Here is a 139,442-nt window from a genome sequence, read left to right as displayed (position 1 = left end):
CATAAGTCACAATCCCAGTTCAAGTCCAAATTCACATTAGATTGTCCAAATCACAAGTATAATATTCAAACAATTACATTCTGTAATTTCAAAGCATTAATATCATACTAAAGTCCTAGAACAGCAACATGTATATCAATATGCAAGATTCATATCATTTAAAAATACAACAATGATTATATACAAGTGAACGTCCTCATCTTGCAATTGTCACCCCTTAAATCCAACAAAATAGGACATTTATTTGAACCATAGCAAGGTTTAGTGAACATTTTTGCATCAGGATAGATAAATCACCAACCCTTCCTCATTCATCATATTATAGAAGTCTAAGCAATCCCGTTATAATTCGGTCCTTCCTCCATTCTTTTCCTTCCAAAGTAAATGAGAATTGAAATCTCCTATCAAGACCCAAGGTGCAGTCCAGTTTTCTCCCATCTGATATAGTTTATCCCACAACAAATACCTCTGGCTAGCCAACCAGTCCCCATAAACAAAAGAGAGAAGGGACGACTCTTCCTTCAGAACAGACATGCTTGTATCAATAATTCGATTTGAAGCTTCCAAAACTTGTAGGTGAATATGACCTTTCCATAACATAGATAAACCACCACTCTTTCCGATAGGATCAACATGAAAGCATGTGTGCATAGTAGTTTCTTTAACTAGACACCCATATGCTTGGACACAGTATGTATTTCCATAAAAAAAAACACATGAGGGTCATGTTCTTTGACATAATTCTTCAAAGTTTTGCCTATGGAGGGGGACCCCATCCCCTGGACATTCCAACTTAGGATTCCGATAGTTGCTTGTGGAGGGGATCCATGTCGCCTCCAAGGTGCCTGATGTTAAAAAAGGATGGATTTGCTAAATGACATGCGAGGGACAAGGAGTAGAAATGTCAAGGGTGCTAGATGTGGTCGTTTTGATTTTGGTTGGTGGTGGGAGGTGTTTCAACTTGGGGTTTTTGGTGGTGCCTGAGGTACAAGGTTGTGTAACAACCCCCAAAGTTCTGGTGGTGGTCGGTGGAACAAGGGGAATCAAGTTTATCTGAGACAAGGGATGTGGTGAATAAGATGGAGGAAAGAGATGTTGATTTGAGTCATTGATAGTCTATGGATCAGGGATGGTGGGTGTAGTTGGGCTGGATTAGAAATAATGGGTTGCGGGCTAGGTGGATCAAAGAGAGTAAAGCCAATTAATTGTGGGAGAATATGTAATAAGGCTTGGGTCAAGTCAAGCCTCTGAGTTAAGTGATGTTGGATAGTATAAATGGGGTCTATCGTGGGTTGTGCTTGGAATAGAATATTGGTTAGGTTATTGGTTAGGTTGGAGTAGGGTGGTCCATTGAAATTTTTCCCTCACCCCCGCCCCCGTTTTTGTGGTGGTAAGCCGTCGGGGAGGCCAAAGGCGCCGGGGGGGGGGGAGGAGGGGGAGACCACCCCCCCAGGTAAGTGAATGGATTAATATGCCGATAGGGATAAGAAAAGGTAGTGTTTGGATAGTATTGGCAAGTGGGCTAGGGCAATGAAATGATAGAGGTACGAGGAAGGAACATATTCATATGCTAAAATGAGGATGGCATACATATATTATTGGGATTCGTTCCAATCACCAGATGTTGGTTGGATGTTACCTTCTCCAGTGTTGGTGATGGCAACGGCTGCAAGATGGGTTGCCTGTTCTATCATTAGAGTGTTAGGCAGGATTCCTTGGTGACTAGAATCAAAGTGGATACATATGAACTCATCACAAATTCCATCTAATGCATAGTCGTGTGCTTTTTGGTGGCGTTGCTCTTTAGCAAAGAGAAGAGAGCAATGACTATCCTAATGACCTAGATTACCTTAGAAACTACAAAAAGTGGCAATTTTTCTTACCTAATATGGATGGTATGTTGGTCACCATTGCGCGAAAAGGGGGGGGGGGCCGTGGGGGGGGGGAGGGAGGGAGGGGGCGGGGGGTTGGAGTCGTGGGGGGGGGGGGGGTGCGCGCGGGGGGCGTGGGTGGGGGGGGTGGGGGAGAGTAGCTTTTTACCGGGGGGGGGGGGCCCCCTTCGTGTTTTTGTTTTGTTGGTTTTTTTTGCTCAATAATAATGTGTGGTTGGGGGTTGTCTCTCCGAAGTCACAAATTCTCAAATGCGAAATGGGCGATCGATCTAGACCGAATTTTGAGCTATGATCAATGAAAGTGAAGAGTCCTTGCATGCTTCAATATCTTATCTGGGTTTAATTAAAGAAAGAAAAAGGGGCAAAAATTTGGGGAGAGGCAATCCCGTTTTTGAATGTCTCGTTGTTCACCAAATTGTGTTCCATGTATTGCCATTCCCCTAATTGGTGTGCCAAACTTCATGGCCATCTTCAAACCCATTTGAACCTCCATTATTTCGATGGTATTTCATGAAAGTGAATCCATACCTCAACAATATCAAAACCCCATTGTCGTGTTGTATTCCACCTTTCCTAGAATGATTAGGTTGCTGCCAATGGACCGGGGACCCTCGTCTAGCACATTTTTAACTTCAATAGCCTGCTGAAAGTGGAAAATGTAGGTATGGTCGGACATGGGAATAACCTTGACAATGCCCTTGGTGTCCCATCCATTTAACAACCATTTTGTGACAACCTGAGTCTGAAACCTCTTGATTTCATGCACTTCACCCACTAATGTTCTTGCAAGTGAGTAGAAAATGTGCTCCTCAGTCTCATCTTCAATGCAATCTACCATTTCAGGCAGATGAGGCGATAGGGGTGGATGGGGGTCGGAAGTGTCATACCCCACCCGCCAGTCTCAATTATACCCGACAACCCGTGGGTGCGTGATCCATCACAGGATCCACGGTCTTACCCATGAATAATAATAAATGCAAGAAATAGATAATCAAGGGCAAGAGCAAGTTCAAATAATTAATCAAAAGAATTACAAGAGTTCCAAATACTCCAAAGAATGAGTCAAAGGAAAGAATCAAAAGAAAGTAATCAAGTGCAAGAATTAACGAGTTCAGCAAAAGCAATAAAATAAACTAAATTATTTTCTTTCCAATAGACTTTTCTAAAGCTATAGACTTCTCTTCTAAAACAATAAGATAAGGATTTCTCTAGTTCTTCTCCAAAGACTTCTCAAAATGTCTAACAATCTGCCTTCTTTGGCCATCAATGGGTGCTATAAGCGCACTCCAAGCATCCACAGGAGGCTTCGTGTGATACATCTCCGTCTCCCACTGACGGTGCCACATCCTCTTCAAATATGAAGTTGGACCCATGTAAAATTTCTTTGGTTTCCCGACAAGCTACCATCTATACATTATAATATAATATACAAATAAAGGAATGAGTTCTGACGAACCCAGTAAGAATCACACATTTCTCATATATATGTCGACATATCCAGCAATGCATATATAAAATGAATGATATGCAATAATATAAATGCTACTAAGATCTAACTATGCAAGTCTCTAGACAATTGACATGCTTTAAGATATAACACCAACCCTCCTCTAGGTAGGTCTAGTCACTTTGATCCCTCACGGACTGGTTACCTCTATTGGGATCATGAGTAAAGGGGTTAAGTCATCATCATTCATCCATGGCTGGGGTTTAAGTCAACACTCTCTCATATTACCACAACCATTGGCATGAATACTAGCGCATGTCGGGGTTTCTAATCCAATGCAAGGTCATACAGTAATATACTACATGAAGTCCAGATACTTCCCATATGGCACCAACCAACTCAGTTTCATATCCTTCTCAACCTAGGAATGAGAACCCTCATGGACTGGCTACCGCTATTGGACTCCATTCCCTAATCCTATGATCATCAACATATTATTGGGCGGATGCTCTCATAACCCCTCACGTCACGACTCCATGGCCGCTCCTTGGATGTCCATGAGCCAAAACCCTAACATATACAACCCTAGCATTGTATGATCAATAGTGGACCAATGAGTCTCTACACGGACTGGTTACCATTGTAGGATGAAACAGAGTCACATCACCATTATCACATGTCATCCGGTTTCAATTCCCCTACCAAAAGGGTAGTAGCATGTAAGGGTTTTGCCATGCAATTCTAGACTACTTAGGTATGTCATCAAGCAATCATGATAGTGCTAGAGGCATCAGTGAGCATGTCACACCCCACCCAGTCTGAATCCGCCCATACCCCAATACCCATGGGGGTGATACACCGCAAGATCTAGGTTTAGTGACAAATCCATACAAAACATTATATAGCATATTAAATGGACAAGAATAAATCATGTTCAAGTAATAAATTATCAAATCTGAAATAATGATTACAATTATCCATTACTTCAAATCAAAACTAAACATCAGAGTCCTAGAAGAGAAAGAATATTTAAAGTTGCAGTGGAAAATCATTTAAAGAAGCTCTAAGGAAAAGAAACTCCATAAGAGCAGTCTTGACATGAACATGAAGCGTCATGTGCTTCCACTTCTTCCTCGACTACGCCCTCCTGGTAGCCATTAATCAAAGGATCCTCAACGTAGGATGGGTCCTCATAACCTATAGAGCAGCCTAAAGAACAAACAAAAATAAAAGAATGAGTTCATAGAACTCATTGAGGTAACTAACATTCATGTCAATACATGCATCCAATTTTCATGTTATAATTCATAAAACAATCATGTAATTAATAATATAAACATACAAATGCATGGTAGTGATATGAAGTTCCTAACTCTATAATGTAGTCTCTAAAGTCGACACGCATTAAGTCATACACCAGTCTCCTTTGGGTGGTCTCAGTCACTCTTCCCTCACGACACCAAAGCACGTCTGTTGGGTTCTCCATGGTTGTTGGGTCAAGTCAATCAATCCGTGGCTGGGGTATAAGTCACCACTCTCTCACATCACCATTGGTATAAGATTTGACGCGCGTCAAGGATTACTCTAAGCCCAATGCAAAGTCATACGGTCTCATACTACATATGGTCCGGATACTTCCCCTATGGCACCAACCAACTCGGTTCAGTATCTTTTCCCACCTAGAGTCAACGTATCCTATGGCACCAACCAACTCGGACTACGTTGACCCCTAACCCTATGGTCACCCACATATAATGGATAGGGTGCTCTCCATGTCCTCTTACAGGTTGGTCACCGGTCTTGAGCGCCCATGAGCCCTTATCTATTATATGCAACTCTACAATCTCATGATGGCAGTGAGCCTGCTTGATACTCACAAGACTCAGCCACTGAAATCACGGGTTAACCAATTTCAATACCCCTACCGGAAGGGTAGTAGTACTCATGAGGTCACCTAGCCAAACACTTCTAGACATGCCCCAAGTATTTCATCCAATAATCAAGAAAAGCGCCAAGGGCACCATAAGAATGCATCTCATGCCACCTCTTCTAGTGTCCTATGACAGAAAATGCCAAAGAGGCATTCTCCATTCCCCAACCATTATCTAGGCAATCACATAAAGTCACTAGGGAAATGGGTGAATCCACAATCATAGTAGAAAATACAAGGTAAGGATAATAATATCGTTCTTCCTCTTTCATCTCATACATTGTTATACCATATTTATATCAATAATATAGGATTTAATAGCAAAGAGAAATACTCAAGCAATAAATCTTACATTCCATTTGTGCAAAGTCACACCCATGCATATCATGGTAGATAGAAATTTACAGCAATTTATATTAACAATAGATATTAAAATAGCAACAATTAATTATGTATAACATAGTTAGTTATTCCTTACCTTTTACTTTGCTCATTTCTCCAAAGTCCAAGAATTCACTCCCACAAATTTGGTGACTAATGATATATAAATGCATATTCATGCAAGAGAATTAATAATCACAAATTAGGGTCTATTTGGGTTTCAAAGGATATCCCAAAATCTTCCCACGAAAACAGAATCCTGACCGGCCATTAGTTTAAAAAAGGTAGTTATCAACCTCACTAGTGAATGGTCTCCATTTCGCCACCAATTCGATCGAAAAGAAACGAAACTTTGGGGGAAGCTAATTGACAGAAAAATGATCCTACAAGTACCTTCAATTTGATCCAATTTGACCAAGATCAAAAAGCCCCAAATTGGCTCTCCTAAATCACCCATGGGTGACCTGGAAAGTCAAAATTCCAAAATCTTTTGCAAGGGGATGTACCATTACTCCCATACTCAAGGGAAACATTAATATAAGAAAAGATGAGCATCCAAGATACCTAACACTCTTCCTTTTCAAGATCCCTCAAAAGAAGAGAAGAGAAATTACTCCCAAACCATGCATAAGAGAAGGATTAAAGAAAACTAACACTTCCTAGAGATTTCACGAAGATTTGAATCACCAAACACCTTTGGAAGGATGGGAACCACTCTTCTTCTTGGTTTCTCCTCTTCCCACAGCCACAAACTCATTCTTGCATAAAGAAATGCGATTATTGGATGAGTTAAAACAATAAAATATGGCTTAAAAACCCAAAATTCCGTTTTTGCCCCTAAACAAAAAATGGGGTGGGGGTTGGTTCACCCAACCGGCCCAACTGAGCGGTCCATGGTTGGGCCCCCAAACGGACTCCGAATTCAATGATTTTTGGCTCGTTGGAAATGTCTTTTGACGATCTTCAATTTGATACCTTATTTGCGTCAATCGGATTCTGCATCACCGATCTATAGATATTCCAAAATCACCCTCTTTACACCATTGATGATTAATCTTCTCTCTTCACTTAAAATCTAGGAGAGTTGTTGAGTCATCACAAGGGTCATCCACCAACATTGGGTCCATTTCCAATCCTTCGAGCTCGACTCGAATGGCCCACAGTTGTCGCCAACTCGAGATCCGGGTTCTCGGTCTTGAAACCTCGGGTTAAAAGGTAGAAATCTTGGGATTTCATAGAGCATGTGTCCCATACCACAGCCCTCTGATATCTCAAGCAATGGATACCCAAATGATACCCTTTCATCACAACTACATCACATCATCCAACATCATATCATAACCATTCATTTAATATCATGAAGTGATACAGTATATAGAAACATCATATGCAGCAGGTATTCAACAGTAATATAATGACTTTCACAACTACAATAAGTTATATGATTATTAGAAAATGTAAGAACTACTTGATTCATCATATAGCATGTCATTGCATATAAATCAAAAAGCGTGTCCTTACATGTAAATACATAAAAGCTTACTAGAATGCTATTAAACCTCAATAACAACAATTCCAACAAACTCAAAGAACACCTAAACATAGAGTTACAAGAATACATTAAAGCCATGAGTCAAATCAGCACAAAGACAAACCTCACATGGCTACTGTGACCCTGATAGCTTGGGCCGGTAGCTTGGGTCAAGCGACTACCCCTATTACAGACACTTTTCAAGATCCGAAATTCTGACTTTCAACCATCCAAATTCATCCGATTTCGGGATGATTTTAATCCAAATTTCATTCTTAATAAGTCTATAACAAAGGTGCAAATCAACAACCTAAAATTTCATTCTTAATTAGTCTATAACCCAATTCATCTTCCTTGATTAGATTCATCCTTTATTCGAATGCAAGGAATTCATTTTTGGACAGGATCTCCTCAAAATCATAGAGATAAAGAATATAACTAATCATAATTAGGTCACCACCAACATAAAGGAGATGGATCTAATCCATTTCTAAAGCTAAGGAAAGAGAATGGAGTGAAAGGTGATCACTTACCTCTTCCAGATTCGTAAAACATATGGGGGAATGGATCCACTTTGCAATCCACGCTTCTTTCACCTTCCAGCACGTGTCTTCTGTCTTCTGCCTCCTAACCGTCCACAGCAACAATCCTGAATATAATAATGAGTTAAAAGATCGGGGTTTACTATTTATAGAGGACAGGGGGAAAATTAGGGCAAAATCCCGCAAGCAAACCATGGCGGTCGCTTGGGGCCGTTGATTGGCCAATCAACTGCTTTAAGCAACCGCCCCCTAGTATTTTTTAGTACTTGGGTGCTTTGCTCATGGGGTTGATCCCCAACTCAAACCTAACCCTAAACAACATGTGTGGGAAGTCTTACCTTCAATCCGGACATCTTCAAACACCTCTTGACTCTAACTGGAAATCCACTTTCCTAGCAAAGTAGCAAGTTCTTCATCAAGAGAATCCAAATCCATTGACTCAAGATATGGATCATGGACTTCAATCCGGATACTCCACAACTTATTCCGGCTTGACCTTTAGGTTATCGGAGTTGCAATACGGATTCCGTGTTAGAAATACGGTGGTTGTTACAGAAAGAACTAGTCATCAAGAGAAAATCAAGACAATTGGTTAACACGTGGGAGGCGAAAAGAACACTATTAGGAGGAGAAGGACTATGCTAGTCGTTCCACCATTCTACATCTTTATTCACTCAGAAAGGGAAAGGGGAAATTACCCACTTATGTGATATTACAATTTAGATTCATCTATGCATGATCCTTGGCATGGTGTGTCATTGCCTTGTGATGGAGAAGCTATTCCCAAAATTTCCTATCTTTCTGTCTTTTTCCTAAAAATAGGAATATGTCGTACCTAATGCATTGTCTCCAACTTATATATTAAAGAACTCATGCCTTGATGATTCCATCTAGATCTACTCGTGGTCCATGTCTTTCTACTATCATTTTCTTGTTTCGCTTACGCCTTGTGTCTCTATTAGACTATAAAGAATTCATATCTCTAATATCTTTATTTATTATTTTTTTCTTATTTTCTATAAATGAATAAATAATGTTTTGTGATAAGACAGCAAATATCTTACTTGCTCGAAGAACCTATCCAAGAAAAAATATGAAGAAGATATTTGGGTGGTTATGAAATTTGGACATTTTTTTTGAAGGGGCTCTTCAAATGATTATTCAATGAGTTATAAAATTCAATTACATAGAATAATTTAATCTAAAAATTAAGATAAATCCAATGAGTGTCCTTTTATTAGAATATTACATTGGACTAAATCTTATAATTCAATAGACATTCATTGGGTGATCCTCTCCAAGGAAAGATGCCAAACAAATTGTCATGTCGTTGATTTCATTTCATTGTCTGACATGGTGCATTGTCTTATCGGTAAATAAAAAGATCGTAAAAGTTATATAAGATTTTGATAGACTCGATTATAAGTGCTTTCAATAGCTGAAATTAGGGGATGCTCCTCCCTCTTCTCTGTGCTATACATTTTAACAAAGTTTAGGTCATGTCCCTATACAAGAACATTCAAAATACTCTAGAGACCATCACATAAGGACCTCAAAGATACTCTAGGGACCATTCATATGCAATCCACTTTAATGATCCCAAAATTACGTACCTTCAACATTCTTGCACAAAGACATGATGTGAATTTAGCTGACCTATAACCATAATTTTTGCCATATATAAAATTCTATTTGTAAGAATTTTAAATATGCATTGGGTGGGTGAACCTTTTAATCATCTATGCCCTTGGCTGTTCACCAACCCTTTCTCCTAAAAATTAGGGTGAGAAGGGAATAATACTAACATTATATTATTATTATTAAAAGATTTTTTTTTCTTAGGTTTGTTGGGGGCATTAATATGTGTGCCTCAACTACATCTTTTGGATAGCTATTTATATTTATACACAATTTGAATATATCAGCTAGGAGAATTGCACGTTAATCTCTTCATTAGGAGGTGTTGGTCATTACCAACAAGTAAAGTTTAGAGTATAGCATCAAGTATTGTATCGGTTAACCAAACTGGGGTATGAGGAATGCAGGCTATAAACTGAACTTTCAAGGTCGATCATGCTGATATAGCTGCAAGTATTATTTTCAATCCTTCTAGCATCAAGTATTATATCAGTCAAATGATCTTAAAAGACCCACTGTCTCATGACGACTATTATATATTTATTAGCCACCAATATATTTCAATGCACTTTGATAGAGAAATGTTTCAATATATATCGTATCAAACATAACTAATATAGATGCATATCAACTGGTATCGTATCGTATCGTGAGATACTTTAAACCATCCCAAGAGACCTAACTCTTTAATAACATTATTAAAAGAATTGTGGTAGGAGAGGCCAGGTTGAAACCCCACTTGTCCCATTTGGCACGTCGGCCTCCAAAGTCTCTGAAAGGCTAAATACTCTTTACGTTGACCCAACTACCTCAACTGTGTCTCTTTAATCTTTATTCTTATTATCGACATCAACCGAAGAATTTGCAGAAGAACAAATCGTTCGAAATCCATGGAGCTTCGTTGTTTTGTTCTTTCTGCTTTTCAATATTTTTAACTTCCACGTGTCGATCAACACCCCCAAATTCCTGTTCTTACTCCACCTTTGGCTCTGATTTGTTCTCCAACGTGTTTATTTTCTTGTTCAAACCATTTGAAAAATCTTTTAATTGTTAAATTTTCTTAAATCTGATTATTTTCCATTTTTACATGGATATCATTGAAGTCTAAATTTGAATACAGAAGCTTCTTAAGGAGAAAGAATTTTTTTTTTTTTTTTTTTACAGACAAATCATATCAAATAAAACTAAAATTTACAAAATATATATAATTTGAGTTGAATTTCAAAGTCATCTAAAGGGAGTAGCACCGGTTATAGCCGGTAAGCAATGCTGGTGCTTCTATATATAGACTGTAAGGAGTCCACAGAAAGAACAAACGAATTCCCATTAAATTCTACTTTTGGGTTTTAACAAGAAGAGAAGAAAGAAGAAGGTTTAAGGTTCACGAGATGGGATTCCATGAAGAGCCAAAGAAGAGGATTCTAGCTTCTATAATGGCTCTTCTAAGGCTATGTGTGAAACCAGGAAAGCGTCTTCTGGGTAGAAATTCATCAAAAGCAAGAGGAGAGATGTTGGATCATCATTCATCTAATTATCATCAGTATCATCATCCATCGCCATTAGATTCCCCAAGGAAGCTTCTGAACAAGGTCTGCAACAAAGCAGTTGCTGTAAAACTGAAGTCAAGACTGGGGAAAAAAGGAGAACAAGAAGAAGAACATGGTGGTGATTTTGGTGATGGAGGTTTATGGCAAAAAGCAATTTTGATGGGCGAGAAATGTCAACCACCTGAATTTTCTGGCGTTATTTACTATGATCATAGAGGCAAGATGCTCTCCGAGCCGCCCAGATCTCCCCGTGCGAGCCCTTACCCTTCCAATCTTCTTCTCAGTCCAAAGATGGAATACAATTGAGATGATTAATGAAAGCTCTCTTTTTAGTGTTTTTCTTGGTTTTTTGTTTTCTTTTTTCTTGATCGTCTTTGTAAAGAAGAATATATGATGGAAGTTTTAATCCCAACTTTAAGAGAATCTTTCTGGTTTCGCTTTACAACTGAGGTTTTCTTGACTGTTTCTTCTTTTGTTTCTTCATCTATGTTTTCTACTCTTCAATTCTGTCCATGGTAGAGAACAAGTTAGCATGAATCAATATTACTGAGTGATGTCAAGGCCGGACCAGGCCGGGCTGGACCGGATCAGAGGTCGGACCAGTTCTTTTCTTTGTATCTTCTTTGTTGGAATTGGATCAAATGAATGTCATGTGTTCAACCCAAGAGCCTATTCATTAGTTCGCAACAACCGGGTTTCACTCTTCCTAGTCTCGATTCAAGACAAGTAATCGTCATTTTTTTTTTTTTTTTTATCTGAGGTTTATGTGGGCCAGTTTAGGCGCACATCAACTAATCCTCAGGGGAGCTTTATATAATTAATATAGGCGGGACTTCGCCCCTGATCCCAAGGGAATTCAAACTCTGACTTCCTATAGTAAAAGCTTTGGTCTTTAGCTATTCATTTTAATATGTAGTTCACTACAACCATCAAAACCAAAGAGACATTCAATCATGTTGTGTTCATTTGAATTGCTTTAATTTACGCCATCAAGTAGACGCTTTTGTCAAATGATATTTTGTGGTTTCAAGACATTTTGAGGAAGTTCATTTAAATTGCTTGAATTTGTGCCTTCAAGGAGAGGCTTTTGTCAAATGATATTTTGTGGTTTCAAAGACATTGATACTTCCTCATGAAGATTTACTTTATAATTTTTTTCTTCAATTAATATCATTAGATTCCAATTCAATGTTTTAGATATACCCACATGTTAAAAAATTGAAGGATTAATTCATAAACTGGAATATTTATCAAGGTCGTATTCATACAATTATATCATTCATGAATCATCAACATAGTGATGGGCAAAAGGGCTGCTCTAGGTGACCATTTGGAGGTTTTGTATGATTTTCAACTTATTAATAATTCTTGCGTGTGTGGTGTGTTAGGCACGAAAGGACAGAGTGGAATATTGTGTCAAACATGGGTTCTTCTATGGTCTGAATACCTACCCCACCCACAAGCTGTGGTGTTGAAAAATTTTAAAATTAATAAAATACATTGAATTAATCTAAGTCCTTTAACCATAACATACTATCTTCATTTAATTTACTCATTTACCCAAAAAATATATATAAAAATATATTCTACAGTCACATCGAAAATATCAAACTTATGTGCAAGCCAAATGAACCACAAGATACATGAATGGTTTAAATTGAATTCTTCACCAGATTTGAAGCTTTTTCACAGATGAATTCTAGCCATACAAACCATAGAGATTTCTCAACCATTAAATGTGAAGTGGCATCAAAAAAAGCCCACAACTTCTTCTAGTGGGAATGAGGAGGTGGGATGGGGTAGGTTTGCTGGTGTAAGATGTTTGTGATAGAATTCCTTTGTGTGGAATATGAATATAAGAATCATTCGATGGACAAGAGTAGAAAACTTTATGATAATTTAAAAACTGAAAACAAGATAAGGAATACAGTCTCCATCAATTCTGAGAAGATAAGAATCGAATCAAAATTGTTCATTAAATTGGTCAGACTCAACCAAACCAAATGTGTATGGAATTGAAGTTAATTAATCAGAGTTGACTTCCACTTGGTTTATACATTGTGCTAACCATCATGATTATATGGTATCTGGTTTTTAATAATCTTGTGGAAAATGCTATGACCTGTCCTTCCATTTTCAAATAGTTCATAGTCTTCCACCATTTGTGTAAAAAATAATTTATTAGGTAATGGTCAATTGCGTATATAGGGGTATTGGTGACTCGAACTGGGTCAAGTAGAATATGACTTTTGAATCCAAATAATCATTTTGGATTATAAAATAACTAGCCTTGACAGGGTCGAAAAGTTTAGCCTTCAAAACAATATGGCTTAGCTCTACCCAATGTCGTGTTAATTTAGTTAAATTAGAATAATACACTAATTGAATTTGAATGATTTAATATCCAAGTATTTCACTACCTATCTCAAGGGATTAGCTTAGTAGGCAAACACTAACACTTCATCACTAAGCCAAGAGATAAGAGATCAAGAGTTCAAATCGCCTTGGTGCCACTGACACAAGCATGTCTTTCTTTTTTTTTTTCTGTTTTTAGGGTTAAAAATCAGGACCGATGCAAGGTAATTCATGGCTAACCCAATCCTATCAGGGCAAATCAGGCAAGTCAAGCTAAGGAGAACCTCAGCAGGGTAGGGTTCGCGGTTCTCAAACCCCTTTTTTTGAACTTGCATTAAGAAAAATAGCTGATGCCAGGAACCTAAATGATAACATAAATCTATCAATGATAAAGAGAGGTGAGATAGACCACCAAGGTTTAGAAAGAGAGTGCCTACAAGCACCCATGGCAAGAAAATCTGCCTAAATGTTCTGGCTCCTAGGAATATGATGAAAATAAACATAATTGAAGTTTGAGGTTAATCTAATCACCTCATGGACTAAACTAAAGTTCATCCAATCCGAAGATGATGATAAATCCTGCAAAGCTCGCACTGCCGATAAATAGTCATAATTGAACTGCACACTTGATATTCCTAAAGATCGCCCAAGAATAAGATCATCTCGCATCAGCCCTTGATAGGTGACCTCCGTACAAGCACCAATGGGTCCCTCCTCATCCCAAACGATAGGGGTAAAGGATCGATTTGTCGCACTGATTCAAGCTCCATGATAGTAGCATGAGTGACCAATCGGAAGTTGTTTTCTTAAGAGATTCTTCACTGGGCAGCAGCTGCAATAGAAGGTCCCTCGGTCACCTTTACCATTTTATGAGACTAGGTCCCAATTACGATTAGCAACTTGGTAGCTATTAGTAAAAATCTAGAATCTATCACCTTCACTTGTATTTCTAAATCTCAAGATCCATGCACGACGGGGGGGAAGGGGGAGGGGGGGGGGCCGGCCGGGGGGGGGGGGGGCGGGGGGGGGGGGGGGGGGGGGGGGGGGCCCCCCCCACAACACCCCCCAAAATCTAAAAAAGGTCCACCTCCAAAACCTGATCTATAGCTAGAGTCACAGGATTACTTCCTCTATGTTCTGAAACCAAGGAGAGTTGGAGAACATCTGCACACATAAAAGAGAAGTTAGTCACAACAAAGTGGACACGAAGCCTCTAGACCAAGATATGAAGAAGCATTCCTAGTTTTCTAAATACACCATGCTAGAGCACTCCATAGTTGATCTGCCCACTCTTTATCAAAAAAAACAGCCCATCTTCCAAATAGCTTCACTAGGGAGACTCGAACCCCTAACCACCTAATCTTATACCACTTATAGGATCAAGTGTTTGTCATTATTCTAGAAGTCCTAATGGACCTAACCTAAAACCCTAAAAGTGTTGGATAGAATTTGGAATTAGGGTCTAGGTCCCTAAGATAGGGTTGTATTTAGACTACATCGACCTAACCCGACCCATTAACACCCCTATGCCATATGAAAGTGGGATTTTCACTTTTCATGATATACTGCCTCATAGAAAACTTTCCTCACTAAGAAAAAGAATTAAGCTTTTCTTGTAACTCTTATAGAGTACCATTGAACTACCATTTCGAAGGATCATGAATTTTGTATGTTTTTTAGATTCCATCTCAATACCAATAATCCACCTGCTCCCATCCATTTGTTAATACAAACTCATTCACTGTGAAAGGAGGAAGACTCAATCCATTAAGATAAGCTTTCAATGACAGAAAACTAAGAGTACTTTCAAGAAGCCAAGTTCAAAAATGCACGAAGAATGTTTTTAAAGAATATTACTAAGGTTACCTCCACATTATAGAGGTTGTCATTTAACTTATCTTTACTGATTCTATAAACATCCTTACAGTGCTCAGTTTATTCTGGATTTGGGCTACCTCAACCTATGATCAAAGAGATTTTCAAATTCTTCTCTTCTTTCTCCATGATTTGATTTAAATACGTAAAGCTTTTTTCTAGTTTCTTAGCTTCTGATGCTTCTATTTCAATCCACCAAATTTTATTTCTAATCTCTCGCTTATATCCTTTATATCCTCTAAGAGGTTTTCTCCTGATGTATTTTTTTAATTAAAAATAATTTTCTTTTGTCGCAGAAATACTATTAAAATAAATAAAAATTTGTCAACCCTAAAAAAGTGACTTTTCCTTTCTTAGTTTGGTGGAAGAAAACTTAAACCTTAAATTAATAATAAAATAAATAAAGAAATAATAACTCAATTACAGATATTTGATGGTGAGTCATACATGCAAGATAAGATGAGGAAGGCATTCTTGCCGATGACATTGGCCACTGAGTGCTTACCTAAGAGACCCATTAAATTGGAATTCAGTCCCCATGCTTGTTTATTTTTTATTGCATGAAACATAACATAGTGATGGCGCCTAACATAATAAAATTAAAAATTAAATATGTATTTTTCACTTGGATCATTCAATATTCTCTTTGGAATTTTCGACTTTTATGTTGTCCTTACATTATATTTATATATTGGATTCTAGTTTCAAGTCACTTTAATTTTTTTTTTTAAGAGCTCTCTCAATGAATGTTTAATACGATGTTTTTTTTTTTAAGTAAAGTTCAATAAGTTATTAAAAATTCAGTCACATATAACATGTTAATCTAAGGATTAAGAAAAATATAAGTGTTCTTAGATTAAAATATTACATATAGTAAATCTTATAGTTCATTGGACACTCATTAAAAGATCCTCTCCATGAGAAGAACCAAATACAATAGATATTTAAGAAATGGCATGGACCAACCCATTTATCAATGGGGCCTATTAGTTGTTGTGCTTAGTTACGATGTACAATTTTCAAGTGATGGACCACAGTTTTGCCTGCCTGGTCTAAGACCTAATCACATACCGGTTTTATTTTCAAAGGCATAATCACTATTGTCCCCTTATGGTATAATTACCCGTTTTTTATATATTTTTTTAAAGGGATAATTATTATTGCTCCTGTAGTATGGCTTAATTACTATTTTATCCTCCATACTTTTTTAAATTACTAATCCAACCTTGAACTTTTCCTCTAATTAGTGTTGCCCCTCTACCATTTAAACTATATTGATTAAGTGATGATGTGGCATTTTTATTTATTTAAAGATCCCAAAATTACCCTAAAGTTTTATATCATTATTATTTATTTTTTTATCAAAAATTTAAAAAATCATTAAATAAAATAGTGTAAACTAGGAGACTTGGACAATAGCATAGAAACATTAACCATAAACAAAGATGGAACATTCCACCAAGTCCTAGAGAAAGAGAGACGACACACTCCCTTAGCCAAGAAGTAAACAAAAGAGTTTTCAAACCTAGGAATAAAATTAAATAACATCATACCAAAAGCTGTACAAAGTCTCAAAATATCATATACTAAGTCAAGACACATCCAGTCTAAAAAGAAAGGCAACCCTAAAGAGCAAGGATAGCAGGTAAGTAGTCTGAATTGACTTGGAGAATAACAACACCCATAGACTCAGCTAGGAGAATACCATCCCTAATGGCAAGGAGTTTCAAGAGAGAAGCCGAATCACTAAAACCATCCTTACATTGAGCCGCAATAAAGGTCCCAAGATGATCCCACAAGATGCAAGCATGGCCTCCTAATGAAGGCGAGGATATTACACACCATGAGAGATGGCCATCACTTGATTTTTTTGAACCAAGACAAGGATATTATATTAATAAAACATTAAGTTAACACAAAGCTAATGACGGAAGAGCCGTCTACCCTCCATTTCTTCACAAACCATTCTATGAAGTTTATCAAGCAAACTATTCGTATACAACCGAATCTCCACAGGAACCGAAATCAAGCTCGCCAAATAATCAGCACAATGGGTGGCCTCACAAACCCGATGAACCACCCAAAGATGGGCCAGCTCATCCCTCAACCTCCAAATATATTCCACAATTCCAATGATATACCAAGGAAGGTCGGTCTCTCCATTCACAACTTGAACAGCATTGAGAGAATCACACCAAAGCTCCACCATGCTAAAGCCACACCTCATAGTCTCTAACAAGCTTGCTCTCATCCCCTGCAACTCACATATAAGAATGTTGTCTTCCAATGAACCAACTGCAAGTGCAAAGATGACCTTCCCTACATGATCCCTTCCAATTGCCCCATACCCTCCCTTGTTGTTAGACATCGACTCATCACTATTCACAGCAAACCAGCCCTCAAGAGGTGGCAGCCAATGATGGACTAAAGCTGAGTAATTCACAAAGGAACAAGAAATGTTCCAACGATCAAAGAATGCTCTACTACCTGTCGTGTCTTTCACCACTAAGGGATCCTCCATAAGCCGAAGCTGAACCAGTCTAATGATTCTACGAGTCACCTGCTCCACTTTCTGCACACCACTATTATGAAGACGATTATTCATTTCCCTCCATAAACAATAGACCATGGCATTAAAACTTAAACATTTGACTGCCTGTATACATTTTCCTCTTGAAAAATGAGTTACAACCCATTTAATCTCATCACTCCAACAACCAATTGAGTGATTGGGATGACCATTCAACAAAAGAATGTTTAACCACACCCTTCTGCAAAAGTCACGATAAAAAATAAATGCTCACAACTTTCATTACCAACTCCACACAATAGACATCTAGGATCAATAGGAACTCCCCACGCTAATAAGCGATCCTTTGTTGTCAACCTTCTACGAATTTCCAACCAAGCAATTGATAAATGAGTTTGGCTCTTGGCTGCCCAAACCACCTAAGACCACACTACTTTAGAGCTAGAACCACAAATGGCCTGCATAGCCATCTTGAGTGAAAACTAACCATTTGGGGTAGCAATCCAAACGGCACAGTCACCATTAATTATTTGCAAACAATGAACCTAAGAAATCTCCTCCCACCTAGAATGAAGCAGATCATCACCCAATGGGTTTTCCCAACCACCACCTACCCCTAAGATATCACTGACCCTCATAAAAGGGTCTCTACCCATTGCTGGTGTAATCACACTTAAGTATGCCCACTAGCAACCATGAATCGTGCCATAAAAGTATAAATGAACCATCATGTATTAGGTACCTAATACAATTTACTGTCACCTGCCGTGTGCTGAGGATGGCTTTAAAAGTGGATGAAGAGTTAGAAGGCACGGGAAGGGACCACACTAAGTGATTCTTGAGCCATCTCTTCTTAACAAAATCTACCCAACAAGACTTCCGATCAACTGCTAAGCTCCATATGTGCCTCATAAGAGAAGCTTTATTCCAAGATTGCAAATCATAAAGACCCAACCCCCCTTCTTCCTTGGGCTTACACAACACATGCCAAGCCACCTTGTAGGAACCCCTTTTATCCACTCCACACCAAAAGAATTTTTTTACAATTTTTTTTTGGTGTGTAATGATACAACAAGGCAACCTGAACACACTTAGCCAATAGCCCAAAATTCCGTTTATGACAAAATTGATAAGAGTCAACCTCCCAACAAATTATAGAGATTTAGCTTTCCAAGATGAGAGCTTAATTTCCACCCTTATAACCAATAAACTAGCAAAATCTGATGTTGTCGTCCTTTTGGAAGTCAATGGAACTCCCAAGATATCTCACAAGGAACGCACCAATAGAAAACCTCAGATTGTTAATGAACACATTCTTCACCTCTACTGGAATGTTGGAGAAAAAAATATTAGACTTTCCTTCATCACCCCAAGCCCAGATTGGTCCATGAATTGCCCCAACAAGTCACATAGCACAACCCCATTATTACTAGAGGCCTTCCCAAAAATAAAAAGATCATCAGCAAAGTAGACCGATATGATCCCAAGCTCTCTACATAGAGACTAATACGAGAACCCCCCCGAACCGCCGCTACAGCAAGATAATTAGTAAAAGCCTGAAACACCAAATTAAAGAGTATTGGCAACATCGGGCATCCCTGACAGCATCCCTTTAGAATCTCAAGGAGTGCACACCATCAATGGCCACCACATGGAATGGACGAGTAACACAAGCCACCACTCACATTTAAGACGATCTACCTTTGAACACTAACAAAATAAATACATACTTAGGAACAAAATCCAAAATCCACCTCTGATTGACAAGGTAAAAGCACATCTAGAAAAAAAAATCCAAAAATCCCCAAGATGTATGATGATGGGAAATTGGGAAATTGGAACAAGACGTATGATGATGGGAAATTGGGAAATTGGAATAAGATTATGACACCGGTCACTTTGGACGGAATTAGCGAAACCAACCTCATGATGACCGTCCTCAAAAGCTCATGTCGCGGGTGTAAGCCAAGCCTCTTTCTTCAAGAAATATGATTCACTCTTAATTCATTTTTAATTCTAATAATCATCATTTCCATATTCCATATACCTTAAAATATCTTGAATCAACAATACCCTCTTTAGCATTAATTGATTTTTGTTGAATAAAATTTTTTTTTGGAATCAGTTGAATTGATATTTGGATTTCGATAGTAGTTAGAAATAAAGAAGAAAAAAAAGAATTAGCAAAATTCGTATTTATTCAAGCCATTTATAATTCAAGAAAAGAAATTTGCATTTGCCCCCGTGTGAGATCCAAAAAGACCAATGATACATTATAATTTTTCTAATCAAAATACCCTTATCGTTGTCAAGGGTCAAGATTCTACCATATATGCCCATTTCTATCAACAGTTTCACATTAAACAGTTCATATTAAAAAGGAAAAGTATGGAAGATGATCAGTCCCTATATTTCTCTTAGAAAGCTCACAAACATTGATATAAAAGATGATTTTAGGTGTTGATGGCATATCTTTTACTTCATAACACAAAACAATATGAAAAAGAATCATTTTACAAGCAGAGGATGAAAGGGAAATAGGAATTAACTAACTGGGAAGACCAGGAAGAACAAGAAGAAGAAGAAGAAGAAGAAGAAGGAGAGAAGTCAAGCTCCAGGAGCTGCATCCTTAACTCTAGTGGATAAGAAGCCACTATAATCCCAAGCATAATCCTTGACATGGCTGGCCGTATCTGCAAGCCTGCTGCGCGCATAATCTATCCTTTGAGACCCAGGAGGGTGCCTCCCTCTGATGTACCTGTAAACCCATGTCAACCCAGCCACCACCGTCACCCCAAACCCACACATGCTCAACAACCCACCCACTCCCATCAACAGCGCCACCCCTACAGGCACCCATATGGGGCTTGTCAACACTATCAACGGCATAATCAATGTCAATCCCAACACCGTGGCCGTCACCGTCAGCCCTGTCAGGAGAAGCAGTATTGCTCCAGATATCACCAATGCTAAGATACCCATCAGCTGCGTGGAGTTGGGCACATGCTCTTGCAGTTTCTTCATCAATGTAACGCCACCGCCACCGCCACCGCGCCTCCGTCCTTGGCCTGAACTGATTCGGTGATCCACCACCGCCATTCTTCTCTTACCTAGTAGAGTCTATGTGTGTTTGTTTTAGAAGGTTTTATAAGTAGATGTAGAGAAGGAGATGAGTTATTTAGATCTCTTGTGCAAGTTTGTGGACAAATGTTAGGAAAGTTAGTTTTCCGTTTGCATGCAAAGCTACACATGGTAATGTTTGAAGGACGACCTCTTCTTTAGGGAGGTTTTCATTTTCTCTCAAAACAAACAAAACCTTCTATCTATAGAAGGGCCAGTGGGTGAAAAGAAAAAAGAAATGTGAAGTCAGTTTTCTCTGGAATCTTATGCCCTTCCTTGGCCATCCACCTGTGCGAATTGGGTATGAAATGATGGCAGCCAGTTCTAAAAGACACGTAAGTCTTGACTTCTGCAACTGTTCTAAAGTTGTTCAATTCCAGCAGCAATATACTTTTCAAAGATTTTTAAAATGTGAGGTCTCAATGTTCAAAAACTTCTATTATGAGATGTCAAAGCAACTTACTCTAAAATCTATGATAATGGTCATAAGATAATTTGGAATAATCTAATTCAATGAATTCAACTTAAACAGGGCTTAAATGCTCTATCTTAAGAGAAGACCAGCAGCCCCCAACTAAATCAAGAAGTCCAATGGCTTCGTTTGTGAATCGGTGAAACCTAAAGACTTCCATCTCCTACATCTCATTTCTTCCGTCACATAGTTATCCAGCTTCAACTTCATCTGTTGATGAATACGTTAAATCTCTTTGTAATTCCTGAATTGAATGTGTTTTGTTTCCTCATTTTTCTTGGTTTTTGTATTAAACTAATATTTCAACATTTGATCTATGCATTGGACAATAATTCACGCATCAAAATGATACAACAAGCAACAGATTTGAATAATTTAGGCTTCCACACAGTATTACAAATTGTGGGTGCTAGGGAGACCAATCCATAGAAGCATCCGCCGAGGCCGATCCATAAACCTAGCTTGCCATGCAGGTTCATCACTTTCATATATAAAGCCACTCTTTGTGTACAGCTTCTTTGCTGGTTCATTATCAACAGCAACATGAACGTACAAATCAGTTATACCTGGAATGAATCCAATTAGCTTTTCAGTATCATCAGCCATTTTCCATTTTCTTGTGTGCTAAGTGAACCAGTTTTTAATCATCATGGCCATGGTTGCATCAATATAAGGTTATGTCCAGAGGAAAAACTGAAAATACTTAGATGCTGTTACCATTGGCTTTTTGAATTTGTTTTTTAAGTTCTCCCTGTGTTGCTAAGTTTAAGTATTCCTTAAGAGCTGGGAAAACTTAAAATGGATTTGTGAAACTGAAAAGTGGAGCTAATATCCCAATCAAAATCACATGAGATAAAACCATATAATGGATATAAAATGAATCTGATTATTTCCTCTAGTTTCTATTAAGTTTCCATTCCCTAACATCAGTATGTGATTTCATTTCCTCCAAAAAATTCCCACCCTATTGAAATGATAGAGATTTATGGAACCATGCTTGTGAATTATGTCATAGAGTATCTTGTGCAGGCTTTGATGAGTATATTTACTCAGATGAAGCATTACTAGAATCCCTAAGTTGTACATGGAGACAATATTTGGTTGCGTCAACACTGAAGATTAAATCAGATATGAAGATAAATGTAGCAAGAGTGATAAGATGGTTACCCCACTCTTCAGCAACTCTTTTGGATTTGGCAACCAATGCATGACCGACACCATTTCTGTGCAGTTCTTTGGCAACACAGACATTACTTAAATAAGCCCTTGCAAAATCAGCTCCAATGCCCTGTTAAAAAACATCCCTGCTATTTTAAGAGGAATAGATCAACTAAATGGATCCAAAACAACCACAAGCCATAAAGTGGATAATTCAAGTAGTAAGAGCTAATCTATAATTAGACACAAGAACACTTTCCACTTGGAAAAAAAGGCATTGATACAACATTGGAGATGGAATGAATGCCACTTAGGAACAGATAAGTGTATTATCATTGGATTAACAGCCACAAGTCAACAATGAGATGATATAACATCTGCGATCTCACGCAACTGGTGCAAAAATTTCAAAGAAAACAGGTATGAATTATCTTGAAGCTCACTTGATTAGCTTTTGATAAGTGTTGATACATGAAGACAGAGATCATTCACTCATACTAATTTTGGAGGATATATGCATTCTATCCTATAAAACCTGGAAAGTGACATGAAATTAATAATTTATTTTGGTGGAGCCCATGTTGATGTCGATATTTGGTTATTGGAGTCTTCTTTTAGTAGTAGATTACTAGATTAAGCATTGTTGTTGGATAAAATATTATATTTAATTGCAGTAGTGTGCTGCAAGGCAGTCTATTGTGGTTGAAAATTGGAAGTTTTCACTTGGGGTAATCTTTCAGAGAATGCTGGACAATGAAATGGGTTGCTTCACTATGATTATTTTTATTCATGTTTTTGTACTAACGCTATTCAATTTGTTGAACAAAGATTTAGCAATTTTACATACTAATAACCCTTACTAATTTCTACCCCAGTCCTCCTCCCATTATTCTCTGGCTCTGGGCCATCCCTCACCCGTTTTTGTGGACCTCATGGTACAATGAAAAGGAAAGGACATTTTCCTGACTCCCTGCATCACCTCCTGCTTTGCCTTCTCCTCCTTCCTGTAAATAATCGAATGACACCACTCCCCTGCCTTTCCTGTTCACTTCCTGGAAAGACTCACATGATGCGCACTTGAAGTCCATTTTACAAATTTCAAAGTTTGCTCACTCCTACTTCAGTCAGTGTTTGAGTCCAAGGCCTTTCTTTTTACGGTTCATGGATGAGGTCAGAAAATTCATGGATGAGGATCTTATTTCTTTTTTGACCCAAGGGGTTTCTTTTACAGTTTTTCTTAAACTTGTAAGTGATGCAAATGTTCCAGCTTCTTTGTACCTCTCCTGCTTAATAGCTTACTGGGGGTTTCCAAACTTGGAAATGATGAAGGACATTCTGCACCATTGCTCAATGGTTTTCAGGGGCCTTTCTGTAGTTGGAACTAGATGATGAGATTTCTTTCTATTTTGTTTGAATAAAGAGACAGACAGATTTTGATGGAGGTTTCTTGTATTTACTGCAAGAGGAGGACATGGAATAAGAACTCTTTTGCGGATGAGTCATTGTCACTGACAAATAGAGAGACAAATAGTGCCTCTTGCCTCTCCAACTGAAGGGGATGGATCGCTAGAGTTGCATAGAGTCATCAAGTAGCCAGCATCATGCTTTTGATAATCTTGCCAATTGCCATCATCTCCTAGTAGCTGAAGTGAGTCCAGTGGCTTCTTGAACTTAATGCCACCAATCTGCAAGTGTTTTGAAGAGGTTGTGGTAAAAAAACTTGTCTGAAGATGGGTGAGTTTCAGACCAGTGGAGGTGTCTTGCACCATGTATGAACTCAGAGAATAGGATCCATTTACCAGCCCCCATCTAGCTAAGTTTTTTCCTGACTATCTGGGCTGGGCCTCTCTCTTCTTAAATTCATCTTTTAGTCTCACAATTCTCACATCTTACATCTACAATTCTTTTTCTATTTCTCCTGGCACTTACCTTCATTCAATTTTCCATATGGTTTTACTTGGATCCTGTAGACGACTCCACTCAGTTGTGATAAACAAAATGGTATTGAAGTTACTTCTCATTTCTCTCTCTTTTCTTGCCTTGTAAGGAATTTTTCTCCCTAACATATTCCTCTCTATCATGAGTTGGCAACATCTAGCAGTGAATCCTCTCCTATTCTCATCTCCTGTTTCTCCTTTCACATATTAATCTGTAAACAATCCCAAGTTCCGTAATGAGCAGCAGGTAGAGAGAAGAAGAAAGATATCTCTAACATAGTCAATAGCCTGTCTCTTTCTTCCCTCTCTTCTATCCAAAACTTAAGATTCAGATCTCTTAAGAATGAGATTTATTTTCTCCTCTTTCTCCAGTCCACCCTATCAACTACCACTTTGCTATCCCTCAACTTCTCAAACACCACACCCCCATCCCTAGCCCAAAAGGGGGGGGGGGGAAATCAGGAAATTATCTTTTGATTAATTCTGAAAATTAATTATCATACCCTGCAGTTACCATCTAAAATCTGATTGTTACATCAGAGACCAGACCTGAGCATTCTGAATTTGCCCATCACCCACATACCAATCAGATCTGATCAATCTGCAACCGGGGAATATTTTCATAGGAAAGAATGAAAAGAAAACAAATATTCCACCACAACAATAATTTTGTCTGACATGGTCATGACATTGAACCAGATGGAACTTATTTTCCTCTTTTTTTTCCTTGTTCTCCATACGTTGAAAGATGGAAAGCAACAACATCATGATACTAACCAGTCCTAACTTTTGATGAAATTGCACCAAAATATTCCGGTTTCCCAACAAATAAAATTAAATACCTGAATTTTGATGACTAGATGATTTATCAGGAATTCAAACTCTGGTGGATTTTCAACATTCCCCATATTAAAAGCAAGATGTCAACAAAAGTTAGACATTCACCCTAGCCTGGAACTCCCGAACCACTAGAAAACGTCAAAGTTTCAGCAAATTGTTCATTTTGCTAGGGGATCAAGCTTGGTGGTCAAATGTAATGCATGTACTTCAACATTTGACATCTTTTGGCAAATTTCCCACCTACAAGGTATCTGTGACAGACATTCAGAGTTCTTCAGGAAGACGAAGAGACAGACATCATATGTCACAGGTCTGAAGCCAAAAACCACTTCTGGTTTTTTTTTTTTTTTCCAATCTAATAACTCAAATGTTGTAATCTCCCTTAAACAGGCAGTTTCAGGACAAAATTCTACTTTCTGGGAATTGAATTAGCCTCGTCTTCCACCAAAATGTTTGAAATCCCACCAAAATCTTAAACTTCACACCTTGAATAAAACAAATAGATATATTCTTCATAACGTTATAAATGATACTTCAGCAATACCTCTGGTTTCTCCCCAATTATTTCCTCTGGAAGTCTAGTACATTGGTTAAGGTCAAGGCTCCCCACCACCACTCGGTCTTCTCCATTGGTGGAGAACTACAATAAGTAATCAATAGAGAGCAAGTTAAATAGTAATTGATGTAAAAGAGAGTAGAAGGAAACATTACTAACTACAATGTCAATACACATGCTTTTATAATTGAAAACATTATGGGACTGCAAGTCATGAAAACCAGGAAACTATTGTTATAACAACACCAAAATTCCAAATAAATGCAGAAGAGAAAGAACAATGTCAGATTGTTAGAGCTAGAATGACTACATTCCCTAGATTAGCTGATTCACAAAGAGAAAATCAGACAATAGTGAACATGTAATTCTGGTAGGTAATATCTTATTGTATTGCTACTTTAGTTTTGTATAGTACAATTTCACTCATCAAGAAGAATTACCAGCCAGTTGTTTTCCAGAAAGCATTATGTTAATCCCCCACCCACCCAACCCAGCCCCCCCCCCCACAAAAAAAAAAGGAGGAAAAAAACTAACAATCAATTGACAAACCAGTAGTTCATACCTTTAATGTGGAGTGCAGATCATCTGAAAAGACTGATGTCTTTGACAATGGAAGAGTGGCATTTATGCAAGAAACCCTTTTAAATCCTATCCTCTTGCCAGCAATACGTTCCTTTAGTGCTTCAAACTCACGCTCGGCCAAGTACTTCTTATGATCCTAATAGAACTTGATACGGAATAAATACCATCAATACTACAGTAAAAAGGGGTGGGGGCACAAACTCAAGATGATGGTTTTTATGAGATCATAGTGAAACTATCATATACATATGATAAAGCAAAAATTATATTCCTGCTCCTCTTTCTAGTCATTCTATGTCTCTACTGATTTTGGTCAGCCGTTTATCTCACAAAGATATCCCATCAGTATAAGTAAAATCAAAATTCCCATTGATCTTATTCTTCCCAAACAATTCTACCTAGAAAACATAAATGTATGAAAAGGCTCTCTCTTGTCAATGGTATCTTAGTAAATTGAAATGCAGATTATTGTTGGTTGGATCTAGCTAAGTATTGACAAAATCCACAGCTAGGCACATATGATTAGCCATGTGTTATGCAAAATGGCTACATTAAGGCATCTTATAATCAATGATTTATGTACAAGTTCTTAATCCAACTTACTTCCTTCTTCTTCTATTTTTGGGAGGGGGGCGGGGGGAAGTAGGATTCACAGTTTAAAGGCTCATGTGTGAATGTGTCAGTGAAAGAGACACGGAGCAATCGACAGAACTTAGTTAAATGTCGTTGAGCCAGAGGCAGGAAGAAGGAAGAAGAAAAAAATCCCATCCAACCTCTCTCCCTTTCTTCCCACCAACTCCCTCACTCTTAAGAGTAGGGCAATCTTGCTTTCCACTGGATCAAGATGCTTGAGATGCTCTTGGGTATTCTAATTTGTTTTGAAGTGGTATGGGATAAAATGAGACATTTTTTGAACACACGAGGTCTTCACACTGTTAAAAACATAAAGAAGATTCCTGTAGGACATCTCCAAACAAAGACATCCACCTGATGACCTAGTCATTCATAGCATAATCACCTTCTAAAACAAGGTTAGCCACTGATGAACTGCAAAAGTAAAACCCCTGTGATAGTGCCATTAACATCAGCGGATTGGAATCAATTTTGCTAATTGGGCTAGAGAAAGCCAACAAAACATAACATTCCTGATCCTGAAAAATTCCAGCAATCCTTCCACATATGGGTATCTTTTACTGCTATGTTATGGTTTGGTTGATAAATCTGGAGGTGGCAGGTCCCAATCACCTTGGGAAGCGACAGTTTAGAACAATTACTTCATATTCGGATCATGAATTTTCACTGGGTTTTTCTAGTTAATATGAATCCTGAAAACCGGAAACAAATATAACCTTGCCCATTTTCAATTCAATTCAGCAAACTTCGGCAAGTGCTCATATTTTTCTTCCCACTGACACAACAACGTAAGGCCGCAAGAAATTCCCCCCTTCCGTCACAATCACACCAGAAGCGCCGATAAGAAAACATAAATGGAGAAAATTCATATAAAAAGAAACAAAAAGACTAAAGCTAAGTAAACGATCAGTCCAGCACCTCACCTCGACGCCGTAACACTCTTTGAATTCACGGAAGGATCGTATACGAAGACAAGCAGCAGCCCATAACTCTTCCTCAGAAACAGCTTCAGCGATTCCCAGAGCAGACCTGTCTAGGGTTATCGTTACAGGGGTGCAGAGCTGACCACTGAAGATCGACCGGGACTGACCTCCGGCCCTTGGAAAAGGAAGAAAAAAGGGTGAGTGGCTACTATGTGTATAGAAATTAGGAAGGATTGTTCTGCAACTTCGTTGACTGGCCCTCCTCTTCCTCCTCCAATGGGGAAGTGAGAGGTGAGGAGAGGAACACAGAAGCGCCATTTTATCTTCCACTAGCTTCCGTTATGTATGGATTGCGTTTTCTGTTGGCTCACTCCACTCAATCGTTATATGCTAGATAAAAAACTGATCTTGCTAGAATTCTTGAAGGCCATTTAGCCACGCTGTGCCGTAGGCGTAGACCGTACAAACGCATTTGCAGAAACTTCTTTTCCCTCTTTTGCCCTTTTCTTTCTGAGTCTGATCCTCTACATCTATGTCTTGCTCATCCAATCGTTGGATAGATGCTATCTTTAATAGTTTAATCATAACCGTTATATTGTGCACCCAAATAAAATAGCAATTTAACTGTTAGTGTGATTTTTGAGCTGCGAACCACGAACCAGGAATCAGGAATCGAACCACTAGGGGTGCACCCCAACTTGTCATCATGAATATTAACATCTCTCTTTTGCCTCCAATGTAATATTTTAGGGTGAAAACTGTTTGTAAAGGATAAAAATAAGTTATAGTTTGTAAATGAGTCAGATATCTAAATTATCCGGTTAGACACTTACTTGTTAACAAAGTATTGAATATGATTAAGATATTTTATATTATTTTTAAATAATTTTTATTTTTGAACTAAGACATATCAAATTGATTTTTGAGGTGAGGGGTTTTAAATTATCATCAAACAAAGTAATGATAATAGGCAATGGGAGGGTTTTCAATTTCCATCACCAAAGTAATGAGAGACATATCAGCTGAGAGATCAGATCAATATAGAATTATGGAGTATGAATTTATTTATGTTTAAAGCAACACTATCAACTTATTGATTATTTTATCATTTTGTATGAGCTTGAATCATTTTAACAATGAATTTTATTTTTACTTTTTTAGTTTACTTATGATACTTTTTATTATTATTATTATTATTATTATTTTTTATGAATTTGCATTTGATATTTTAGGTCCAAGAATATGACCAATTAAGGTAAGGTCAAGATAGAGTCAATCAACGCTAGGGACAAGGCTAATCAGGGTCAAGGCCAATTAAGGCTAGGGACAAGGACAAGGCCAATCAGGGCTAATTAGGACCAATTAGGGCTAGGGACATGGCCAATTAGGGCCAATCAGGGTCAGGGCCAGAGCCAATTAGGGCCAATCAAGGTTAGGGTCGGGGCCATGGCCAATTAGGGCCGAACCAAGTTAGGGTCAATCAAGGTCAGGATCGAGCCAATCGGGGCCAATAGGGTTAGGGCCAAGGACCAATTAGGGCCAACCCATCCCGACCCAACCCAATTAGAGCCAATTAGGGCGGGAATGGGCTCAAATTAGAACATATAGGGCTAAGCTTGGGATTGCAAAAGCCGGGCCCAGTTGCAACCCTAAACCAAACTTGGTTTATATATCGAATTCACTTGCCTAACTAATGGAGGGTTAATGGAATGGTTAAGAACCTCACCTTCCTAGTGGGAAGTTAGAGGGTTTTTTTTTTTTTTTTTTTCTTGTTCTTGGATCAAAGGTTACATCCGGGAAGATTTTATATAATTAATATAAAAAGGGGTTTCGTCCCTGGCCCCGAGGAGATTCGAACATCGAGCATTGGTCTTGTGCGAAGCACCTTGAGTTTTTGGAAATCGGAGGTTCAAACCTTACTAGCGGGCAGCGGCATATATAAGTAATATTCCCCCTTGTACTTAGCACCTCCTTTTTTTTTTGGGAAAATTACAAGATTAGCCATTTTTGACTTTGCTTTTACAAAAGTAGCCATGGTAAGTTCACCTTAACGGAAATAGCTAATACCAGTTTTGGTATTACCAAAATGGCAAAAACAGTGATATACCTTCCGCTCCGACAAAATTCACATACTTCTCTCCAAATCAATGAAAACATGATCGATTTTATCGTTGAAGTTGCAGGATCGCTCTTTATTTGCCCGAATCGCGAATAAGATCCACCAACGTCATGGGCGATTAATGAGTAAGATTTATTTCAGAAACCAAGGATCAGGTGGGTAAATCTGAGACGATGTAACAAAACCACGTTCTTGGAGGAAAACCAAAAAAAACATTTTTTTCGTTTTCCTTCCAATGTTTCTACAGGCACCTTTTCCCTCAAAAATTCAAAAAACTCAGCTAAAAGCAAAACACCCAAATTATTGAGAGATTCGCTTATCTTGCATCACCACTAAAAAACGAAGACGCCCTTGCTGCCATCAGTATCTTCCCTACCGTTAAGCCTAAATCTAGAGAAACCCATCCTAATGATCCCCGGTACTTGGTTGGATTTTTTTTTTTTCGTTGAACTGTGCGCAACATGGTGGAGGTGCAAAGCTAATCGGGAGAATAGGTAAAATTAAGTGTCGCATACAAGAAAGCAGATGGAAGGAGCACAGGGAGAAAGTAAAAATCTAAGAAAAGTGAAGACGTCACGTAGCATTTTTTAAATGGAAACATCTCTCTAATTGGTAACTGAAACAATCATTGGTTAGTTTTGTAAAGAGAAACGTGATTTTGTCTAATCTCATAATTTTCCCTTTTTTTTTCTTTGAGGAGGTGCTAAGTACAAGGGGGATTCATCAGATATACTTGAGAATGGTTTTTTAACCACCTGATACCAGTAAAACAAGGTTCCCAACACAAAATGCACTCATTATTACATTTTGAAAAATCAAAACAAAAAACCCAAGCCAAAACAATGGTTGGTTAATATGTTAAATAAAAGATATTCAACCATTACTCAAAAACTTTAGATCTGACAGGGAAAATCTGTTGCGAACTTGGAAATTTTAGCATTGCATTTCATGAGAACAGAGACCTAGCATACTTAGATTTGGGATGTATGAAGGAACTTCCGCAAAGTTTCACAGATCCAAGTTTCAGAAATTAAGATATTTAGACGAAAATAAAGATTTTGAATTTTTCCATGAAATCCAATAACAGACTCACCCGCCAATGAGTTAATGCAGGTTTGATTTGATCGGTTCACATAAACCTTAGTTCACATAAGGTTTATTTTGTTTAGGTGATTCATTAATCAAATATTCAAAATCAAGGACTATGATTTAATCATCACAAATGACGTCCATTCAGTGGTGGGAAAGACAAGAAATAGGGATACTTGTACGTAGAGGATCCAGACTCTTTCTTTTCAACCTTGATTAACACTATCGAGCAGTTGTGATTTATTATTAATTCTTAGTTGTTCATGTCCATCCTTGTTTTCTAATTTTCTTGGAAACTTCTGATTTTTCTTATAAAAATTCAAAAGTGGATCCAAAGTTTAAAGGATCTCAAAATATAATAAAATCAGTAAATTTTCATATTAGATACAAGCAATATGATACAAGTATACAAATAAGACGTCTTAAAATCAGTTGATCAAATACAATAACTTTTTTAGTCAAACCGTTGACAAAAGATCGGATTCTTCGTAACCTCTTCACTAAGAAGTATTGCGTCTAATCGAAACCTAGTTTATCGGTGGGCCTTAAAATATTGGTATCAAGTATCATATCGATCAGGGGATTTTAAGAAACGTATCGTCCTGTATCGAGTATTATATCGATCTAACTAATATATTTTAGTTTAATTCAATGGAGAGACATATCGAGAGATGTATCATAAAAGACACACCTAAATTTTTCCTCCTGAGTGAGTGTTCTTTCCCTCCGCCCTGTGCGTGAATTTTCTTCCCTGGTTAGAGTGCCTTCCTCTACCTCTTTTCCTCTGCTGTTTGTTGTATGCCTGCTGTACTTATGAAGAAATCTACACCTTTGTTGCTACCCCCATCTAAACAAGATCCACAACCCTCTTGGAAGCCTGGAGAAGATGAAGATGATGGTTATATTTCTCTAGAAGACTCGCCATCTGAAGACAATGTTGAAGGTGACCCTGAATATACATATTGGTTAGGAAGATCTTGGAAGGAAGACCCTTCAGAGTGCAAGCCGGAACCGAAGCCTTAGTCAGAGCTTGGAATCTCCTGCATGAAGTGAAAATAAATCAGTTAGAACCACAACTATTTATCTTCACTTTTGAACATCTGTTGGATGTTGAAAATGTTCTTGAAGGATCACCATGGTTTGTCTTAGGCAATCTAATAGTCCTCAAACACTGGAACCAGGAAGAGAGATGGGACTTCAGTAAGCAAGATTTATGGGTCCAGTTCAATGGAATACCGAAGGAGTTTATGAAGCTGGAGCTGGGCAAACAGCTAGCTACTAAAGTCGGGGAACCTAAGAAGATTATGCTGATACAAGGAAGCAGAGATGGTTTGAAGAAATGTTTTTTGAGGTGTAGAATAGAGATTGATATCAGCAAAAAGCTAAGGAGAGAAACAGGGCTCAGGAAGAAAAATGGAGAAGTTATCCAGGTTAATGTGAGTTATGAAAGAATTTCTACTTTTTGCTACTACTGTGGAGTTCTGGGGCACACAGACAACAAATGTGAAGCATATTTTCAAGAGAAAAGAAATCATCAGGTGAGTCATAAATGTAGAAATGCTTCATCATGTTCTTATTTTCCTCCACCTTTCTATAATGCATCTATTAAAGCATTAATGCCTAACCAGCGTATGCTGGAGGAGGCTGTTGTCCTTAACCTTATTTCTCCTTCAAACCATGATCCTCAACCATCTTCACAAACTCAGGCAACCCAACAGATTCCGGCAGCCCAATCTTCTCAGAACTATTCTGCTGAATTTTCCTGCAACTTCCAACCACCTACCACAGCCACAGCTTCTAGTCTAGTCACATCAACTGAAAGGAGTGTTACACAAGTCAACATAAACAACTATGCAAACTCTAATAACCCATTACCCCAAAGTCAAGAGGAAGTTTTACACACGGGTCCCAGAAATTACTCTACTACCAATTTGCATACTTTGGGTACCTCAAAAGGCAACAATCCCTCTTTTGTCAATGTGAATCCCAATGAAACATCTGTTCTACAGATATTGGTTGCCATTCAAAATCAATTACACCAATTTCAAGACAATCCACCAAACCTGCTGACCCTATTACCTATGTTGTCCAACATCTCTATCACCTCTCAAGCTTCTCAAATAGCTTCCCAATTGAGCCTAACTTCACATCAATCAAACTTTCTCCGAGAAGAAGAGTGCAAGAATCATCGTACTGTAATTAAACATTGTTGGGCTAAGCATAATGCAATGCCAAAGACAGCAAATGTTAATATGTATGACAGGGGAGAATTAAGTCAGCAAGGAGAGAGAGGTGAGTACACATGTGAAAAGCAAAATCAAGCAGATTGATAGCAGATATTAAGGAAGTTGTAGCCAACGTGGTGTCCAAAATGGAAGTGAGAGTAGGAACCTGAAAAAGCTGGCCAAAAGAAGAAGTTTAGTTCAACCTTATACTATAAGATTTGTTGCTAGTAAGGTTTCCACATCAAAAAAGAAAAAGGTCAAACATGCCCATTTAAAGGAATTGGATGAGCAGGAGATGACTGAAGAAAGGGTGGAACAAAGGCTGAAGGAAGAACCTACTTCTCTCCATTTTTTAACGGAGGGTCCCTTGAATGTTGGGGATTATCAACACCACAAGGAGTTATGAAGATAATTAGCTAGAACTGTCAAGGTGTTGGGAGGTCACTGACAATTCAAGCTTTGAAAAACCTCTCAAAAAGGGTGAGGCCTGAAATCATATTTCTCATGGAAACAAAAAATAAATTGGAGCATCTAAGAAGAGTAGGAAAAAAATTGAATTTCAACAATGTGATCACGGAGGAGCCTATTGGGAAAGCTGGGGGACTGGCTGTGTTTTATGGAAATGCTATTACTTTGAACATTCTTGAATCAAACAAAAGATTCATTGATGCTGAAGTATCTTTCAATGGAGCAAATCCCTTTTACATTACAATGGTATATGGGGATCCGGAGAGGGATAAAAGAATGTTGGTTTGGGACAAGCTAAGGAACCTAGCAAGGAATAGAAGTGGGCAATGGTTATGTTTTGGTGATTTTAACTCCTTTGTCTCTTGGAAGGAAAAGATAGGGGGTTCTAATACCAGTAATTATGACAATGTCATATTAAAAAAAAATGATGGATGATTGCTCTTTTATGGATCTTGGTTCTCAAGGCCCTCAATTCACATGGAACAATAGGAGGAAAGGAGGAGCAAACATCAGGGTAAGGTTAGACAGAGCCATTGCCAATGGTGAATGGAGAAGCCAATTTGGAGAGGCCTCGGTGGTGGTGCATCCCATCATTGGTTTTGAATCTTCTGATCATTTACCTATTGGGATAGACACTGTGAGAGGCAGAAGCTCAGGGGTAAGACCTTTTAGGTTTGAATCAATGTGGTTCCAACATAAGGAGTGCAAAAGTGTGGCCAACCAAGCTTGGAGTATCGAAGGTGGAGAGGATTCTGCTGGGAAGTTAATGGCCAAAGCCAAGAATATTAAGAAAGTTTTTTCAAAATGGAATAGAGATACGTTTGGCCATGTGCAAACTAAAATCTCTTATCTTCTTAAGGAATTGGAAGGTACTCTCCAGCAGCCCTCACAAGAAAGTGAGAAAAGGGAAGATAAATTGCATCAGCTGCTTGAGATAGAGCTGAAAAAGAAGAAGAAATGTGGGCTCAAAAGTCAAGAGAGTTATGGTTGAAAGCTGGAGATAGGAACACAAAGTTTTTTCATACTTCTACCATTCAAAGAGGGAATCATAACAGAATGTTGAAGCTAAAGCTGAGTTCAGCAGATGGACAAGTTCGAAAGATGAAATGTTTAAAGAGGTGCTGGATAGGTATAAGGACATATATGCAGCTAAAGGCATTAATGAAGCAGCTCTCATCAATGTTCTATCATTGGTTCAACCTAAAGTTACTCAAGAAGATAACATAATGATGATGAAATCTCCTAGCAAGGATGAAATTAAGGCTGCTTTGGGTGAGATGGCCCCACTCAAATCCCCAGGACCTGATGGACTTCCCCCAGCCTCTTATCAGCATTATTGGGAGTTGGTAGAAGATGATACTTGTAAGTCTGTCTCTTATCTCTTCTCTTCTGGTTTTATGCCTAAGGAAATTAACTCTACTTATGTATGTTTAATTCCTAAGTGTAACCAGCATGATACTATTGATCAGTTTAGGCCTACCAGTCTTTGCAATGTCACTGTAAAAATAGAAACTAAAGTGATAGCAACAAGATTGAAAGGGATTCTAGATAGGATCATTAGTGAATCCCAGTTTTTCTTTTGTTCCTAAAGAAGCATATCTGATAACATTCTAGTGGCTCATGAATGTTTTCATTATATCAAGAACAAGAAGAGAGGAAAAAAGAAAGCAATGGCCTTAAAGCTCGATATTAGGAAGGTGTATGACAGCCTTGAATGGAAGTTTGTGGAAGGAACACTTGCAAAGTTGTGCTTTTGTGATCAGTGGGTAAACTTAGTTATGTCATGCATCAAATTTGTGTCTTATCAAATATTGGTGAATGGAGCTATGAGAGGATCTGTTGAGCCTTCTAGAGGAATTAGGCAGGAGACCCCCTCTCCCCTTGCTATCTTTGTTTTATGCACTGAAGCCCTAAATTCTGTTCTTAAAGTTGCTCTATAGGAAAATCTCATTTCGGGCCTGAAAGTGAGAAGTAGAACTACCCCAATATCTCATCTGTTATTTGCTGATGACATAGTGCTATTTTCAGAAGTTAAATTACAGGAATTTCACAACATCAAAGCACGTCTAGAGTTATTTTGTGATGCAAGTGATCAACAAATCAATCAATAGAAATCTTCTATTTATTTCAGCCCTAATACTACACCCAGAATCAAGAGATCGCTTTCAAGAATTCTAAAGATTCCTTTTGGGGGCCCCCCAAAAAAATACTTGGGCCTTCCTTCAAAATTCAAAGCTTCTAAGAAGGAGGGATTCAAAGAGATTCAAGAAAGAGCAAGCAACAGAATGTAGGGATGGAAATCTAATCTTCTATCTATGGCTGGGAAAGAAGTACTCCTTAAGTCCACTGGACTTACCATCAACAACTATGCTGCCTCCCATTTTATACTACCTAGATCCCACAATGAGAAGATTAAAAAGGATGCTATAAATTTCTTTTGGAGAGGGGAAGAAAATAAAAAAAAAGATCTGTTGGGTGTCTTGGGAGAGCCTATGCCAATTGAAAGACAAGGGTGGATTAGGCTTCCGGGACCCATTCTTGCAGAATAAGGCCCTGTTATGCAAGCTAGCATGAAGAATGTGGAGTAATCCAGAAGCGTATTGGGTAAGATTCTTCAAGCAGATTTATTTTCCCAACTACTGCAGGCTCTAATCCATGTTGGGCATGGAGAAGCATTCTGGAGGGTAGGAAGATTCTCTTAACAGGTCTAGTGTGGGCTGTTGGGAATGGTACTTTTATCAGAGTATGGGAAGATTTATGGATCCTTTCAAATCCTGACTTTAAAATCAGAAGCTGTAACAGAGATCATAGGGGAATTGTATTTATAAATAAACATGGCTGTTGTACAAGATTCGTTTACAATATTCAGATTTGAATTCAAATTTAAAAACTTGAATTCAAAAATCAAATTCAAACCATAACATATTTGTTATGGTATTTCATCCCCCCTCAAACTCTGCATTGGCAAGTGTAAGAGTTTGTCTTTATGCTTGAAGAAAGCTTGTGATGTTAAGCCCTTAGTAAACACATCTGCAATTTGATCATCTGACCGAACAAAGTGCATTTTATGGTGTTGTTCTGAACCAAGTCTCGAACAAAATGATAGTCCACGTTGTTGTTGGTAGTGTTGTTGCTGCAGAGAAGATTGCGGTTGTTGTTGTTGTAGCTAGTGGTGTTGTGATTTTGATTGCAGAATCGGTTGTGGTTGTGGCTGCAGAGTTTGTTATTGTTGTGGCTGCATAATTGGTTGTGGTTGTGGCTGCAGAGTATGTAGTGGTTGTTGCTGCAGAGTATGTAGTGGTTGTTGTTGCAAAGTATATAGTGGTTGTTGCTGCATAGTATGTAGTGGTTGTTACTGCATTGTTTGTTGTGGTTGTGGCTGCTGCATAGTCTATTGCATAAACCAGTTGTGCCCTGTTGTGGTTGTGGTTGTTACAGTATTGTAAAGCTTAAACGAGAAGAAGAATTAAAATTGCATAAACGAGAAGAAGAATTAAACCAGGTGGCTTATACTGCGGCTGACATGGATAACCTTGATTTATAATGATCTAAGGCTGCATTGTAGCTGGTTGGATCTGATGCTGTGGGTAGGCATGCCTACTGTTGAGGCTATTGAAGTTGTGGATGCCCGTGGAAACCATAATTGGCATCTCAAGTAGATTGTCTAGCTTTGTTCATACGACGCCATTATGGTTTCCACAAGAAAACTACTGCCAATGAAAAGTTTGAAAGGGAAGAAAAAAAAATCTCAAAACCTTAGCTCTAATATCATGAAAGAATGCAAAGAAAAACTCTAATTTTGATAAGTAAGTTATTTACCTTGATGGGTAAGTCTTATGTATTTATAAATAAACATGGCTGTTGTACAAGATTCGTTAACAATATTCAAATTTGAATTCAAATTTGAAAACTTGAATTAAAAACTTGAATTCAAAAATTGAATTCAAACCATAATAGATCCGTTATGGTCTTTCAGACTTTAAAATCAGAAGCTGTAAGAGAGATCACAGGGGAATTGTTTGGGTTTCGGAATTGATTGATGAGGAGTCAAGATCATGGAGGAGGGATGTGATTAATAAAGTGTTTGATCAAGAGGATGCGAAGGCAATTTTACAGATAAGAATTAGCTTAATTCGTAGAGAAGACTAAAGAGTTTGGGGCCCAGCTTGAAGTGGGGTTTTCTCTGTTAAATCTACATACCATCATATCCTAAATTTGAGAGAGATGGAAAGAAGTAAGAAGCCATCATCATCAAGAATGCATCACAAAAATACAGTGGATTCAGTGGTTTGGAAAAAATTTGGAATTGTCATGCAGCACCAAAAATTAAACATATGCTGTGGAGAGCGTGTGCAGGAGCCTTACCTTCGGCTGTTGAGTTGTCCAAGAGAATCGAACATTTTGATCCCAGATGCAGTAGTGTGGCAAATTGGAGTCCATTGATCATATACTGTTGGATTGTCAATTTGCTCGCAGGGTGTGGTTTGCTTCCCCTCTCTCTTTCTTGCCGCCGGGTAACCCTGAGATGCATAAAGCAATTAGTGAATGGAAGATGTGCTTACCACCGAAGAAAAAAAATTTAAAGAAGCATCATCTCTCATTGCCTATCTATGCTGGAGAATTTGGAAGGCTAGAAACGAGCTTATCTTCAAAGGAGTGAAGTGGACGCCGGAGAAGGTAGCGGATAAAGCTGTGGCTGAGGCGGTGGAGTTGTCCGCCACTTGGGTTCGTGAAGATTAACGTTGATGCTGCCCTAAACAGAAATGGAAGTGGGCTGGGCTTAGTATGTAGGGACTCAGGGGGAAGGCCCATTTTAGGTTTTGCGGTTTCAGCCCAGTTCGATTCGCCTTTGATGGGTGAGATCTTGGCAATGCGAGAAGGAATTCGCTTTGCGATGGAGAAGGGTTTTGGCAATGTCCTGATGGAATTAGATTCTGCGGAAGTGATTAGGTTTGTGACCAAGCTGGAATTGATTCCAGTGGACATTCAAAATTTAGTGTGGGATGTGGTGATTCTTGCATCTCTGACTCCAGAATGTGTCCTTTTGGTTTGTTAAAAGGAAGGGAGTGCAATGCTGTAGCTGACTTCCTTGCTGGTAAGGCTGTGTCCATTGCGTGTCGGACTCTTTGGCCTAGTTTGGATCCTGTTTTCCTGGATTTGTGTAATCATCATGTTTTGCGTGCGTCGCGAGTTAATATATAGACCTATTTCTACCACCAAAAAAAAAACAAATGTATCAATATCAGTTGGGTTAAATATGGATACGTATCGACTATGGTATGGAGGATACTTTTTAACTTTACCGGTGGGTGATCCTTCCTAACATGTGATGGGACCACAAACCTCTGACGGGTAGAGGTAGAGCAGAGCATCCCAACTTCTCGGGGTAGAAACCAGAAATCCATGTTTAATGCTTCATGCCTTCATTCCTTGATTGTCTGTTCTCAACTTCGCCCTTCCAACATGATCTTTACGCTCACGCTGTCTCAGCCGTTGTCTCTCATCCGTCGGAACCCTAATGGCGACTTTTCTATCCAAACCCGCAAGAGTGGCTGCAGAAGTGACAGACCACCGCTTTACATGGCGGTCCGGGCGGAGGATCGCTCTACTCAAAAATCCACGAAATTGGTAACTTTCTTAGGGAAAGGAGGCTCTGGCAAGACTACTTCTGCAGTTCTAGCTGCTCAGGTGTTTTTTCTTTTCTCTACTCTTTGTGCTTCACTGTGATTGCGTTGTAATGTCTGTTAAGTTCTTCTGTTTCTACTTCGATTATTTTTTATTTTTTTGGGGGGAATTGATAGCTTCATATGAGGGAGAGTGGAACTGTTGACCTCTTCACTAAGTGTTGTTGATCATTACCAACCCAGCAACCTTTTGATGTTCCTTCGATTACGTTGTTATTTCATTTCCTTGATTATCTCTTTCTGTAAGCTGCATTTTAATTCTTCGACCCCTCACTTCAGTGTTTTGGAATAAAAAAATGAACGAACATGAAGTTTGAATAGTGAGACTTTGTTCATTACATGATTCTATGATTCTATCACATATTATGGGGGTGAACAAGTTTGGGAAAATTATGTGATTAGCTGCTTATTAGGTTTCCTTTACAAAAGTAGTCAATTCAAAGTTTCTATTAACAAAACTAGCTAAAATAGAGTTTGAGTTTATGAAACGAACAAAAGTAGTTATTTTTTTTTATCCCTTTGGACATTTTTACCCCTAAAACTGACCTTACCAACATGGGGATGAAAATGTCCAAAGGTATGAAAAAATTGTGATTTTTCCCTTTGGACAAAATGGTGATTTTCTCCCTTCGGTGTGGCTAGTTTTAGGGGTAAAAATGCCCAAAGGAGATGAAAAATCACTTTTAATTAATTTTGTAACCCAAAATCAGTTTACCTAGTTTTGTTAATTGAAACATTGAATGGTTACTTTGGTAAAGGAAAACTTAAAAGTAGCTAATCATATAATTTTCCTAACAAGTTTCACCATGCAAAACGTTCCAGGGTCCATTTGTGGGCCTAAGCACGTAGGAATGGCTGTTTAACAATGTTGACCATCACATTCTATGCAAAATTTTATGCTTTTTCAATTCACTGGTCGTGAACCCAAAGTTGTTTGGAGGTTCCGGTTTCTTTTTTAGGCATCTTTTTTGGGGGCCATGGTATTTTTATCTTTTTCTGAGTGGCGTGTACATTTATTTCTTTATAAACAGTTTCTCAAATGTTGAGTGGGGGGGGGGTAAGGATACAAATTCTAGGGCTGTACTGTGTTTCATCGTCATTTGATAACAAAATCATCTCTGCTTGGCCATGGATGTAGCCTTCAGGTGAACCATATAAATCTTGTCTTGTGTGTTGTGTTTCCCATCATTTACATAGCTTCATTGTGTGGCTTTGCTACACCATGCTGTCAATTTATCTAGGTTTTCTGGAAATGTACGTGAACCATATTTATGATTTGATTGTCTACTTGAATGTAGAAATGAGGTTTATAAATATGTTTATTATCAGAGGATTAGACTGATCTAGATTATATATAGCATAAATGCAACTATTGAAACACGTATATGATCCCTTTTCTGAAGGATCAATGTGGTTGATGGTTAAGAGTTATACTCGATGAATCTAACTTTCTGCCACTTTATTAGCTAAGAAAATATAGGTTCCTAGAAAGTCGGTGTTTCCTTGGAGGGTCGTCAGCCATTCTTGATGATGTATTCAGACAAGGCCTTAAATTTGTTAGAATTGGATTACTGAATGGTGTATTTCACATCATAAATGGCATAATGCATCAGTTGAAGCACTAATAACAATTGTTTCCAAATTCAATTCTTGATGTTTAGAGTTCTTAAGGAATGATCCTTACTTTCCTCCGATTTCCTAGCCTAATAACTGTGAATTTTTTTTTTATTGTACCTTGATACTTTCGTAATTTAGTTACCCATTTATAGTTTGTGCTTTCTTCCAATTTCATAGAACTTAAGAACTCTTTGGTAGCTTCATATTAGTTACCCAATTAGTTTAATATTTGATGAGCTAGAAATGGTTGTTGCTCTTGTAGAAGGGATTGTAATTGCTATCTTCTTATGGTCTGCAGCATTATGCAAAGTCTGGGCTGAGTACATGTTTGGTGTTGCATTCTCAAGATCCTACTGCCGAATATCTTATGGGTTGTAAGATTGGGACTTCTCCTACCTCATTCAATGATAATCTTTCTGTTGTTAGGTTGGAAACCACTAAAGTATGTGATCTTTTCCATATTTCTCTTCTATATGATTTTGATTACAACTCGAATGAATTTCAAACCAACAGGAAATTATTGTCCTTTATTACAGATGCTTCTTGAACCTCTCAACAAGCTCAAGCAAGCTGATACTCATCTCAGATTGATGCAAGGGGTTCTTGAAGGGGTGGGTATGTAACAATCTCCTTTCATTTATAGGTTTGATATCTATTAAACAATATACTGGAGCAGGATCATTTTTCTTTCTGAAGGATTTCCTTATGTATTGTCTTTTCATACATGGTAGGTGGTGGGTGAAGAGCTTGGAATTTTACCTGGAATGGACTCCATATTTTCAGCCTTAGCATTAGAAAAATATGTGGGAATTCTAAAGCCTGTAGGTTCAAGAAACATTAAACAAGAAAAGTTTGATGTAGTTGTATATGATGGAATAAGCACTGAGGAGACACTTCGGATGATAGGCTCTACTGAGAGAGCCAGGTTAGGATTTTCCTCACTCAAGCCTTCCAAATCCTAGTACTGTAGTCTATATCTGTAGTGACATGTGGACTTGCGCAGATGGTATTTGAAATATTTGCGGAATGTGGCTGAAAATACTGACATTGGGAGGTTGGCTGCTCCTTCACTCCTGAGACTAGTAGATGAAACCTTGAGGTTAAATGGTGGTGGCTTGCATTTTGATGGGAAAACAAGTGCAGAGATATGGGATAATGCTGACCAAATCCTAGAGGTATTCCCATCTCAATTGATTTTCATTTGGTTTCCTGGAATGCACATGCACGGGGGAAAATTTTGCTTTCCTGAGGATGCCACTGTTACTCAAGAAGTTTGCATTGGGAATGTGCTGTGCAGAGAGCATCTGCAGCCTATTCTGAACCATTGAAGTTTGGCAGCTACATTGTAATGAACACAAATTGTCCAATGTCTGTTAAGGCTGCATTACGTTACTGGGGCTGTGCAATCCAAGCTGGTGGCCATGTTGCTGGTGCATTTGGCTTTGCTTGTCTACAATCCAGTCCAGTATCAGCAGATGTGGTTCAGGATTTCTCTCCCTTGCCTTTTGCGTGCATGCCATCTCTTTCTATGGGTTCTTTAGATCCGAGTTCTGTGTTGCATGGAAGTCTTGGTGAAGATGCACAGAATCTTCTTTCTGCAGCAGCAAGCGGTCATGACAAGTTTCAGTCACCAGTTAAGTTTGATCGAGTAAGGAAGTCAGTATCTCTCTTCATGCCAGGCTTTGACAAGTCAGAGATCAAGCTATACCAAGTAATTCTGGATCTTTTACCTGAAAAGTTTGCTTTTCCTATTTTCCGTTGTTTCTCTGCTGCTCTGTATATCTTCTTTGTTGTATTTTTAGAAAATTATGTTACTCATGATAATATTTTCCCCCTACAGTTTCTGTTTACATACTACAGGAGGAGTGTGTTTATGAGTGTTTCTTTACTGATTTTTCTTGGTATAGATATTTCACGAAGTATTGTCCCTGCCATTGATAATTTCTTTTCATGCATATTAGTGGCCACAAAAAGATATGCTAAAGACTTGTCAAAAAGAAAACTAGTGTAGTTCAATATATTTCTTATATGCATTATTTATTGAGGGAATAAACTATGCTTTCCATAAAACCCAAAATGCAAAAGCCAAAAACATTAGGTTATATGATCCTGGTGGATTTTCAAAACTTATGGGTAAGTTCAATATAAAAAATAGATCTGATATCTAGAACACAGAAGCCAACTGGAAAAGACAACAGAGAGAAGCCAGGAAGAAATTCCAAGTGGACTGTATTCAAAACAATAAGAGTGAAAATAACCAGAGGATAAGATCGGAAGAAAGAGTTGGAGAGAGGCTGATCTTCCATGAAGAGATGTAGGTCTGCCACCAAAACCTCAATCAAGGAAGTCTACACTGATGTTTCAACCATAAAACCATTCCATTCTTGTGAATACTGTTATGGCAAGTATCTGAAGACTACTCTAATCCAACCTAGCTTTTTTAAACTGATGTAAATGCCTTCCCCAAGCAACTCACAATCTTGAACTATTTTAAATCAATTGAAACTTCCTCTTTAAGACACCTGATGCAGGGGTATGGCACTCCTTAAGAGATGCAAACAGGCCTTAAAAGCCTTTAAATATGCTTTTGCTGGAACAGCCTTGTAGCTTGGTAAATGTCAGGTGGGACCACCAGCCTAGCTTTATGATTGCTTTCACTTTCCTATTTCTACTTTGCCCATACAGGCATTGTATGAGCCGAGGTGCATTTATGAGTTTCAGCATTGATGAATGAATGGTTTTCCTTGCCTAACTTTTGAGCGATTCAGTATGCTATGAGAACTATCAGAGAGTGAGAATCTCTGGTACACTTGGAGCCTTTGGTAAGAAATCAAGGTCACATCCCGCATTTTTGCTCCTTTACAAGTAAGTTCTGTTTCCCCAATCTCAGGGTCTGAGGGTTGATCTACTGTTTTCATCTGGTAAACATTAGCTATCAATAATTGAATGTTGCATGAACAATACCCCCTGTTGTGACATGTCCTGTGGTTGCTCTGTTTTGGAGCTTTCCTGATCAGACATAGGACTTCACATTGGAGAGATTGGGCCATTAGAACTTGGTCATATTTAATGTTAAGGCATCGTTTGTTTGCTAGATAAGAAGGGGTGGGAAATATAACCATGTGGGACCCACTTGTAGTAGGGTGGGCGAATAGGAAATGAGAAGAAAGGATTTTGTGGAAAAGTTATAAATGTGAGTATCATTTTTATTATATCCCTCATTTTGCCACAAAGTCTCACTAAATATGTGGGACTTTTAAAAGGGGTGGGGTGGGAAAAGTGACATGCCACTTTAGTAGACATGCTTCCTTTAATTTGTCTGCCCACTTCCTCACCCCCATTGAACCAAACAAACCATGCCTTAAAATTTCATTGAAAAGTTTAATTTTTCCCACCCCAGTTTAAATTTAGCAAACAAATGATGCCTAAAGGTTATGCTAGACTGACCTTCAACTATGTTTATGGAGAGATCAAGTTTTGGTCTGGTGCTACAAGAAATCTCTAAATCTAGAATTATTATTATTATTTGTTTGATTCTGAATATCCATCTTTTCTAAATCCATCCTCGAAAACACTATAGTATCTTGGGTTTGTGAACGTCGGGTACATTTTGTCTTCATCAGACAAGATTCACTGATTATACTGTTGTCTCAAATTCTGTTTTGGGGGGGTTTAGTTGCGATGTCCGTAGTTCTGATTGTAGGTTTTGTTGTCCTATATGTCCCCCCCACTAATCCACCTTAATTAACATGCTAACTTTTCTCATAAGCATACAAGACAAGCCAGACTGGTCCTGAGAGCTATAAATACTCGTTAAATTTCATGTTTCCCTTTTAAGCGAACAAGCTTTATGATTCTGCAATATAATAATGACCTCTTATGAGAAGGACCCAACTGATACTTAAATCCATAGGGCTGTAGTTTAATAAAATAGCCCATCAGGGTTAATAAACTGTGTTCCTGCTGGAAATCCCAGTCTGATCATAATAAACATCAAGCCACCAAATTCATTGCTGAAGACTGAAGTGCTCCCACATCGTCATTATTTGGATGTTGTAGTTTCTCCTCTCGAAACGGATATCAAAGAAGCCTGCAATCAAGCAATCCCTAAAAAGCATTTGATTAATAAGAGTTCTGAGTGACATTCAATCTTTGAGTTTAAACATGTTGTTGTTCAATTCGAGACTTACTTTCAACTCCTCTGCCAATTTTACTATTTCAGTGCATGTTCATCATGTTGACTTACACTGCACACGTTTGAGTGCCTTCAGTATTCTGATGTGCTTTTTATGGGAGCTTCTTAAGCTATCTTTTTAATTGTTGCAGTATAGGGGAGGATCCGAGTTGTTGGTGGAAGCAGGAGACCAAAGACGTGTCATTCATCTGCCTACTAGTATCCAAGGAAAGGTGGCAGGTGCTAAGTTTACAAATAAGAGTCTTGTAATTACAATGCGATAGGGTTTTTATAGTTTATATCCGAACTTCTCATTTGAAGGAGCTGAAGGAGGGGGAGAGAGAGGAAATGGAAATTTCTGTTTTCCCATAAACTGACTCTCGATGATGCCAGAAGAAAGTTGGATGCTTTAAGTGTGGAATGCAGATTTTGGGGTTAAAACATTACCTTCATTTGGCTGCTTCTTTATTATTTTCCCCTTCTACATTTGCACCTTTTTAGCTATATAATGGCTCTATTGCTCATGCTTGTTTGAACATATGCCACCAGACTCTATTTGATTGTTGATTGAAATTTAACTTATGAATAAAGAAAGAAAGGTACCATCTTGGGACAAGGCTTATTCTTCTTCTTGTTGTTGTAATAAGAAAGAAAGGTACCATTTGAAATTTCAAACATAGAATAGGGTAAGAATGGTCAAACACTATATGCATATTTTGAAGAACCTATAGATCTGGAGTTTGAAGTCTTGCAATGGAAGTGTACATTATGCATCTTTTCTTTTTATCTTCAACTTCATATTCTTGGCTGGAAAAGTAGTACTACAAAACTATGGTGAATCAACATTCCATATCTATTTGGGAATGAATCTGAAGTTCACAAATGTTCATTTAATTGAGATGATTTCAGATTTCCATATAGAACATTGAGTGATTACTTCATTTAGGATTAAAATTTGTGATCATTGTTCATTCCCAGCTTGCCCTTCCTCCCAATCCAAGTTGAGTATGTTTCTCATTTTATGCAACCTGAGCAGTTTATCACTCACGTAGGAAACCCTACACTTGATCAATTTATTTGGATTTTTTGGTCTTGAATTGTAAGTTGTAACTAATACTAGCTGCGCCGTTGATACACTTGCAATCAAAGCACAAAATTCTTCAGTAACCCATAGGGAAAAAATAAAAAAAAAAAAAACTCTGGTAAAGCATGAGCTGTGATTTTACCTTGGGGGATCAAGTTTGAAATCATACTCTGTATAGCTTCGATTTGGTATTAAATGAACTGATGATTCATTACAAGGTGCTATTTTTAACCAACGGAGGTGAAAATAAAATATCAAAATATACAACAGAAAAATGGATTTAGTTTGAAAGAAGGGATCATGCTTCTGGCTGATTGAAGCCGCCTGTTTCTGAATGGACTCGGCTCCTTAGTTCTTCAAAAGCTTTCATACTCTCCGCATCAAAACCTCCAGCAAACTGCAAATAATAAAGCTTCATAATTCATTTTACATTCTACTGGTAATTCATATACATTAGTGCTGGAATTTTTGGTCGGTGTGACCACATCTGTAGCCTGAGGTCAAGGTACCGAAACAGGCTCTCAGTAAAAATACGCAAGCCTTTGGCACGGCCAGCAATTGGATTTCTGTAAGACTTAGGGCATTTTGAATAGATATTAAGTTACTAACCCCCTAGAACTTCTACAAAATTCTTCATTTTCCTATCCTGTGCTATAGGTTGGTTTCCAAGAACTAATGAAATGCTGAGTGTCCTATCCTTTCCTCCACAAGTTTTATATAAACATTGGGAGAGGATTATCCGACCAAATGGCATAGAGGAGCACACCAATGAGTTGAAGAGAAATGGAGGCTCAAAGAACCTTTCCTATCAACTTAAGGGTAAAGGCCCGGATTTAGCATTGTTACCTGGTGAACACGGAAGGCAAAGCGCACGCCTTGAAGAAGCAGAAATTCTCTGTTTGGCTCTTTCTCAGGTGTACTCATTGAATCAAGCTCTGATGCTACTCGTTTCATGTATTTCTTTGCCAGCTGAACAGATGAGAGCTTGATCTGCAGGGAGGAAGAAAATTAACCAATATTTACAGTTAGGAATGAATACTATAGCTTTTGAAGGTTAATAGAGTACTTAAATATCAAAATGCTGGAAGGGAAGGTTTTAGGAATGTAAATGTACCTTGCCTACTATGCCTGTGTCCATCAACCAATCAACTGGAATTCCGAACTCCCTATATCGTGAAATAGCCATGTCCCGTGTCCGCAGTAGAGCAAAGACACTTTGTTCCACTCTGGGGAAACAGAGATACTAACTAATGTAAATGTTCACTGGTTTAAGTTGGCAAGGGCTTGTATCATTGAGCAATTGGAAATATGAACCATTTATGCTGAAAAGTAAAGACATTTGAGTTCATAAACAACCCTTTCAAGGGTAGAAATTGCTTACTTTTCGAGCAATGAGTACATCTTCTTAAGAGCAGCATCACAAGAGAGTTTGGGGTCATCAACAAAGGAGGATACTTTGTTCTCTAACTTCAGCAGGTCTTGGTACTCAAAAGCTGCTTCCCTCAAGGCATCCGCCTTCCCTTCAGGCCAATCAAAGTGTTTGAGAACTGCACGCTCATCAACCTAGGTGATAAATAAACAGAAGCTAGCAATTAGACCTATAGTTCCAGACAATAAACATGGTTCTCTAAGCACCTAAAAGGAATATGTATGTAGCTTTCAGAATCAACTTGGCAGGTTGGGTACATGATCCTTAATTTTATTTTATTTATTTATTTTTTTTTTTAAACAAAGCAAGTTTCTTGCCTTGAAAGGAATCATAACTATCCTGAACTGCTCCCCCCTTAATAAATATAAAGTACACATTTTACGCATCTTAAGGTTGAAAGTCATACCAAGAATGAAAGTTCCTCATCAAGCCAATTCACAAATGACACTAAATCTTCTATGTTAGTGAAAGAAGCAGCTCGGACTTCAGTGGCCAAGGACTCAACGAAATCGCCTTGAGTCTCCACATCTTCTTTTACCTGGATCCATTAAAAAATTGAGTCATTCTTTGTCACTTGAAGCACAGAACTGACACATGCAAAAATGAACAGTATGCAACAAATCCAACGTACAGCTAAAAGGAACGTTGATCTATTTTCAATCTCCCCAATCATGTTGCTCCTGGCATCTGCTGCATTGGATTTAGATGAGTTCAAAGATGATGTATCCTTCTTTGCCTCACGTTTCATCAAAGTTTGATAGAATTCTACTAGCTCAGGAGCCCGGTGAACTTTGTCACGAGTGCCTGACCCTCTTGGTAGACTTCCTGGTGGAGGAGGCGGGCGAGGGGGCCCACCAGGAGGCGGCGGCGGTGGTGGAGCACCTGGTGGTGGTGGAGGGGTTGGGATTCCAGATGATGGGTTGAAATTTGTACCAGGAGCTCTCTGGGCGGCACCTGAGGCTTTTGGTGGTGGCCTAGGTGTCCTTGGAGCCCTCTTTTCAATTTGGGCAAGTTTCATCTTGCTTACTTGGCTAGGGACACTGTCACTGTTTTGCTCACTAGAATTACCGGAAACTACAACCTTTTCCTTAAGTTGAGCCAATTTTGGAGGCAGAATAGCTGCTCTATCTTCCCTGGCTGTAGGGTTGGAGCTTGAATTAAAATTTGAAACGTCACCAAACCTTTCTGCTCTTGCTTTTTCAGCTCTCTCCTTGATTGTTTTCTCTCTTTCTAGTGCCAACTTGTGCCGATCCTTGTATGCAGGATACTTCTCATCGAGAACGCCATCAACAGATTTAGACATCAACTGGAATGATGCCGAAACATTATTTGGCAAATCACCTGAAGAAACCTGTTTTCTAATTCGTGGGAGGTTTGGTGTTTCTGGATCTGTGGTATCCTGCTCCCTTTTCCCAAATGTAGTGATAGCTACACCATCACCCGCATTCCTTAGCATCAATGATTCCAATGGGCCCCTAGCCATGGAGGATCTATGACTCATGCTAGCTCTGCTCGGGGAGCTTCCACCAATGGATCGGGCTGGTGAGGAAAGAGTACTTGAGTCATCCCTGCTTCTTCCCCATCTCTTTAGCTTTTGGATAAGACCAGGCTTCTTACTCAAACTGCTAAACCTACTAGTGGAGCTATCCATGGAAGTATTATCGAAGTCCTCACTCCCAGGGGAGGATGGTTGTGAAGGAATACTGTCTAGATCGGTATCTCCCTGTCCACGTTCTGAACCTGCATACTCTAACATCAGCTGTTTGGCTCTTTCTTGAGATTTTGGGCTCAAATCCTTACTGAGATCACGAGCTGTTATCTTGCCTGCTGGTGTCTGGTAATTCCGCAGTTCATACCTTAAACATGCATTGACCCAACGGAGGTATACCAGCTCCTCAACTTCACTGAACCTATTCATCTGGAGTCCTTCCACTTGCTTTTGGAGGTCTTCATTTGCATGTCTCAAATTATTGATCTCCTCCCTTGCCTTTGCAACCATTTCACTCTGCAGCAGCACAAGGTAGATTCAGTTCTGACAAATTCACCAGAGACATGAACTAAACACTAGTGGAGTCCTACACCCTTAACATGCCACTCCGTCTTAGAAATTACTTCAATCAATATAGAGTACAAAGTTGGAATACTAAACATTATAACCTTCTTTTTTTTTTTTTGCAAAATTTAAATATTGAGCAAACAGAAGGATACAGCTAGAGGAGGCTAGCAGAGGGAAGAAGAGCACATGGAAATCACTTACCTCTGTCATATTGGACAGGGTCATTACTTTAGATTCAGCAGCATCCAGTTTGACAGTCAACTCTCTCTTCTCATGCTGAAGCTCTCTATTCTTTCTCTTAAGCTCCACAACTTCCACTTCTAATTCCTTAACAGCTTTGAGCTTCTTCTCGACCTCTGCATCTTTCTTGAACGCCTCTTCTTCCTTTGCCTGAAGACCACTAACTTGTTGTTTGAGCATAAGTAACTGAACCTTTGTCTGGTTTGCCTCAAGCTGAATCTGCCTCTGGAGTTCCTTGATCTTGTATCTAGCTACCTCAAGCTCCTTTCTAGCTGAAACTCCTTGTGCCACTTCTTCTTGAAGTTTTTTCCTCTCAGCCTGCAAGGAGTTGATAGTGATGTTCAGCATGTCAATCTCAACCGCCTTTATCTTCAGCTGCTTTTGCAACTCGGTGATATCTGATTCCTGCTCCCTCAGACCATAATACTCGAGTAATTCACCTTCAAGCTTCACTTCCCTCTCCTCCAATTCCTTTACCAGGTTTCGTAACCGTTCCATCTCGCTTTCATTATTTGCCATCCCAATTTCATAGACTCTGTCTTTCTCAGTCTGTGAATCACTTTTTGCATCAAATTTATCATTGGGATGTGGAAACTCGATTTCCCTAGATAGAAAATCTTCAAATTCTGGTAAAATCTCATCATCTTCAAAGTCTGGAATGTTCTCCACAGGCTGGTTAATTACACTACTAATTCTTTTAACCTCTTCTTCCTCTTCTTCATTTTCTCCCTGCAACATACAAAACTTATGTTAACTTGTCCAGAGAAGAAAAACTGTGTCAAATATGCAAGCTACTATGCTTCTGTCATTAAAGAGAACAGTTAGAAAGGGTTGGATGAATTGAGAACAACAATACTTACATGTTCCTTTTCTGGTTTGACATTAGAGTCACTGACTTCCTTACCCTTTTCATCTTGATGTTGCTTGAAGCTTGTTTTGCCATTTTCTGAGTCCAGAATTTATCAGCAAATTAGAAAAGTTTGCAATCCAAGGACAATATTATTTTCTGTCCCCATCTTTTCTCTACCTGGTTTAATCTTTTTTTTTTTTTTAATTTTTTTATAATCCCGTACTGAAATTGGTGAATACAATATCTCTGAAGAACGAAAGGGGGGGAACAGTGATTACCCGAGCATTTGATGTTAATCTGCTTAACTGCATAGGCTGCAATCGAAGCAGCAACCAAGAAGCCCAACCTTACAATCATGTAGATTATGTGAATGACCAGTTCTTTGCTTCTCTTTCATCCACGGAGGCTGCAACACTCAAAAACACTTGCCTACCCATGTCCATCCACTCCCATAACTGGAAACTCAAACCATGAAGCCACTTTGAACAAGATGAAGATACCTGGCAGCTGCAATTGCAGGAAAGTTTAAGAAGACATTTGAAGCTAAATTCCAAATAAATGGTTGTCAGAAAGCTGGTAATTTTTTTTGAGATAAGACCAACATGCCACTCTAATCCTCTAATCAGCCCCACAGATATTATCGTTTTTCCAAGTTCTATGAGCCTCTCACAAAAGAAGCCCCCGACACTTCAAAGATAATAATTGAATTTTCAATCGAGCACTCATGCTAAAAAGCTGCAACAACCACCAATAAGTAGTGGTTACTCTTTCTCTAGGCAAGACTGGAATCTTAAAAAACTATCAAAGTTCAACATATTACCTCTTAGGTGCTTCTGAGTATCTTCCCTCCTTGCCGAATTGCCATCCACTATCTATGGCCGTTAAGAGGGGTAGGATTTTGAAGGGAGTTGTCTCTTTGTTCACACTCCACACAACAGGGATAAGCTCCGCTTGGAAAGGCTTATAAAATCTATGGTTCTATGCTACAGAATTACACAGAAGTCACGGTAATCTGGTGATAATACCAGCAACCCAATAGTAAGACCACCTGCATACCTTAGATTCATCCATGCATGTAAAAGTGGCTGAAAAGATAGAACTGTCGTAATTGTCATCCGCTTCCCTTACTGGATTTGCTCTTAGTAAAACAAAGAATACTAACAGATAAGCCAAACAAACAGCAAACCAACTTTTCCCGTGAGTTCCCACCACAAAAGCTTTTTGGAATCTAATCTTAAAAAGGGTTTAACCTTTCTGGGTTTTATTGTGGTTTAATCTTCAGGTCTTCCGGAGAATATTCCATGGCAAGGCTAGAAGAGCTGCACCGACTCTTGTCATGAAACAGGTTAAACGGGCAAAGAGTCTAATACCACACGCAAAGCTCTTGATGGGGTTAGAGATAGATGCCTATCAGAAGGTTGGGAAGTAGGATTTCCTCAGTTCGGTGGACGATTTGGCCGATACCACACAGTCTCCATTAAGGGATAATGCCAGCAAGTCTGGACTCTTGACTTTTTCCTTTCTTTTTTCTTCTCGTAAACTCTGAACTGTGACTGCAACAAGAAGTAAAGATGGGCCAGTAAGGTAGTTTACTCGAGGGATTCCAATCAGATGTGAGTGCAAGGCTGACATGGGATGCCCACTTAATGGAGAAATATTAACAAATACCTGACAGTCGAAGCAAATGACCTAAGTCCCATGAAGAGACAGCCACAAAGGTAATTGGAGTATGGAGTTACGTTTCAAGACATGTTAGAGGTTTACCTACTTGTGTTGTGCATTTAGTACCATTGGAGAGGGTAGTTGGAGAAACACCACTTATCTGCTTTAGTTGATCTGCGGTTTATTGTCCTTAAATCAACTCAAGTTTGAGCATCAACTTGTCCGACACGGATAGTTGATAATCAAGAGGGAACAGATGAAAAAGATGAAGCAAATAACCTGCACCATCTAATGTGAGGTTTTTCACCATTCACCTTATGTATTTTCTGTGCAAAAGCTTACAATTGAATTGATAAGGATGGAGCAGATGCTGAGATGGACAAATTAAATACTTTGTCCTCCCTTAAAGCTTCATCAAGACAGCTATCAGTCTCTGGTTCCTGCTCCTTAATTTGTTCTTCCTATTAATTTTTGTTAGGTGAGAAATTGAAAGCAACCCTCCAGTCAAAATTCTCCAGATATCTGAGTTTTCCCAGTCAACACCACCAATTCTTTCAGAGATGGCACCGATCAGATAATAATGTTCTAAATCTAAAACGTTCAATTTAACAAGTCTGAACTTTCGAGGGAATAGAAGAGAGTTGATTTGGAAAGTACCACTTGTAGATGCAAGTAATTTTATTATCTTATAAATGTAAGTAAGACCTTTCATTCTCTAACGATCAACCCTCATATATAATGCAAGTAGTTACCACGTTCATCAAATTTAGTATCAGAGATTCATGCTTACTTAATCAAACTCAAAACCATTTTAAATGAACAAATTAAAGATTCACGGAAAGATATGAAGAAAACTAGAAAAATACATCTAGAAGGAACTTCGAAACCTGGAAAATCATACCTTCTAAAGCGAAAAAATTCTTCCAAAACGTATTAGTAAAGCTGCCCTTCATGAAATTCAAACCAGCGAGGAGTGAAAGAGAGCGAAATGGGAAGCGGAGAATCAGAGGAACGAAGGCGCCAAAAGCAGCTCAGTTGCGCGGGAGGCAGTGAGTGATTTTAAGTTTTAAGACTTTTAAGTTTTAACTTCCTATTTGTGAAATTACAATTTTACCCACGGTTCATTCCGTCTAGTGTTAAAGTTGCATATACGCAAGGAGTACTAAATTATCATTTGTGATGTCACTTCTCTGAAAAGCGGAACCCTAATGCGATTAATCTCTAAGCAAATAGGTAGGTTCTTCGTTCCATGGTTCTGTAATCTTCATGTTTTCTGGTTAACCTTTTGTTGTCATTATGTGGTTGCACTAAATTCCATTTATTAATATTTTTGTCATATTTGGTGAAATATTTATAGTTTTTCGCTGGAAATTTGACTGTAAGGACATTAAGGATGAATCATGGCGTCTATTAACCAGAAACTAGAAGTAGATAAAATGGTCCCAGAAAACGCCAGCAACTTGGAATAAGAGATATACAAGGAATATCAGCAGCAAGAAGTGGAAAATATGGGCAAAATGAAGCTCTTGTGTTTCAATCTTGTCATGGTTTGTAGATAGCAAGGTGGACCTTCTTTGATCCCACAACTTTGAGTGGTCAGACTTCAGCTTGGTCATCACTTGGGTTATCAATCATAAGACCTTCACTGGCTGAGCAATTGAAACCCCAGATCCACATACTTGCTCTGTTCCCTTTACTGCAGCTTGAGACCCAGAATTCAGATTCAAATCTAAACTGTCATTCAAACTGTTTTCTCTTGGTTGCTCTTCCTCTTTGATATAATTTTCACTCTCCTGGGCCAATATTTGACAGTCCATGTTTGCTGGATACTTATTATCAATCGATACTTCGACCGGTGCTTTTTAATCATCTACTGGTTCGTTAAAAGATAACTCTTCTTTTGTGAGGTTTTGGTGTTTCTAAAAACTCAGCAGGGTCTTGCTCCTCCACAATTAAAGTGATACCCAAATCATCTGCATTATGGGGCATAAATGCCTCTGATGGATGCTTTGACATCGATGACCTATGTTTCAGACTGGAACTGCTTGAAGAACTTCCTTCTAAGTAGCTTCCCAGTGATGAAACAGTGCTTCAATCATCCTTGCTTTTCCTCCACTTCTTTATCTTCTTAAGTAATTTCTGTTTGTCACTAGTGTCAGTTGGTCTGCTATTACTGCTGTTGTTTGTAGTAGTGTCGAACTCCTCACTTTCATTAGAAAATAGAATACTCTGCCAACTTTTTATCGATGTTCTTTTGAGTTTGGGGACTCAAAGTCGTACTGAACATTTTCTGGTTTAAATTTCATGCTTCGAGCAAGCATTAACCCACAGTTGGTAGACCAACTCCTCAACTATACTGAATTTGCTGTTTTGGATTCTCTCTATTTGATTTTAGAGATCCTCATTAGCAATTTAAATTATAGACCTCCTCCTCCAGTTCTGAAACTACTTCACTCTGTAGCAGCACAAGTCAAAATCAAGAAGTAAAAACAGGAAGTCTCAAAACATGCTGATATTCAGGAAAGGATAATCTATCCTATCAAATAAAAAGGTTTGCACATGCATACACACATCAAGCACATCCTAGATGGTGAAAAAAGATGCGACGAACAACAAATTTATAGACTTATATGCACTCATACATACCTCAGTCACATTTGAGTAGGTTTTTAATATTAGATTTGGCAGCAATTAGTTTGAGTGTTAAATCCCTTATCTCTAGCTGAAGTTCTTTGTTCTTTCTCTTGAGCTCCAGAATTTTGAACTCTAATATCTCAAGAACTTTCACATGCTTATCTGCCTTGGTATCCCTTTGAGCAACTGTTTCTGACTGAAGGCTGGTAATATGTTGTTCAAGTGTGAGCGCCTCTTGCTTCTGGTTTGAACCAATCTCAATCTGACTCTGCAATCTCTTAATCTTTCTCTTTGCCATCTCCAGTTGCTTCATTGCATACACCCTTTTCAATCTCTTCTTTAAGATTTTTCCTCTCCTCCTGCAGTTTGTTAATTTTCATGTGCAGTCTTTAAATCTCTCCATAGCTCATTTACTTCTGAATCTTGTTGTTTCAGCTTGTAGGATTTGAGCAGTTCCCTCTCGAGTGTCAGTATACTTCCCTTCATTTCCTTTATTTGGCTCTGTAATTGTGCCAGTTCAGTAACATGATTCTCCTGACTAACTTTATCTAGTGAATCATCTTTTTTGTCCTGAAACTTGCTAATTGCTTCAAACTTCTCATCAGCTAGCAATAACCCAAGTTTTGCTGGGTTATTATACCTACACTCAGGTAGGATAGGTTCTTTTTCTTGTCAAAAGCGGAAATGTGTTTTGAATTTGAGCTCCTTGCATTAATGATTCCTGTGACCTCCTCTCCCTAGACATGTTAACATTTGTATCATTTACAGCCCAATAAAATGGATAGCTGAATGAAGAAGCAAGAAGGAAGAACAATGCATTTATACTCACATCCTCCTCAGCTGTGGTACTGCTGGCTCCTATTGCATTCTGATCAATATTTCACCATTTCCTACATTCAAGTATCACCAGGAAAAGAATTAAGGAACAACAGAAATAGATTTCTCGCAGAGAAGTTAGGAAGACTGCTAGGAACACTCGTGATGACAATTATTTTAGTTTCAAACTAACATAGATAAATGCCTATATTAAGAACACTGTAGGTGTGTGGTGTACCATAATGCTTTTTTGTTGAGGCTGACTACTGTGAACTCTTGATGCTACTCTTCTTAACTGCATAGACTGGTACTGAGGCAGTCACCAGGAATCCCAACTTCACCATCATATTTTGTTACTTCAATAGCTAGCTGAATTTTCTCCCTGTAGTGTTGGAGAAACCACCCAGATCACAGTACTCTATTATTCAACCAATCCTTCAATGCCATCACTGCTTGATAAAACAACTGACTTTTATGACGGCAACTGGATTAGAGAGCTTTTGCTTTGCAATAGGTTCAGCTCCTGCACTAGCATCAACTTGGAGGTTTGATTCAGATTCAATGATGAAGGAAAGGTACTGAGAAACATTGACCGGAAGATTCTCTGTTTTCTACATGCTTTATTCTAAAGCAGCTCCCTAAACTTTCCTCAAGTTCAGCTTAAACGTCTGGAAAGGGAGACTACCAGGCCTCTATTTTCCACCAGTTTCCATAGTGGCACTCATCTTAAGGAGTTGATAATGGTGCAGAGCATTTCAAAAGTATCCCCAGTATCCAATCTGGAGATGTGGCTGCTACAAGTTGCAGCTCAAAGAATTATTTGGAAGAAAAAGAAACAAAGGATATAAATGACTCCAATGGCTTTGAACAAAGGTAGATATTATCGAGCAAGATATTTTTGATTCTCCAACCCTCTTGCGGTTCCTTCTATTGTCCTCCCAAAATTGAGGGGATGTGAAAGAGGCTTTTGGACTGTTCCTCCAATCAAACAGCACAAGGAAGCTAGCTAACATGAATTGTAGTAAACTCAAGACTTTTCTCATTGCAGGTAAATGGTAGAGAAGTGAAGGCTCTGATTGGTCGCAGGGGGATTTAGAGGGAAGAGAAGGGAATTTTTTCGAACCTAAAAGGAAGTTTCTGTAATCATTATCTGACATTGTTATATATACCATACTATTTGATTTTCTTCCTATATTTCGTAATGAATTTGTGTACATAACTTTTTGTTCACGTTCCATAATAATCAAATAATGAATGATTTGGTATTACTGAATTTTCACCCAGAAAAAAAAAAATAGTGAATTTACCCAGGAAAAAGGAAGATTTGGAATTAGTGAAACAAACATGAGTTCAATTACAAAAGTTTGTTTTTTAGATTTAAAACCTAACTTCTCCTACATTAAGTTCCCCTTGCAACCAAACGGAGCCCAAGTGAAATCAGTTTACAAAAGGACATGAAAGTTTTTGTAATCTTGATTGTATTACTACCTTACCTTATACTTTTCCAGGGTAGATAAAGCCCAAAGGACGTTTGAAAATGACATCTTAATTATGAGTTGTTGGGCTTTGCCAACTGATCTACCCTTTGGGTTCTATCTTATAGTTACACTAAATCTTTTTTAGGGCCATGTGGTCGTATAATCTGCTATTTTTCCTGTGTTATTTTAACAGTTAAAATTTATTCTAGCAATGAATGGTCTCTAACCATTTTAATTCCCTTTTGTGGACACATGTTGCTGTCTCTTTGTGCCTGAACTTGTCACTTAACCAGGGAGATCTCAGTGAAATTCGGAGCATAGTAGAGATGTTCATTAGTTTGGTGTAAAATTTTGAAGTTCAGAGTGCGATTTAAGTCACTGGTGCAGCATCTTGTGGGTTATGGGCAATTTACTCGGGTCTTGGCTGAATCGATGGCATTTAGCAGGTCTTACTCAAGCTGCCTGGTGATATAAATCACTACAGTGTGAGCTCATCTAGTACAGCATTGGTGCTGTCTTATCTTTTGAGAAATGAATGGTCCTCAAACTCACATTCATCCCCTTGAGCTTATGCAAATGACGAAACTGCTGTTGCAGTCACTTGATATCAAGAAATTGCATTCCTTGAGAGTCCGATTTGATGGTTAGAATCACTTGGCATTTGTAGTGTAATTTTGTGGTCCTTCTAGTGCGTTACATACTAGAGACAAGTTGAGAAAGCATTTCTAGTGTGATTTGTGGTCCTTCTGGTGTATTACATACGAAGACAAATTGAGAAAGAACATCCAGGTTCCTCCATTTTACTGCTTTTGGAATGTCAAACCAAGGATAAGTTCCTTTGAGCGTACCTTATCTACATCTCAAGTTTGAAAGATATCTCATACAGCATCAGGCACCTATTCGCTAAAGGAAGCCTAATCTTTTTTCTTTCGTAAGGAAAGGAAGCCAAGCTTGCCTTTCATGCTAGTATTTCTGACAAAAGAACTTCATGTTATTCTGCGGTGAAACAACATATAAGCAGTGTTGTGACAAAAATAAATAGGGACTCCAAAACCCAAATCCAAATTCTGGAACTAGGTTTCTAATAGAAACAGAGAGATCACATTATAAAGAGACGAAAGTATATAGAATTGTTTCTTGGGTAGGCGTTTGGTGCATCTATCTTATTGTCACTCTAGCATCTATCTTTTTAAGGGACAAGAGCTGGGACTGAAAAATACCCTCTGTTCAATACATTCAGTCCGAACAAAATGGGTATAGGACACCTCAGAAGGCTACAGGCATCTTTCAGCTTTCTTTTCATTCCTATAATGACAAACCTCAAAAATTACAACATTGACAAAGGTACATGGTGATTTTTTTCTCCCTTCTTCCTCAGACTGGTTTGATATGATGTGCAATAGAATGAAACAAATTGAAACAATGTGTGAAGCTAATCATGGCATCTCACTAATCAGGTGGATTAAGTTAGCCCACTTTTGAGTATCCTCAAGAGCCATGCCTAACGACTCACTAAATCAATTTTCAGGACAGCATTTGCCCGCATATTCATGTTTGTTCACCCCATTTCCACCTCCGACCAACCTCCTCGAGAACCTTTGCGCGTGCTTGATTTTTCTTTGCTTCATCCTCAACCCAAGACCTGCACATAAGATTCATTAGTGAATGAGAGGAACCATATCACAAAGACTTATCCATGGCATACGGAGCAAAAATAAACCACAACTATCTTACAAGAATTAACAGGGAAAATTGGCCACATCTTTAACTCAGACCACACATAATTTTTCAGACTATATCAATTGAATTTTTCTATATAATTTTCAGACTATCAATTGAATTTTTCTATATTACTGCCCAAGAGTAAATAGTACCAAGGAGCAAAAATTCATTCAATCAATGCGAAGAAGATACAAAAGACAGTTACTATAAGGAATTCACCTAAGAATCTGCACAGCTTCTTTCTCAGCTTCAAGTATAGATTTGGCATCAAGCATGGCTTCCTGGTTGGCCTGTAGTTCATTCAGCATATCCTCTACCGTCTTTTTCTCTTCCATCAAACTAGCTTCCTCACATCTAAGTTTCTCAGACATCTCATTTACCTCCACCTCGAGACTGGAAAGTAATTGCCTCTGACAGTCGAGAGCTGCCTTCTCCTTCATATGCTGAGCCGTGTGCTTATCTTGAATAATCTTTTCCTGTTCTAAATCATGAACTGCAGCAAGAAAATCCCTTTCCACAAGGAAACCACGGGCTTTCTCATCAATCATCTTCTCTTCCCAAAACTTTTGTATTTCTCTCTTGCCAAGCAGCTCAGTCTTGATTTGCTCCATCTCCTCTGCCCTCAATGCATTCTCAACTTCTATCCTGGATATTTCATTATTAATAGCTTCTGTCATCCTGCCACTTGTCAGTGCCACCGCTGCTTGAGCTATTGTTGCGGGTTTCCTAGGTTGAAGTCGCTTGATCTGTCCTGTAGAATGTAGATGATAACTTATGTGCATTATTGTATTTTGTTCAGTGAAGGCACAAACTTTCATGTGCTTGTACCTAAATAAAATAAAATAACGGGGTATCTGCATGTGTGTGAAAAGCAGCACAAACACGTAGTGTAACTACTAAATTGTATGAAGAAAAACTAAATGCTGACATAGAAAAGTACAATCTTTTCTTTTTTATTTAGAAAGTACAATCTATATAGAAGCCCTCAATTGGAAAAGAGCTATTCTGTAGTACATGGTATATCCCAAGGGATAAGAAGAAAAATGAAAAATGGCATCGTAATATTGGGGGACAATGGTCACGAGTAGACACAGGCAAGAACATCACCTTAATTGCACTCAACCTTTCTGAATTGGTCAGAGATCTAAGAAGATCTCCTTCGTTCAAAGGTGAACGACCCTATTGAAAAGAGTCTCAAAAGGGCTCCCCAGGGGAATTAGATAAAGTGGGAAGAAGAGCTTCTGGGAGTGAGTTGGATGGAGCTGCTGCAAATAACTAAAGTATCATAACTGAAATCCCATGTACCATAGAGGAAGGTCAGACCCCAAAAGCTTCAAAGGAATAGTATATTTACAGTTGTCTCCCACTAGTCATCAACCTTTTGTCCAGTTATTAGGGGTTATACCATAACCATAGTTCCCACGGAGTCTAGGCAACAATCAAGTAAGACCCTAGGCACCTGGGCACAAAGGTTGAAAACTTTGGCATAAATGAAAACCAGGTTAATTCTCCTCATGAATATCGATCCCCACTTTCTTCTTTTCTTCAATGGGTAATGAAAGGGTAAACACTAATTGGGCAACATATCTTATTACAAACTAAATAAAACAGGAACTGGTTTTTTCCTTGTTGGAAGTGAAAATTGGAAAATTCAATGGACGTAAAAAAAGTCGAATAAGCTGATCTATTGATTCCTTAGAAAAAATTTCTACAGGACTGTTGTATGACCAGCTATGATGTAGGGGGCAGAATATTAGGCAGTTAAGAAGTGCCACACCATTGGTTTTCTTCATCGGAAAAGTGAAATTTGAAAAATTGAATGGATGTCAAAAAAGTAAAACAAGCTGATATATTGACTATTCAGAGAAAATTTATGAAGGACAGCCGTATTACTGGCTATGAGATATGGAGCAGCATGTTTGGCAATTAAGAAGTGTCACATTGAGAAGCTAAATGAGGCAAAGATAAGGATGTGATATGAATGTGCGGAAAAACTAGAAGGGCTAAAGAACGAACGCATTACAGCTGCCCTAATCAACAAGAAGCTCTGCAAGAGTTGTTTGAGGTGGTATGGCAATGTTAATAGAGGCCTAGGGACACCCTAGAAAGGACTAAGGAGCAGTGGTATGGGACAGGCCAAAAATGACCGTAGGAGAAGTTGTGAGAAAGGACATGCATATTCTAGGTCTTCTACCAAATATGACCTCGGATAGAACCCATCGGAGGGCATGGTTCCATGCAGCAGATCTCATTTAGCTCAGATTCTCCTATCTAGGCTGCGCCACTTTCCTCTTACTTTCACTTGTCATTTTCAATTTCTATTTCCCATCTCCCTTCGCATCTCTTCATTTTTGTTTTTGGATCAATATATTCAACCCCTTAAAATTGGGAAGATTTAATGGGCTGAGTTTGTTTTTGTTATTGGTTCTTTAGAAGTTTCAATAACCACTATGAAATGGAAGATTATCGGAGGTTGACAGAAAGAAATTTGAGTAGCAACAAATTTATTCATCAGTTCAGATGCATAAAAGAGATAAGATCAATCTGGTTGACAAAGTATAATAGTTAAAAAAGTGCAAACACTTTAGAGAGAGAGAAAGATACCAAAAACTTTTCTCAATATGCCTTTGTCACCAGCCAAAATGTCCAGGAATAACCCCGGGGTCATGTCAGGTCTGATCTCCCTCACATCCATAAAACCAAGTTTTGTTCCTGATATCTGGACTGTAAACAAGTCAGTCTTTGATAGCTACAAAATGTGAATTAAACATCACCTCATAGGCTCATACATGTATTTTGTATTCTCTCTATCCTCACCCCCCAACACACACAAAAATGTAGATGTATCTCTATATTTAATATTGCTGGGGTAAGGATGCAAAGGAAAATTGCCCCACCCTCCCTACGGACTCTGCTTGTGTGGAAGCCTTGGGCGCCAGGTTCGCCCTTTGCTTTTTAACTCCATATTTTTCAATTAGACAAAAGAAAGAGAAGATCAAACAAATACAGTATCTATAGTACCTTCTTTTCTTTTCCTTCAACGGACAGATATTCTAGCTGAGCTTTCCAGTCAATTAGATCAAGTCGTGATACAAAACTGAAACAACAAATAAATTTTATCCACAACAGGTATAAGTAAAACCACAACAGGTATAAGTAATCTAAAGAGAAGAAAAAATGTATCAGAGTGAAAACATTTTGAAAATGCGAATACCTATCAGGGAAAAAATGACTCTCTTCCTCCCCTTTGAAACCATCCTGATCAGAGAATCTGTTGTTACTGCCTGATAGCTTGCTTAGAACAATGCCAGCCTCTGCAAGGGCTGTACATTGCAAGTTCATGGAGAAAATTTGAATTGCTTCCACAGGCATGCCTACAGAACATAAACTGTACAGTTTACTTTTTCAGTAAGCCCTCACCTTGAATGTAATAAAAATCTGGGTCTTCGGTGCTCACGTCATCAAATGCAGGTACAATAGATCCAGCAAGTAAGACAGATGGAACAATCCGGTGTTTTGGATCCCTATTCATGTAATTCAAACCATACAAAACAAAAAATCAAATAATGAAATTTCAAATATGAAATCTACTTAGGGTAATCAGACATGTGAAGCACCATGTTGTCCCTATATCCACAACCATGTATCAATTTTACCTTTCTAGTAATGAATTTTCTTTGACTAACCATCTTGCAAATTCCCTCCTAGTACACAGCCCATCTGCCTTGACATCATCTTCAATAATCTGTATATAATAAACCAGTTATCTACATGCTTAGCAATGAAGCCTTAGTTGATGGTGATAGTTGAAGATTCATGTTTAAAAAAAGGGTACAACATCAACAAAAGAATATAGTGTAGACTTGGATACGAAAGACATATCCCAGAAAGGCAGAAACAAGCTACGATACTGCCAATACATCAATATCTGATCCTCAGAATTCCAACTCATTTATCAGCTTTCACCACAAAATCCAAGGTAGTTCACACTGTCAAGATCCCAGGAAAAAAAAAACCATGTTCCTATAACTCTAAGAGATGACAGTGACCATCGATAACCAGACTGTTGAATACTCATGCTAGCCCTAATTTGGCAAACTAAAACCCATCCCTTATCGACAAATCTCAATGATTTTCTTCCAAGTCATTACCTTGAGAGTTATCTCAAAGATGTTAACACATATGTGACAGTGATCCTAACAATACTAACGATACAAAATAAAAATAAAAATTAAAGTAAAAAAAAAAAAAGAATAAGAAAAAGTAATTATTTTACATAGCTTATCCATTAACCAGTAAAATGATGGGCCTTCAATATTGTTTTCAAGAGAACTGGTGATACAAACTTTTTACCGGGAACCACAAAAAGGGGGGGGTCATGTAATAAGCATCCAGAATAAGGGCAGGAAAAAAATAGTCTCACGTAAATGACAGCTTTAAACTTGGGAAATAACAGCTCAATTCAATGTCAGTTGAACATCACATAGACGGGGTTGTTTAGAAAACATTGAAATACTGGTCAAGGCACCAAGGGCTGGCCCAACAGATGAAGACAATATCTGCAACATCTAACAGACCCCTGACAACCACGGACAGAAGGACACGATTTTTCCTCATATCTATTCTCCTCATCAGAATTAAGTGGAGAAAGTGTGCTCATAAAGAGACCTAGCTTAAGACTACCAGCTTTCCAACATAGTTCCTCTCTCCTAACTATGTGTATATATATATATTCTCCCTGATCCATTTACTTCCATAACATGAACCTGGTCATAACAAGATGCAAAACCGAGACAAGATATGTGTGCAATTGAAATTTTCATGTTTCACAACTTCCGACTTTCTTATTCTAGGGCTTTCTCTGATCTAAAAATTCATAAATCTTGATTTAGTGATCCATTGCTAAAAACCAAACATGTGCTAAAACATTCATTTTTTGCATGTCTATAAACATTTTTTCTTTCAAAGTATTCTTATACAACACTTGTGTATATCAAATTAAGTTTGACGAAAGCATTACTATTCACTATAAATCAGCTTTCCAAAATTAGCACAAATAAGCATTTGTATGAGAAAATTCTGTAGTTAATACCTATCTAGGTATCTACATCATTCCCTTTGGTTTATAGCCTTTGCATGCCACATTTGTACCTATCCTACTCCATCCAACAAATCAATTTTCCATCCAAAATAACTAATATAGGCACAAAGACCTCACATGGTCAGTATGGACAAGCTAGTCTCGATGGCCAACCTCAGTTCTGCCATAAGACACAACAGTGTGGCAATTCTGGCCACTGGACAGACAGGTGAAGGTGTAAGAAGTATCATGTTAAATTTCAGACTCAAATACAACCATATTCCCTCCATGGTACTGAATTTTGCAATGCTTTATTTTACCACCTGGCAAGTTCTGTTCAGGTTGAAACTTGGGGTCTACCTGTCCATAGAATTTGGGATCCATCTAATCCCATGTGGCACAAAACCTAGTTTCTCTAAATGGCCATTGAGTAAACTTTAGCCCTATCTTTAGATATAGTAGTTGATAGCAATAGTTATTTCTCACATGTTTTCTTTATTTCTTCAGTTGTATGCTTCAGTTTACAATTTGGGAATGCCTACGTTCTTCAACTCACCTGCCTGGCAGAATATAATCCACCAAAATGTCCATATACAGGTTATTACATGTCTTCAGATCATTAAATTATTGAAGTTACTGCAGTAGCAATCAAGTTTAACCCAAAAACAATGAAGTTCCTCAAAATAAGGTTACAAGAAAATGTACTGATGCTGAAATTACAAAATTGAGTTCAATAGAATTATGTAGAATGCTGGCAGAACGTAAGCTCCTGTATAGGAAGAGAAAGGTTTGCGGAAACTAAACAAACCTTCAATTTCTTCAACAGTAGAAGAGCTTCCTGCTGAGCAGAATCCACGCCCACAGGAACAACAATACGTTCTAGCTTTGGTGTTGATGCTGAAGTCCAACATGAGAAGAACAAAAATGTAGAACAGGTAGGAGATTATGGGATTATTTGGAGCAAACAAACATAATTAGGAAGCAAATAGGAGAGGAGAAATCCTGTATCTCAGTATAAAGCATAAGGAAAGGGGGGCAATCAGGCTTGCTTAAAAGTTGACAATTCCTCCAAAACAGAAAAGAAACTACCTGAAGCTTGGGTTTCGCTAACTTTATCAGATGCTTGCTCTTCTGGGCTTGCCTCAGATATCACAAGATCTTCCTGAGATGCCTTCGGTAGAGAAGGTTTAAAAATTCCTTGCAAAGCATGTAATTGAATGTTCAAAGGAAACTTGTAACCTGCCAAAACCCATGCAAAATTGGCCAAGAAATCAAGACTAAGAGTCTCTTATTCTTAAGAATTGAAATAAAATAAAAACTTTTAGCTTCCAAAGGTTCATTATGTATTCTAGTCAACTCTCTAATTATAAGAGTGCTAACAGGAACTAATTCAATCACTGCTTTCTAAAGTCCTCCGAAATTAAAATTGACCTTTTCCGGTGAACGATCGATGAGCGAGCACGGAGACTAAGATCACAACTGAAGTCCCAATGCCTACTAAGAGAAATGGAGGTAGACCTGAAAAAAAAACCCAAGAATCACCAAACCACCGAAATCCTATATAAGCATCCAAGAACCCCACAATAGGGATCCCAAATTAAAATTGTATATGATTCGGCTTTGAAAACAAGAAAAACCTTTCTTCTCGTCGACTTGGTCCGTCGGAATCGCCCAACCACCATAATGATCGTTCGGTTTCTCTTCTGGAAACAACCAAGATTGTTCGAGCTTCCTCTCGGCGACAGATACAGTGAGATACGTTCGACGATGCCTTGCCATTTGAAATTTCGTGATTGGATTCAAATAGAAGAAGCTTGAGAACCCGCGAAGTCGCAAATGACAACAACTATCGGAGGAGAGAAAGGGTGATGAAGGAGATAGAGAGTGACCCATCTTTCTGAGTTCCCCTAGTAGAAAAACCCTATGATAATGGTGAAGCTTTTAAAGTTTCTGTCGAATGCTAGTGAAATTGAAATCAATCTGATAAACGTTCTTAAACAGAGTTAAACAGAGATGAAGCTCTGACCAATCCTGCGTTAGGTTTATGTGAAGAAGCTGTGCAAATTCAACGCGCGCTAAGCGTGCGTGGAGTGCACCCTCTACCCTTAACCACCGTGCCCCTCTCAAATGTAATTATTGGATTCACCTCAGCATGGACAACATGAACCAATGGGCCCACCCCTATTGCATGGTTAAAAGGTGTCACACGAGCACATTGTACTCTCTAACGGAGAGCTGATTCGGACTCATCGACAAAAGGGGTCTTCTTTTAATTAATGTGTTGAAAGCGTACATTGTACTCTCTGACAGAGAGCTGATTAGGACTCACCGACAAAAGGGGTCTTCTTTTAAATATGTTTTGAAAGCGTGTGAGGGAGTACAATCCTCCACTTGGCAATGCCAATTCGCCACTGCAACACACTAAAAGAATAAAAAATTGCTGAAGCTCCTCATAGGGGTGGCACTAAAAAGTACTCTTTCTCTCTTCTATCTTTTTTTGGGTGAGAGATGTTGATCTTGAATCCCTATTGCTTTTAGTATATGGTAATGGAATGGGTATCAACATAGAAATTTGTACAGTATCGATAAGTATTGGCAGTACTCAACAGATTTGCCCTTGTCACTCCTCAAAATTTGAGTTCTATTACATTATCCCTCTTTGTTTGACTATGCAACCGATACAATATTAGCATGTATCTCTGTAACAAAACCAAATCAATATAGGTGATTCAATATTGATATCTTAAATCTTATGTGAGTTAATCAATGAGAATGTGCTATTGACGATACTAAAACGGTTTTGTATTGGCACATATAATATTTCTATCCTCTACATATAAAAAGCACTTTTGTAAAAAAATAAAATATAAAAAAAAAAAAAAATATAAATATTGAGGGATAGGTTATGCATATAGCCGCCCAATATATATATATATATATATATTCTTGTTTGCAATTTTTTCTTTACAGTGATACCTCTTTTTTTTATTCCTAATACCGCATGACAAACAAAGTGATTTCTCTTTTTACCCAAAAGGGAAAAAAGTCATTAACTTATGCCCTCAGAATATATTCTCTTTTTTTCTTGGTAGGTAGAAGATATCCTTATGATGGCATCTTTTAGTGAAGACATTATAATGCTTCTAATTCTAAATTTCCTAAATAGTAAAAGGTTTTTTGGAACTTTTATTTTTATTCAAAATATAAATACATTTTCAGTGCATCTTGAATGCAGGTTTCCTAGTTAAGACCTTCCACAAGGTGAAGGATTTGTGTATGTAGGGATTTTTCAGCAACCAGATAGAATAGATCAGAGCGTAACGGTGGAGCCATGAAGGTTCAGGCTCATTGCAAGAAATTACTTACATTGCTTCCCTACCCAAAGCTCAGGCCTTGCCCCCTTTAACATTTAACCCAGGAATTGTATACTGCCGTTATGTGTCATGTAAATACTTGTGAGCTATATCAGTGTCTTTACTCGTTTGTTCTTTCCGAAGACAGACATTACCAACACTGTGTCAGCTCTTACAAGTTGTAAACAGTTTCTGTATTAATCTTTGCTTTTTCGTTTCAAAGTTATTTCTAGATCTTTTGTAAGCTATCTTTTTTGGGTAGGGATCTTGTGTAAGATACAACAGCAACAAAAGGTCGATTATTAATTGCACAATGAAAGAAGAAGAAAACAAAACTATAAATTTAATTCTGATTTAATCTCCCATGACAAATTGGGAGTATGATTCAAACACAGCCAGTGTACAACAATAAAGCAAATGAACAATTTGATGATTGCCTATTCCATCGGTCTGTAGGCATCACCTTTATTAATTGTAGGAGTGATGAGAGCAAGAACAACTAGACCACCCAGAACAACTACTGAGATACCTAGAGAGTTTATTAACATAGCCTCAGTCGAGTAGCGTGATATCACCTTGCCACTCTGAAGAAATGTAGCCTTCTCCAAGATACCTGTAGCAACGGTGGCGATAGCAAGGGCATATATATAGACCCCAAAGAATACATGCCATGGTAGCAATGAAGTTCTGCTGTTTCTTGAACCACCAGGGTACCAGAATGTTACAAATCCAGCAAACCACTGCATGAGAAAATTACTTTTAACATAGTATGGAGTTGCATCCAATTATGTTTTAAGTGAAAGAACATTAATACATGGAAAAGAAAATTAAAGAATTCAAAAGGTGAACCTGGATTCCGAATAGGAACAGACAGGCTAGACCCAGCCATGAATGTAGACTGTAAAAGTTGTCAATGCCCTTATCATTATGGAATTTCAGAGCAGCCCAGACACCAATAACACTCAAACAGAATGCCAGTGACTGTAGTGTAAGGTGCACAGCTTTTCTGAAACCTTTTGTTCCTGAGACAGTCTTGTAAGCCAGCATGCCTGTGACAAGTACAGGGCTTGAGGAATTTCCAGAAATGGTGTTCATAAACAAATTTCACAAAAAACAACAAAAACATGAATCCAATTTAAACCACATATTTCTGAGTAGAACCCACATACTAAAAGTAACAAACGAAGTAAGGCACCCTTCATTTTATCCCTTCTCTGCCCCAAAATAATTACTTTCTGAGATGAATTTCAAGCTAGTTTATGGATAAGAAAAAGAAAACTAACAAGGCAGTTTTCCCCATGGCATGTAACTTTGTTCATCAATACCCACAAAAAGATTTGGATTAGAGAGGCTGCTAGTGCTGAAAATGAGAAATGCAAAGTGAAGCCACATTATGTAAAAGTCACAGAAAAGAACAAAAGAATAAACACATACCATTTCATGAAATATATAGATTGATTCACTGATACAATTACAGATCTAAAAAGTCTGTCATCGTCGATGAAACTAAATTAATAGACTTTTAGTATTTACATGATCTAGGCCAAACTGGAATTGATCCTTGCCTACCATCCAGGCACACCACTATATTCCGCAATGGTGAAGCCCTGTCTGTCTCCAATACTGACCTATTGGCACCCAAAGTCCAAAGGTTGTAGTCACCCCAAAAAAAAGTCCAAAAGTTGTGGTTGTAATGGGGATTAAAAAAAATCAATGAAGAAGAAACAGCAGTATACCTGATATTCACATCAAACTATGGAAAAGGACAATAATAGGACTGGGAAAGAATAGCATGATACAAGGAGTCTCCCAACTATAAGCAAAATTCCATAGGCCTAGATGCTGAATGCCTGTGAATTTGTATACACAAGCACAATTCACATCACATCAGTGTTTAATCACCAGTGCACGTTCACAGGCAGATGGATCTTATTCAAGTAGGAAATTACACTAAAAGTGCTTTCTCAATCCCAACTGAAACATTGTGAAGTTCTTGAGACATTGAAGAAATAAATTTGTTTTTGGTGATCCTAACTAGTTTTCACTTGTGGTGAAGCCTAATTGAGTTAGTGTATCATGTAACCTCTTAAGCTACAAAGTGAGGAGGAATCTGCCAAGGTAAGTGGAAAGTGATGCAATTAAGATTGTCCAAGTGGGTCAGTAGGACCCCGGAAGACTTTATTTGGCCCACGGTTGAGTATTACATACCTTAGGCTTCTTACTTTTGGTTGAATTAATGTAATGAGCCTAATACGTAAGCCCTATAAAGAGGGAATAATATCAATACGAGGTATCAGAAGTTAAATTGAATGTTTGATTTAAATTGGATACTTAATAGTCACATAAAAGTCTGTTTTGAATATATTTTATTTACTGAGGGTACTAGAGTGATAAGGAGTCTTTTTGTGAGCAAAATTAGGATTTGGAAGGTCTCTATATAGAGTCTATCCCCATCACCTAGAAATTATTTTGGTGAAGAATAAGAGGTTCTAAGAATTGTGGAGCTGTTGAGAAGCAAACAGGAACAATATCACAAATCTAATTATTTTTCCTGTCTTCTTCCTCCCAAGAAGATCAATCTCATCTCTCTTGCCCCCCCCCCCCTCCTCTTCCTTCAATCAATTTGATTTCTTCCCTTAACAGCACAAATTTTCCCTTCATCTCTGGTCTGGTCACACATTTGACTACCGGGCTTGCTTGGATGTTAGATACTTAATCTAGCCACAACAAATAGGAAGACTCAGGTATAGTCAACACCATCTGATGTAAAATACTAGGCTCCAAGGTAGGAAAGGATCCAACTAGGAGCCAATATCCAGGATTGGGGTGTCCTGGTAAGATCAGGTATGTCAAATAAGGGTTTTAGGTCAAAGCTGGGGTTAGGTTTGATAGACTCTAGCATTTGATTGGAGGGTCATCAGAAGTTTAGTTTAGAATTAGTTTAGAACAGTTTACCAGTGAAGCTTTTTGATTTGGGGATCTTTTTTATGGTTAATTTGGAGTGATGGCCCGTGAAAATGAAATTCAAGGGGGGGGGATGTTGGAGATTGGGATTTAGAAGCCGAGAAGTAGGGTTAGGATTGGGGGTTTAGAAATTGATTCAACTTCCAGGTGTCAGAACTCAGAAGAGTGACAATGTTAGGACACCATGTGAAGGTGTAGGGGCAGGGGTAGTTTAGGTTATCCAAATAATCCATGTGGGAGGATCACATGGAAAGGAGCCCATTCAGTCTTTCTTCTTTTTTTCTTTTTTTTTTTTCTTTTTTTTGGGTGGGGGGCTATATAACATGAGTTTGTAAAGGGAATAGGAGGGGAATGAGTTCGGTCTTTCGGGCAAGCTAGGCTTGCAGTAGTGAACTGGGGTGAGTTCACTGGTTTTGTGAGGGGAAATCATCAGTGAGTGTTTTGTAAGAGGGTTTACAGATTAATAGAGGAATTACAATTGCTTTTGTTTGATTGTTAATTGTGATTCAATATCTGTATTCGATTCAGTGAAGTTGATGTAAGAGATTGCAGCGGTGAGGAGAGATGTTTTGCCAGAATTTTCAGGGGAAACAACATGAATTTGCCGGAGACTTCAGGGATGATAATCAGGGTCTTATCAGATAACTTGAATGCTTGAAGATCATTGAACTTGCAGGAAGTTCCAACTTCCTCAATAGAGCTCGACTTTAGCAGGTTAGTGATGTAATTGCTTATTCTTCCTAGTGGCTAGAAATATAGATGTAATTGCTCATTTGAATAATCTGATGTAAGGGGATGGGAAGTCGAATAGCCTCTGAAATGGCCAAGTAATACAAACAAACAAGAAATAATTATAAAGCAAATAATGGGTTCAACTAAGCAAATACATCTATATTTATAGCACTAGAAATAATAAGGTAAGGAATAGTCATATTAGAGCTAGTTTCGGACTAGCTCCAATAAATGACAAGCTAAGAGAAAGTCAATTGAGTTGGCATGGCATGTTCAACAAAGGCCTTTAAATGCCCCCTGCAGGGGGGAGGGGAGATTTAATCCAAATACAAGAAATTAGAAGAACTAGGGGCAGACCTAAGATAACTTTAGGAGAAGTGGTGAAAAATGAAATGCATAGCTTAGGCCTTGTATCTAATAGAGTTCATTGAAGACAAGGATCCATGTAGCCCACTCCATTTATTTGGGACAAGGCTTGTTGTTGATGTTGTATGGCTAACACAACTTTCAAATTCATACAAGAACTAAAAAGTAGACTATGATTATTGTTCACGTGAACAATAAGAGTCCCTATTACAACTTCAAATGATAACTAAATAGAAAACAACTAAAAAACAACTAATTAGAAGTTTGAATAAAATTGTGAACTATTCCCACCTACACCTATCATACACAATGGTGCTAGTGTGGGGGAGGAATCCTTACACCTGAGACTCTTTTTAGGTAGCCAAACTCCATCACCATCTATTCACTAGAAGATCACAAGCTGTTTCAATAAGCCCATCCTTGGCATGGAAGGTCAACACAATTCAAAGACCAAGACATTTTAATAAGTCCATGTCCAGCATGAAGTCACAATGTCTTGGAGGATCATCAGCCACCATAATAAACCAATCAACAGAAATGAGATGAGAAGCTGAATTGATGACTTGCACTTCCATAAAGAAGAGCAATTATAGAATGCACCAAGGGGCAACTAGACACATGTCACTTGGTCAATTGTCAAAAATGTCACTGAATTCAGGGCAAAAAGAAATTCAACCCACACAATTTCCCAACCAAACGTCCAGATGGAGTTACCTGAGACTAGCCCAAAATAAGCAAGGAGATGATAGGTTGACCACTCTGGAAATGAATACTGATCTACTGGCAATTGCTGAATCACAACTAACAGCAGTAAACTGGTCATACCTATTTAGTGAGAAGAGTTGGAGGAGATTAACCAACTTTGCTGAAATTGAGTGGTGGAAGAATTTTTGGCAATTCACTTGGCTATTCATTGACCTCCATTTAAAAGGTTGTCTAGAGACTTCTGAGTACTCAACTGGCAGATCATTTCTGAAGTAGCAGAGCTCCCTTGTGATAATCATTCTTGTGCTTTCCACTTGCATATTACTTTGTATAGGTCTTTCGTTTTTACTCATAAATTTGGCTATTGAGCCATTATTTTAATTCGAGGGAACACATCCAAAGACTCATGAATGAGAGTCTCTGAAGGAGATTATAGAATTTTTAGTGTTGTAAGAGTTATAAGCAGTTGTCTGGAAATACTTGGGTTGAATGTGAGAAGGCTTGACCAATTCTTTGAAATTGATTCATGGTGGAAAGCCCAACGGCATCTCTATCACTTGGAAGTGGATGAACGCAAGAGGCTGAACCACTATTCTGCCCCCCCCCCCCCTCTCAGCCAGTTCCACCAGAAACCAGGATGTGGTTAAAACTCGTCAAAACTTAGTATTTTGCCAGCCAACTTGAGGAGGTAGTTTTGAGGCCCATAACTGGTTCTTTTTCATTTTAAACTGATTTTTGTATACAGCCTTTTTTTTTTTTTTCCTTCTAAACACAAACAATAATTATTTTCAGACCCCCCCCCCCCAAAAAAAAAAAAATAATAATAATAATAAATAATAAAAGATGGTACCAGTGGTTTTTTACCCAATTTTGACGAGGCGTATTATTCTTGGACATCAGCTAGAAACAAGGAGAAGCACTTATTTATGCCAAATATCCATTTAAAAAAATGGTTTTTTTCATAAAGAAGAAAGTTTCTCCTAATTGAATCCAACAAAAATAATTAAAAATCAATTTATCATTTACCCACACTTCTGGTTTTAACAATGCTATACTATATTCAGATTTCTTAAATTTTTTTATCTAAGAAACCACCTCATTAGAAAATTGAAATTTGCGTCTCCTGTCAAAAATCTAGTTTTTGCTCTTGACTTGAGGGTTGACTTCTCAAAATTAATTTACAACTATCTTTATTGGATTCAGAAAGAGGATACTTGGTTATTTATGAACATTATTAAGAATTTATTTACTTGATGCCATTTTGGCAAAAATAAGGGCCTCTGGAGATAATTGAACTTACATAATGCCTGTACTAGTTTATATCCTGGCTTTCTCAAGTTTCAACATGGAATAGTAAAACTTATGATGCATATTGGGTGGCACATGGGGTAACTCAGGGCCCTAGACTCAAATGGGATGAAATTCATCATGTTGGTCCAATACGAGCTTGTGAGAAGGACATCGTTTTTTTCATGTTTCGGGATCGTTTTGAGGGCATTTTGGGCATTTCACTGTTTTCAGTGGCATTTTCATAATTTTGTGTTTTTTTGTTTTAGGGTTTCTTGGCACTATAAAATCATGTTTTGTGCACCTTTTTTAGGGCAGCTGAATATTGTTGTTTCTGAAGAAACTTTTGAGAGACAGAGTTCTCCATTTTTCAATCCATTCCATTCTTCTATTTGGCCTTGATTCTTTGTCACTTCGGCATCAACTTACATACACAATTAAGTTGAACTTGAGATTATGCTATGGTCAATACCAGTCAAAACTGGTTGACATGGGACTCTTTGAAGTCACATGACATCTTGTCTCAGTTTCTTGGTGAAAAAAGAGTTAGTTTTAAGCTCACAATTGTTTCTTGCATTGGCTCACAGTGCATTCATCTTTTGTTTTGGGTAAAAAAAATGTTATTATTTTATCAGATCTGTATCACCCAAATCACCACCTTATGTTGCCTACTGATCCAAGAAAACCTTTATTTGATGTGACCTCATCCATAAAACCTTGATTTACTTCCAGCTGTGCATTGTACAGAATGTTACTTAAATATGCAGTCAAGACATTTTAAGTCTATACCATTATTAGTCTTTCCAGATTACAACCAAGGACCTGTCTGAGGCTGCTGAATGTGCAAAAAAATAAAAAAATAAATATTAGATGCTGTCCAGGGTGTCATTGCTCTCTTGGAGATGAATGACGAGCTATTTGCAAGGGAAGCGGAAGCAAAAACCACCTATCTCAAAGCTACAGCAATGTACGATAATCTTCGGGACAGAAGGCTCACATTAGGTGGTCAAAGGAAGGTAACAGAAATTCCAGATTTTTCCACCTTAGTGTGGAAAATCAAGAGAGCTAAGGCTTGCATTCACTCCTTGAAGACAGCAGAAGGGGTATTGGTGAGTTGGTGACAGGTCAGTCCAAGGTTGTTGATTTTGTTTCTTCTTACCATGATGAAATCCATATAAAGGAGGAAATTGTAGTTCATTCTGAGCTGTCAAATGTTATCTAATGTGTATTGTCGGATGAAGACCGGAGGAAGCTCGATTCTCTACCTTCGGAACAAGAAGTAAAAGACACAATGTGGGATTTAGATCCTGATAGTTCTCCTGGTCTGGATGGGTTCTCAGGGGCTTTCTTCTGCTATTGTTGGGAGATAGTTGGGCATGATTTCTACTTGGCTGTGTTATAATTCTTTGCTTCAGGGCATCTTCCACTTGCAGTCATTACTCTGACTCCCAAGGTAGAAGGGGCTAAGAGTCTAGATAAGTTCAGACTGATATGTATGACGAACTTTGTCTGTAAAGTGCTTCCAAAATTATGGCAACCAGATTCCTGATTTACTTTCCCGAATGGTTTCTGAGGAACAAGGTGCCTTTTAGAAGGCTAAGTTAATCTTAGAAGATATCTATCTTACATCTGAATTATCACATTTAGTGTCCCACTCAATTCATGGTGGAGCTTGGGGTTGAAACTTGATGTAAAAAAGGCCTATGACACTCTCTCTCCTAGGAGTTTTAGTTTGTTGTTCTTGAAAATTTTGGTTTCTCTGATAAATGGAGTGGGTGGATACGGAGGGTCTTAGCTTCTTCATGGATTTCAGTGTTACTTAATGGTGGCCCTGTTGGTTATTTTGGTTGGAGAGAGGCTAAGAGAGGGTGATCCAATTTCTCCTAAACTTTTCATCCTTGTGGAAGAGGTTCTCTATTGCAATCTGAAGGAGATGGTGGTGAAAGGGCAGATGAAGCCTCTTGCTGGTCCAAGAGGTGTAACATTACCTTCTGTTCTTCTTTTTGCTGATGCATTTTGATCTTTTGTAATGCTTCCTATAAGGTATGTGCAAATTTTGAAAGACTCCTTTGGAGATCCCAAACTTTTGATGGGCAGCATATAAACCTTGAGAAAAGTAAGCCTTTCTTTGGGCATATCAGTCCTCAGAGGAAGCGAATGACCAAAACATGTGTTGCATATTGAATCAGCCCCTTTTCCTACAAAATACTTGGGGGTTGCGCTCTTTACAGAGAGTATGTCAAAGGACCATTTCCTGCCAGTTGTGGACAGAACTAAGACTTGACTTCAAGGGTGGAGGGTAAGTTATTATCCCTCACAGCTCGTGTGGAGTTGGTCAAGTGTGTGGTGTCAAGGATGCCGATCCATAGCTTTTCTATCTAGTAGTGGCCTTCTGGTGTCATTAATCAAGTGGAGCAGTGGATGAGGAACTTCATTTGGTCAGGAAATATAGATTAACAGAAGTTGGTAACAGTGAAGTGGTTTCATGTGTGTAGACCAAAGGAAGGAGGAGGCTTGGGAATTCGGAGGCAAAGAGATTTCAATCTAGCTTTCTCTATCCCTTGGCTTGGAAGGTAAAGCATGAGTTGTCTGTAATAAGCACTTTTTCTAAGGGCTCAATTTACAGGAAATGATGGATCTTTGAAGAGAAGCAATACTTGTTTGTCCATCCTCCCTGGACTATGAAGGTTTGAAACCTAGTGGGCGAAAATGAGCAGTGGACTTTGGGATCGAGTGAGGAGGTTATCCTCTTCATCGGTGGTTAGGTCCTATTTCGATTGCTGAAACAACCTAGCTTGGAGTTCTTTAAGGGCAGCTCACTCAAGATTGTGGATTTTATTCATGATCGGACATGAGTGTTTCTTGCAAGAGTTTCAGGGGCTCTTCGGTATGTGATTGAGGAGGTCAAGATGCTGGAAATTCAAAATCTTCCCGCAAAGGACATGTGTCATTGGCAATTAGATGCAAGAGGTGAATTCTCTGTTAAATCAGCTTGGGGTTTGGTCCAACAAAAGTACATGGTGGCTGACTGGTATAGGGCAGTATTGGGGGGTCGGTTGCTGCCACAACAAAATGTGTTTGGTTGGAGGTTGTTGCTACATTGGGTGCTAGTGGACAATAAAGTGTTGCAACGAAGAATCAGTGTTGCATCACAGTGTAACTCATGTGAGAAGGCGTAGGAAACTCCCATTATGTTTTTGGGGAGTGTGACTTTGTGAAAGGGTTATGGAGGAGGTCTTGTGCTTTCTTTAACATGACATGGGAGGACAGGCCTTCAATTGAAGATGTATGGGCCTGGTGGCATCGGAAAGCGATGACACCTGCCCTTTCAAAGGTGTGGCTGAGGGGATTCATTTTGGTTCCTTACTTTGCTTGGCTAGAATGCAATGCCTGTAGACATGAAGAGGAGGTGTGTGGAGCTGATTGGGTGTTTCAAAGGTTGCTTTTGGAGTTACAGCAGGATGTTCATAAGGTGAAGGATGTTTTGGAGCAAGCTGATTCACAAATTGCTGCTCGTATGGTTCTTAATGTAAAGGTTCAACCACTCAAATTACCAGTAGAATCAAGATAGGAGAGACTGCAGGAAGGATGGTGTAAACTAAATTTTGACAGGCCTTCTCTGGGGAATCCAAGGTATGCTGGAGCAGGAGGATTGACTAAAGACAGCATGATGTCAACCAAAACTCAACCCTTGGCCCAAACCCTAAAGTGGGCCCCAAGGCCACTCCAAGGTGGCCATCTAGGGCTGGCTGAACCCTAAAGTGGGTATATTGGTCAAAACCAACCCTACATAATTGCTGGTTTTATTTTGTCTCTTTTTATTTTTCTGAAGAGTCTAGTTCATTAACAAGTCTAGTTTAAGTTGAAGATGAGTTCTTGAGTCTTGTGATTCTTCTTTAACGATAAGACTCTTTAACATTCTTTATTTACAATAGGGGATCCTTTAGGCATTGTTTGTTTGCAAAGGTGCAGTGGGAAAAAAGGGGTGGGAAAAATAAATGGGGGAACAGGAAAAGAAAAGGAAAGGATTTTGTGAAAAGTTTTAAATGTGGGTTCCACTTTGTTGTTTTCCACACTTCTTTCACAAAATCCCACCTATTTTGTGGAGTTCTAAAAAGGGATTGGATGGGAAAGTTAACATGCCACCTCTGAAGACAAGCTTCCTTAATTTAAGGAAGTTTATCTGCCAACTTTCCCACTTTAGTGAATCAAACAAGCCACACTTTGGGATTTCATGGAAAAGTTTGCTTTTTCAAACTTTTTTCCCACCCCACTTCAAATCTAGCCATAGAAAAAAATCCGGTCGAAACTTGAATTTTGGCCCAAGAAAAGGCCAAAATTTTAAAGTTTCAACTGAAATTTCAATCGAAAATTGTGATTTTTCCCTGGAAGTTTCAAATTTCAATTTCGGGCCTCATATGGACTCAAAATGATTTGGATTCTTGGATACTATCTATTTCAAGCATAATAAACATCATGGAACTACTAGTTTACCAAACAACCCATTGAAAAGGTAACATTCAAAATATATAGTAGATATGAGAAGAAGCAAGAATATTACCAATTACAAGTCTACTCTATTCCATGTCTCCCTCTTCCCTCTGCATCCCATACAAATGACAATACACGTCCCATGATGTTTGCTCCATATAGTTGTCGACGTAATTAGCAACTGCAGCTCTATATGTGGCCTCATCCACATGCCTAAGATGTCTTGATGGTGGAAAGTTGGGATTCTTCGAAAAAGAACTGGCTCAACTGGATATGAAAAGGCTAGTGGTGGCTATGGTATAGAGTGGAAGATTTGCTCAACAAATGAAGAAATACCTTGGTCGTCGGTAGGGGTAGGGACACCATAAGCTCCATACTGACAATAAGGTTCCACTGGCTGACTCCGATAGGTGATAGTGGGAAGGACACCATAGGCTCCATGACCATAAGGATTTACTGATGGTTGACTTTGAGTCTGATTGCCAAGAGGGACACTATAAGGTCCATAAGTCGACCCAGTAGAACCAATACTCTCAACAGTAGTATCATATGAGGACTTTGTAATGTAGTTGTATTTGATTGATCAAAACAGTAGCCAAATAGGACCTTTCGCAGGGAATCAAGTTCAGATTTGATAAACTTAAGATGAAACAAAATTTAGATGTGAAAGAGAGCTGAAACTAGAGTGGTATTATAAAGATAATAGAGTAACAAAATACGGGCTGAATAGATCATCAAAACAAGGGTAGAACTATGATGAAGAAATTAAAAGGACAATATGAGGGAATTGAGAATAACATGTAACACCCAAGCTTCACACCACTAGGTGGATCAATTGGATCATACACCAACCTACCTTGATCAAACATAAGGATTCTCCATAAAGAATGAATGCTACAAAACAATTTGATTTCAATTGATGAATTGTGTCTTCACCTCTTACATAAGTCTCTTTATATAGCATTCTAAAGAGAAAAACATTAATACTAACATCCAACCACTAGCTAACACCACCTACCTATAAATAACTCAACTACTACCTAATTCTTGACAAAGGAAAACTATTTTAACAATGAGTTATTTTATTTTCAAACCAAAACCCCTTTTATTGACTTTTCAAAAACTAGACTTAGACTTAGGTTTAGACTATGAAGTTCAACATATGTGAGCTAACTTTAACCCATTAAAACAGTCCTAGCCCATGAAAGCCATGGGCTGATTCAAGTGATAGATTTATGCCTTTGATGGGCCTAACCCAATGGGCTTAACCCAATGGGCTTTTTCTTTCTTAAATATGTCTTTAATTCTGCATCACTTTGCAAGCCTATGCCATCCAGATCCTCTGGAGGTGGAGTCTCCGGAAATCATCATTGCTCATTGATCTCATAGAACCCACCAAGCTCTCCAAATCAGCCGGACGGTAAGACCCATATGATAGCATGTTCCCCATGCCATATCCATGTTGTCTCCCCTTCCCCTTCCTCAAATATGTCGACAAAACATTTTTGCCTCGAGATGCAGCTCCAGTATGGTCTGAATCCGTGTTGCATGGATGAATTGACTCTTGCATGTGAATCTCAGTGGTTGTCCTCCCCCTCCCTGACTTTCACGTACTGCTGGGGTTGGTGCTCGTGGTGGTGGTCTGTCCCTAGGATCAGCTGAATCCTAATCATGAGGTCCAAGACTCTCCTCATCCCCTCCATCATTGTCATCGTTGTAGTCGCCGGCATCACCATCGTTGTCATTGTCGGGGGCCTGAGTCCCATTACCTTCGGTGTTGGACTAGATAATCAAATCCTCACTTTGGGTGGATGCACTAGGGTGTGGCACGAAGTCCTCCACATCAGCCGCCATCTCCTTTGCAATCTATCTACTGGGACGACCTCCCTCCTCATCTAGCAGAGGCTAGACATAAAGAGTAACAATATCGAGTTGGCCGACATGATAAACCAACGCCGCCCATACCTGTTGGGTCTCTACAAGACCCACAACCCATAACCCTCTGTTGCCTCCTCATGTCATCAATCATCGCCTACTCCCTACTCATCATCATTGCCCTCCTGATCTGTGTAGACTCTAGATCAGGGACACATCCATACTCTCCTTGCTCCTCTGGATCAAAATCCTGCTCTCCTAGCTCTGGAAGATCATCCAAGCATGCATCTTCAAACTCCTCCCTTTGTAATCTCTTCTCTTTCCTTTTTTGCTTTCCCCCCGCCAAGTATAAAGCCATTGGCTTCTTCACATCTGAGGGCACCTTGGTGCATCCTACAACATTTTTATCTCCCCCAGCTATAGGAAAACTTCAGTCTAGTGGCCCCACCTTCTCCTATTTGTTTCTTGCAATAATTACACTCAATATTCCTCCTATCAACTGTCAGTGGCCTCCCTTGTTGTCAAGTTATGTCTGACATCTTTGAAAGATAGTGTTTGAAACAAGAAATACATACAAGTATCTTAAAAAAAACCCATAATATGCTCCAAAAATAACATACATGCTTCTAATAATAATCTTCTATTTTAAATATAAAACAAAAACTAATTAGTATTTTTTTAATATCTGAATAATTTAAAAAATATATAAAATACACACTAAGTATCTTAAAAAGCTCTACAATATGCTCCAACAATTACATTCATGCTTCCACTAATACTCTCCTATTTTTAAATTTAAAACAGCAATTAATTTTTTAATATTTAATTATTTTTTAAAATTATTTAAATATCTTTCAAAAAATAAAAATAGATAATTAACAAAAAAAAAACATTGATTCAACGCCATCACAACAGAATGGTGTCTTCCATACATTAATTTGAAGCTCATAAATACACAATTTTTTACATAATTTACAAAATAATTTTTAATAAAAAAAAATTAAAAAAAAAAATAGTAGCAAGAACCCAAATATTAATTTTGACACTCCAAATTCAAAGACACTCTATAGTAAACATATTTAAATTTGGAAGTAATCCAAGAAGATTTAAGGCACAAACAAAAGAAGAAGAAAAAAAATGGGGAAGTTGGAAACTCACCTTATAGAATTTGAGAAAATCCACCAATGGAGGACCAAATCTAGTGTGTGAATGAAATGGAGTTCCACAAATTAGGTGAAATGAGGGATGAAAGCAAGAAAATAAAATTTAGAAATAGCTCAAAATCTCATTCGGCGAAATGACCGAACCTAGCTAAACATCAAAATTCTGAAGTTTTAGGTCGAAACGATTGATTTTATAATTTGTCAAAGTATCATTTCGGTTGAAACGTGTCGCGGTGTCGGTACCAAAATTTTGATACTTTTTTACCCAAATTTCGGTATGTTTCGGTTGAAACATATACCTTTAGGGAAATTTTTTTAATCTCGTTTCGTTTTCAAAATTACGGGATATTTTGGTTGAAATTTCAGAAAATTCGACTCAAATTTTTTCCATGGATCCAGCAAATAAACGGTGCCTTAGAATTGAAGTCTTCGGGGGAATCTATTTTCAAGGAGATCCCATTAGATCTTTAATTATTATTTTGGGACAGCTGAGATTAATTGCAATGGGATCCTAATCTATAAAGGAATCCTACTCATGGCTTAAGATCTCACTCGAGAGCGAGATCTCACCCCTTCCAAAAACCAAGATCTTAACCAAGTTGGTGAAATCTCAATCAAGATATATATTTTTTTCTTTCTATTTTTTTTTTTTTTTTTTTTTAAGCCAACTCAATGGCCCATCTTGGTGGGTTTTAAGGTCCAAATTGGGCTCAAACTTGGTAGTTAGCCTAACTTAGGCCTTTAGAACACGGTGGCTTTGGATTTGTGAGAAAACAACCATATGTATGAGTTCTAAGTCTACCCTAAGTGTGAAACTAAAATGCAGTAGGATTAGGGAATGCAAGGTCATACAACATGTAATATAGAACCTTTAACGCACATAATTGAAAAGCAAGTGTATCAAATACATCAAATAACTTAGATGTCATCAAAATTCCATCAATTTGAGTATCACAATCTTGACTCTCGATAATAGAATAATAAAATTATACAACCATTAAAATAACTATATAAGTCACAACTCAAAAGTTAATAAGACAAGCATAGAATGATTGATCTTCCTTTGGAGTTGTAAATGTGCTAAGAGTAGTTGCAAGTGAAAATCCAACTGAAATGTGCAAAAAATCTAGTAAAAATTGAGAGTTCCAACAAGATACAGTGAGATCTAGGAAGAGAACTAGCGAGATCTCGAGAGAGATGTGGGAATCTCGCCTTTTTTTAAAAGCGAGATATCTCGCAAGATCTCAAACTATGATCCCACTTGGGTTTAGAGTCCCCCTTCTTCGTTTTTTTTTGTTTGGGGGGGGGGATTAGTAAGCTTTATATTAAGGGGGGATTATTACATATACCTCAGGAAGAGTAGAACCCATGACCTCTTCACTAAGAGGTGCCAGACTGCCAGTCGTTACGGATTGAGCAACCCTTCAATGGTTTAGAGTCTTTTAGTAGGCTATAAATAAGCCTATACTTTCCTTGTAAGTTTCTAAAATCTAGATGAGCAAATTGCACTGGCACCCCAAAATGGAGGCCTAAAAACACTGACACCCCACTTTATGTTTAAAAAATATACGGGTCCTATTCCGTTAAAATAGTTAGTTGTACAATCTTAAAGACTATTATACCCTTCTCAGCCATTTCATCCCTCTACCGATTCTCTCTCCTCACTCGGCCCTCCTCTCCTTCACCTTCTCTATCTTCGGCACCAACCACCGACCTCCAACCTTCTTCGTCTTCAACTCCAGCAGCTCATCCAAAGGAAAATAATCTGAACAAAATCTTTCATCAAACTAAGGCTCGGCTGCATTTCTTTCAAGGTAGTTGCTCACTAAAATAGGGTCTCCAGAGTCGAATCTGTCACCATCGTCACCCGTGGGTGCTTGAAGAACAGAGCTACCGGAAATCCATCATTCATTTATGGGGATAAAACCATCAAAGTGAACCCAACATAGAACTGATTCAGCAATGCAGTTCACCTGTTTTTTTTATTTGTTTCATGTCCCTTTTCCCGAATTAAAGAAAGAAGAAAAAAAGGAGAAATCGTGGTAAATGAAAAAGAAGAAACCAGAGAAAACTAAACCAACACCATTGTGAGATAGTGATTCAGAATTGAAAAGTAAGAACCCAGAGGTGTTGATTCATGGGAGTTCGGAGGTAGCCCTAATAGATGATGTAGCCATAATGGGATTGAGGGGATAGCAACCCAGATCCGTGCAAGAATCAATGTACCGCCCAAATTTCCGCCCAGATTTGTGCAAGATTTGTGTTGATTCGTGATCGGAGTCTCTTCTCTAATTTGGTTTCCTTAATATTTCCATCATCAATGTAAATTTTCAGTTCCATTTCTCCATCAAGCTCTCAAATCTTAGTTCGTAAGCTTTGATAACCACGGAAGCCAGGAACTAAATCAGATTTAGGAAAGGGAACGAAGGGTTACGTTGTGAACAGAAAAAAAAAAAAAAAAAAAAAAAAAAAGGAAGAGGAAGACGGAGGCGGTGTCGCCAGCGCTGCCGGAGCCGAAGGTGGAAAGCCGAGTGAGGAGAGAGAATAGATTGGGGGATGAAAGTATGGTAAGTATTGGTAGAATAATGAGCACATGATTAGAATAACACACGTGTCAAACATCTAATGGTTTATTTTGTTTTTATTCTCAGATTTTGATAAGGGTATTTTTGGAATTAAGGAAAAATAAACAGTGGGCTAATGGTTTTCACTAACAGAGTGGACTAACATGTTTAATGAATTGGGGTGTCAGTGTTTTTAAGCATCCATTTTGGGGTGCCAGGGCAATTTGCTCAATCTAGATTAATAAATTTGTAAAAGAATTACAGCCAAGAAAGGTACAGCAGGGTCCTATTTGGGTTGGACCTTGCGGTTGTCTAAATCTCTGAATTATATCTCTCCTTCCTGCGATCCTGCAAGCAATCCAGCAACACTATAGCAACCAATCAACAACTCCAGCAGCAGAATTTGAAACCAAGTAAATGCACCCCTCCCACTCCCCTTTCCTCTCATGCACAAACCCTAAGAACCCACCCCACCTCATCGCAGGACCCAGTCCCTCCCAGCCTCTCCCTCACCCTCAACAGCAACCTAGAACCCTCCCCTACCCCCTACGACTCACCTGAACCCCTCCCCCACCTCTTTCTAGCCTGCGGCACCCCCTTCCCCCTTCTTCCCCTCTCTCAGCCCCTCCCTGTCTCTATTTTGATTTGCAGCAAAAATCAAAACAGAAAAGAAAGAAAAGAAAGAAAGAAATAGAAAAGAAAGATTCGAGAAAATTGCCCCAGAACTTACAAGAATTATTCCTTCCTTCAGAGATCAAGCCTATAGTCACCCATAACCTTCCCAAGATCAATCCCCTCTGTTCTCTTTCAACCCTTAGGTGATTCTAGACATCTCAAAACCATACCATAGGGATTTGATAAAACCCTAATTTTAATCTTTTTCATAATTGATCCCAACCCATTTAGATTTTGTTAACTGAACTTTCTCATAATGATTTTAGATTGATCTTTTTCATCCCATATTAATTTTGGATATCTCAATCTATCCCTTGGGAGCTTGTCAACAACCCATACCAATCCTAACTTGTCTCCAGGGCCTTCACTTTAATCCTTTAGAGATCCACAAACATCCCATCATATTTTAGACTTATTTGCTAAAAGATTCTGGGCAAACCCTCAATTTTAGGGAATCAATTCAAGAAACCTAACCCTCTAAATTTGGGTTCCACATCACAGCAATGCAGGGGTGGTAACCTCTTTCTAAAGATATTTAAGTGTAAAAACGAGCCAAGAAGCTGAATTTGCAGGTTTTATTTGTGGAATGGTGATGGCTCGTGATCTTGGTATTCCAAAGTTATGGCTGCAGTCAGATTCAAATGATTGTGGTGTTGACAGTTTCTTCACAGAAACTCCCCTAGTTTGTGCTTCATTAGTGGCATAACTTATTGCATTATCTGGAAGGCATAGAGTGGAGGATAAAACATATGTTATCGGAAGGTAAACTCAGTAGCCAATTAATTGCAAAATCTGCTGCAAAGGGTCAGACTTCTTCTACTCTTGAAGAGTAACCTGAGCATGTTCAACAGGAGTTGCGTTGGGATGCTCTTCAGCAACCTAGGTTTCAGTTTGGGTGATTCAGGCTATTGCTCAGTAATCTGTAGGGGCAGCTGAATGGGTTGCTGGTTTATGATTTCTTTCTTGCTTTTTTCCTTTCAAAACACTAAAGGAACTTGTGAAGACGGGTGTATTGGGGACAACTGATGTTGTTGGGATGAGAGTGTTTGGTTTCTTTTAGTGTTTTTGCAGTAGTTCTCATTTTCATTATTAAATGAAGTCTGCTCCTTTTATTGAAGGGGGAAAAAAAAAAACCGAGGACCTAAATGTGATGCAAGAACTAAAATATTCACACTATCATTCCATTATACCAAATCAGAAACAAAGTACCCTTACCTTCACCATTCAAGAGTACAAGCCCAATCACCATTAGTACAGGATGGACCTACAGGGATACACAAACAATAAGCTCCACAGTAATTGATAATAACAAAGTACTAATCCCTCCCTAATTTACTCAAATTGGCTACAGAACAAATCACAAGGATTACAAGAGTAGCAAAAACCGGGACATATAAAAAATCATATTAATGATCTAATATGGGAAAGCCAACAAATGATAAATGTATCATATAATATAAGATAAGTATATTTATTCATTTAAAAAACAAAAAATGTGATATGCCAGGTACAAGCATATTTATTAGATGTTCCTCTATGAATTGGCATACACAATACAACCACAAAAAACTCAGCCTTGTCCCAACATAAAGGGTTCGGGTACATGGATGCTTGTCCTCAGATCAGCTAACTGAAATACATAACAACACCAGAAACGGCCAACAGTAGGGCAATGGCTATATATCCAAGAAATTTATATGTTGCACCTGAGCAATATTGGCATACACATTAGCACCACCCATCATCTATATGTCCAAAAATATGATGCAGTCAGTGGTTATCATAAACACACGGGAAGCAGGAAAAACAAATTATATGCTAAAACAAATGTCCAGGCCACAAGAAGAGCCAAGGCATCCAAGGGGACATACAGGGGATGCCCCAGTGATCAAAGTGGTTACCTTTCCTAGTTTGAGTAATAAATCTTCTTGCCTTTCCCCAAAAAACACTTGGATGCCTTGACAAAATGCTGCAGATAATATCAGAAAAACCATAGTCTTCTATTAATCTTCAGTTTTGAAATCTCACAACTATCCTGATGCAAGCCTTAAAATACCCTGCTAGACTCAGGTTGGGAGAATGATACAAATTTACTCAAATATACTCAAACTTGGAAACGCCATTTTTCAGATCAACCGAACCCTGGGGGAATGGATAGTGTTCTATAGATATAACTTGGAATGAGTTTTGCTCCAAAGCCAAATGGACATTGGGCTACAACTTTGGTGAAGAAAGTTTTCCCTGCTTCAGACAATACATTCGCCAAAAGACTCAAGACTGGCCGTGAAAATAGGGTCGCTACAAATTCTGGAAATGGAAACATAAAGTTTTTTTGTAAATTGAATGAGTAAGGAACTGAAACACTCCTCATGTACCTCAACTCTAACAATATTGTTGTGACTCTTCAACAAAGCACATGACACAACACACAAGAATGCACCGATTCTTCAATAACGGCGAGAATTTTTCCTAGGATTCAATGGAACTCCTCAAGGTTCACGGGAATGCATAAAGCACTTTTTATTATCAAAAATCTGTGCCTTACAAGCAATACGGTTTTTAAAGTCAATAAAGAAAATTGTACAAATCAATACACCTCAGCCTTTGATATTTCTATTCCTGTAATTGATTACCAAAACAAAAAAGATAAAGAGTAAAATAAGAAAACTAGTATAGAATAATCGATTATTCAAACTTTGATTAGCCATAGATGTGTGGGCTTGGCCTGCATCATTCTTCCAACATTGAAAGAATTCATCTCTGAATCCATCACTGGTAGAGTTTACTGCATATGGTGTCAAATGATGAGCATTGGACATAGCTGGGTACTAACTTTTGGGGAGACAGATACCTGACACCCCCTTCAAAAAAGAAAAAGGGTTAAATATTCCTCTGTTTACCATTGAAATGACTACGACCATGCTTCTTCATAAAAACAAATGTATAGCTTCAAGGGAGGGGAGGGGCTCCTCTGGCTACAGAACATGGTATGGAAAATTGCAGTGACCACATACGTAAATATCAGAAACTGACCGGTGAATGCTTAAGAATATTAATTGTTCCGGCAGAAATCAAGAACAGAATGCAGATACTAATCTCAGATAAAATTACTCCCAAATTTATGTCAACTTTACAGACACCAAAATAATTTGCCGACGCTACTTGTGTGATTACCTCTACATCTAGGATGACTCAACAAAATTAAAACAGATTCTGATACTGGAACTTCGACCATATAAAGCAAGATTTGCTTTCCAATATTAAGAGCCTAAGTGTATCGTATCTTCCGTAAACCAAAGAACAAGGAGATGACAGGCCAGCCCCGGCAGTTCCATGTACTTCAACATCTTCAGGGCAGTGATCGAATCATTTGCCCAGTACACTCAACCAGAAAAGGGTTTTTTTTTTTTTTTTTTTCCCTACCAGAAATGCAGAATCTCTTTAGTGGATTCAAATTCAACACTACCCTACAAAAGGCACTGATATACATGGAGAACAGAAAATATAAACCAATACAGATGGAATCTATAAATATCAAATTTTAACCACATATGACAAAGACAAAGCTCAAAAGTGAATATTGATGGAGTGATAAATTACATTGAAGATGAGATCTTTGTTATCAGAAATGAGAGCCAGTCCTCCTCTGTAGTGGAATGCCCACATAAAGACCAGTGAAGCGACAAGTATTCCCATCATTCGCACCAAAAGAACGATCGGGAATCGAACAAACGGAACCGCCATGGTCCAGTGAACTGACCAACTGACGACCGATGAAGGAGCCAGATGATCAAATAGAGATAGAGAGAGAGAAATGAATCACTCTAAGATTGTTAACGGCAGAAGATTTTGATCGAAATCACTTCCAGAGCACGTCCATCAAGGTTGGATTTTGTATCTTCAATGCAAATCTAAAATCAAAATAGAAGTTTCAGTCTTTCAGAGCATCGCAGGCCAAACGCGCTGGTTACAAGCGTTCCGGTTAGTTACTTAGTTTAGCCCTCAACCAATGAGAGTTCACGCCCAACAATGAGGGCATTTTAGTCAATTTTATTTTAAGTAAAAGTAATTAGTTTAATGTATAATTTTAGTATCCGTATTTCACTCCCAAAAATACGACTTATACATATTAAATTATATCTATCATACAATAGACTATTATAAAAACATGAACCAGGGGACATAGCTATATTTTTACAATTATACTACTTAAAATACCCTCAGAGATTCTTATTAATTTCTTTATATACCATTTGACTCTTGCCCTTCTTAGTGAAATAATTTAATATATTTCTTTATTTTTTATTAATATTAATTGTACTTGGATAAATATTTATTATATTTTACTAGAATTACTAAAATAATTCTAATAACCCATTTGTAGGTTCAATAGTTAAAGGTACACCTAACTAATGACTAATATAAATCGTTTCAACTAGACAAAAGAAATTTTTTCAAGTTTGTTTTAGATAATATGCAATGTAAAAATTAATTACATAATTCATGTGAGGAAATTTATATTCGAACAAATTTCAGACTTTTAGTAGATGAATTTACACGTATAATTTACTAATTTATACAAGAAGATATGTATATTTTATCCAAAAAAGAATGAATATGAATTTTTTTTTTTTTTTTTTTACACGTATAATTCATGAATATGAATTTTACTTGATTCACTGTGTGAGATAAATGAAGGGATATTTTGATCCCTACCAACTTGATCTTGTTGCCCCCTGGCAACAAAGATGCATGAAAATTTTCTATTTGTCCTGATAACCCAAAGTCTCGATAATTAGTTCTCGAATTTAAATTTAATCGTGCACTTACTGGAGATTCATTATGTTTCTTTACAAATGCATCATGGTTGAAAGGACACACAAATAGGGGCAATAGCTTGCATCGACCAGGACCCTGATTAGGACTTCTTTCCCAGCTTGATTCAACAGTCTCCTCTTCCAACCTACTAAGTTAGGGCTTCTTTCCCATCTTGATTCAATAGTCTCCCTTTTCAACCTACTAACTTGTGTTGTGTTATATTATGCATGTACCCAAAATACATTGTATTTAGACTTACCCAAGGTGGAGGGTAATCCCAAGTGGGTCGTAGGCACCATGAGAAGAAATCTCAATAATTTCCGTGGAGGTGTTGATCGATGAACATAAATATTAAGATCCACGAAGTTGTTGAGGAGTGGGATCAATGTAATATTTGAAAGCCTAATATGAATTCGGAATTCCTCATGACTTCTATATATGTTATTAAGGCTTGAAGCTTATTTTTAGGAATTTATTAGATTCAATTCCTAATTGGGTTCTAATTCTAACCTTTGGATAATTAACTGCCACATGTCACAATCCTATATAGGAATTACAGGGAATTGTACGAATGGAAATTATAGAGGATATCAACCCATTCAAATGCTTTTCTCATACATTTCCATGTTTTATTATTATTATTATTATTATTAGGATGGAATATAAATATAACACTGCTCAAAGCAAGATTTCCATGTAACCCTCTTGGCTTATAAGTTATAACAAGAGATCACATAGCCAGTTATTTGTCCAAGAGAAAGTAGTGTTTCGATAACATCAAGATAGAGGAGGGGAATTTATAAAAGACAACAGGATCAAGTTCTTGAACTATTAAAAAAATATATTTTGTTAATGATTAAAATTCTCAGTTTTATTTTATTTTTTATAATTTATTTACATTGAGAATGATATGCTATGAAAAAAATATTTTTAATTGGCACCTCTTGCACATTTGTTAATATTATATACGTATAACAGTGATGTTTACATAAAATAGTTTTTATATCACTTTTTTACTGATAAAATAAACGGAGAAATTTTATAAAAAATCCCAAAATAAATAACGAAAATTATCGACATCCCAAAAATATATTAAATTGGTAGATACGTCAAAATGTCTCTTACATTGTCACAAGAGATTATGTTAAGTCATGGTTAGATAATTTAATACTCCTAAATTGTCTTTAATTTATTTTGTTAAGTCATGATTAGATAATTTAATCATTTCTAAATTGTCTTTAATATTTTGTAACTTTACAATGTTATTCTTAACCACTTGCCTCTAATTTTGTTATGATTTAATCTTTAGAAGCTATCATAATAAAATTTGAAATCTATTGAGCCAATACAAACATTTTTTGGATCAAAGGTTTGTGAGTACAAGTTTATGTATACCTCAAGTTTATTTAACCCTTTATTTTTTTTTGTACGAATCTCAATGACATTCTTAGAGGTAACTTTATATACAATTTAAATATAAAGTGACGATTTGCCTTTGGTCTCAAGGAGATTTGAACTCTTGATCTTATAACATAAATGGTTTGTTTTTACTAATTAAACCAACACATTGATGTTTATGGAGACAATACAAGTCTGGGTATATTGTTATGCCAAATTTGGACAAATCCCAGACCCCAAAATAGACCAAAGTCCAAACCAAGTCCAAGTGAACTAAGCTCAACTCATTGACCTCAAGTGAGAACCGAAGCATCATGACGAGGTCAAGGCTTGGGGCTCAGATGGCAAGAAGTCCCCGCAGTCAATATCTCGGGAGGCTCCATCCCCGTTTAAAGATCCAAAGTTAGATTGAGAGACCAACATCTTGTCTTGGGATAAGCAAAGTGGTTGATTTGTTCACATGTAACATTCCGTACATGCCAAGAGACTCGTTGTCCTTACTACCATCTACTTGGTGCGGTGTTCTAGCCAGATTGTCAGGTGAGCAATTTAGGACCTATCAACATCAGCCTCAACTTTCATATTAGTCTTACACCTAGGAGCCAAGTGTAATCCCCAAAGGAGATTCGAGACACTAGACGATTCAACTACCACTGTTGGTAATACATCAAAAGTAATTCAATTCAATTAATTGATGGGGAAAAATTCCTTACCTGAGTTCGCTTTCCCTTACTTGAAGTATTCACAGCGGAAGTTTAGATCCACGTTCTCGTTCCACCACCAAAGGTTTACCGGCGAGATTCCTCAATCACAGGGAAAGGGAATAATATCCGCAACCCAAATGCCGTGGATTAATGGAATGAAGATCAAATACTAGCAAAGAAGAAAATCTAAGCGCGATTCTAAGAGAGAGGGGAGAGAGATGGAGCCGCCGTCTCGGAGATTCGCCGTGCGAATGAATTACTCCGTTACTTACTCACTAATGCGGTGGTTACTAAAATATATAACCTATTGGATCCGAGTGGGAGGATCCCTGTGAATTTTCCTAATGAAGATTTGCATGAATTGATAATCCATGATGTAATTTTTGTTGGATTTTTTTCATGTGTTTTTGGATGAATTTTTGTAAGAAAAAAAACGTGATTTTCCGTTTTTTTGAAAAAATTTCGCTCAAAGAAAAAAAATCGTTAAATGGGGAATTGACGTCGTGTACCGACGGATGCCGAGAAGGTGAGCCATCTCGGAATCCGTTTGGTCACGGAGACGGACTCTCGGATGGTGCGCCATCCGAACGCGGCACGAGCCGACGGACTCTCGGACGGGCGCCGCTCGAATCCGCTGGTCACGAATGCAAAGGACCGTCCGCTCGGTGAGACGGCAGCCATCGGGCTGATGGACTCCAGACGGAGAGCCGTCTTGGAATCTGTCTCAGACGGATTGTCAGACGGTGATCCGTCTCAGAATCCGTCTGAGTTTTTTGTCCAATTTTGAATGTGTTTCTATTTATTGGACATCAATGGCTCACAATCTATGTGATGTTTGAGCATTAAGGGCCTAATGGGGCCTAGTGGGAGCTAATGAGGTAGAAGTGTTCTGTGTGAACCACCTCATAGCTTTAACATGATTGCATGTTTTATTTTAATAAAACTATTTTTTTATTTATGGGTCTATCAATCATGTTTCTTGCACAGAATGAAGTTAGTGTATAAGTCTATGTGGGTTTGCATGAGAATTTGATTGAATGTTTTTTAGCATCTCTTTTGGTTTAAGTGCTTATCCCATAGGTTGACTATGCTAGTGTGATTTTTGTTGCATGAGTTGTGTTTTATGCTAGATTTATTGAACTCATTCTTGTATGTAATATCTCTAGAAAAATGGTGCTACCAAGAGCATTGTTGTGACCTCACTAAAGGAGATAAGCTGAATGAGAGGAATTATGACCTTTGGCACCGAAAGGTGCAATATCTCCTGGAAGAGCAGGATATGCTAGAGACCATAAACCAGACCATGAACCCACCTGAGGAAGGTACCACTGCACAGCATTGCAGGGACCTTGATATATACAATGCTTGGAAGAGGAAAGACGGGTAGCCAGGATTACAATCCCGAGCTCCATGAGGGATGACCCGATGCTTCGTATGAGAAGCATAGGACCGCAAAGTCTTTGTGGGAGGCCGTGAAGTTCCGGGATGGAGGGACTTCCACCACAAGAGGCCGCCAGCTGGACTCACTTTTGACGGTTATAAGATGCGCCAGGGTCACACCATGAGGCAGCATATAACCATCATGTCTAACATGATTAGTGAGTTGAGCGCATGTGGGCGCCGGAAGACCGATGAGGAGCAAGTCTCCGCAGTCATCGAGGTCATTGCCAAAGACTTGGGAGCATATGAAGATCTTCTTGACTCATGCCGATGAGGTCAAGACTTTCGATCAAGCCGCCAAGCACCTTGAGCTTGATGAGGATCCGATGTTGGCCGATACCCCTCAAACCGATGTGTTTGCTCGCTGAAGCTAGCACTAGTAAGAGTGCAGGCTTCAAGCGCAAGAGAGAGAAAGCTCAACCTCAGCGGTCCAAGCAAAGTAACCGGGGTGGGAACAAAAACAAGAGTGGGCCCTAGCGTTCAAGGGGACTAGTGCCGGCAAGAAGAAATCAGCTTTGATTTGCTTCAAGTGCCGAAGCTCGGTCATTTTGCTCGTGATTGCACCGAGCAAGAGGTATGTATTGTGTGTTATACCTCATCTTGTTATGTAACAAGTTCTACTATGCTTGCTGAACTAAATCCTTTGTGGATTGTTGATTCAAGGCGACAGAACACATAACAAGGGAACGCTCGAGCTTCGTGGAATACCGTCGTATTCCAAGAGGAAGCAAAGGATAACGATGGGGAACAGCTCAAGCGTGGAGGTTCATGGCATAGGCACATGCAAATTAGTTTTGCGAGGTGGCCGACGCCGTTACTCCATGATGTGCTGATGCTCCAGACATTCGGCGAAATATTGTTTCGTTATTTATCTTTTAAGACATGGTTTTAGAATTGTATTTGAAAACAATTCTTTGGTTTTGTATCCGGGTGATACAGCTTATGGTTATGGTTTTCTTGATAATGGTTTCATTGTATTGGATACAATTGATTATTCATTTAATTCTAGTAATGCTTTTGTTTGCCAAAATACGTGTGTATTGATTCTAATTTGTGGCATGCTAGACTAGGACATATTGGCTTAGATAGGATGAACAGGTTGGCAAGAGAAGGTCTCTTAGGCCAAGGTTCACTATCCGATTTGCCAACTTGTGAGTCATGTCTAGCGAGAAAAGCAACTAGAAAACCATTTAAAAAGGCTTTGAGAGCCTCTCTTCCTTTAGAACTTATCCATTCGGATGTGTGTGGACCCATGAATGTGCATACTAGAAAAGGACAGTCATATTTCATCACATTCATAGATGACTATACAAGGTATGGTCACATTTATCTAATTTCTCATAAGTCAGAAGCTCTGGAATGTTTTAAGAAATTCATGAGCTTGGTTGAGAATCAGTTAGATAAAAGGATTAAAACTCTTAGAACGGATAGAGGTAGAGAGTATCTCTCCGATATGTTCAAAGGGTTATGTGATGAAAAGGGGATATCTGGACAACTCACTATTCCGGGGACTCCACAAAGAAATGGGGTTGCTGAGAGGAGGAATAGAACCTTGCTAGACATGGTGAGATCCATGATGGCGCAGGCAAATCTACCCATCTCTTATTGGGGAGATGCTTTGTCGACCGCGGCCTATATCCTCAACAGAGTTCCAACCAAATCGGTTCCTTCCACACCATATGAGTTGTGGACCGGAAGGAAGCCGATTTGAGTTACTGCGCGCATGGGGATGTGCAGCATATGTTCACTCTACTCTCACCAATATGGAAAGCTTGGACCCAGAGGAAGAAAGTGTATCTTTGTGAGATATTCTCAACCCTCAAAGGGCCATGTCTTCATTGGACTAGATGAGAGTGAGAGGAGAACGGAACTTGAGTCTAGGGATGCAACATTCTTGGAAAATGATTTTCCATCTCTTTCAGGAGTTAACAAAGAATCATCGGAATTCTTTGAGATACAAGATAGTGGTCTTGTCACTCCAGGGAATCAGATTCTGGATAATGAACCTGGGGTTCATCCAGAAGATCCTAGTGGGAGTGGGAGTGCAGATGTGATAGCTACCTTAGACGGTGAGCAACCGACATGCACTTGCGCCATAGTAGGCGCGGGCTAGTTCCTCGTCGACGTTTCGACATAGAGGATGAAGCCTACATGGTAACTCCCGAAGAGATCGACCGTGAGATGATTTCAGTCGATGAGCATGAACCAAAGAGCGTGCAGGAAGCTCTTCGGGGTCAAGCTCAAAGGAATGGTTAAAAGCAATAAAGGAAGAGTTGGAGTCGATGAAAGTTAATCATGTCCGGGACTTGGTTGACTTGCCGCGTGCCGAAAGGCGATTGGGAACAAGTGGGTTTTCAAGATCAAAAGAAAGGCGGATGGATCTATTGAGAGATTCAAGGCTCGTTTAGTGGCTAAGGGCTACACCCAACGAGAGGGCGTTGATTATGAGGAAACTTTCCCCGTGGTTAGGTTTGCCTCAACGCCTCATACTAGCCATTGTGCTCAGCTGGACTTGGAGCTTTATCGATGGATGTAAAAACGCTTCTCAATGGAGAACTTGAGGAAGAGATCTATATGGATCAACCTCAAGGCTTTGAAGCACATGGACTTGAGCGCAAAGTGTGCAAGCTTAAGAAGTCCATATATGACTTAAAGCAAGCATCTAGACAGTGGAATGTGCGCTCCACCAAGCTATGATGGAAAATGGTTTTTCCATGCTTGAGGAAGACCACCGTGTTTACACCAAGAGATTCGATAATAATTATGTCATTCGACACCGTACGTAGATGACATACTTATGGCTAGCAATAGCAAGGAGCTATTGGAAACCATTCAGAAATGGTTGTCCTCCGTATTTGATATGAAGGACATGGGTGAAGCAAGCTATGTGCTTGGTGTCAAGATTGTCGAAATAGGCAAAAGAGATTACTGGGTTTATCTCAAGAGACCTATATTGACAATGTCTTGACGAGATACCAAATGCACAACCGCAAACCAATTGATACTCCAAGTGGAGAAGGGTTTGCATTTGAGCCTTGATATGGGTCCTAAGACTCCAGAGGAGAAAACCAAGATGGAAAGAGTTCCATATTCCAAAGGTGGGTAGCCTTATGTACGCTATGATGTGTACTAGGCCGGATATTTGTTATGCAGTGGGTTTGGTTAGTCGATACCAATCAAACCGTGCATAGAGCACGGAAAGCGACCAAGAGGATATTGAGATATCTCGGAGGAACGAGTAACTACATGTTGTGTTACCAAGGATCGGATTTGCGGTTAGTTGGCTATAGTGATGCCGACGGGCTGGAGACATCAATGAGCGCAAATCAACCCCGGATATGCTTCTTGCTGAATGGCGGGGCCATTTCGTGGTGTAGCAAGAAGAGCTTGTATATCCCTCTCGACCATGGAAGCAGAGTATGTGGCATGCCCGCTGCGGTTCAAGAGGCTGTTTGGTTGAGGAGATTCCTTCGACATACTGGGATTGTGATGACATCCAAAGAGGCGCCCTTGTCACTGTGATAGTACGGCAGCTCTTAGCTATGTCAAGGACCCCAAGTATCATGGGAAGACCAAACATATACAATTGAGATATCACTTTGTTAGAGACATTACATCAAGAAAGAAAGTTGTACTTAAGCACATATCTACTAGTTTGATGGTAGCGACCCTCTTACCAAACCTATAGCCAAGGATGTTTTTATTTCTCATGTAAAATCCTTGGGCTACGAGATTGTGACTTATTTTTGTACCGAGACTTTCTTATTAATGAATAATATGAGTTCATTCCAAGATTTTTATTATTCACTTTCGTGTGATTGTGTTTCTTCTAGCATAAAACAACATATGTCAATAGGCAAGAGAATGGCTCACTCACACGAGCATTCGCCTCGGCGCCTTGGAGGCGAGCAGAGATGAGACGGATTGTGAATGACTTTGTGTAGGTCAATTCATAATCATGATGTCGCCTTGATTTGGAATCAAGATGAGTTTCTCTATTGTGAAGAGAATCGACATGAATGTTCCCACTATTCATGTTGCCTATAGGAGCTAAAGTAGTACTTTATGTGGCGCTAGGGTGGCGACAATAAAGTAACTCGGGTTAGGCGCAAGGGGTTGCGACTGGACTAAGACCTGTATGGTGTTGAGATGGACATACGTTCTATTGTATATAGAATGCTCCACCATAGCACATATATCATACTATGTGTGCTTAGCGATCATTGGAAATGAGAGGATGGATCCCCGCTCCTCTCATTGTGTGAGTCCTAGACCTTATGGTCCATTAGTGTTCTTAGTGACTTTCGACGACATCATGAAACGAAGGGTTGATGTGGCTACTTTGGGGTGTTACCTATGGTCATGATAGATTCGACCTAAAGGGGCACTACCGGAAAGGAGTCAATCCCGAGTGTAGTGATGGTCTCAGGTAAAGGAAAGGTTTGATTCAACCGCACCCTAAAAAGTGTTTGTCGGCGCCAACCGTATGTGTTACGTAGTGAACATTTTAAGGACAAGAAGGTGATCTCTCGGAGGGATCGAGATACCTTTAATCCGGTGAGTTTGAATAAACCTAGGACACCGTGTTATACTAATGCTTATTTGATTTGTTTCTATGAGTGATGTGCCATTCCGCCCTCGGGAAGGTTTCTAGTTTGGGGCTCACGCGTGTGTATATCACCGGTCGCACAACCCATTTTGCCGATGACTTGTGGATATTAGTGTCTAGGACACGGGTGGTCTATGTATCTCGGGATACATAGTGAAGAGATCAATATATATGTATATCTGGGATATGCATGTGTGTCTGGGACACAAGAGGTCTATGTATCTGGGATACATAGCAGAGAGATTGAATGTGTATATCTGGGATATACAAGTGTGTCTGGGACACATTGAAAGATTAACACTTGCCCTTGTGCAAGTGGGAGCTGTTGGAATTTATTAATTTGATTAATAAATTAAATGCCCAAGGGCAATATTGGAAACTCACTATTAGGGCGGTTACAAAATAGGTTATATATTTTAGTAACCACCCTAATAGTGAGTTTCCAATATTGCCCTTGGGCATTTAATTTATTAATCAAATTAATAAATTCCAACAACCACAAAGCATCAGATTCTACTATAAATACCTTTCACTTACTACAATATCTGGTAATGAGCATTTTCTTCTTGAACAGTTACTATTCATTATTTTTATAATTCTAAATCCTTGACTTCTAGGCAGTTTCATGAATCTAATTTAAGCTTCAGAGGTAGTTGACATACCTTAGAGCTTGCCTATACTTTCTTTTTATGAACAGATTTCTAAGCCAACTAGTGGATTGCAAAGGGTCAGATTTAGGCGCAATACGTATCATCACAACTCTCATTTTACCCTTTGTTTGAATTGATTCTCATCTTGTTAACCCTTATCAAAATAAAATAATAAATCCTCTTATCTTTGTTTTATAAGATAATGGTTCTCCCCATGGATGTAATTGTGTAGGAAATCCTTTTTTCCAGAAAGAAGAAAGCTACTCAAGAGTACGTATATTGTAACCATATAAAAAAAAAAAAAATCCGGCTGCTTGATGGTTTTAGCTCTTGTGAATCCTAGCTACTGAGGGGGTTTGATGGAAGAAATTGTGGTTTTTCTTCTGGAAAATTCATAGTGTTTGAAAATTCAAAACGTTTTTTTTTTCTTTCTTTTCTTCAACTACTGACAACAAGATCTTTGCTTGGTGTTGAAACGTTGTCGACGAATCTGCAAATATGCTTGAACGCTTGTTCTCACAATACTGTCAAATGAGCTAAAATGTACCAAAGGTACTTTCTTTAAGGTATTTAGACACCCCAATTTGTGCAATACGGGTTTTACAGTATCTTCACCCTAAAATCAGTCAGTCCAACCTTTAAGATTGTACCCCAGAAAGGTTACTTCCGGTGTATCAGGTAATGTTCACTGTTTGACTGAACAACAACAGGGAGAGAGAGACAGAAAGAGGAGGAGGAAATTCAGTGCTTAGAATGAACTCGAAAATGACTTTATATAGAGCTCCAAAGGCTGTGGGTGAAAGGGTAAGTACACATCTCTTTGTTGAGGGTACCTTTCAGCTCAACTACCTTCAAGAAGGTACCTTTCCAGCTGACCTCCTTACTAGAGAGTAGTGCCATCTCCACTCTCTAATGTCATCTCCACGTAATCACTCAGCTATGGACTTTCCAGAATAGGGCCCATGACAAAATGGGCCTTCCGGATCAAAGCCCAAGTCCCAACATGATTCAGGCAAATTAATAATACATGGGCCCTTACTATATATAAACCATATAATCAGATCATCTCAACCCGATATGGGACTAAATAAAACCATGGATAAAAGACACAATTAAAACAATAATTTATATAAAATAAGTTTTAAACATCTTTACAACAATTGGCTTGAATGCTTATAGAACCACACTATCTTTTATAATTAGGCTAACGAAACTATTTGGCATCTATTTTTTTCCCCCTTGATGTTAATCTATCTATGGTTTATCTTACTTCTCACCATTTTCACAAGGACCTCAAACATTCTATAGGCGAAATAACGAAAGGGTTTTATTGGAGATGAAGATTTATTTAGACCTATCATGAATTGATTAGGCACTTCTCATGAAATGCTAGTGTGTTGTACAACCCAACATAATTCATGAAATGATAATGAACTATCCAACACAACAAACTTCAAGGATCACAGACTTTGATTGCATAAAAACGGAAGGAGATTATTAGGATTGCTCTGAACCACTTTGGGTGTGATAGAGTGAGATCCAACAATATGGTGCTCTTGAATGTTTTGTCGATTTTTAAATTTTCTTCTTTTGGAGACTGCAAGAAGATTGAGGTCTAAGTCATATACATCGGCTTCATTACCATTCTTGTATATCGTTGGATTTATGAAAAAGAACCATGATGATAAAGTTTAAAATAACAACACTAAGATGGTGGAGAAAATCAAGATTATTTATTATAGATTTTCAAGATTTAATTTATTTTATTCATTTCGTAGCCCATATGAGAGTCTTCAAACTTTCTTGAAGGCTGATGCATTATTAATAGTATTCTGATCTAGAAATCTCAGCTTGCGATACAAAATCCATAACTACAGGATCATTGAGACCCGAGCTTGTTATGCTATTAGCACAGGAACTGTTTCCACAAATAGCATTTCTGATTCAGATTTGATAGTTGCAGGTTTTCACCTCAAATGGGTGAAGCATAGGGTTAATGGTAGGGTTGTAAATGGATCAGATAGTAGTAATGCTATATTCGCATCCTATTCAGATGAATTGGATATCGGTTTTTGGACAGATTCAGCTGGATTCAGATGAATTTCGGATTTTTTTCTTCTTTTAATACATTTTTCTAAATGGGTATAAATACAGACTAAATGCAAGTTTTTAACTATTGACATCTTTACCATTTTATTATAAAGCTTATGTCTAAAATGTTATAATTTGGCAACCTCATCGGTATTTACTTTAATAGAAAATCTAAAAAAGTATTCACATATCTCAAGTAAAAAATTTATAAAAAAAAATCCAATAAATAACTTAATCGAATAATTTTATCGAATGGATACTAATCGGTTAAAAAGGGAATTATCATATCCGCATTCTATTACTAATCAGTCTCAGAAATTATGTTTATAAAGCAGCTCAACAGTCCAGAATCTTTACTGTTCGTATAATGGTTTGAGTTAATGAAATGCTTTGGCTTCATAATGAAAAAGAATCCTTGGCACGATATGGTAATCCTTGGGATTTTTTATTAGATGTGTTCTCCCAATTCTTATGCATGGTTGCATCAGCGATAACATCAAACTGAGATCAATCAAGGATTGAAACTCCAATCTCAATGACAGAAATTCTGACTCTTGCATCCAAAAAAGAAAAATATACTTCTTTCTTTCTTTTGGATTTGATTCCAACCTGTACATTAAAAGATCCTATGTTACAGTTGCTACTGTTACATACAACAGAGTCAGACATGTTACATACAAACAGAGTCAGACAGGAGACACAATTAAACGTCTCCTAGTTATCTCCCTCTGCAAAAATATGACCCATGCAACAGCACCCTACCTAAGAGATTTGCTTTCCATCTATTTAATTTCTTACAACCTTACAAGGTCTCATGGACTTTGTTTTCATGTCATTTCATCTTCCTCAGGACAATTTTGTATCTAAAACATTGGCAACATTGTCATTTGAAGCAGCAGTAACAGAAACACATTCCATCAGCTTCTCATAGTCAACTTCAGTTGAACGGTACTTCAATTTGTATCCGCTCTGGATCCATGACTGTATGCATAAGATTGCTTGCATGCTACTGTGGGGCAAACAACAGCGTTGCTTGTTGATCTCATCACCCTTGCGGCAAAGCAGTTCATCAGGTGCCACTGAAGTTGCTTGAACAGCCAAGAAATCTCGAGCCATTACAGAAAGACGAGGATAACGTGTGCTGTTCACCTTCCACCAATCTAAAACATCTATAGGAATGGGTGCTGGAGGTTCAGAAAGATATTGTGTGAGCTCATCTGTGGCAGTGCTCATGCTCACCCTGCGTCTCTTGCGAGCAATCTCCTCTGCAAAGGATACACCACTACCATCATCACTTTCCTGAGCATTGTAGCCATTGCCCATTCCAGGGAAATGGCTGGTTGCATAATTCCTCATAAAATGATTCCTTGCTTCTTCAAGGTTGTTCTCTGAGTTAAGAGACTCTGGGATTAGCTCAATCTTGATCCTCGGATCAAGGACTGCAGCCATGTAAGTGAAGACATTGTAGACGTGTGTATTGTAATTCCGAACCTTCTTTGCCATGTCATCTGCTGCACTCTTTAGCCAATCAGGGGTGGGGCGGGAATCTCTACAGGCAGCAATGATCTCAGCAGCATGGTCCATAAAGAAAAGCACCAGGCCAACTGTTCGGACTTTGCTAGTGCAGATGTTATTTGTGATCTTGTAAAATGGCTCCAAGTATGCATGCATGATACCAACTGCATTCTTCTCCATAGGGCTCAATAGCATATTCCTACTCCCCAATATCTCCTCATGCTTCCTGATGACAGCATCCATTGACTTAGATGCCTGCATAATCAATAAAATCCCGTTTTCTTTTTAGTCACTAAATTCTCGATAAGCCAAGTTCAAATTAGGCACAAAGGGTCTGCATGATAACATTTCTATATATGGGCCATATTTCTGTCTAGAGTTCACTTTGTGTATTTTGATGTTACTAAGAGAAATTTATCAACAAAAAAGAATGTATTCGGTGCCGCATAAGAATTTATATTTCTAGACTCAAAGAGAAAAAAAAAAAAAAAAAGAAAAAAAAAGAAGAGAAACGTTTAGTATCTTACTGTAAACATAAAATTATTGCTTCTGCCATAGATTAACTATGTGCCCACTAAAGAGCAACTCTGCTCTATGTCTTCCATTTATTTCCAAGATAGAGAAGCTACAAATATAGGAGCTTGTTTTTTCAAATTTTTTTCAGCAACATCTTTGTCCTGGTTTATCCATAGCAACAAAAAAAAAAAAAAAAAAAGAACCAGAGGTGTAACCATGCAGGTTGTATAGTGGGTCCTAAATAGAATCTTGACATGGCCAAGAGGAAATACCTTACGCACGATATCTAGCAGCAAGTAATTGCCACTCCAACGGGTGGAAGCATCAAGTGGGAACTTCCAAGAACCTTCCTGAAATTCAGCTGTTGTTCGTTGGAAATCCTCTGATAATTTTAAAGAGGCATTCAACTCCAGTACAAATTCCCGGATCTTAGATATTACTGGTTTGGCGGTTCTCAAACCATCCTCTGTGATCAAGTTCAGTGTCCGAGCAGCACAAGGAATATAACAGAATGGACCTCCCTTCTGACCATCCAAATCTTCTTTCAATGTACAACAGCCATGAACCGCATTCTGGCTATTATCATGAGTACAACAGAGGATCTTGTTGTCAATATTGTACTTTTTAAGGATATTCACCAATAAGTGATAGATTTCAGTGCCTCCACAGGGATAAGGAATGCGAGAGATGTCAAGAAGAACCTTGTGCAAAGACCAATTATCATCAATCCAATAGCCCATGACACTCATATAGGAAACTTCCTCATATGAATTCCAAAAATCAAGTGCAATTGAGACCTTAGAATTCACATTCTCCAATGAAGCCCTTACATCTTCCCGCATGCTCCTGAACACCTCTAGGATGACTGCATGGAAATTCTCAGTTGGCCAGAATCTCACTGATGGATTAAGAAACTTGAAGGAGTTCACCAACCAATCTTCTTCCAAAATGGAGGAAGGATGAGGACCTACTATCAACCACTTGAGTAGCAACCAGTTCAAGTGATCAAAATCCACTGAGGGGGATTTTGCTTGAGGATGAGGTTGAGATTGTGGCTTCTTTGTTACAGGGCTTGACTGTGATTGTGGCGGCTGAGTGTTAACAGTGTCCCCCAACTTATCATATCCAGGATGTCGATGACTTAGGTGCCTTCCCAGATTACCTTCAAAAGGAAAAAGGCCATAGTTAATTGGAGCATGGTAATGGTTAATGATTATCTCAATAGTACCAGGCACAAATAAAAACCAATCCCATCAATCATGACACCAGGCGCTGACAAGCAGAATGAAACCTATAAAATTTCAGGAATAGAAAATGGCGCAGAAGAGAAGAAAACTAATTGTAAAGACACAGCACTTACCTGTGGCAGTCGCGATAGAGTAACTCTGCTTACAAAACTTGCATCTTCGACTCTTCCCATCAGGAGCTGTTTCAAAAAACTTGAGATAAACTGATGTCATTGATTTCTTTCTCGGCTTTACTTGAGGAGCTGCATTTGCCTTCTCTGATGAACCCAGTCCAATATCTACTGGATCGATGCCAGGTATAAGTGCTACATCCATCATGCTTTTGGGTTCCATATCTGTTTAAAGCAAAATAATAGAATTATAATGAACACTGTTTTCAAGTTTCTAATGCAAATAAGGCCAATCAATACCTCATTTAAGAAAATCATAATTCTATCTGCATCCATGAAAACATTTTTCATTTTACAGTAGTTTCAGGAAAATATAAGATTTAATCCTATCAAATGGTGCAATGGCGTAAAAATCCCTTCGAATAACAAGGGAGTGTAAACAACTAAAATTTTACCAACCAGAGGCAAAGAACATAAAACTAGCCTCTCCTCATTTCTTAATTTGGGGTTGAGGAGTAAATTTTGGTTTCTGGCTGGTTGAAACCTTGGTTGGCACCAAATCTCCATCCTTGGTACTTTGGTAGAGAGGAGAATACAAGTAACCACCTTTGCCTACAATCCTGGATTTGCCCTTTAGTTCTTGAGGATCAGATGTGGTACTGACTTGGTGAAGCCAGGCTCACATGCTTTACATTATATTGGTACCCTCTAAAGAGCTTTGAGATGAGTGTAAGTGGACTTAGGATACTAAAAGAAAATAAGATCAAACACTGGGATAAACAATTTTTTTTTTGGGGTTGGGGAGGGGGGGGGTTAATTGAGGTGATTCAACAAGTATGACCCATTGGAAAAATAAGATCAACTAGATAAGATATCTTCGAGAATGATTGCAAGTACCTTTCAAGGTTTTAAAGGTATTATTGACATTCCAATCAATTAGGTTCCCAGTTTTTCCGCTTACGGTACCTGTCTGATAATCAACTGATTTTTTGTGAGAAACACCAAGATAAATAAACAAGTTATTCAAGAAGCAAGGCAAAACACAAACATCTGAGGTAATTTAGAGACACCAAGAAATTGCTGAGAACCTTTCCATGCATAAATTGCCCTCTTAAACAATATGAATTACCAGTATTACATGGAGCTCCATTTGTTGATCAGACACTAATATAACATTAGAGTTGAATGGCAAAATGGGGTTGAAAGAAAAAAATGGGCTCTTAATTGGGATTCGTCTTTGTCAAATGGGAAAATTACATGTACACCCACTGGACTTAGGCTAAATTAACGAGGACAAGGTTTGGAGAAAGCCTCCTGTACACTTGTATATATCTGTTAAATGTGTAAAGTAATGGACCATTAGGAGCCGGTTTGTAACTTACAGTTGACATGACACCTATACCCTTGTCTTAGCGAAACCTTACACTGTACTCTGATCATATTTCCTCTAGCAATCACACTCAATTCACAGAAGGATTAAACACATTTTCCTTTATAAATATGAATGCTGACCTGATTACCAGGCAGTAACAAATGAGCCAAACAACATATGCACCACACAATATTATCACTCTAATAATTAGTAATACAAAGTCTTCTCCTAGTTGGATTTGAAAAACAATAGCATGAACGAACCCATGGGAGGAAGAAACTGCTCCTACATTCAGTAAACCATTTCCTGCTACCACATTCAATTCAGACAAAAACCCTCCCTAAGAAATATATATCAATTACCAATTGTACCTGAAACTGCTGATTCTGGTTGGATCAATGGTACTTCTGATAGGTCCCTAGTAACACAAGTCTACACTCGACAGGGAAAGTAAATCCCTAAATTCTAGGGAAGGAAACGATTGGCAGATTTGAAGAGTCCTATTGTATTCAGGTTACTTTTTAGGATTAGATTGAAGAGTCATATTACATTCAGGTTAGAGTCATATTACATTCGGGTACTTACTTTTGAAGAGTCATATTCGAATTGGGATGATTCTGTTAATTAATATTGTAGGAACATAATTGCTATAAATAGGGGGAAGGAAGAGTAGAGGAGACATGTTTTGAGATATAGAGAAAAGTTTATGTGAGAGCTATTGCTCTTGGGTAGCCGTAGGAATCACCTACTGCTGGTAAATGTATTGTTTCTTATTCAACTTTTATTCAAAGTCCCTTTTTTCTTCTTGAGTTATTCCACCTTGTTAAGTAGCTTCATTTGGGTACTTACTTTTGAAGAGTCCTATTCGAATTCAGGTTACTTTTGAAGAGTCCTATTCGAATTGGGATGATTCTGTTAATTAATAATGTAGGAACGTAATTGCTATAAATAGGGGGAAGGAAGAGTAGAAGAGACATGTTTTTGAGATATAGAGAAGTTTATGTGAGAGCCATTGCTCTTGGGTAGCCATAGGAATCACCTACTGCTGATAGAATGTATTGTTTCTTATTCAACTTTTATTCAAAGTCCATTTTTTCTTCTTGAGTTATTCCACCTTGTTAAGTAGCCTCATTCAGGTACCTAACAATTGACATCAGAGCATTCACGATCCCAGGGAAGTGAGATGACATTGTCGATCTTTCCAGGCGAAGAACAAGCGGAGGAATGGTTGATTGAAGTCAAGCTCTTCTGCTGGCAACATCAGATTCAGCAAGAACACTGGCTTGGAGTAGCACTCGAACATCTGGAAGATGATGCGTTAGATTGGGTCTACCGGAGACGCTGGCCGAAACTGGATTGGGCAAACTTCACGGAGGCCTTAAGAATGGAGTTCAGAGATGAGAGCGATAAGAAATCCATCTCAGCTTTGGACAACCACAGTATGGTGGTTGAGACAAACGTAGCCGAAGTCGATTTGAAAGTACACGTTGAAAAATCCAAGTCGATTCGAATGAGAGTTTCGGGTGTCGATGCCTACCGGATTAATGTCGGGGCTGCGAGGACTCTTGCCACTGAATCGAAGAAGAAGAGCTCAGTCCTTCCTGGCAGAAAACCTCAGGCGGCATCTAGGGTTGCAGCAAATCGTCGCAGGAAAGGAAGAAGAAGATGATGGAGTATTAGGGTTTTTGGGGTTGGTTCGGTTCACCTCAAACCGGTTCATGGGTTTGGTCCAATCCATATGAGCCAAAGATTGTGTTATTTGGGCCTCAATCAGTTATGTTTCGTCTCAAACTTAAGGCCCAAACAAACCCAACACAAAGACTGGGCCGCTAGACCCCCAAAGAAACCCCCTTGGGTCAAGCCCACTCCATTAAACCCCAGCAGAATAGATTTTCAGATTTTCACCTTGAGGACAAGGTAAAACTGTTGGAGGGGAGTATTGATAGGTCCCTAGTAACACAAGTCTACACTCGACAGGGAAAGTAAATCCCTAAATTCTAGGGAAGGAAAAGATTGGCAGATTTGAAGAGTCCTATTGTATTCAGGTTACTTTTTAGGATTAGATTGAAGAGTCATATTACATTCAGGTTAGAGTCCTATTCGAATTCAGGTTACTTTTGAAGAGTCCTATTCGAATTCAGGTTACTTTTGAAGAGTCCTATTCGAATTGGGATGATTCTGTTAATTAATACTGTAGGAACGTAATTGCTATAAATAGGGGGAAGGAAGAGTAGAAGAGACATGTTTTTGAGATATAGAGAAGTTTATGTGAGAGCCATTGCTCTTGGGTAGCCGTAGGAATCACCTACTGCTGGTAGAATGTATTGTTTCTTATTCAACTTTTATTCAAAGTCCATTTTTTTCTTCTTGAGTTATTCCACCTTGTTAAGTAGCCTCATTCAGGTACCTAACAACTTCTTATACTTATTATCCTTCTGTCCTCTCTACTATAATCTGCTGCTGCTTAGCCATTCCTCTCAAGACTAACCCAAAGAAAGTCACAATCACAATCCCCAACAAGATCAATAACCCCCCCCCCGCCCAAAAAACAGGAAAAAAAAGGACGGGGTTGGGGGGGGGGGAAGAGCCCTCATCAAAGTGAAAGTATGAAGTAACAAAAAAACCAAAAATGAACAGAGGAAGAAGATATGAAATTCTATAGAGATAATAGAGAACAAAATAAAAGAAAAAGAAAACAAACAAATTAATCAGGCAGTAGGGAAGAAGATGCTATGATTACCGGTAGGCGATAGAAAAGCGCTCAATCTAGATTTCTTTATCAAAAAAATACCTGAAACCACCGAATCTGTGGTGGCAACCATCTTGGACACCTCTTCCTACTGCGAATTAAGCTGTAGAGGTTTTCGGGAAGATAAGGGTATGACAATCACTTCAAGTCAAAGTTACATTCCATGACATCACCTGCTTCTTAATGGATCATTACTTTTGACATTAGTAGATCTTTTTTGTTTTTTTGTTTTTTTTTTTTTTTTTTTTTTTTTTTTTTTGGGGGGGGGGGGAGTGTACAAAGTGGGTTCTCCAAAACTTGTCCCTCATTATTAATTTAGCCCAAGTCCAGGGGGTGTAAGTGTACGCTGTGTAGCTTTCCTTTGTCAAATTGAACTAAGCTTTGCTTGAGCCTGTTCAGTTAAGGTAAGATGAATAGAAAATGCGTGATCAAGGCATCTAGGTACCTTATCGGGTTCAATGTGATAGTCACTTTGATATAAGAAAGGGGTCAGTCTGCCTTGGATGCCTAGGTGACAGTCTTGGATTCCTTGATGGCAGATTGTGGCCTTGTGACAACATGGATCATATTCAATAAGTTTTTGACACTTATGAGTTACAATAATTTATGATTCCCCCCCCCCCCCCTTATGATTACACTTATCTAATATCCTATGCTTAAAATATAATATAGTAGTTTTCTCATCTTAGGTCAACCAGCATAATTACATCATATTGCAACAATATCATAGTTGTTTAGCACCCAAGTGCTTTGGGCACCTGGGTGCCCCATTGCCCAAGTCTAGGCACCTCCAGTGTCTTCGATCACCTAGATGCCGTGACAGATATGCTTGGTATGGCTTGTATGTTGCACATAAACATAAGAAACATAAAAAAATTATCATTCCTACACTCTGCAAGCTGCAAAGGTGCCTAGGCAATAAGGCTAACCATGGACATCTTGAAAAACCTAAACTGATTAAATACACCAAAAAGACCTTTCTGTACTATTTAACATAAATTGGAACAGAATTATATTAAATGAATCAAGAACTGAACCAGCAAATCCTATTTGAAATAGTGGTTCAACAGAAAAAAAGAATTGCCTAAAAATAACCAAGTATAAAATCATCTAAACCACTACTGCTGGGTGGCAACATCAAGGGCCCTATTTGGGCTTTTTATTGCCAATGTAAGGTCTTCAGGCCTGCATCCATGGAAAGAATTGATAAGATCCTGGACAGAAGAAGAAGACCTAGGTCCACTAAGCCAGTTCCAGATGGACCAGAACTGGACCAGATCAAGCAAGTCCAACAGGTCTTCTCAAAGGGTCAAAAAGAAGCCAAAACACTGTTAATGTGAGAAGATTGTAGAAGCCCAAGATCAGATTCCTAGGAGATCATTCTTCAGAGATTTAGAAGCTTAGTCTAGTTCCGAATTTAGTAGTAAGTTTCTATTTTAATTATTCATGCATGTGGCTGAATTGTAAAGCCTAGAACTGTTTATTTCTATTTAGTTTCTAATTTTTTAAAATTCAATTGTCACTAATTGCTAGGTCATTAGATTCTATTTCTCGAAAGGTTTGGCAAAGCTATAAGTAGGCCCTTCCATGGCAATAGAAGATTAAATTTCAGAGAAATCAAATTTAAAGGCCATGCTGCTATTGCTTATCCATAGTCAACAGGTAAGATAGCTTCAGCCAGGGACCCAGGGCTTAGGTAGTCCATCTTCGTACCCCTTCTATTTAATCTGCTTATCCTTCCATGTTCTTTCATATGTAAATTGGTTGGGGTTTTTTTTTTTTTTTTTTGGGGGGGGGGGGGGGGAGTCTTAAAAAAAGTTCCAATTATTTAATCTGGTCTTCATTATTGTGTTGATCCTGGCTGCAATCAATCTCTCTGGTTGGTTTCCCCAGCTTGAGGTTGTCTCTTTGATAAAAGATAACAAAAAATGAAAACTGGCAGAAGAATTGAAAAGTGAGAGGGTAAATGTTGATGACTCTACCTCTTATTGAAAAAATACTCGTGGTGGCGAATGAGTACAACAAAAAATGATATAACAGAAAAAATGACCAAAAGGTAGAGGTCAGAGGATCAAGAATAGTATAGGGTTGAATTTGATTGACTTGCCAGGAATATGGATATGCAAGAAAAATCTGTTAGCAATCTGAATTCAATAACCAGCCAACTGTAGGAAGACCAAAGAAAAGAAAGCAAGGGAGAAGAGAAAGAAGTGAAGAAAATTGGTTAGAGGAAGAGTTGCACAAGATGCTCCAGCTCTCCCTAAGTTACTTTAGGCTGTATTTGTTTGCAAAGGTGGGGTGGGAAAAAAACATGTGGGTCCCATGTGTAGTGGGGTGAGGGAGAAGGAAAGGAAAGGAAAGGGTTTTGTGGAAAGGTGATAGTGATGGGTCCCACTTTTTACTTTTCTCAACTTTCCCACAAAGTCCCACCAAATATGTGGGGTTTTAAAATGGCTTAAAAGGAAAGTTGGGTTGCCACATCACCAGACAAGTTTCCTTGATTCAAGGAAACTTGTCTCTCACTTTCCCACCCCAAGCAACCAAACAATCTACCATTTTGGAATTTAAGGGAAAAGTAAGAAATCTACATTTTTTTCAAGAATTTTCCCACCCTTTTTTCCCACCCCACATTTATTCCAGCAAACAAACGCAGCCTTATTTACAGATCTGGGGATGCACTCCCAGAATATTACAAAATAAGGAAAGTTATATTCTGATACATTCTTTGAATACCTACATATTCTGAAGCCAAATAATAGGAAAAGTTTCCTAAACATGTTACAATCAATTTAGATATTCTTCCTAGCAATCTAGAACAAGTTACAACCACTTTAGATCTTCCTAGCAATCTAGAAACAAATAAAATCAAATATTTCCCACATATCTTTACAAAAATAACCACAAGACTGTTGACCAACATAAGATCCATGAATATCTTGTTGACCAAGCAACAATATAATATTATTCTAACTCCATCTTTTACACCCCCACCTCTCAAGCCGGAGCCATACAAGACAAGGGCTGTAGCTTGGAATAACAAGAATATATAAAAAAACTTCATTTATCTTGAACAGCAGTAGCAATGCAGCTCTAGCATCCGCATAAGGAGCTAACAAGTGCAGCTCCAATGCCCGAACAACTACGTAAAGTGCAGCTCCAATGTCCATATAAGGTCATCACAAGAAGACATGTAGCAGGTAAAAATATTGGTAAGTAAAAGGCATTATGGGTTATCGCGGACCGAATAGGTAGGTAAAAGGTATAGGTTATTGCGGACCAAGTAAGTAGATAAAAGCAGTATGGGCTGCTGCGGACCAAGTAGGTAGGTAAAAGACAACATGAGTTACTGCGGACCAAATAGGTAAAAGATAGTATGGGTTATTGCAGACAAAGAGGTAGTTAAAAGGTAGTATGAGTTACTACAGACCAAGTAGGTAAATAAAAGGCAGTACGTATTATTGTGGACCAAGTAAATAAGTAGGCAATATTTTATTATTTCTTCATAATAATCCATTTACTTGGTCCAAGGAAATAATATAGAAATAGAATAAAGATCTCTTTCTCGAATGAAGAAATAATAAAATATTGTTTCCGGACATCTCAATTGGTCAAATTCCAAGCAATTGTATCCTTTCGAGAAATGCCCAAAAGAGTAATTAATATTATTTAGATTTATATTTTGAGGCGAAAAACCTCCCCTTAAATCTTAAATCAAATATTTCGAAAAGTTTCACCGGCTACCCATAGCACAAGAATAGGTGGGGGAATTTATGAAAAATAGGAATGTGGTGATGAAATCACACATAGGTGGCAAGGGAAAGCAAGAAAGAAATTGGATGCATATAGTTATAAGAGATCCAATCATTTGGTCATCACTCGAAGGAGCAAAGCAAAAAGGAAAAGGGGGGATAAAAAGAAAGATCGATTGACAAAAGAGAGATAATTTACAAGATATGATCCATCTGTATTTAACATTTAACATATCTATTCAAAATATTGAATCTAAAAAGAAAAAAAAAAGAGAATTCTTGAGTTCTTTCCCTCAGCAAGTAGGTAGGTGTTGCTGTAGAATACCATTTAGGACAAAACTCTTCTCAAATAATACTCTTCAAAAAATCTTACATAGATAAGTCTTCAGTCTCCCCCTAACATGTAGCATTACACGTGGTCTAACCAAAATTTCAAAAGAAAAGCACCATATATCTTCAATCAACCTCTCATTGACAAATAAAATCCTAAATTGAGGCCGTCATGGTCCACCAAAATAAGATAATGGAAATTTAGTAATAAATCCATCGATCCCAACTCAATCCTTGGTTGAGTCAAGCAATCATACCAAATAACAGTCAATCCTCGGTTCCAAACCCATTTTGCTAACTCAAGGGCTCACAAAATCAGAGCAAATTAGCGCAAGTTAAGGAAATAATGGCTCTACTGTAATAAACCAGAATTTTCAAGGAGTTATTGGTAGATATAGGAAAATAATTGCAAATCATATATATAAAGTTAAATAGAGATGGCAAATTTGTAATTTTCAGAAAGCATGAATACCAAAATAAATAAAGAGATGGTAATGTATGAGTGGAAGGGACAGTTTGGTAACATAAAATAAATTAAGGCATAGAAAGAAGTTTACCGCGAGGGAAAATAATAAAATAGAAGATAAAAACAGTAACCTAATACAGAATTCAAGGAATAAAAAAAAATAGAGGAAGAGGTCCATCTATAGTGTGAACCGAGGTGAAGCAGAACCTGCGAAGAAGACAAAGCAAGAGAGAAAGGAAACCCAAGAATCAGCATCACAGGTTCTTTATTTATTTTTCTTTTTCCAGAATAAAGAGATCCCATGAAAAAGAGGGAATCAGGCTGCAAAGAGCAAGGATTGCAGGGTTTTTTTCTCCCCCTCCCCCCCTGAAAGGATCAGCAGGTTGATTCTGAAAGTATCACCATCAGATTCTTCAACTGTGTGATCCTCTACCAATGCAGATATCTCACCAACAAAAACCAGTACCAAGTCAAGCTATGGCTCAAGGATCTGATCCAGAACAGAGTATGCCAACCAAAACCGTATAATGTGTTCAATTGATAGAACCAAAAGAACCAAAGGAATCGGGAATTGTAGGCCGATTCAGATTTTCAGACCCAAAAGAGCTTAGGAATTACACCACCGAATGGCAACAATAGCACTCTGGCAGATTGAAAAGTAGAGGGCAGAAATGGAACAAAAACAATACCTTCAACTCCTTGATCAGATTCGACAAAACCTCACTTTTTGGATAGACATGGATAGAACTAACAATTAAGATCCTAGAATGACACATTATTAGAGAAACAGAGTCTGTAACCATTGAGCAATCCTGGTCATCATCTTCTTGTATTAATCCATACAATTTAAAACATGAATTATTTGTTCTTCCAGTTCAAACTAGAAGCCCCAAATGACTCTCAAACCGGCAATCACAAAGAGAAACAAGTGCTTATACACCTGCTCTGATGCCATGTTAGAAACCTGAATTCTATAACCAGCCAACCGTAAGAAGATCAAAGAAAAGAAAGCAAGAGAGAAGAGAAAGAAGAAGTGAAGAAAATTAGTTAAGAGGGAGAGTTGCGCAAGATGTTCCAGCTCTCCCTAAGTTACTTATTTATAGATCTGGGATGCTCTCCTAGAATATTACAAAATAAGGAAAGTTATATTCTGATATATTTTCAGAATATCTACACAATCTGAAACCAAACGATAGGAAAAGTTTCCTAAACAGGTTACAATCAATTTAGATCTTCTTCCTAGCAATCTAGAACAGGTTACAATCACTTTAGGCTGCATTTGTTTGCAAAAGTGGGGTGGGAAAAAAATGTGGGCCCCATGTGTAGTGGGGTGAGGGAGAAGGAAAGGAAATGAAGGGATTTTGTGGAAAAGTGTTAATTGTGGATCCCACTTTTTACTTTTCCACACTTTTCCACAAAGTCCCACACATTTTGTGCGGTCTTGAAAAGGCTTGGGGTGGGAAAGTTGGCTTGCCACCTCACCAGACAAGTTTCCTTAACTTAAATTAAGGAAACTTGTCTCTAACTTTTCCACCCTAAGCAACCAAACAAACTACACTTTTAGGATTTAAAGGAAAATTAGGAAAAATTTGTTTTTTTCAAGAATTTTCCCACCCTACCTTTATTCCAGCAAACAAACGCAGCCTTAGATCTTCTTCCTAGCAATCTAGAAACAAATAAAATCAAATCTATGTCACATATCTTTCCTAAAATAACCACAAGACTGTTGACCAATATAAGATCCATGAATATCTTGCAATATCTTGTTGACCTAGCAACAGTATAAAATTATTCTAACTCCATCTTTAACAAAATCTAAAGCTACAATGGAACTATCTTCAATGTGCAAAGTTCTTCAAGACACACAAATACACATGTAAAGCATGTTTCATACTGTAAAGACAATACTATGTAAGGTCAAACAAGCAAAGCTTCATAAGAATAATGCAATGACTAATTAAATGAATTACATGCATACAAAGAAACTAAAAGAGGTTTAAAGATTCAAAGAATGGTGTGGTGGAAGTTAAAAGATTCAAAGATAAGATTATGTCCATCAGGGCTGCAGTCGATAAAGAGATTCTCGATATACTTAGCACATGCACTGAAAATATAGATCAAGAACTTGAACTTGAGGGCCAACTTGATCCCTAAAAAGCAAGTCAGCTCAAAATCTCGGTGAGTTATTGCATTTTCATTTTTTGACTCAGATGTCCATCTCAAGGGGTATATGATGGCTTCTGCGGCTGAAACATTGTCTAACCTATTTTAGGCTTTTAGAACACAGTGTTGCCCTCATATTAATGGGAAAACAAGTCCTAGAGTTCCATTTCATGCCATAAGTTGTCAACCACTCAACCTCTATGATAAAGTAAAAGGCTAAATGCCCTATTGTACACAAAACATACCCATACAAGGTAATCAACTCATACATTCATGTTAGAAGATAAGAATTTTGAACTCACAATAGAGTAGTATAATATCTTATAGACGACCCATTTAGTTGGTATAAGGCTGAATTGTTGTTGTTGTACCTTGAACAAATGTACAATCAAGTCTGCTCAAGCTTCCAGTTGAGTGAGATCAAGTTGATATATCTTTGATTTGTTCAAGAGCATTTTAACTACAGCATACCAAGTGCTAACGAGATTCAAGCAATAAAACAATGAGGAATTTTTACCTCAAAGTTCATTTTAGCCAGCAGCACTTGCAGAAACAGCCAGCACAGTACTTCCACCTTAAAGTCCAGTCCTTGGAACCACAATTTGAATATCAAAAACTTAATTAGAAGATAGAAATCAAAGTGAACCAAAAAGAACAAAAACCCCCATTTTCTTTCTTCTGTCAAAACAGGATACTTAGGGTTCCTAAATTGAAATAGAGGTTTACTCACAACGAAATGCTGGTGAGAGATTCACTATCTAGCCGGCGAGGATCTCATTGACAAAATTTAATAGAAGCACTGCAAAAGCATTCACAAATTGACGCCACAAATGAAGCGAACAAAACCCCCAACAAAGGGAAGAGAACTTGTGGGAGGGAGTCGGATAATAAATCTGTATGATCGGAAAAAAAGGAGGATTCCGACACCGGAGAAGAAGACAGAGATAACAAAGAAGAGAGGGAGAGAAAAATGGAGAGATCGGGGAGGTGACAGAGCAAAAGTTGCAGAGGCAGAACGAAGAGTTGCAGAGAGGAGAGCTTGGGAAGATGAAGCCGGATCGGAGCTGATCTGAGCCGGATCGGAGCCGAGCGAGACAGACTCAGTGATGAAGGGTAAGATCAGTTGACCAGAGAAAGAAAGAGTCGAAGCTTTCAAGTTTTTAGCAGAGCCGCAGCGCTTCCTTCAAGTAGTTGACGCCTTTGTCTACGGCTAGACGACGCCATTTGGTCTTTTCTTAGTTTTCTTTACTTGATTTTCAGTTTTATATTTTAATAATTAGAGATTTAGAGATTTAGAGATGAGAAAGAGAGTGATCGAAGGTAGTGAGTGGTGGCTCGGCTGATAGATCTTGTGAGCCGTTTGGCTATCAAATGGGCTTTGTTTTTCTCCTAATCTACAAGCCCAACCCACAACGCTAAAGTAACACGGCTGCACAAGCCGATCGATTTTGCATGAGAGTGTCGTTTACCATTTTTGCCTGATCGCGTGGACCCTGCGCCAATCATAAGAACAAACCATCACTATTACTTGTATTTTGATCCACCAACCAACCAAAATTTGTATTTTGGTTTACATTATATGTCTTTCTATCATTAGAAAAAGAAAAAGAAACCTAAGAAAGATATGTCTTGATTTTTTTTGATTAATTTTTTTTCTAATAAAAGAGGATGCCTAGATTAAAGAACATAGGGTGTTTTGGGAGTTTAAGAATATAAAATTAATTGAGAGAAATCTTGAGTTTTAAGTACCAAAGTAATCGAGGATATTTTAGGGGTTTAATAATAATATTAATTGAAGGTAATTTTAATTAAGGTAGGTTGGGATCTTAGAAACATAGTTAAACGATAAAAGAAGAATCAAACTGAAAGAGTTAGCAGAAAGGAGATGATGAAAGAGGGAAGACAAGTGATATTATCAACTAAAAAGAGATCCAAGTGCTATTTAATCAACTAAAGGAAGAAGTAAATGATATTTACTATGGCATAAACGAATTGGATAGTGGTAATACTATATATGTATACTATTATACTCGGACAGATTCGGATAATATTTTATCGATTTTCGGATGGATTCAGTTAGATTTGAATGATATTTGAATAGTTATTTTTTTAAATAGATTATTCTAAATGGGTATGTTTAAAATTAATTACAAGCTTTCGAATATGTGGTGTCATTTTTTATTTGGGAGAATTAGTTTGAAATTGAATTTAGCAACTTTCATTGTTTGTACTGATTTTAGTCTTTGGTTTTTGTAAATTTCTTCACCATAGATTTTCCTTTGTGTTTTTCTTAGTGGAAAATTTAGAAAAGTATTTAATATCTCAAGTTAAAAATTTATAAAAACAAGAAAAAAAATCCAAAAGGGTAGTTGATGGATAATTTTACCGGACGGATAATAATCAGTTGGAAAAATGTATACCATATCCACAAGGTAATTTGATGGATAATTTTATCGAATGGATAATAATTGATTGGAAAAATGTGTACCATATTCAAATCTTACTAATAGTTAGTCGGATTCAGATACCTTAAACGGATATGAATGCGAATTTAGAAGCAAATTTCGGTTATTCATTTACACCCCTAATATTTACTCTTTTTCTTATGGTTAAAAGAAATTAAGATAACTACCAATGTCCCTCAGTATTATAGTTTAATTATTAATTGAATTTTTTTTAAAAATAAAATTGCTGCTGCCCCTCTGACTTCTAATGGTGTTAAGAGGTTGTCAGTTTGGATGTGATATGTCCATTGAGCCTTTGATTAAAATTAAGAAGCCAAAGACAATATTTCCCTCATTTACAAAAATCATATAGTATCATTTTTGACCTTATATTCTTGTCATTTGAATTTTAAAGAGTTATATCTTGATGATATTAATAAATAATAACAAACCTCACAATTATTTTGAATTTTGGAAAAATATAAAAATAAAGATATAATGTTCTCAATTAACTAAAGGAACTTAATGGCAAGGCATTAGTACTTTCAAACAAATCTAAAGTTGGATTAGTAATTTTAAAAAATACAAGAGATAAGGTAGTAAGCAATGAGGCATTAATAATTATACTAAAGAAATTCCATTACAATAGTACACTTAATAGTAAAAAAATTTAATTAGGTTTTAACTTTGCCAAGTTTTGTCAACTTATGTAAACTTATGGTGAATCTTGGTCAAGAGTCATGAAGACTTCTTCGGTATAAAAAATGACTGAACTCAATCTGAGTTTAATTAAGTTAGAGGTGATTCAATTTTTTTCTTTAGATTCACATAAATTTTGTTGAGTTATCCCTCGTTCACTTAGCTTTATCACTAGAGTCTCTATAAACAAGGAAAGCAGTATTGTTTTTTGTTCTTTAATAGAGGTGTTCTTGATTATGTCTTACTAGTACTTGGCGATAGACCTATAAATGGATCGGATTCGGCTCGAATACATCATCCGAATCCGAATAGTAAAACTGCTATTCAAATCCGGCAAACATTTAGAGAAGGTATTCTAATTCGAATCCGGAACTTTATCTGATATCCAATAATAATCCGATCCGATAAATTATCCGATTATTGATTGGTGGTTGTCATTTTTTTTTTTTTTTTTTTTTTCGATTTCCAATTTCCGATTACTGATTACCGATTTCCGAATCCAATTGTTAGCTTCCTGGTGATATTCTTTATGCCGTTTCAGAGCCAACCTATTTTGATACAACAATGCAAGGAGAAGCTCTATGTTTACGTGATGCTATTCTGGTAGGGCTGCAAAGTGGTTATAGGCAGCTCAACATACACTTTGATTTTTGACCCAAAAAAAAAAAAAAACATACAGTTTGATAATCAGTCATGTGTCCTTTATCTAAATGGGCTGCATGATGTGATGCCGCTTGCTGTGAAGGGGGTCTTAACCTCCCTTCTGACTTTGTTGTGTCTTCATCTTTGACATCTACTCTCCATCCCTCATTTCCCCCTCCCTTTTTGTATAAAAGGAGTTTATTCATTGAGCTTAAAATCTCTATGTAATTTACAAGTTAACATGACTTATCTAATAACAAAAACTAATAAAAGGTGGAAGGGGTTGAGGGAAAATAGCTCGAATGTTTTGCTGCCTGCTTGGCCAATGCATCAACATGCAACCATAGTAGCCTCTCAATATATGGCTGAATTTGAAGACCAGCAAAATAATTTCCTAAGTGGACAGCTTCTATTATTCTCCATCCCTCTGTTTACTCACTGGTGAATAAGTGAGGAGACAAATTAAGTAAATGTGATAAAAGACTTACCTTGCTCAACTTTGGGAGTGTTAAAGTAATCTTCAGAGTATATTATCAGAAGATTCAATTGTCTTATTTATAGTATTAGAGATTACAAATATAAGTGCCACATGCCTTACATTAGGAAGTTTCCTTAACACCCCCTGCAAACTCAAGTCACTATCAACAAGATTGAGTTTGGAACATAAGAATTTAAAACGAGGAGTAGATAAGGCCTTTGTAAGGATGTCAACCAATTGATCAGATGTACGTAGAAATGAACCGAACAAGAAGATCTCCTTGAGCAACTTTATCCCGAACAAAATGGAAATCAATCTCAACGTGTTTAGTGCGAGCATGAAACACGGGATTAGATGACAAGTAAGCCTCACCTATGTTATCACACCATAATAAAGGAGGTGAAGATAAGGTAAGATGTAATTCTTGTAATAAGGATTGGATCCAAGTAACTTCAACAGTGGGCAAAGCGAGAGCACGAAATTCGCTTTTGGTGGTAGAACGGGCAACAACAGATTGCTTGCGAGATTGCCAAGAAACAAGATTAGTACCCAAGTAAATTAGATAGCCACCAGTAGATTTGCGATTATCGAGACATCCAGCCCAGTTCGCATCAAAATATGTCATTAAGCTCCATAGAAGAAGCCCGATGAAGTTGAAGCCCATGACCTATAGTCCCTTTGAGATAACGTAAAATACGCTTAACTGCTGACCAATGGACATCGGTAGGACAAGCTATAAATTGACAAAGATTGTTAACAGAGAAAGCAATATCGGGGCGTGTAAGAGTTGCATATTGTAAAGCACCAACAATACTACAATATTCGGTTGGGTCAGCAAGAGGATGCCCATCACAACGAGAAAGAGCAGAGGACGAAAGCATAGGAGACCCAATGGGCTTACAGTCCACCATATTAGTGCGTTGAAGTAAACTCAACAAATACTTCTTTTGGGTAAGTAATAGCCCACTACTATTAGGAGTTAGATCAATACCCAAAAAATAACGGATTGGGCCCAAATCCTTAATGGCAAATTCTTTGGCAAGAGAACCCAATAATGTGTGAATAGTAGTTGCAGCAGGTCCAAGCACTAAAATGTCATCAACATAGATTAAAATGTAGATGGGTCCCATAGAATCTATGCGATAAAATAATGAAGAATCTGTGTTGGAACCACAAAATCCCAAAGACGCAAGAAACTTGCTAAGCCGAGTGAACCAAGCCCGTGGTGTCTATTTGAGACCGTATAAAGATTTGTGAAGTTTGAATACATAATCCGGAAATTGAGAATTAACATATCCCAATGGTTGAGTCATACAAATGTCCCCACTAATGGTCCCATGCAAAAAGGCGTTGGTGACATCTAATTGATGAATATGCCATTGATGGGTGACAGCCAAGGATAATAGCAAACGAATGGTTGTAGTCTTAACAACAGGACTAAAAGTTTCGAAGTAATCTATCCCATATTCTTGAGAAAAACCTTTGGCAACCAAACGTGCTTTATAACGCTCAATACTACCATTCGAGTGACGTTTAATTCGGTATACCCATTTACATCCTATGGGATGACGATCATGTGGGAGTGGGGTTAGAACCCATGCATCATTTGCAAGAAGAACATTAAATTCTAAGTCCATCGCACATCTCCATTCAGCATTTTTAACAGCTTGAGAATAAGAACTAGGTACATTGTCAACAGAAGACAGCAATGCCATAGATATGGGATGCTTGGTAGAAGACAAGCTAAGAGGCATACGAGTAACATGAGTACCATCCATATTATGTGTTATCATATGATGCTTACGAATTAGCGGGGGCCCAACTAAAGGAGAGTCATGAGAGCCCGTAACAGGTAAAGAAGACCCATTATTATCCATACCAAAAGCATGATCCATGACATAAGGTGGATGCATATCAATAGAAGAAGACGGTGGAACAGTAGGAGGATCCATAGTACAAGACCCATTAAAATCAGCAAGCCCATGAAGATCAGCAGATGTATTAATAGCAACAGACCCATTGGTTGCATCAAAACCATTATTAGAATCAAGTCCAGGTATAATAGATCCATGAAAAACATCAAGCCCATTATTATTAGTAGGCCCATTAGTATTAGTTGACCCATTATTGTCAATAGGCATATGAGATGCAGCAGGCCCATTTATATCAACAATATTAGTAATAGGTAAACACACAGCTGCAGAAGAAGGATTGAACCTAGAATGCACAATAGTAGATAAAGGAATATTGGAATGGGCAGGAGAAAAAGAAGAAGAACTTGGTAATGAAGGAATAGAAGCATGCTTACTAGACAAAATAGAGCCAGGTTGAGGTTGAGACAAAGAAGCAGAAGAAGAAGAAAAAGATGGAATAACAGGAGGAAAAGCTGGCCAGAAATTAGAGGGATGAATAGAAGCAGAAGATGAAATAGAAGAAGATAGACCAGAAAATTGAGATTCATCAAAAGTAACATGTCTAGAAATGACAATTTTTTGAGTATCATGATTATAACAACGATATCCTTTATGATTAGGACTATAGCCAAGAAAAATACACTTTGTAGAACGAAAATTGAATTTCTGAGAATGAAAAGTTCGCAACAGAGGATAACAAACACAGCCAAAAACCCTTAACTGTGATTAATTTGGTAGGGTACCATAAACACACTCAAAAGGAGATCGATTATGCAAAACAAGAGTAGGCAAACGATTAATAAGATGAACAACAGTCATAAAAGCATCAGCCCAGAATTCAAAAGGTAGGTTGCTATGAGCCAACAAGCTAAGTCCCATATCAGTGATATGCCTATGTTTGCGCTCTGCCACCCCATTCTAAGTAGAAGAATGAGGGCAAGAGAGATGATGATGAATACCACAAGAACTAAGAAAAGAGGAAAGACTACGATACTCACCACCCCAGTCAGATTGAAAATTTTTAATAGTTGAAGTAAACTGATTTTCAACTAAAGATTTAAACAAATGAAAAGCAGGTAGTACATTAGATTTTTTAGCTAAGCAATATACCCAAGTATATTTTGTAAAATCGTCTATGAACAGTACATAATACCGATGACCAGTGACAGATAACACTGGAGGAGGGCCCCATAAATCTGAATGAATGAGTTCCAAGGGAGCAGAAGTAGAAGAAGTAGAAGAACAAAAAGGGAATTGATGAACTTTACCTAATTGACAAGAATGACATAGACGAGAAGTAAAATGTTGAGAACGTAGTACTGGTAATTGAGCTTGATGAAGAATAGTAGCAACCACGGTGTCTGAGGCATGACCAAAACTAGCATGCCAAATAGAAGAGGGAACTCGAATAGCAAAAAAGGCCGAATAAGAGGCAGCAGGAGTAGCAGGCTCTGGAAGAATTTCTAGCTTGTAAAGACCACCATCAACTGGACCGGTGTGAAGGATACTCCCCGAGAATTGATCCTTAATATAAAATCGATCATAATGGAATTCAAAGAAAACAAGATTATCTTCAGCAAATTGTCTAACTGACAAAAGATTATAATGCAAAGAAGGAACATGAAACAAGTTATCAAGAGAAAATGAATGACTAGAAGTAGGTAAAACGGAGTGGCCAGAATGGGCAATTTGCAAACCTGTGCCATTACCAACACGAACAAAAGAAGAACCGTCATAAGGTGTGGAGCCTTGAAGGAGTTCAAGATTAGGAGTCATATGATGTGTGGCACCAATATCAGGAAACCAAGATGTAACTGGACGAGAAACAGAAGCCTGAGCAAGATGTGCCTGAGGAACCATTGGAGGAAATTGCTGATAACAAGTTCGAGCAGAGTGACCTCCACGACCACAAAGTTGACAGACAATACCAAAAGATCTGTCATAACCACCCGATGTGGCCGGAATCCTTGTGAAAAACCACGAGAACCTTTAAAGAAACGAGAAGCAGTACCGCGAGAACCTCTGAAAGTGGAAATAGTAGATCGCGGATGAGCAGCTAAATGCTGTTAGGGATAATGGATGCACAACCACGAACGGAGAAGAACACAAGCAAAGCACACAAGGGATTTAACGTGGTTCGGCAAAACCCTGCCTACGTCCACCAGAGAGAAAAAGAGTTTTACTAGTTCCAGGAAACCTCACACCACTCTCACACCCACAAAGTATTAGCCTTTGCTTCCGTGTCTACTAGGTTATCCCACAGAGACTATTTATAGGAAAACCTAAAACCCTAATCCCAATGTAATTACAAGTTTACCCCAGTACTAGTAATTGACCCAAACCCTGTTTCAATTACAAATACAACCAAAACCATAATTACATGGACCCACAGAATACAAGACACCCAAACCCAACAATCTCCACCTTGGCTTGAATTCTACAAACCACCCTGAAGAAAAAATGTTGATGATGTCTCTCTGCAATCACCCGTCTCTGTGTATCCACCACACCTTACCGCATGGCCCACATCCCCTCCAGGGATGCTTTCGTTACCGCCATCACTAAACCAGTATAGCGCACACCCTCCACCTGGGGTGTCTCGTATAGCTCATCACCGCTACACAACGTGACGTGGCACCATCTCTCTTGTCACAGCCGGCTCCAAGAGATCACTGCCACTCACCAAATCCAAAGCGAAAGTCACTCGCTTCTTTTCAAATTTGCCCTTGTTTTGCGCCTGAACAACCTGCAAATTCTGTCTACCTGTACCCCTTGCCAAAGTGTCAATTGGAGCTCCACCTGTTTCAACACTCCATTGCAAGCCTGTACAATTTACTAATCATCTTTCCTCGCATCACAACCATTGATCCCCTTCAAACCTTGAGAACTCCACTTTCATATGACCATCTGAAACCTTTAGAATGTAGAGTACTCAATGAAATCAGATTCTTCCTTAGATCTGAGACATGTTTAACCCCAGTCAAAGTTTGCACAATCCCATCAAACATGTGAATCCGTATAGTCCCAACTCCGACAACCCTGCTTTCCGCATTGTTTGCCATCTTGACTGTATCACCTTTACATGCATAATATGTAGCAAATTGATTCATGACTGAACACATGTGAAAAGAACACCCAGAATCTAAAATCCAATCTGAAGTATTCAAACCTGATGATGAAGTCAGAAGGACATCATCTCCTCCATCATCGCTCAATAAGACAGCAATAGATGATTCATCACTCTCCCCGTCCTTCCTTTTCCTATCCTCCTTACGCCTTAGACAATCTTTCCTTATATGACCTTCCTCTTTGCAATAGTAACAAGTTACTTTGCGACCAGCAGACTTTGAGCGACCCCTTGACTTACTAGACCTCCTCCATTCTCCCATTTGATCTTCCTCTACTATGACCACCCCTTACAACCAAGGCACTACTTTCATCTGACTCCTTATTACTGCTATTTTTTCCGCCATGTTTCATTCATCAGCAATGCAGTAATAACATCGTCAAGTTTCAAAGTATCCTTACCAAAAAGTAATGTGGTCACAATGTGATCAAATGACTGAGGCAATGATGCCAAAAAAAGTAATGCCTTGTCTTCCTCCTTGATCTTCTCATCAAGAGCCGACAATTCCGTCAAAATCCTATTGAACTCATCCAGGTGCTTGTCAAAATTTTCTCCCTCTAACAACTGAATGCCATATAATTTGTTTCTTTAAAAACAACCGATTTGTCAACGATTTGGACTTGTATCTGCTCTCCAGCTTTTCCTAGACTTCCTTTGGATCCACCACCCTGATGACTTCACGAAGAACATTATCCGCAAGATACAATTGGATTGTACTATTTGCTAGATCCCTAAACTCTTGCCAATCATCTTCCATCATCGCCTCTGACTTTTCTGATTTTTTTTCTTGAGAGCCTTAACAGTCCCTTCCCACGTAAGGATGTTCTTCACCCGTTGTTGCCACAAGGTGAAATCGTTATGACCATTAAAAAGTTCTATAGAGAAATTAGAACTCTTTATTGCCATCTGATTTGTGCCCTTCATACCCGTCAACAACCCAAAAAATCCTGTTCGTTGACCTCCGTACGAACTCACAAAATCAATACCAATGGAGCAAAATCTCCTCAATCCGTCACTTCCACCGAGTCCGGAACGCCCAAAAACCTTAGGAACACTTAACTCCGTACAAAAAATCTTCACACAAAATCCTGTGGAAACAATCTGTATGATACAATCCGATAATAAAAAAAAAAAAAAACAAAAAAAAACCCCTTTTTTTCGTCTTTTTTTTTTTCCCAACCAACCGAACCCTTTTTTCTCTTCCTCACGGTCTCACGGTCCTTCCACCGTTCCACGTTCCAACTTCAATTTCTTTTTCAACTAATGTAATGATTACATTAAAATCAAAGCAAAAAAAAACTCAAAAAACAACTTCACCGAACAATATTTTATGTTCCTAAAAATCCAAAATCGGATCACAAATCTTTTTTTTTTTTTAAGCGATCTAATCCGATTAAACTACAAGAAAAAATAAAATAAAAAAAAACTTCACGATTCTAGATCCAGAATTGTACATTTGATCAATCCGTCGAAGCCTTCTCCGTTCTCCTGGCACCTATCCTCTCCTTTCTGGATTTTCGCACACCTCCGGCGACGATCCACCAAACCTTGCTCTGATGCCACTTTTTAGGGATAATGGATGCACAACCACAAACGGAGAAGAACACAAGCAAAGCACACAAGGGATTTAACGTGGTTCGGCAAAACCCTGCCTACGTCCACTAGAGAGAAAAAGAGTTTTACTAGTTCCAAGAAACCTCACACCACTCTCACACCCACAAAGTATTAGCCTTTGCTTCCGTGTCTACTAGGTTATCCCACAGAGACTATTTATAGGAAAACCTAAAACCCTAATCCCAATGTAATTACAAGTTTACCCCAGTACTAGTAATTGACCCAAACCCTGTTTCAATTACAAATACAACCAAAACAATAATTACATGGACCCACAGAATACAAGACACCCAAACCCAACAATAAATTTCCCTGAGGCACAGAAGTCTGAGAATCTTGAATTCCAACATTTGCCATCACAGTTGTAAGGTCTTGAATAGCAGAAGAAGAACGAATTTCTTCATTGAGTAATAAACCATGAAGATCTCTCATGCAAACAGGGGGGTTTCACGAGTTGTGATAGAAGTGACAAACGATGAAAATTCTGAACCAAGACCACCGAGAGTAAAAAGAACCATCTCATCATCAGAGACAGGCTTACCAATAAGAGACAACTGATCTGAAATTTTCTTGAGACGAAGCAGATAGGTTTCCATCGAATCAGATCCTTTCTTGACATTATGTAAAGACAAACGTAATTGCATAACTCGAGCTTGCGAGTGAGAAACATACGTAGTTGCAAGAAAATCCCATACCGTAGCAGCAGAAGGTAAGCCAACAACCTGTGAGTGCACATCTTCAGTCAGAGAAGACAAAATCCAGCTTAATAACGTTTGATCTTGATGATACCAGATGAGATAATCAGGATTTTCAGAGGAATTTGCCAAAAATTCCGTCGGTTGTGGAAAAGAACCATCAATCAGGCGAATCAATCGAGAACTACGCAAGAGAGGAAGAAATTGAGAGCGCCAAACAATATAGTTGGAAGGTGAAAGCTTGATCGATAAGAAGTGATGAATATTCGGCAAAGAAACCGAAGAACAAAGCTGAGAAACAGAAGCATCAGAGGGAGGAGGCGAATCAGACGCCATGAAAAGCGAAGCGGAAGCAAGAAAGTACAAAACCCTCGTTTCAGATGAGAACACGAGCAAGAAGAAAACAAGAATGAGAAAAATCAGGTAAAATAATACCAAAAGACTATAATGCCCCAAATGGACCAAACCGACTCAATGATACCATGTTAAAGTAATCTTCAGAGTATATTATCTTAAGATTCAATCGTCTTATTTATAGTATTAGAGATTACAAATATAAGTGCCACATGGCTTACATTAGGAAGTTTCCTTAATAGGGAGGGTTTAATTGGAAGAAGAAAACTAATGACGGAAGAAGTATAGAAGAGAGAAGGGGCCTATTGACTATGGGCAACACAACCACCATGATCAACTAGGGATGTAAATTGATCAAATTTCGATCGAATAGTGGTAATACCACTTTCATATTCCATTGTACTCAACAATTAAGGGTTTTTGCTATGAAAATTCCCCAAACCGTGGTAAATAGTTTTCTATTGATAGTAACCTTCCATCTGCTATCCGTCTGTTAGAGAGTTGTCGTAAAGTTTTGCTACGGAAATGGGTGACCGTGGGTTCTATGTTCTTTCACTATGGTAATGGGATACTATGGAAAATGCTTAACTAGACAAATGCTTCAACTAGACGCCACGGTTTCTTAATTACCGTGGCAAATACTCAATATGCCATGGCCATCCACTTTCATAGCATTAGTCGTATTAAGTGTTTTGCTATGACTTTCTTACTTTCGTACAGAAATATTTATTTAAAAGATGAAAACCATTATTTAAGTCAACCACCCAAATGGGACTGATGCAAGTTAGCAGGCCAGGCTCCATTAACATTTGTCTACACAAAAGATGAGAAATGATTCTCTTGAGAATAAGAAGAAATATTCTACATCTAAATCCAATTTATAAATCTGCCAAATAATTTGCATCCCTATTTACGTAGCCAAAACTTTAAAACTGATTCATCTAAACATGAGTACATGATACATAACTATGAAAAAGAAAATCACATCAGTAATTGAGCAGTAGACAAAATTGTCATTTTAGATGAGCAGCTAGAGGTCATCTGTCCATCCAGCACAAGTTAATGGTGAGTTGTGCAATGGTGGCCACAGTCTTATACCTAATACTAAGAAACAGAAACTGAAAGTGTAAGTTTTGTAGTGCTCTTAAAACTATTTTTTAAGGATCACACCACCATATGTTTAGCTTTCAAAAGCACAACTTCTGAATAGCTTTCTAAAGTATGAGCAAATCCCTTAAAGGTAACATAGTTTGAAAAGAAAAAATACCGCTGCATGAGCTCTGAGTAGTGTCATTTTCTGTTTTAAGAACCAGAAGCAGTAAGACAGTAAGAAGGAAGTCCATCATTATTATCCTACTTAATTACAAGAAAATGTGCTAATATATGAAAAAGATAGCCTCCAGAATTTCATAAATCCATAATTTCAAGTGAATATGCCAGTATTACAAACTGAAAGCAAGAGATTGACATGTTTATTAGACAGTTAGACACCATTAGAAAATCTGACATTCCTTTTTGTCCTTCGACTGCTAGTTCTTTTCTCCACCGACAGTGAGAGTTTATGTGATTTAAGGGTACTAGGCAATGGAAACCCAAAAGTAAATATCAACAGAATTACAAGGTTGTCAAGGGAACAAAAGAATCTGAGAACTGGAAGTGCTTGAGCTGATAGAATCAGAGTTCTTCAAGAAATCAATAAGACTGTAACCCATAAATTGATAGGGGCCAATTATATCTAGAACTTGGCAAAGGGTTAAGTCAATGTTTACCAGGTATAACAGGGGCAGATATGGAAATAAAATGTGAGGTTTTGTCTTAAAATGATGAGGTGGACGTGGCATTTAAAAGATACAAAATTGTAAGAAATAAAAATATAACAAATGCTGTTTTAGGCCAACTTCTGGAAGGGCTTTAGTGAGTGATGCCTTCTCCTCCTACTTCAGCAACACCTGAGAATCCACAGGAGCAGTATCATATACCCATTCCATAGTTTACCAACCAATATCATCTTCCCATGCTGAATTACTTCAGCTCCCTCACCCACAACCATCTCAGCTTCTTCAAGTAACCCACAGGAAACGCCTCACTGGCCTCTAGCCCACAAATTCACTCCCCTCAACCCAATCATAGCCAGCAGCTTTAGTAGTGCACAATTCTATTGATCTCACTTTAATGGCCAGAAAAGAGGCAACTTAACTTGTTATACCAAATTCAGTGCACTACCCATCTTTGTAAATATATTTCCACTCTATAGAGGCTCTCCTCTGTGTTTCTTCTACACCCCACCACCAAACCAAGCCAGATTTAGCTAGCTACTAGCAGATACTCCATATAATAAATAACAACTGCCTAACAAGTTCACCAGGGACTAATGAATACTAGAATAGGCTAGAACGCATGTCTTCCAACATAGATAAGATAGGAGTAAGATTTTATAGCTGATCAAATTATCTATGAATAAGGTACTTAGCAGCATTGATATCATTCATTGCTCGGTTCACATGCTCATCAGGCTCTATATCAACAATTAGAGTCTGAACAATCTCAAAGCCATAGGCAGACATAGCTTGGGGATCACAGAGGAACAACTTCAGCTTCCATGATTTTAATTGTGTTATTATTTAAGTTAGGGTAATAAGCTTTATATGTAACTTCAAAACAAAAAAATCAAACTCACCATTAGAATACAACATTGACTTATGGTGGTTACTTCATCTGGATGAAACAACATTGATAGATACATTATCCTGCACAATGATTCAGAAGAAGAAATATCAATTCACTAATGAATGCAAATGAAAATGATCTTTTAAGGCAGCTCCATAGCAATGAAATTATGGCAAAATTATGTAGATCTTTTTTTCCTAAAAAAAGCAACTGTGGATCTCATTTTCATGCTAGGATACTTGGATCGTGTTTCACTCCTATGATCTTACAATAATCTTACACCCCTTTCTTTGGACATACTACTCTTAGGCCATTAGAACCTAGTGCCCTAGAACTAAAGCTAAGATGATATACATTGACAATGGCTACTCTATTCTATTTGATGCTTTTGGGTAACTTATCCACACCTTATGGGGAAAAAAAAAGGAAAATCTCTGCAGAATTATCTTCCCCAAAAAGGCAATTGTTCTTGTTATCATCCAAGCAGAAGATTTGGGTCATAGCAAATCCTGTTCCTTTTTCTCTGACCATGCTATTTTCAGCACAAGGACTTAGAATATAACTAACAATATGTAGTAAAAGATACATTCTACATTGGCTTCATTACTATATCCGAACTCCAACAAACTTAACTGTTGAGCTTGGTCCCTCGTGGGATTCGAACATTAGTTGTTGCGTGATTAGCAAAAATTGAAATGTTTAATTACAAATAGAATTTTACTTAAAATCTCAGAAAGAGAGAAAACAAGAAAAAGAAGGGTTTTTTTTTTTGGGTGGGGTGGGGGTGGTCATTGTGATTTCTTGTGCTGTTCCAAAATTAAGTTATGAAAACATACCTGAGGTTCTCCGACTGAGAAAATTCTTTCAGTTATTGCTGACAAAGCTAAACCCAACTCTGAGTGAATAGAGTGACAATTGACAGAAATTCAAACTACCAGAGGAAATGGAGAAAAGAAAACCATACAGTGGAACTTCCAAGCAGAACTTAAAATGATAAACTGGTGCATTTACCTGTTCCTCAGATATGATGCAGAGTTCACCGCAAAAATAAATCATCAAAAGTGATAGAGGGTTACAACTAAAGAACCACGAATGATAAAAGAAACAAAGGAAACCCACAGGCCTTCCATGGAGACCGATTCTCAGCCAGTGCAATAAGGTCAGTCCTCGATCTAGGAAACTTGGATTCACTAGCATTGTCAATTTCTTTCTTCTTCGTATCCATCAACTTAAAAAGAAACACCTCAAAAGCAAGCCAATAGAGCAGCAAACATCAAACTAAAGGAAATGGAAGAATTACCAGAAATCTATGACTGCAATCATTTTAAGTGAATATCAAAGTATAGCAACAAGAAACAAGTGTACTTGACGATCGATAGCGAGAAAATAAATTAATATACTGTTGAAAACATGGAATGAGGTTTCCTAATTAGAATAGGATTATGTTTCCTTATAAGTCTAGAGTTTTATTTATATATTTCCTTTTCCTACTTAGTATATGACTTAACTAGGTTGTAACTATAAATACCCTATTGGGATCTTGTGAATAATATACTTTTAGAGGAGCAATTCCTCACATTACAACATGGTATTAGGGCAAGGTTTTGTTTTCATCCTATAGAGGTGCTGTAGAATTTTTTTTTGAAGTCGCTATTCACGTGTTTGTTTTCTTTTCGGGTATCCTAGAACTGTATATTGGGTGATTAAGTGCATGTCTAGGAAAATTTTGTCTAAGGAGTCTGGTATTTAAGCGGACCGGTTGTGTCCCTCCAGTCTTTCCTAGAAATTTCCTAGTGTACTTTGATTCAACAATATACCAATTGGAGGTAACCTGAGGAAATACTTTTCACGTGAATTAGTGGGAGTGATTTTGAAAATATTTAAGGGACTTTTTCATAATTTTGAAAAAGTTCAGGGATTTTTTTTCAATTTGCAACAATTTTAGGGGACTTTTTCGTAAATTTTGAAAAAGTTCAAGGACTTTTTTAATTTCTCCTTGCAATTATGGCTGATCCGATATCTCCTTTATCTGGTACATCTAAGAGTCTCCCACGTCTTCCATTCATAAGGATTGTGAGTTTTCTCCGCTTCAGATAACCACTGTGAAACTTAATGGGACAAATTATCTTAGATGGTCTTGTTTAGTTTCCCTAGCTGTTGGTGCTCGTGGTCTTACTGGCTATCTTGATGGGACTTCTACAAAACCTTCCACACCTGGTCTGCAACTCTCCAAGTGGTATACAGATGAATGCTTGGTCATGGGTTTTCTCATCAACTCCATTGAATCTAGCATAGCAGAGAGTTATCTCCTCCTTCCTGATGCGGCAACTATTTGGAAAGTTACTAAAGATACATACTCCAGAGTTGGCAATGATGCACAGTGCTTTGAAATTAGACTGAAAATCAATCAATTACAGCAGAAGGACCTTCCTCTTTCTCAGTACTATAACACTCTTCGGGGATATTATCAGACTTTAGATTTCTATGGGAAGTTTACACTGAAAAATGCTAAAGATGCTATGGCCTATCAACAATGGGAAGATAAACAGAGAGTTTATGATTTTTTGGCAGGATTGAATATAGAATTTGATCAAATTCGTGCACAGATCCTTTCGAGAGAGACTTTCCCTTCTCTGGGTCAAGCCTATACCATGGTAGATACCGAGGACAGTCGAAGGACAGCTATGGTACACATTCAAACATCTGATAGATCTGCATTGGTGGTTGGTTATGGCAATAAGAAATCTAGTTTTGGTAATTTTCGCCCTCCAGTAAAGTGCGAGTATTGTGGAAAAGTGGGTCATACAAAGGACAAGTGTTGGAAGTTGCATGGACGTCCAACAAATTCCCATGGAGGAGGTAGAAATGGAATCAAGGGCAACAATCAAACATCTGCAAATCAAGCCAGTTCTGACACCTTAAGTACTCCAGCACCTCTTTCCTCAGATGAGCTCTTACACCTTCGCCAATTGATGTCTAGACTTGATTCATCTTCCCCAGTATAGACCTCCAGTATGAGTATAGTCTCTGTCATTGATTCCTTTGTTGATCCACAAATCCCCACAGGTATTTTTGGTTGTCACAATGTTAATTTAACTTATCCCTCCTGGGTAATCGACTCTGGGGCAACCGACCATATGACAGGCTCATCTATTTTGTTTCATACTTATTCATCTGTCCCTATTGCTCAGGATGTTCGAACGATTGATGGGTCTCTCTCCCCTATCTCTGGGAAAGGATCTATTATTTGTTCGCCTTCTCTTACCTTATCTAATGTCATGCATGTTCCTAAGTTTTCGGCTAATCTTTTATCTATTAATAGCCTTACTCGTGATATGAACTGCAAAATAACTTTCTTTCCTTCTCATTATGTGTTTCAGGACCTGGAAATAGGGCTTAGAATTGGCAGTGGTAGACAGAAAGGGGGGCTCTACTTAACGGATGGGTCCCCATCAACTCTTTCTACGATCTCTAGTTCCACCTCCCCTGCACTTTTTACCTTATTACAGTGGCATAGTCGTCTTGGCCACGTTTCTTTACCTATTTTGTCCAAATTATTTCTTGATTTGATTAAAAGATTAAATGATTTTTATTGTGAGGCATGTATTTTGGCCAAATAGACCAGGCATGTTTACCCTATTTCAGATAATCGTAGTAAAATTCCTTTTTCAGTCATTCACTTTGATGTGTGGGGTCCTTCTTGAACCATGTCTGTATCTGGTCATAGATGGTTTGTTACCTTTATCGATTGTTGTACTAGGACCACATTGGTTTACTTACTTCACCAAAAAAATGATGTTTTCTCGTGCTTTCAAAATTTTCATAATATGATTAGGACTCAGTTTGGGGCGACAGTCAAAATCCTTCGCACGGATAACTGAACTGAGTACTTGGGTGGTGCATTCCCTTCCTACTTAGCAAACCATGGCATCATACACCACACTAGTTGCGTCGACACTCCACCTCAAAATGGGGTTGCTGAACGTAAGAATAGACATCTACTTGAGGTAACGTTCCCTCATGTTTTCTATGCATGTGCCTCTTCGGTTTTGGGGTGAAGCCGTTCTTATTGCGGCATATCTAATTAACCGAATGCCTTCTCGAGTCTTAGACCAACGTTGTCTCCTTGATGTTCTTTTAGGTACAACAGTCTTTACAGTCTCACCTAAGGTTTTTGGATGTGTTGCCTTTGTCCGGAACCACCATGTTCATGGAAAGTTAGATCCTTGTGGGTTAAAGTGCATTTTCTTGGGTTATCCTCATACACAGAAGGAGTATAAGTGTTATCATCCTAGTTCTCGTCGTTTTTTCGTCTCTATGGATGTTGTGTTCCAGGAACAAATTCCCTTTTTTTCCCCTACACCTCTTTAGGGGGAGAGTTTTAGTGAAGAGGTTCCAATGTTGATTCCTCCTTTCGATATTTCTCCTGAAATTCCTACAGATGATCCTCCTTTGGAAGATGGAATGACTAGATAGGATCAGCTGGTGGATGATATACAGGGGGAGACTAGACCTCTGAAGCCCTATAAAAAAAAGCAACAAGTGACCCCGTTTGAACCAAGCCAGTCAAAAGCTTTGGTTCTTGGCCCTGAACAATCCGTTCCTCCAGGTGAGTCTGTCTTTGACCCTTCTTCTAATCCTACTTTAGATTTACCAATTGCATTAAGAAAGCACCCTTGAACTTGCACCAAACATCCTATTTCCAATTATGTTTCATATCAGTCTCTATCTCCAGAATTTCAAAGTTTTATTTCCTCTTTGTCCTCTACTTCTATTCCTAACACTTGGCAGGAGGCATTATCTCACTCAAACTGGAAAGAAGCTATGGATGAGGAAGTGCAAGCTCTGGAAAAAAACAAAACGTGGGACTTGGTGACTTTGCCCATAGGAAAGCAGGCTGTTGGGTGCAAATGGGTGTTTGTGATCAAGTACAAGGTAAATGGGACTATTGAAAGGTACAAGGCAAGATTGGTGGCCAAAGGTTTCACTCAGACTTATGGCGTTGACTACCCCCTGTTGCCAAGATGAACACAGTTCGTACTATTATTTCATGTGCAATTAATAAAGGGTGGAGTTTACAACAATTAGATGTGAAGAATGCATTTTGCATGGAGAACTCCAAGAAGAGGTATATATGGATATACCACCCGGGTATTCTACTACAGAGGCTTATAGGAAAGTGTGCAAGTTAAAGAGGGCTTTATATGGGCTAAAGCAATCTTCAAGAGTGTGGTTTGGAAGGTTCCATAAGGCAATGATATCTAATGGCTATAAGCAGAGCAATGCAGACCACACTTTGTTTATTAAAAGAGATGGTTGCCACACTACTATACTTTTAGTATATGTGGATGATATTGTGATCACAGGCAGTAGTGAGGATGAGATTTCAGCATTAAAGACTTTTTTGGGAATTGAATTTGAGATCAAAGATATGGGAAAACTAAGATATTTCTTAGGTTTAGAGTTGGCATATTCTACTAGTGGTGTATCTCTATCCCAGAGGAAGTATACATTAGATCTTCTTGAGGAAATTGGAATGCTAGGATGTAAGCCTGCTGAGACTCCTATTGAGCCTAACCTACACTTGAAGGCAAAGGAAGGAGAACCAGTTGACAATATAAGGTATCAAAAATTAGTGGGAAAGTTGATCTATCTATCTCACACTAGACCTAACATCACATTTGCAGTTAGTCTTGTTAGCCAGTATATGCATGATCCCTATTCCTCACATTTGGATGCAGTATATCGAATCTTGAGATACTTGAATACTACTCCAGGAAAAGGAATTTTAATTTCAGCTCATGGAAATTTGAAGATTGAGGCATATACAGATGCAGATTTGGTAGGATGTCTAGATGATAGGAGGTTTACCTCTAGGTATTATGTAAATGTGGGAGGTAACCTTGTGACTTGGAGAAGCAAGAAACAGGCTGTAGTTGAGCGGTCCAGTGCCGAGGCCGAGTTTAGGGCGATTGCTCAAGGCATTTGTGAGGTACTATGGCTTAAAGGGCTGTTTCAAGAGGTTGGGACAAATTTGGAAGTTCCTATATAGTTATACTTAGATAGTAAGTCAGCAATCAACATAGCTTGTAACCCAGTACAACATGATAGGACTAAACATGTGGAGATTGATAGACATTTCATCAAAGAGAAGCTTGAGGCTGGGCTGATCTATATCACCTTTGTTACTTCAAACGATCAACAGGCTGATGTGCTCACAAAGAGCTTGAGCACGAAGATATTTAATTACATTATGAACAAGTTAGGCATGATAAATATTTATGCTCAAACTTGAGGGGGAGTGTTGAAAACATGGACTGAGGTTTCCTAATTAGAATAGGATTATGTTTCCTCATAAGTCTAAGTTCTATTTCTATATTTCCTTTTCCTACTTAGTATAGGACTTAACTAGGTTGTAACTATAAATACCCTATTGGGGTCTTGTGAATAATATACTTTTAGAGGAGCAATTCCTCACATTACAACATATACGTACAATTGCTCACATGATGTGTCCTTTAGTGTCTAATACAGTCACAACACGTGTCCTTTTGAAATTTTGAAACTTGTGAGAGATTATTAGATTTTTGTTAAAATCTATTTTATATAAAGTTTCAAAATTAGTTTTTGCATTTCTATTATTTTAATAGTTTTGTTAGTGTGTGGGACCCATGAATTAAGGGTGGTAATGAGGCACCCATGAGTAAAGGAGGCCCTTCATAACCTTGAATATGAGGCTTTTCATGACATCGATCATGGGGTGTGAGGTGATTATAAATATCAATTGCAATTAATATGAGAATCTTAAAGGCTCTGATCATGGTGATAAGGTGTGCATAGTTATAAGGTGGAATTTACTTAATTTCAAGCCATTGACTTTAAATTCTTATTGCACCTTCATGACCATTCATGGCCATTACCATGAATGGGGTTAAGGCTCTATCGAATGGATTAAATCTAGTTTATGCAAAAGATATGAATATGAGGATTAATTATCCATTTAGTTGGGAGGTTAGGCCAAGATGATTTATTCCCATTAGTGGAGAAGGGACAAACAAGTCCATTGACTCTCCATTAATATGGGATTGATTCTCCTCTTTGTGACGGAGGTGAGTTATTATGATTTAATGTCAATTCATTACCTTAAGAACCTCAAGGGGTGTAAATTGTGATTTGGGCCTATATAAACCCAAACCCTTCCTTGCATATTGTGTACAATAGATACATTCCTCATACTTGCATTATTTGTTGATCATTATTTTACAAAATTTATTTCTTTCTTTGAGTTTGTCTTAGTGTTGTGTTGTAGATTTTGGCTCCTTGAAGGGAATAGAAGAATTATCTCATCTTCTAGTTGGAAGTTGATTTATCTTCGAGGCAGTGGTGTGAAGAAAGTGCATAAATTACCTTAAAGGCATCACTTAAGGTGAGACTCAATCTCGTTTGTTGGTTGTTCATTCGATTGCAACATCATGTTCTCCGGATTAGCTAAAGATCTTCAATTTTCAATTGTTTGCAATTCCATTATTGTATTTTTTTTTTTTTGAATTTGTAATACAATTACCCAACAAGTTTAAGGTAATTGTTTTCTGAAAGATCCAATGGCAAATTTTGGAGATAAAAGCTTCAACAAAGACAAGAATAACAACATTGAGGTTGTTGATGAAGTTAATAGCGGAGGAGATCCTTCAAACATATCATTGAAGAAAATATCAACAAACCAGGAGATGACACATTTGTTGGCTGTGATGGTATGGAATATTTATTCCTTGCTTGACAAGTAAGAAACACAAAACTCTCCTTGGTGGGAAGTGCTGAGAACTCAATCTTTAATGTAATTGGTGTTTCTAGTTAGAAGAAAGCACCACAATTAAACATTTATGAGATGGATCCAACAACTTTACATTGATCAATTCTTTGATATAGTATAAAAGGTGATAATTGAAACTAAGAGCACATCTATTTTGAATCACACATTTTTGTTCAATATGCTATCTTCCAATGTTGGGAAATATATCTCATCAACAAAGACAATCACTCATCATTGGCAATTTATGTACTCTTTCTTTTCCTTAGTTTCATATCCATTCTTTAACTGAATGATCCCATGCAAGTGCATTTGTAGGAAAAGGATTATGAAAAGAGCAAAACCACTGCAGCCAAGGTGTTGCAGGTCTGCATTGTTTGATTACATTCTCACCTTCTTGGAGAACTATTTTGGCATTTTTCTGTTCTTCGATAACAGAATAGGTGATGAGCTGTTGGTGAAATAGCTTTTCTTTTATTTTGTAAAAATGAAATAATATCAATTAAATGTTGGCATAAGAATGCCTTCTAAGAACATGTTAGGCATGTTCTGTAAGAAGAACATAGATAGTAAAGGAAAAAGTGCTTACAATATTTCACAACCAATACCTCTCTTCACGGTGACATCATAGCCTCAAGAGGTCTCCTGAACCTGCTGCTAAGGTATTTTCGTACCTCCTGTGTTTCATCGTTTTGAACTGAATGATATTTCTTTTTTCACTCTTTTAACCAACCTAAGAATCATTCTATTGTGCAGATGCAGATCAACTTATGATTGCATCTAGTGGTGGGAGTAGTAAGATTTCTATCTCTTTTAGTTAGTGATGCCTTCAAGAATCAAGAAGTTAGAAGTATTGAATGTTGTCTTCCTCAAACTTCTAATTCTTGAATCAAACATTTTTGGATGGTCATGTCACAGAGGTAGGTAGGGTTCGAGAAATCTTGGTATCTAGGACTTCATTTTGATAGTGCTTCTTTATAACGTCTCTCAGGTTTGTCTTTGTGTAGCTTTAGATTGTTTCATTCTCTCCCTTTCTTTGAAACTCGAAATATGGGTTCCCTCTTGGTCAGTCTTATTGATCACATTGTTTCATTGTACTAACATTACCAAGCTTTTTGCTTCCCTTTATTGTCCTCATGTTGTAGGTAAGTTGTTAAGTTGTTCCTTGTTTCTTAAACCTTCAAATAGCCTATGATGTCCAAATGTGATCAGCCCATTACCATATTTTTATATCTTGACTTGACTTCATCTATTTAGATGGTTGGGTTGAAATTTGGGCCTGAGCTGCATCCTCAGCCCATGCATGGAGTTAAATAGTAACAACTGTTTTGGGCCTCATTTAACCCCTAATGTTGTATCTGGTTCTGGAATTCCCATTGCTCCTAGTGAACCTCAACATATATGGTTACTGATCATCATCCCCTTAGCTTGGCATGGCGATCTTGTTGAACCCGTGTTAATGGTTCAACCACCCAGATTTGGATTTGGGGGTTCATTTCGTCCTCTTTATGTTTGCAATTTATAGGAAGTCCTGTTAAGTGGATTTTCTATTTGTGTCCTCTCGGTCTGTTTAATTCGTCTCCTTTTATCTATTGAGGTTGTATATATATATATATATATTGACTTAGATGCTATCTCTTCTTCTATTAAAGGTCTTTCTGGAGCATTTCTTGTTAAGGACTTAGGCCCATTTATCTTATTTTTTGGCAGTGAAATCTCTCATACAGCTAATGGGCTTTCTGTGGTCCAGCACAAATACATTTTGAATTTTCTAACTCAAGTTGTAGTGACTGCCCATTTGTACACCTCTTGCTATGGGGACTCTTGTTGATGATGAAACTCTTTATAGCTAGGTTGTTGGTTTGGGATTTTATTTGCAGCAATTGCTACCTGTTGCCAATGGTAATGATCGGATCACATAATCAAAATAAGATTGAACAGTTGAAAATCAAACGCCAGGGTTTACTTGTAAATACTATTTTTGTTTTTACACTTTAAAGTTTAAAGTTACTAAATTACCAAATCAAACCCCACATTTATCCAACTCCCAAATTCCCATTTCATTTTGCCTTCTCAGATCCCTGCAACTTGACAAATTTACAATGAAAATCATACTCTCCTTGTGATTTAGTTTAGGGTGAGGGTGAGTGGGGCTGATCAAATAGAACAGATTAGATTCCTTCATGAGCAAGTGTAGAAGTACCAGTTCGTCTAAAGATTCTAGACGATTGTGTGTGAGACTAGATTTTTTGAATTACAGTTGCTACAAAATGCTAGATATTGAACGGTCAGGTAATTTTTTGTGAATCTACAGCAACAAGTCTCGATCTTAACTTTGCTCTTGAAGTCCAATTGTTCTGATGTTGGGTGAAAACATTTGAAGTAAACTGTTGGGATATGTATCCTCGGACATTGTTCTTGATATGAGACCAGTCTCTATAAATTATGTTTATTTTGTTTTCTCATACCCATCTCATCATTTCCAGAATCATTGTGGCCATTTCGATTGTTTCTCTGAAGGAGCAATATTAGTATGAATTAATCTTTAATTAATTATGAGATTCTTCTAATACATTATTTGGTT

General features: G+C 38.1%; 6 protein-coding genes and 2 pseudogenes across 9 annotated transcripts; 1 reads left to right on the top strand and 7 right to left on the bottom strand.

Moving 5' to 3' along the window:
* Nucleotides 1-20,275: 20,275 nt before the first annotated feature.
* On the bottom strand, nucleotides 20,276-20,803 carry LOC149012393 (oleosin G pseudogene; annotated as a pseudogene).
* A 657-nt stretch (nucleotides 20,804-21,460) lies between these two features.
* On the bottom strand, nucleotides 21,461-28,348 carry LOC149012392 (Acyl-CoA N-acyltransferases (NAT) superfamily protein). Its single transcript, XM_089158847.1, has 5 exons — nucleotides 27,890-28,348; nucleotides 26,314-26,469; nucleotides 25,740-25,835; nucleotides 22,428-22,548; nucleotides 21,461-21,826 (listed from the first exon to the last, which is right to left on the bottom strand). The coding sequence occupies exons 1-5, from the start codon at nucleotides 28,205-28,207 to the stop codon at nucleotides 21,654-21,656; spliced, it is 864 nt and encodes a 287-aa protein (XP_089014973.1). The 5' UTR covers nucleotides 28,208-28,348; the 3' UTR covers nucleotides 21,461-21,653.
* Nucleotides 28,349-39,140: 10,792 nt separating this feature from the next.
* Nucleotides 39,141-46,046, top strand: LOC149012391 (P-loop containing nucleoside triphosphate hydrolases superfamily protein). Its single transcript, XM_089157915.1, has 7 exons — nucleotides 39,141-39,478; nucleotides 41,390-41,533; nucleotides 41,628-41,702; nucleotides 41,823-42,016; nucleotides 42,095-42,266; nucleotides 42,389-42,802; nucleotides 45,418-46,046. The coding sequence occupies exons 1-7, from the start codon at nucleotides 39,194-39,196 to the stop codon at nucleotides 45,547-45,549; spliced, it is 1,416 nt and encodes a 471-aa protein (XP_089014041.1). The 5' UTR covers nucleotides 39,141-39,193; the 3' UTR covers nucleotides 45,550-46,046.
* Nucleotides 46,047-46,505: 459 nt separating this feature from the next.
* CHUP1 (Hydroxyproline-rich glycoprotein family protein) lies at nucleotides 46,506-53,595 on the bottom strand. Of its 2 annotated transcripts, none has more exons than XM_089157914.1 (10): nucleotides 53,488-53,595; nucleotides 51,203-51,431; nucleotides 50,935-51,020; nucleotides 50,036-50,803; nucleotides 48,410-49,783; nucleotides 48,185-48,316; nucleotides 47,731-47,912; nucleotides 47,464-47,575; nucleotides 47,196-47,339; nucleotides 46,506-46,746 (listed from the first exon to the last, which is right to left on the bottom strand). In XM_089157914.1, the coding sequence occupies exons 2-10, from the start codon at nucleotides 51,279-51,281 to the stop codon at nucleotides 46,648-46,650; spliced, it is 2,976 nt and encodes a 991-aa protein (XP_089014040.1). In that variant the 5' UTR covers nucleotides 51,282-51,431; nucleotides 53,488-53,595; the 3' UTR covers nucleotides 46,506-46,647. The 2 variants fall into 2 exon arrangements, with proteins under 2 accessions (XP_089014040.1, XP_089014039.1); XM_089157913.1 differs by lacking the exon at nucleotides 53,488-53,595 and adding an exon at nucleotides 51,745-52,048.
* A 412-nt stretch (nucleotides 53,596-54,007) lies between these two features.
* Nucleotides 54,008-56,483, bottom strand: LOC149012389 (protein CHUP1, chloroplastic-like; annotated as a pseudogene).
* Nucleotides 56,484-58,051: 1,568 nt separating this feature from the next.
* Nucleotides 58,052-66,407, bottom strand: LOC149012388 (SLH domain protein). Its single transcript, XM_089158571.1, has 11 exons — nucleotides 65,954-66,407; nucleotides 65,748-65,834; nucleotides 65,406-65,555; nucleotides 65,125-65,213; nucleotides 62,893-62,981; nucleotides 62,657-62,760; nucleotides 62,451-62,559; nucleotides 62,258-62,333; nucleotides 61,841-61,955; nucleotides 59,456-59,987; nucleotides 58,052-59,156 (listed from the first exon to the last, which is right to left on the bottom strand). Exons 1-11 carry the CDS (start codon nucleotides 66,207-66,209, stop codon nucleotides 59,063-59,065), a joined length of 1,701 nt encoding a protein of 566 aa, XP_089014697.1. The 5' UTR covers nucleotides 66,210-66,407; the 3' UTR covers nucleotides 58,052-59,062.
* Nucleotides 66,408-67,717: 1,310 nt separating this feature from the next.
* On the bottom strand, nucleotides 67,718-88,475 carry CYB-1 (cytochrome B561-1). The gene is made up of 4 exons (XM_089160038.1): nucleotides 88,092-88,475; nucleotides 85,707-85,755; nucleotides 68,519-68,718; nucleotides 67,718-68,409 (listed from the first exon to the last, which is right to left on the bottom strand). The coding sequence occupies exons 1-4, from the start codon at nucleotides 88,233-88,235 to the stop codon at nucleotides 68,107-68,109; spliced, it is 696 nt and encodes a 231-aa protein (XP_089016164.1). The 5' UTR covers nucleotides 88,236-88,475; the 3' UTR covers nucleotides 67,718-68,106.
* Nucleotides 88,476-100,673: 12,198 nt separating this feature from the next.
* Nucleotides 100,674-115,639, bottom strand: LOC149012386 (BED zinc finger and hAT dimerization domain-containing protein). 3 transcript variants are annotated; one of them, XM_089158319.1, is made up of 6 exons: nucleotides 115,149-115,639; nucleotides 114,936-115,006; nucleotides 104,487-104,559; nucleotides 103,593-103,814; nucleotides 102,505-103,394; nucleotides 100,675-101,971 (listed from the first exon to the last, which is right to left on the bottom strand). In XM_089158319.1, exons 2-6 carry the CDS (start codon nucleotides 114,945-114,947, stop codon nucleotides 101,048-101,050), a joined length of 2,121 nt encoding a protein of 706 aa, XP_089014445.1. In that variant the 5' UTR covers nucleotides 114,948-115,006; nucleotides 115,149-115,639; the 3' UTR covers nucleotides 100,675-101,047. The 3 variants fall into 3 exon arrangements, with proteins under 3 accessions (XP_089014447.1, XP_089014445.1, XP_089014446.1); XM_089158320.1 differs by lacking the exon at nucleotides 115,149-115,639 and having other exon boundaries at nucleotides 104,487-104,555; nucleotides 114,936-114,989; XM_089158321.1 differs by lacking the exons at nucleotides 104,487-104,559; nucleotides 115,149-115,639 and having other exon boundaries at nucleotides 100,674-101,971.
* Nucleotides 115,640-139,442: the final 23,803 nt, after the last annotated feature.

This window comes from Hakea prostrata, chromosome 6 (assembly GCF_041222555.1).
Source record: "Hakea prostrata isolate BN-2017 chromosome 6, UWA_Hpros_2, whole genome shotgun sequence".
In the NCBI taxonomy this organism is placed as follows: Eukaryota; Viridiplantae; Streptophyta; class Magnoliopsida; order Proteales; family Proteaceae; genus Hakea; species Hakea prostrata.
The sequence above is the reverse complement of the archived record's forward strand: the minus strand, read 5'-3'. Positions and strand labels throughout refer to the sequence as shown.

Bases quoted from the DNA above. Each gene is read 5' to 3' on its own strand.
- LOC149012392 (XM_089158847.1), bottom strand. From the start codon at position 28,207: ATGGCGCTTCTGTGTTCCTCTCCTCACCTCTCACTTCCCCATTGGAGG. The intron at 26,470-27,889 runs GTGAGGTGCTGG...AAGTTCTATTAG, and splicing joins AAGAGTGTTACGGCGTCGAG to GATCATAAGAAGTACTTGGC. The intron at 21,827-22,427 runs GTAACCATCTTA...GATTCATTCCAG, and splicing joins AAGAGTTGCTGAAGAGTGGG to GTATAACTGATTTGTACGTT.
- LOC149012391 (XM_089157915.1), top strand. From the start codon at position 39,194: ATGTTTAATGCTTCATGCCTTCATTCCTTGATTGTCTGTTCTCAACTT. The intron at 39,479-41,389 runs GTGTTTTTTCTT...TATGGTCTGCAG, and splicing joins CTGCAGTTCTAGCTGCTCAG to CATTATGCAAAGTCTGGGCT. The intron at 42,017-42,094 runs GTTAGGATTTTC...GGACTTGCGCAG, and splicing joins GGCTCTACTGAGAGAGCCAG to ATGGTATTTGAAATATTTGC.
- CHUP1 (XM_089157914.1), bottom strand. From the start codon at position 51,281: ATGATTGTAAGGTTGGGCTTCTTGGTTGCTGCTTCGATTGCAGCCTAT. The intron at 49,784-50,035 runs GTAAGTGATTTC...GTGCTGCTGCAG, and splicing joins CCCTGTCCAATATGACAGAG to AGTGAAATGGTTGCAAAGGC. The intron at 47,576-47,730 runs GTAAGCAATTTC...CTGTTTCCCCAG, and splicing joins ATGTACTCATTGCTCGAAAA to AGTGGAACAAAGTGTCTTTG.
- LOC149012388 (XM_089158571.1), bottom strand. From the start codon at position 66,209: ATGGGTCACTCTCTATCTCCTTCATCACCCTTTCTCTCCTCCGATAGT. The intron at 65,835-65,953 runs GTTTTTCTTGTT...TTTTTTTTTCAG, and splicing joins CCAAGTCGACGAGAAGAAAG to GTCTACCTCCATTTCTCTTA. The intron at 65,214-65,405 runs GTAGTTTCTTTT...GTTGGACTTCAG, and splicing joins TAGCGAAACCCAAGCTTCAG to CATCAACACCAAAGCTAGAA.
- CYB-1 (XM_089160038.1), bottom strand. From the start codon at position 88,235: ATGGCGGTTCCGTTTGTTCGATTCCCGATCGTTCTTTTGGTGCGAATG. The intron at 85,756-88,091 runs GTAATTTATCAC...GTATCCCTGTAG, and splicing joins ACAAAGATCTCATCTTCAAT to GTCCATCCTGTACTAATGGT. The intron at 68,410-68,518 runs GTTCACCTTTTG...TTTCTCATGCAG, and splicing joins TGTTCCTATTCGGAATCCAG to TGGTTTGCTGGATTTGTAAC.
- LOC149012386 (XM_089158319.1), bottom strand. The intron at 103,395-103,592 runs GTAAGTGCTGTG...TTCCTTTTGAAG, and splicing joins CTCTATCGCGACTGCCACAG to GTAATCTGGGAAGGCACCTA. The intron at 101,972-102,504 runs GTATTTCCTCTT...TTGATTATGCAG, and splicing joins TGCTAGATATCGTGCGTAAG to GCATCTAAGTCAATGGATGC.